We start from the raw sequence: 131,229 nt of genomic DNA on the forward strand, positions 1-131,229 counted from the left end.
TTTAATTATTATTACTTTCGCCTTCTTAAATATGTTCTCACAGAGGCATTATCACCGTAACCAATTGGCTTGGCTCTGGCCAGCAGTGGGTCCACCCTAGACCCGCTTGAGTCCACCAGACAAAGGGGAAATTTCTAGAAGCTTCTCGCAGAAGCTGCCACTGTAGCCCTCCTGCCCCCACTGTACAAAATCAGGACAGGGTAAAATTACATGCCAGTGACAAGAACTAATATTCACCATCGTTGTACTTAATTTCCTTGATTACGACTGAAATCACCAAACTGGAACTGGGAAAGAGCTGTTACGTTACTGGCAATCATAGAACATTTTGGGTTGGAAGGGACCTTTAAAGATCATCTAGTCCAGCTCCCTTGCAAGGAGCAGGGACATCCCCAACCAGATCAGGTTGCTCAGAGCCCAATCCAACCTTGCCTTGAATGTTTCCAGGGATGGGGCATCAACCACCTCTCTGGGCAACCTCTTCTTGTGTTCCACCACCCTCATTGTTAAAAATGTCTTCCTTATGTCTAATCTAAATCTACCCTCTTTCAATTAAAATCATTACCCTTTGTCCTATCGCAACAGACCCTGCTAAAAAGTTTGTCCCCAGTAGTAGTAGTATATCCTATTGTAGTATACTACCTGCCCCAGTTATGCAGGAGCAGTTGATGAACAGATATACAATGACATTAAAAACCATTTTAGTAATGTCGATGGCAATAGAACAGTGCAATCATTGTAACACAGGGCAGTAACACAAAGCCAGTGCTGCAAAATGCAGGAGTTGCCCAAGTTCATCACTGGCTATACGGCTGACATGCTTAAGTTAGAAATGGGCTTAAGTGTTTTGCTGATATAAATCCATTGTTCTTTTTATTCTCTGAACAGGATGAAACAAATGTGATTATTTACCAAGTATCATCTGCAGCAGTTCTTTATCACCCCTTCCATGAACAGGACTCCTGCTACCAGTAGTCTCTCACTTTTGGAAGCACTTAGCACAAATATACTTCCACAGCATAAACTCTTGACGAAAAGTACTTTTATGGCTGTATATATATGTATTTTACATGAAAAGTCACACTTTAACAAGTGTTCTAGTTAAAAGGTGATAATTGCATACCTGTGAATGCTTCAGACAGGTCTTATTTTGACTGTCTTATTAAATGCCTAACTAACACATTTCACTTCTGGAAGTGACAAATAAAGCTAGAAATGTCAAGTCAATACAAAGATTTCAATTGAGACCCATTTCCCAGTCTGAGAATACTCAACTAACTTTACTATGTTTTTGTCTATGTATACATTTACACAGATACTCTTACTTTAACAAAAAGCTATTGCTAGTCAATACCAGCAGTGTTTTGCATTTATATTCATTCTGCTCTACCTATGAGCTCTTTTGGACTGATAGTAACTAAATATCCTGGTTGGTTTTGATGCAAGGAATACAAGAAAGTTGCATTTAGATTTTTTAATTCTTAAAACAGTTGTTCTGTACCAGATGGTATATGCAGAATGTATTCAATGACACGTATGTCATGGATTTGACATTTGTGAGAGCATAAGACCTCAACCTCCCACACATAAAATTTCTGTGTGACATAGACCCACAATGTTTTCAAACTACTCTAAAGCTAGGCACATACACACAGGTAACAAAATACTGCTTTTTTATTTGTAGATTAGTTCAACATATCTAATGCTTTTCAAAATAAACAATGGAATATATAATCAACATAAGTTTCTTATCTTCATATTTGAAACTATAATTAACAATTACTTTTGATACAAGAACAACTTGCTTTCTATTTCACTATATTTTCACTATTCTAGTCATTAACTGAATGCCAAATTCTGCTCTGAAGTTTAACTTCAGTGATCTCTTCTGGTTGATAAAATGCTTACTGATTTAACAAGCTTCATGTCTAAATGATTACAAGAAGTAACAAGCCAGTGTTTAAAATGAGAAGGAGATGTTATATAAGCTTCTCTTGACAATTAAAACCAATTTTTAATTAAGCCCTAGAGCTCTCACAAAAATATGCAAAGTTAATGACAACACCTAGCAAAATGTAGAGCTTGCCTATTTCTAAACAAAAAATATTTAAAGGACTGCAATTAAGTACGTCATCGGAAGCACGATTTTGCACAATCATCATGTGACAAATACTGCAGGGGCAGTCTTATTCAATATAATTAATGTCATATGTAACTGTTTAGCTTTTGTACCCATTTTAGTATGCTGATGATAAACAATTTCCATACCATTCTAGAAATGTTTGCCTATTTATGAAAGAAAATTCAACAACAGGAAAAAATTCAGATGATTGCAATTGATACATTTTTCTAACATCAAAACACTGTTGGTTTGAAGATTATCTATGACTTCATCTACAAAAATATTCAAGAGATTATGTAATCAGAAATTATGGTGCAAGGGAAGTGCCAAATAAGGACCAATATGTAAGTGCTCTTAAGCTCCAGTTCACTATAAAGATACCCTAATAAAATTAAGGAACTTTTTTTTTTTTCTCTTTCAACTTACATATGTGAGGAGGAGGCAAATGAACCAGCTTGGCATCTACCCTGAATGTCTTCATATCTTGCCACACAGCTCTTCACATATTACTCCATGATTTCAATAAGATATATTCAGTTTAGAGCCAATATTACATATTATGCATAAATCAGAAATTCATTCGTATTCAGAAGTCAAGTAGGTCATACTCTTTATACAAAACTGTCAAGAAGTGTGGAACTATACCACTTGAGTTAACTTCTCTGTATTTTTTCAGACCTCTGTTTCTATTCATGCTTAACAACCCTGTGGAATAGAATAAATATGCACTTGTTGCTCATTCATTAAATATGAAGAAAAATAATGGCTCTCCACCACTTTCCACCAATGAATATATGGCTATATATATATGGCTCTCCATCATTTGCCACCAATAAATATAATGTTTCCATATTCAAAAGGCTTGTATTACATTTTCTGAAATATTCTATAGCTTTATTAAACATGTTAACACAAAATACATGTTAACACAAATTAATGTAATTACATTTTTAATTTAAAAGTCATGATAAATGTGTATGAAGTAGAAGTCACAAATACAAATGCTGAGAAAAGTTGTTACAGCTTAAAATTGTTCTTGCAAAACACAGTGATATTGCAAGACAGATATTTTTGACTTGCAAGACAGAATGAACAAGTTCATCACTTCAGGTTAAAAATACTTATGCTAAATGTTAAATTCAGACATTTATTCATTAAGTAAATAAACAAGAATAATTTTCATTACAAGTGATCAGAAAGAAAACCAGTTCACTCTGATCACTTACAGATCATGTTCTTATTAAACTTGTTTCCACTCACTTTTACATCCTGAAGAAAGTATTTTTGTTGAATATTCCAGATTCTTTGGTATATAAACTAATAATAGACAATGCAGATTAAATACACATCTGCTGAAGCAGGATATATATATTAGAAGAAAGTTAAGCTAATGGCATACTGATGTTTAGGAAAATGTAAATTTAGCAAACATGAGATTCCACTGAGATTATAAATCAAGAATGGTCGAGGTTGGAGTGGACCTCATGTTCTTCTACTCCAGGCTGCTGCTCAAAACAGGGACATCCCTCTTACATATGTCCAGTTTGTTTAAATGCACCCTAACCTGCTCCTCCTCTACTGAGGGAAAGTCCTTATTACTCCAGATGCTCCTTCTGGATTCAGGGACATGGGATTCTTGAAGGCAAATCCTATCAGTAGAGACTGAGGCAAAACTAGCATTGAGTACCCTAGGCTTTCTATATCTTTTGGTGCCCTGTCACCTGCCTCATTCAGCAGCAGACTCACATTTTCCAAATTTTTCCTTCTTATGCTGATAAAGCTTTAGAACTCATTTTTGCCCTTCACAGCCCTCACCAGATTAAGCTCCACCTGGTCTTTGGTTTTTCAAAGCCAGTCCCCACACACTTGGACAATGTCTCTCTATAGTCTCCTAGGTTACCTGTCCCTACTCCCACATTCCTTATGATCGAGTTTTATTAGGAGCTTCTCGTTGATCAACACAGACCTCCTGCGACTTTCCCTTGACTTTCAGATGGACAAATCTTGAGTTTAGAGGAGGTGACTCAGCAATCCTGGACCCCTCTTCTCTCCAGGACTTCATCCCATGGGTTTGTCCCAAGTTAAACCCTAAGCAGAGCAAAGTTTGTTCTTCTAAAATTCAAAGTTGTGATCCTATTCGCCCTGTTCTCTTCTCTCAGGATCCTGAACTCCGCCATTTCATGGTCACTGCAGCCAAGGTCACGCCAATCTTCACATACAGTTCTTAATTATTGGTACCAGGTCCATCAGAGTGCTTCCTCTCATAAGCTTTTCTGTCAACCTGTGTCAAGAAGTCATCATCACTGCATTCCAGATGTCTCCTGGACTGCTTGTGACCTTCTGTGTTGCCCTTCCAGCAAGCAGAAATGTATAGATTTTATGACAAAAGCCAATCTTAAAACTTGATTGTTCCTTGCCAGGAATTGCCTAGTATGTTTATTTAAAATTAATGATTGTATTTATAGACGGCACCTCTGTATCAACAGGTAGGGGCAATCATTCTTGATCATGACTGCATATTAGTAATATCTTAGAAACTGTAAATGAGTTCAACTGAATCCAATCTTAGTAGTTCAGAAAAATAACTAATGGCTAAAATTTCATTAAGCAGCAATTTTTAAGCATGAAATCTTTATTAGGCTTGGGTAAGCAATGGGTAAATGCAATTTCTGTCTTCCATTTTGGTCAAGAGAAACACTTGTCAAAAACATGGATGAGATTTCCAGATCTCGACATAATATTAAGACAGTGCTGGGGGTTTTGATTTTTTTTTTTTGTTTGGTTTGGTTTTTTGCAATAGACCCATTATTTTGAAGGGCAAGCTGGTCTGAAGTGTGATATAGTAAACAAGGGTTCAGTAGATGGTGAGGAACAAAATCTGTCGCTGAGTTCAGATCCCAAGCATAAAAACACTGGCAAATCACTACATATCTGAAAAGAATCACTATCCATGCAAAGTAGCAATGAGTCATCCAGCTGAAGCTGTCATCTATTGGTTCTATTATTTGTCTATATGTACTACTTCCATTTTAAAAAATTATTATCTTTATATAAATATCACGTGTACTCAGCTGCCTCATACCCACATGTATAGCATAAAGGGCAGGGAACCCTTGTTCCCTTAAAAGTCACTTACAATTCAATGTCCATAGTGGATAGGACAAGGAGAAATGAAAACAGAATGTTTTGGGATGCATGCTGATAACATCTCAGAGAATCAGACATACTGTCAGCAAGTAATTATTCTTTGAATGTGCATCAATGTGGATACAGCTATGAATGGCAGATAGCATCCCCTAAAATGGTGAGAGTGTAATTTCGGCTGCAAACAGTTTTATCCAAAACTTAGCATCTAAATGAATGACCAAGTTGAAGTCACAATATTTGGCAAAAAATCACTGCAACAGTACATTTCCCAAAGAAGATCATGGATGTTCCTTGCCTTTGGGCAAAATGAAACTTAATATTCAAAATATGATGTATGGCAAACAAATGCTAAACACAGGGATATACTAGGCTAACCAGTTTAATTTTTTGTGGGAAATTAACTGAGTCTTATGAAATATAACTCCGGCAAAGGCAAACCTTTCAGATTCTACATCAATGCAAATAGCTACTGATGTTTCACTGACAACAACGCTGTCAGTGATGAAAGACATCCTTGATTGAAACAGCATAGTTCATAACTAGAATGAGATAATTTAAAAGGAGGTTGGTTTTGCTTCTAATTAACTAAAGTTTTCTGTAAGTCTTTATCTACAAAACATTGATCTTTGTAGATCTTGATGTTCATCTGTCCAGTGGACTTCTGCCACAGTTAACAGTCCCAGCACAAGTGTTTATAGACTTAGTTCAAACAGTGCTGAAAACACTGTTTAACAACAATCCATCCACCTGGATTGTTACAACTAAAGCAGCAGACGTCTGCCAGAGTAATTTGGCTGACTCCAACATGCTCTCATTTATGGGAATTACAAGGCCTCCTGGCATAGAGGTACAAAGTATGTCCAGAAACATATGTGATTTCTTCTGGACAGCTTCCATTGGAATCTCTAGTGTGACTGCCATTCTGTGCAGTAACTCTTGAAAACTTCTGTAAGTATCTGGATGTACTTTTGAGTGTCTGTGGCAGCACTGTTTCATCCGCAGACAAAGGTAATACAGTGTAGAAACTGTATGATTAGCAGCCTGCAACTCCTCTTCCTCAGAGTGTGTGAGAGAGATGTTTCAATCGCATACAAAGTTCACATGCTTGGGAGGAAAAAGACCTCACTGTAACTGATATAACAGAAGCAGGTACACTTTGGCTAGATTGCTGGCGTAGATAATAGTAAAGAAAAAATGTTGTAAGCCTACAATAATCACTAAACCATAGTATCACTCCTAGATCTTGGATAACAATCACAAGTATTGCTGTAATGACTTACTGCTGTAATTAAGAGATCGCAAATATTGTAAGGTTCAGTACACCACAGTGCTAACACCATATGAATGGCAGGAGTAAACAGTAGAATAGTCAGAATCAAGGACTGGTATGGCAAACAAAACAGAGAATACCAGGTGGGTCCTTTGTAGGTTTTAAATTTCACTTCGCAATAACAGAATGAAAAGATATCTGATTCCTTATGCTAGGACTCAGGACGAAAAATCCAGACCCAGGCCTTAAGTATGTGACTCAGCTTACCACATGAAAATTATACTAGAGCATTTCTGTGTTCTCTTTATGTATCACAGCTTCTTATAAACATCTCTGACCTTCATGTTTATGTCAAAAATTACTTAAAAAATCACATATCTCAAGAATGGACCTCACATCCAAAGCAGTGTAAAATACTTTGTGGACTCATAATGCAATGTTATTGCTTCACAAGAAACAAGATTCTTAAAACCTGAGTCTTATAATTTGTCGTAAAAACAAAACATCAGTAGAAACAACTGAGATGAAAATGCAATTATTTTTAAAAGGGAATGAAATGTAAAAACATCAACAAAATAAAAATTAACATTATTGATTAAAAAAAAATCAGGTTACAAACAATCACATATTTGGATTTTTACAAGCTGCTGATTTACTGTACACCTGTTCTGTGAAAAGGAATTATGGCAGAGTTGGATTCATTCATCTTACAGCCCCATGTGTGCAGTATGTCAACTCTCATCTTGCAAACAGACTCAGAGCATTATGCTCATGAAAAGAATCTCTACTGCCATGTGTGGAACACAAATACACCTTCACTAGAATTTATGGATAGGACCTGGGACAATATTTTATTTAACAGTCCTTTACCTTACCAGACTTCTTTCACATAAAGTTCATAGAATCATAGAATGAATCCACCACCTCTCTGGGCAACCTGTCCCAGTGTTCTACCACCCTCATCATAAAAAAAAAATTCCTAATATCTAATCTAAATCTATCTCCCTCCATTTTGAAACCATTACCACTAGTCCTGTCACAACAGGCCCTACTGAAGAGTCTCTCCCCGTTTTTCCTGTAGGCCCTCTTTAGGTACTGGAAGGCTGCTATAAGGTCTCTCCGGAGCCTCCTCTTCTCCAGGCTGAACAGCCCCAACTCTTTCAGTCTGTCCTCATAGGAGAGGTGCTCCAGCCCTCTCGTCATTTTTGAGGCCCTCCTGTGGACTCGCTCCAACAGATCCACATTCTGCTTATGTTGGGGGCTCCAGAGCTGGACGCAGAATTCCAGGTGGGATCTCATGAGAGCAGAGCACAGGGGCAGAATCACCTCCCTCGACCTGCTGGCCACACTTTGAATGCAGCCAGGATGCGGGTGTCTTTCTGGGCTGCAAGCGCACATTGCCGGCTCATGTTGAGCTTCTCATCCATCAGCACACCCAAGTCCTTCTCCTTAGGGCTGCTCTCAATCCATTCTTCACCAAGTCTGTATTTGTGCTTGGGATTTCCCCAGCCCATGTGCAGGACCTTGCAAAACATTTTGCAAAAGGTCTTTTGAAAGGAGAAACTTAGTTGTTGGGAGGGAAGATTGGTTTCAGGAGGTTTTTTTGTTTGTTTTTAAACACTGAAAAGAACACTTAATTTTAAGCATAGTGTATTGGAAAATTATTCCCATGAGAACAGATCATTTCATTCAGTAGGAAGAATCCTAAGAAAGAAAAGACATAGTGACCGATATGCCTGCCATCTTTTGCTAGAATGAACTATACCTGCATTACTCAATTGTTCTGCTGCACAATTCCTTAAGAAATACAGGCATTTCTATGCACATCCTCCAAATGAAATTCTGAAATTCCTTTCAAAATAACAAACAGGAGAAAATATTTTAACATTTTCCCAACTGTGAAACTCATTTGTAACACAAACAAATGTGATATTTCATTCTACAAATAGATAGACTATAATTCAACAGAGGACTGAAACAGATATTTTAGGTCTTGGGCAGAAATTCAGTAGAAGTCACCTAGTTTGCAGGGATTCATCCACATCCTTTCCTTGTATATTCCCCTGTCACATAAACAGAAGATGACTAAATTCTCCAAATATTTAGAGCTGTGCTCCTGCACAAGTCCAAAGTTGTCTCATTATAAGCAGCATAGTGCCTACTTCATGCTAAATCAACTTTTTTTTTCCCCTAGGTGACTCTCAATTCAGCAGGGAGGGAACAACGAATCTGTGGTAAGCAAGAGTTTTTTATTTCCTACAGTCAATAATGAAGTGTGCTAATTACCTCTGTTATGTCCTGTGAACTGCTGATCAGAAATTCTTTCCTTAAGTAGCACAGGGAATCTCTACTTTAACACCTGCTTGTTGGGGTAGGGGTGGGAGGGGTTTGGAACTAAAACATTTACATTAGGTATTTTAAGATAGATAGTCCATATAATGCAGTGCTAAGGTCACTGAAAGAAAGAGGGTCCACATTCAGAAGAAAGTCCCAGGCTCTGAGTCCAAAATTAGCAGATTTATGGGTAAATAAATTATACAGCTAATACCCAAGAAGGAGTTGGGATTTCAGACACTTATAACCTCATTACTTCCTACTGACTGTCTGTAGCCAGCTGCTTCTCAAATGTGCTTGCTAGATGCCATGCAAAACAACTGGCTAGCCCCAAACCAGTATAGAAAATCTAGAATCCCTCATCAAGGCTTAAGAAGAAACTACAGTTCTTCAGCAAATAAATTATTTCTGGAATTTTTTTACCTTCATTTGTATTGGCGCTAAACAAAATGGACAAATCAACAATTAATGCTTCCAGTCCATTCTTTTTAGTCTGTCCAAGAACACAAGAAAAGGGATCAGGGAAAAAAAAAAAAATCTATGCCTCAGATATTAAAACAGATTCACCTAAGTCTCTGACATAATGCACAATGTATACTGTTAACTCTATTGCCAAAATTTCTCTCTTAATCAAGTAAATGCCACAAATTTATTTTTTCTAACAAAAAAAAAATCTAATATATTCTGTTATTTATCGACATAAGAAAAGTGCTATGTTGTTACTCAAAACTACCTAAATTTTTTAAGTGCCCTGGAAATGCATGTCTCTTGCACAAAACTCAATGCTTTTGCATTCTGCAGGAATAAGAGACAGTCTGTGTTTCCTTTTCTGCTCCTGGAGGATCACACAAGTGAACAAGCGCATTATGAAGAGTTTGGGTTTGGTTTTAAATCAGTCAGTATGTGTGGGGAGAACTAAAATACAGCTGTTTGTATAAAATTTACAAGATCCAAACTTACAAAAAAACCCCAACTAACAAAACAAAACAAAACCAACACACACCATCTTTTAAAATCAGAACTAGTACGCTACTGGGCATTTTGTGCTATTTTAAGATTCAGTAAAATGTTTTGTTAAGGTTGTTTAAATACTGTCTCTTGCCTTGCAAAGTTTTTCAATTTTGATAATACTTTTTTTTAATGGCTTTAGATAAGATACACTTGTTTTATTTATTGTTCAGTCAATACTAGGCATCAGGCTCAAACACTTCTACATGTCAATTACAGTAGTTACAAGACCAAACTATTACAATTGTTTCATAACCCATTCCTAGAAGAATTCAGAATGAGTGTAAGACAAATTCCAGGCACATTATCACCTAGATTTTATTTACTCACATATACCACATCAGATTACAGATGTTAAGAGTTCATATTTCATTGTAACAAGAAACAACGTAGAAGCAAGAAGTTTCACAAAATAATTGTCATTGCTCTGTAAGCAGCACTGGGTTATTATTTACTATTTTAAAAAGCCAATTTGATAAGCTATGATAAAACACAGAAGCTGGTACATTAAAACATTTCACATTTTCTACTAAAATTTAAATTTTCACATGAAAAGGAAAAAATGCAGACATCAGAGTGTTAGTAATCCCAAAGGCATTATGAAGAGATGTACCCAGTATGTTGCAAATCTGCAGGTGTACAAACATTATCTACCACTCTGAACAGGCAGAAAAGTCACTGAATTTACAGACATACACTATTGATTTCTTAGCAGTCTAATTAGGATATTCTACTAATTATCATTAGAACCACCTGTGATCTTCAACAATCCTTAAAAATTAGCAGCTAGTTCAAGAAGCACTAGAGGATACTTGTCAGAGTACCGTAAGTTTGTCCTGATCTTATACTCGTCCATAGACCTCAGCTTACAGACACAGTAGACAACTAAATAAACTCTGTAGATGGAGTTTCCAATTGATTCAGATCAGTTGTTCTTATTTACACTGTGCTTCGTATTAAATGAAAGAGAAGCATTTGAAAGCAAGCCATGTTTGATATACACTGCATACGTGTGGGTACCATAGCTTCAGATAAGCAGAAACTCTTGCCACATACACAGTTACTGGGTGGATAGGTTGTTCCCCAATTCTTAATTCATATACCAACATATAAAGAGAAAAATTTGCTGCCAATGGCAACCTCAAAACACTCCTCCTGTTCTGCCTAAGTTGAGCTAAATGAAAAGGACTGTTACAGAGCATACATGACTTTTGCTTTATTAATTGAACAAAACTGTACAAATACTGAATGTGAGGGAAGAATACAAATTAGCAAAGGGAAGTCATATGAGAAGTATAAAACCATGTACAATTGACTTTCAATTTTTTCTTCTCTGTGACCAGGCAATTAAAGTCAAATAAAATAAACCACTTCAATTGCCCAGACAAGTACAGGCTCTACAGCAAGGAAATTAAAAGAATGAGAATCAATAATTCTAGTTGTCAGAGATGCTCTGCCTGGAAAGGATTAAATGGACTTTTCTTTTTTCTTTGGGGAAAAGTGTGTGTACCCAAAATATCTCTTAATGTAAATCTGCTTAGTCTAGCAATACATATTTTCCCACGAAATGTCTTACCAAGAAGTTATTTTGGCAAGGCACTTTACTTTTCCAGGAAGCTTAGCACTGAACAGTGATTAAAACTGCCACAGTTTCAACAACACTGGTCAGTTCTTCTACATAACATCCTCATTCTGTGGATTAGTCTTGCATCATTGCCTGTTTTCAGCAGGAATCACTACTATTCTTTACATACTTCCCTATGACTATGCAACATCTCTCAGCAGCACTTGTATATCTTCCTTCAACTTCTTGTAACAGCTATAAAGACAAAATATATACTTGCTATCTGTGACTACTATTGATGTGTTGTAGACTTGTCTAGACTATTAAATATGAATCTTACTTTCCCCTTCACACCACATCAGTGGTAGGTACTAGTGAAGACCATCAGAAAATCAGAAACCAAAAAAAAAAAAGAGATAGAACCACCGTAAGAAATCACTTTTGCTAACAAAAATTTAGATTTTGTTCCTAGTGTAGATAGTACAGAGAAAAAGCAGGAAAAGCAAAATGGAGAGTGAAGGAGGAAAATAAGGGGGAACCAGTGCTTTTTCTGATCAGTCAGTTTCTTGGTTGTTTTCCTAGTGTCCTGCCTTGACTAGCAGGATGTTTCATTCCCTGCACTAACCTAAAGGCTAAAGCAAAAATTAATTTAAGAGATGAGAACCAGTGAAGAGGCATACAGCCACTGAATAGGTGGTTTGTGTAACTGACATTAAGAAATTAGCTACATTTGAGTTGGCCTCTATTTATTTCTTATTTCCAGATAAGGTTAAAAAAAAAAAGTTATGCAGAAATTCCTACATTTCCTTCCACAGAGTAATAGGTAGACTTAAAGACTTTTAAAATGAAAGACTGAAGTTTACTTTTCTTAACAAGCATATCTGACTATGTTATATTTGTAGCTGGGAATGGTCATTTTTCAGAAAGAAAATGCAGGTAAATATAATTACTTAGGTATTAATAAAGATTTCTAGACATAAGTTCTGACTAATGTACCCTGACATAGTGAACATCAAAATACAAATTAATGATTTCAGCTGTAACACAGTAGCAGTCTAAGCTATTGTTAATTTTCAAGCTTTTCAACTCTTTAGTGAAACAATTTTTATCAAAAACTATGACAGATCACATGTTTACAACAGTCCTGCTTTCTTTTGTAGATGAGTTCCTTTTCTTAAATTACCTTATCTGCGGGTAAGGCTTTATAAACAACATGAATGGACATCACTTCTTCTCTGAACTTTATTGTACTGATCCATCAAAAGGAACTAATCTATGCTGTTATAAAAACATACAAAGAAACAAATTATCCATGCGAAAGCAATGTTTAAGTAGTTCTAAACAACTGATGGGATTAGAAGGATTATAGAAAAAGGTTACTCCTTAATATGAGTCATTTTAAAAGAGTGAACTCATCAGCCACTGAAGTAGTTTCCATTCAATCTGTAAAATATATAAAGTGGGCACAGATGGAGAATATGTTAATTTACAACTGGAAAAGCTTTCTTAAAATTTGAAAACTGCTTAACTTCTATGCAAGCAGAAAGTAACTAAGAATGTGTGTCTCATCATACATGTTAATTCTCTCTTTCTCTCTTTTTTCTCAAGGTTTTCTAGTCTCAGTTTCAAAATCTCTCCAAAAGGCAGAAGATGAAGATATGTTGCTAACCACATTAAATCTAGGAAAAACTCTTCTAAATGGAGACAGAACTGTGAATAGAGGAGCTATACCTTTGCTGAAGCATTTTAAGACTGAAGACAGCAGCGTTTTGGATGAAGAGGATGACAGAAACATGAAGTTTTTGGTGAGTTTTCAGTTTTACGTTTTGGCTTAATTGTAAAATGGAAATTCTCCTTATAGCCTTTTAGAAAGCAAGTACAATAATTTAAAGCAATAACCTGGTGAATATACAAAAAAAAAAAATCAGTTTAGCATACTGTAGTCAATAATAAATTTTCAAATGTAAGTATCTAATTCTGAGATTTTAAATGTATAACTTGGACAGTTAATAAAAGAAATCTCATTTTCACAGAACTATATGTAGCCAAAATTTGTAGGGAAGAAAACCTATATTTCAGCATGACCCTATATGAAGCAATAGGTCTTTAACGCTATCAAATGTAAGACTCATTATTTTATCATGTTCTTTACCATAAAACCTTTTCAGCCAAAGATGTAATGCAAGTCATTACTTTTAAAATATCATCTTGAAAGATAAAAATATTTGCACTGCTAATTGTAAAGTATAAAAAGTCAAGTATAAGAAGTGGACACAACTGACTATAAATAAACTGCTGCTCTTGTTTTCCCTTAAAACAGGACATAGGTTCCAGACATGATTTCTTAAATCATGTTATGCCAATCAACTTAAGCAGAAAGCAACTGCCTTATCTTGCACTGAAGGGTGCCATGGCTTTTCCAGCTGACACTGAAATTCAAAATATTGAATCAATACAGGAAAGGGAGACTGCAGATGAAGAAAATTCAGCTAAATTCCCTATAGGAAGAAGATATTTTGACAGTAAGTATATTTTCATTTTTACACACAAAAAAAAATTATTTCATTCTGGCAAAGTATAATGCAGTCTCTGTGTAACAATTTGATAAAGCTTAATTTAGAAATTCTATGTCATGTTTGGGATTTCCTAGGGCTGATGAAATCTTACATTTCCAGTTTACATCTATTGTGATTTGGTGCACAGAGGAGGAAGCATTTGTTAAATTTATATTTCCAGAGGCCATAAAGAATTCTAGTTCTTTAATGATTTAAACTTTCAGATTTTTTTCTGTAGCACTCAGGTGTATGCTGGGAAGAGTCTATCGACCTTGTTGGCAAGTCTGAAAACTACTGATCTGCATGACCTTCTTTGAAGATTAAGCATTTTATTATGAATTTAATGTAATTTGAAGTTACTGCATTTTAGTGTGGCTATACACATGCATCCAATAATACCTTCCTATCACACTGTAGATGGAAATATAATTCATTATCAAAAAAGAACACAGCTGTAATTACTAATGATGTATTGTTATCAAAAAATAAAAGACATCTGCATAATTCATACTTGTGTTTATCTAATATTACACACAAACTACTTCACCTTATTTGAGTATGAAAGGAAGCAATTCATGAATTTCACTCTTTTCTCGCAAAATTTTACAACTTTTGAACCAAAGTAGCATATATGTCAAAGCAAAAACTTATAGTCGAAAAAATTCAGTTAATTTTGCCTGACCAGCAATCAACTTATTTTTGCTTGCAGCTTTGCTATGTTTTCTTTTTCCACCGATTTTGCTGTCCAGTTCCTTCTGAGGGTTGATTGAAGTCTTAGGTCTTTTAGCATTTTTTTGCAAAGGTTCACTTTCCTTATCACAGATTACTTTGTCATCATTCAAATCCATCTGTTCATTCCTGGAGTTCTTGTTTCTTGGCTGACAACTCAGCTTTCCCATTTCTGTATAACTTCTAGTCTGGTGAACATTTTCAGAAATAGTTCCAAGCACTGGTACATCAAGACATGAATTCATACCTTATGTCATGTAAGAATATCAGAAACATATGTGAAGAAATAAAAAGTTACCTGGGATTATTCATCCTTTTTCTATGAGAGGACTGCCATCTATTTTTTAAATCAAAACTGGTGCTTTATCAGTAAAGCAGAACTATGCTGGTCATGGCAGTTACATTTGCTATGTGCTCATAACTGTATTATCAATTTAAAATTACTTTGCTCAAAAACATGTAATAGTAACTTAGGGAAGTGGATTTATAACTAAGATACTGGGAAAAAAAGCCTAAAGGGCCTAGAAATTGTATATCTGATATGGTTTATAGTGAAGTATAACAAATTTTTCCCCTTTTTTAAATGGCAAAAATACAAATTTCACTTAGCTTTACTTTTCTAAAATAAGAAGCAGCATTATGTAATGTATGTAAAATGTATCAATTTTTTAAAATCTCAAGATAGCATCAATACATATTTTTCAAACAGATTTATATTTTTAAAGTGTTAGCATTACAATGTTAATGCAAAGACATTTAACTGATCATAGCATACACAGACCAATGAGACATGTCTATTTTTGTCTTGAAAATGTGTTTTTACTCGAGTTTTACTAAAGCTTGTTTGATAACATTTGAAATACTAGGATTTACTTATTCAATCTTACTACACCTTACCTGTGGAATATCCAGCTTTTAAATGTTGTTTTGGTGGAGGATGTATGCAGGTTGGAATTTGGCTACTGCTGAGGAAATGCTGAGCCTTTATTTCACTCAACTCATTTTTGTATGTACATGCAAACTGAGATTTGATTGAAGATTGCTTCATCTGCAAATAGCAATCTTTTATTAGCTTTAATTATTTACAAAAGTAAAAGATAACACCTGCAAGACTAGTAAAATAATAGCTTTCCCCATTCTTTGGCCTTGAAAGTTTTTACATCACATAAAATATCAGAAAAATTAGTAAGCTTACATAAAAAAAATTATAAAGTACTAATTTACAAAGCGTAAAGGCTCTCAAGAATACTAATATATTATTCTGTTAAAGTCTTAAAATAATTTTAAAATCTTTTTTTTCATCTCTTTCAGAAATTTACACATTAACTTTTAAAGCTTCAACCTAAGATTTTCGGTCAAAGTTAGCCTCCTCATTTGATAGACTGCAGACTTTACCGTTTTGAGTAGCTGTCATAGCTACTCAAGTCAATTATCATACTTCTACAGGTCATCATCTTTGAGATGTCAGTTCATAAACACCAAGTATAGGATGAGTGCATTTGGTTCTGCATGCTCATCTCTACCTCCTAGTCTTGGAAGCAGGGAACCTAGTCTCATAGCACAGGTAAATCAAAATGTTTGGTTCAACTACAAAAAATTAAATCAATTTTTTCAATACACTCAATATGGAATCAGTGGTTTTAAGTGTAAACTGTGGAAGTTTGACCTAAGTTACAACTTCAGATCAGCTTAGAATTTCAGGGTCAAGCTTTCTACTTCCTGGCCCATTTATCACAAATGCTATAGACTCTGCAAGACAAATTCTGCCCTCACTTCCATTTGAAAGTCTACTGGATTATACAAAATATGTTGGAAGTTTATAGGTAATTATGACAGAGCAGATAATTACAATACATTGGGATTTTTAGCTAATAATTCTGTAATAACAGCACAGGTGAATTCAAATAAATTTGAACTGAACAGATGCTACAGTATAAATATCAGGAAAAAGAAAAAGCAAGAGATTGACACAAAAGAAATGTTGCTATAGGTATAGGTAACAAGAATGATTTGTCAAATAAGAGATTTACAGCTGCTTTTCTAATTAAAAAGTTTGCTTTAGGCAAATCTACTTTTCTTAACACAAGCATGTTTAAATCTTACAGTTCAGGTTTGACCCTTTAGATATATTCTTCTCCCATCTCAAAATCTCTGATTTAGACTGAAAGAAAGAAAAGAATACATTCCCAGGAACCTCCTCTCACAGGGTGCTTCCTCCACAAAATTCAGTCACTGTTTGTGCCACTTTCATCAGATACTGTTTTCATCCATATAAGTTAACAGGCTCTAGGTTTTTATCATTCAGGTGCAACCTAAGTATCTCTTCATGACAGTGCGGTTGGCCAGGTGAACACACCTGCAGTCTTTTTGGGAAAAAAAAATCCCATTTATTTACAGATGCATAACTCTTCTTTCTGACTTAATATGTCTTTACATATATAGTTTTGCTTTAAACTCAGTATGGCCTTCAAGAATTAAAAAGACCCAATTTTCCCCGTTGCCCATCACTCCCAAACTGCAATTTCTCTGTGCCACATAACAGCCTGAGAAAGGTAAATTCAACAGGGAGAACTAGCCGCCCTGACTCTCAACAATTATAATCTTTTTTAAGTGTTCATCTTCTCTATACTTAAAACATTTACCAGAAGGTAAGACAATATACATTTACAAGGTTTTCTGCACTTCAAGTTTATGTTTTAGCTCACTGAGTCGTTAAGCATATGTCATTAACTTTATACTCTTTTCAGTAAGTGTTTTGAAGGACAGAGAAGATATACTGAGAATAAGCTTAAGAATTTGAAATAATTAAAAATGCAACTCTAATCTAGTTTAAACAATCAATGTCCTATTCTACAATTATAATATTAAGAATATGAGGCTTACATTTTCTTTAAGGTTACTGTATTAATGAAAAATATATTTGCTATGTTTCTTAAACACTTCATCTTAAATCCTTTAAAATTCCCTCAATTCTTAATTATTCTTCAGCAAATGACACACATCAAAAATTATGGAACAATAACTTCCACAGAGTTCTATCACATATTCATGTTGCAAGAAGCAAATAAGCTACAGTTTGTGCTGAATTGATGAAGATATAATAACCACAGCATGAAGGACAAAGTTGAGCAACAAAACCTGATAGTTACCAACAATAAATCCAGTTATTTCTTGGGACATGAGGGTTTCTTTCTACCACCCCCATCTGACACTTCACTAATTCAAGTTTGCAGGGACTAGAATACATGGAGCCAAAGGACTTGCAGCACAAATCCATCTGTTTCAACCTCACTGAAGCTTGAAATATGCCTCAAAACTTCACTCTATATTGCATCACATACCATGTAGTCATTTGCAAACATTTACACAAAACTCTACCAAATATGACTGCTTCAGCTCATGCTACCACTATATAGAAATCAAGAGTGCAATACAAAATTTGATGAAGCGGTCAACCTTCCCAACTAGTCTAGGAATGTATATTCACTAGTAAAAACAACTGTATTACACTGAGTGAGGTAGCAATAAGTAAATTTTAATGGCCTGAAAGCAGAATAAAAGAGTACAACTCTAGTGCTGAATTAAAAAGTAGAGCTTCACTGGAATGTTTCTAAAGAAAAAAAAAAGAGCAACTTAAAACTTGATTGAAGCACACACAATGAAATCTGTCAACAGCTTGAAATAGCTCTTAGAAACCCAACGACCCACGTCTCTGGGAGAGCAAAAATATGTTGGAAACTCAATTTGCTAACCAAGCAGTTACACATAAATGTGCAATGAACTCACACTTACTATCACCTCTCCTCTTCACAAGCAAGTGGGATGTAGCTGTTATACCTATACAAAGAAAGAAATTCTGCAGCATTTCAGAAAAAGGGGTTTGTAGTTACGGCTATTCAGTTGCAAGAAAGTATGACAGAATTTAAGACAGTGTTTCAGAACATGTAGGTCAATTAGTTGTCCTAATGAGTAGATAAGGCACAGCATTCTCCCATCTTGACTTCTATATCTAGAGAAGTTTTTCAGTTGTTCAAGATGCCATTATAAAACATTCACTTTTATATGAAATATTAATGGTGCATGCTCTATTTATTTCTAAAAGTTAGTTGATAATCTATTCCAGATCTCCTTCCAGCATCTGCATACAGACAGTACTGCCAATATTTAGTCAGTAAGAATGTTGAGATTTGGTTTGGGTTTTATACACTGGAATGGCATAATAGAATTTGAAAACCTACATCAGTAACAACAAACACATGTTTTTCTTTTCTAGCCAAACAATTAGAGTACTATTTGGAAGAGGAAAATGTCTTTTCTCCACCCTTACCCTTGTCCTTTTAGAAAAGAAATATTAAAGGTAAGTGAAAGAAAAAGTTGAAAAAGTGAAGGGAGCGCAAAGTGAAGAGTAACAAAACAATAAGTGGGAAGTATCATTGCCAAACCAAAGCATCATGTTATTCAAACATGAAAAATGTCCTGGATAGCTCAGGTAATAGCAAGCTTTTATTGTACTAAAACTATCAAACTTTTTTAGCATGACATTGTGTCAGCCTTTTGCTATCCCAAATTAACCTACCACTGTTTTGAGAACATTTAGCCTCAAATCACCTCATTATTGGGTTTTGAAAGTACTCAGAACTCACAGCTACAGATCCCTAGGAAAGTAGTTTAGGGGTCTTGTAGAAACAAAAATGTATTTTCTACATAAGTGTGGTTTATCAACTGATGCTAATAATAAAGACTTTCTTCAGATTTTGTGCTGAATGTAACCTTTTTCTCCCCTCCCCCTCTCTTCTCTAGATAGTAATTTTTAGCATACTCCATACACACTGAAACTACTAGTCAAGCTTAGTTTTCTCCATAGTTATCTTCCACTTAGAAATAAATATTTCTTGCTACAATAGATGAGACTACTACCTGAGGAAGACTGTTTTCTCTATTACAATTAATTTTCTGCTAACAGTTATAGTGGGCATACAGAAAACTCTTGATGACTTCCTTTAGATAGTTTTCCAAGTCACAGTTTATTTGTATTGGAATCACAAACAGGCAAAACAATTCTCTCCAGTAACAACATTTAGAGAACTAAGCAATGAAAAATAACAGCAACGCATGAAGCTAGATATTAAGTCATTTTACATAGGCATGAACAAGTCACATGAGAAAGGCAAACTGGGATTTTTTGCTTTGTGGAGCTCTTTCCTTGGAAGGATTTCTATACACAGTAAAATTACAATGAACATGAAGCATGCCAAGATTTGTTAGAGTCCTTAAGCCACAAATTCTTTTTTAAAACTAAAACTACAGTTATGTTCCCAACTGGAGGGAAATAGTGCCTCATATAGGAAAAGTTGTCTCCAGTTGCATTAAGAAAAAAAACACGCCAAACTACTGAAAGTCCTTGCAGCTGTTTCAGGGTAAATGTGTTAACAATGCAGCAGAATTTCTAAAACAATGTATCAAAAGGCCAAAACAATCTTAATTTTACCAAAAAAAAGATCTGTTACTCTCTCATATATTGCATGCTCACAGCCTAATAGGTTTTGTTCCTTCCTTCTTAACTCCTGAAATTCTCAGCTTCACCCAACCCCATTGGTTCAGGAACAGTATTTTACCTACAACTTGAAAGTTTAATCTCTTCTGATGCACAAGAAAGATGAAAATACTATGCCACATTTCAGTTGTCTTAAGTTGCTCTTTAACCTAAACAAAGCAGGTGATTGTAACAGTCTTTCCATTCCTCTCTCTCTCACCAATCAGCAGGACTTGCATAACCCCATTGAAATAAACAAAATAAGTAGTCAAACAACAGGGTATCTACCCATTTCAGATAGATGGAAGTATGATTCAAAGAAGCAGACATAAGGTTGGATGAACCCTTTTTAGAGAAAATACCTCTCCCCTGTCCAATTAAACTTTCTACATATTTTTATAAAGCAGAAGGGAGTGAAAAGCACAACTGACAACAATAGACATAACATAACAGAACTCTATAAAAACATATAGAACATAATAGGTGTTCTATAGCCCTTTCTGAATTAAAGCCTCCTTCCACAAAATACCATTCCCCAGAAAACACTTCACTTACACAACAGATAAACTTGAAACTCTAAATTGTCTCTCAAAGGAAGACTGAGTTTCTTGTTATTACTCTTACGTGCTTCTGGTGGAGGGAATGAAAGAATGCAACATGCTAGTTCCCCAGACTCCTTTCTCTTGAAGGGATAAGAGTGACAGCTTTGCTTCTAACAAATGCAGTTACAGTTAGGTGATCTTTCTGCATCTCTTCCAGTATTTAGTGACGATTGAAAGACAAAAATATTTCTTTGTCTTTCACTGTTGCCAGAAATTTATTTTGGCACAATGGAAATACCCACAGATTTATTTTATTTTTAAACACCGATTCCAGTTCATAGCTACCCATTTACTTTATCCACTCTCCATATTTTTAGATATCAAACACATATGTATGATGTTGTGCTCTAGGTCTAAATGTTATCAATCTGCACTTATCCACATAATTCTGCAGAAGCTGTGGGAGATCAGTTCCTCTTTAAGGAAGGAGGGGGCATAATGATTTTTTTTCCCCATCTCTCTTTTTTCATTTTTTAATTTAGAGAAATATTTCTCCTTTCACTTCCTAGATGGTTCTAAATTTCTTTATTCCACATATACATCTTGATGAGACTCAGCATATAACCAAACTAATAATCACTACTGTGCTTTTCTTCCCCTCTCAAATGTCATGGAAAAGGAGACTTTTACAGGACATGTTCTAATGAGAGATCATGAACTTGTACTATAGACTAATAGTCCAATCACTTGTAAGAGGTAGCATGGTAAAAATTGAACTAATGCTACCATAACACATACTGCATAAGAAACTTCTCAGAAGAGTCATTGACATTGACAAGAAAGTTCATGTTGCTGTTGTCTTATTCAAAAAACATACGTATGCTATCTCTTCTGATTCAATTGTTAAAATGAGTGCATTATACATAACAGAATTTACAACTGTGAATTCTACATGCAACCTGTACACATTTCAAGATGGTTGCATAATAATGAAGACTAATATTCAGTGTAAGAAGGTGATAAATATTACTACAACACTTGAGATCTATGGTCAGGGACAAGGAATTCATTGTGCTATGTGCTGCACAGTAAAGACAGAACAAAATTTATTTCTACCAAGAGACATTACAATCCAAGACAAGAAATATATGGATTCATAAAAGAACTGAAATTAGTCATTGCAATGGGCATCCATCTCAACACAAAGCACTGCTAAGTTTTGGGGATAGGTTGAGGTTGATTTAAAGGTACTAAAAAAGGTTTAGAAGGATAATGAGTTCTGCAGATACCTATTGGAAAATCTCTTCAGCCACAAGAAACGGTATAAACCAGACAGCTGAAAGCTAGTCTGAAAATTAACAAATGTACAATGAAGATTGCTATAACAGGCTGAATGTAAGCAAGGGCAGATATCTTCAAGAAACAAATTAGAAATAATCAATGGGTTGGGAAAGGTTAAAACAAGTAGCTCGTATCTACTACAAATTAAAGGAACAGACTGAGATGCAAACAGAAGAATGGCATCTAGCATCTAATCACTTTGATAACAACTTTTTGTACAGCAATCTCAGTGAAGAAAGATAGGCTAAAGCTCCAAATATCAAGTAAAAAAAAAAAAAAACATGGCAGAACATGAAAAAGCAAAATGAACCTTTAATAAGTTATAGTTGAATGAACATATGAATAAAGAAGAAAATATTCCAGAGTTGTTATGGAGTGAAAAAGTAACAGGTAGGATACTGTCCTCAAGGTTAGATATACCATGAAAGATAGACATCCCACCTCAAGATCAATAGCTGGGTATTCACAGGATGGTACAGAAGTAACAAAAGATACCAGTTTTGACAGAAGGGACACTTAGGTCACATGTAGATCTGTGAACTGTTCATATAAAGATGATAGCTGAACTTCTGTTTGTAGGTGTATTCATCCACAAAGAAGGCACAGAAAGAGAAGAGAGAGACAGGGCCCTATAAAGCCTTAACAGAAAAAGGAAGAAAAGGAAGGAGTAGAAATATGCAAAAGAAACTCTAGAAATTGTTAGAAAGGTAGAAAGTAAACTAGAAAAAGTCAAAAAGAAAGATTAACATTTCAAGAAAGAAAGCAGGAGAGGAGAAAGATCAAAGATGAATGGCAGAGATAAGTTTTAGTTAGAAAAGTCATTAGTTGTTTGGCAACAGCAATTTTAGTGGACTGGAAGGAGAAGCAAGACTAAATTGAACACAGGAATACTAGAAGAATAATTCCAGACTTCACAGGAATGCAGTACAGTTTAGATTGCAATGTTTGGCTGATACACAGAAGAGAGAACTGCAAACATAATGTGAAACACTCAGACATCTTATCTTGAGTAAGAGGACTCTATGATGATACATAATTGAGGAGCATTTACACTCTGAGCTGCATGATTTTTATTTTCATCTTTTTTAAATGGAAAAACATCTTGAGCTATTTAGCCTCAGTTCCATGCTGTACTTTGTGTCTCAGGTACAACAGGATACACTGGAAGAGAGCCATAAAGAAGACTGATTGTGATTACTAGAGGCAGTTTAGCAGCCTCAATGTTTCTCTAAGATACGAGCAGACATTCAGTTTAACATCTTAATCACGATACCATCCACATTGCTAAAGTAGAGGAACAGTGCACTATCACAGATTTAATCTACAGAAGATAACACTATAAGCAAGATTTACAATCTTCTAAGATGCCAAAGGAATTTTAGAAACGTGAATCACAGACTTTACATTTGTTGCTTATTCTCTGTGAATTTTCACTTTCATAAGACAAAAGGTCATTTATATTTCAGTACAGTCATCCTCAATTATATTGGGCACCTCATGAGCACCAAAATCTGTTCTAGAAGTTGACTGAAAGATCTCAAAAATTATTAGCTAAAAACACTAGGTATTTCATTCTTTTTGCTACAGGTACATTCTATTTCATCAATCATGGTGAAGCAAGACTAGGACAAGAGTCCTACAGAAAAAGTCAGATTCTTGTATGGTATTAACAAGGATCATTGGAGTCACAGAACCCTTATTAGAGTCAGGCACTACAAAAGCAGCAAAGGAGAGTGCCATGATGAACCCTTGCATGCAATTCCTGCTCCTGAAGTAGAACTCATTCAATTATTCAGAGACCTCTGAAAGAACCACTATTTGCACAGAAATCATGGAAGCTAATCTGGTATTTTTGATGAGTAAAAAAAGGTATTTAAAAAAAAAGTTAAAATAGTTTCATAATACGAATCAGCCTCAAGACTCATATTTTTGATAGTTTGTGTCAAGAAACTTGGAAGATTCCAGTAAAGGTCTCAAATGTGACATCAGATAATAATTTTTTTACTTTGATACTGAACACAGCTGTTCATTAATCCAATTACAAAACCTACATTTCTACATTACATGAATCCAATTACAAAACCTACACTTATCTAAGAAAACTATCTATTTCAAAGTATTATGCAAACAGCGTATCACATTTTTGCTCTTTGATGAGTAAACTTGCAATTTAAATACACTGTTTATCATAAAATTAATATAATGAAGATCCTTTATCAGCTTCAATCTTTCATAATTTGCCTATGTTTGCCTATTTTTAAGTTACATTTCACCATAATTAGTGCATGTATCCAAAATGCCCTTCATACATCCTACCTCCATTCTAAAAAAAACACTCAGAATGAAGTTGGAGTATATTTAAAACACATACTGGAAATATTGACAGTGCTTTTCATTTTACTTCCTTTTAATAACTTTCTACTTCTCAGACTTGTAATACATTAAAATTCCCCTTATGTCCGGTGGCAGAAAGATATTTTCCATTGCGCTGTTCTAGAACCAATTCTGATGGCTTAAAACTTCTCTGTTTTCTTCCTTATATACTCATTACAGTTATGTTTTTACCTCTCGCCAGGACTAAGTTTGTAAAAAAAAAAAAAAATATATATATATATATATATATATATATATATATATATAAAGTCAGTACTTTTATTTAGCTCTCTGTTGAAATACTGTGGAAGATACAGGCTCTGTCTCCTTCCACAGTCCCAACATTCAAGTCTGACAATTTTGAGGAAAAAAAGGGTACGTAAAATGCAGTATACTGCAATATTGCATTCTTAAGAAACATTTCAGTTGTTCTTCTAATAGTGTGCCTCATAATACCAACATACTCTTGTAACGTTCCATTTCATTTACAAAATAGCAAACATTAGCATCTTTATTCTATTGTTCACAAAGCAATGTTATGGAAATGTCCTCAGAATGTTACAAATAAAAAGCATCCCCCAAAAAATCCAAAGAAAATGTCATTATTACACTTTCAGAATGCCTCTACTATCAGAACTGAAATTAGGTGTCTGTGTTCAGTTTTCTTGTTCTTTTCACAGAGCTTCAGTTTTATTTCTATAGTCTTGAACTACATAGATGGTTAAATGAAGAGATACAGATTAACTCAGTATATATCCATTAAGAGATCTTCATTAAGAAGACTTTAAGTTTAAAGTCTCTCTCTTCTGAAGTTTTAGATATTTCCACTCATATTAAAACACTGTTTGGGTTGGATCAATTACCACTAATCACAATTACATTTCTTCAGCTATGGGACACATTTCGGCCAAGTATTTGAAAGTTTTAACACTCTTATTTTCATTTTAGCACTATTATGTCAGTGCTTCTATAGTTGCACAGCAATTCCTATACAGTACCTTATTTTTTTTTTCATCCATAGATTTCTGAATACGTTGTCTAAGAGGTTTTGGAGAAGATCCATTGGATTGTGCTGGAGATCTATATTAAAAATAGATAAGAAGTACTGAGAACATGTAAAAGCAATTAGTTAGGAAAAACAGTTACCATACCAAATTCCTCAGAAACAGCAAGGCAAGTATCTTCACTGTCCAAGTCTTACTTTGTTTTCTCCCTTCCTAAGTAACCACATGTACTGTGAGAACTGAAGACAGCATAATGAAAACAAACCTACAGTTTCTGGTATCATTTTGCAGTATGTTTACTATATTGTAGGTCTGCAGCCACCATATTATTATTTGTAATGCTAGTGATGAGTTACCAAGTCACCATTCTACTTACATCCCCTTGAATAGCATCTCGTTGACATCCAGAATACTTTTCCTCAGATTTACAGACTTTTCAATAGAAGTACTCACATAAACAAAATGCTTCCATCCTCCTACATTTCAGTATGTGAATAGTTACATAGATTAATGAAAAAAAAAATTGATGTATATAATGTAAAAAAAAAAAGTGATGAACATAAGAGAGATTTTTTTGGTCTTCAAACAAAAAGAACTAAGCTGTGCATCTGTAAATAATTACTTCTCCATTTAGTTTATGCTCATCACAGGCCAGTGTGCATATGAGGACAGTTGTTTAAAAAATAACTCATTCTTTATTTTGTTTACTTAGCTTATTCTATTCAATTATTCCATAAATAACATTTATTTTATTTAGCTCACTCTTTATTTTATTTATTTCTATTTGTCTGTGGTGCAAAATTTCTGCAGGACTTTGCAATGTTTTTGCTATTTAAATTGCCAAAATATGTAGCTTTAGCATGCTCCTATCTATGCTGCTGTTCTGGTTCGTGAGTCCTCTTTGTAACCTGTAATGACAAAATTCTCAGCATCTCACTTTTCCAACAACTCATGATTCCTCAGGATAAGCAACTGATTAAATCATCACTGATTCTCCAGTGCATGGATAGGTTAGTTTCCTTTTCAGTGCCCACAGAAATGGGTTTTCAAGAGATTCTTTGCTTTGTACATCAGATCAACATGGATATTCCCTAAATAGAAAGAAATTTTTAAAAGCAAGAAGAGAAATGAGCAAGTAGTAGCGACTGGCTTTAACATTAATAGGATGGTAAGATGATGGGAATGATATAAAAAACATCAGTAAACAAAAAGTTGCCCAAAACTCTAAATACCTGTTGAACCTGAAAAAAAAAACAGAAAAAGAGATCTTTTATTGCAAAAATACAAAAATACATAATCCATGGTCATGCAAAATTTCACTCTAAAACATAAATAATATAATTAAATATATCAGAATTACCTTACTTTGATTTCAATATCATCACTACATTTTTATGTTTGCGTAAAAAATTTTAAAATAGTATAGGAAAAATAGCACACTTCTGCCTTGCATGCAGTTTCAAAGTATAAAAAAAATAATAATTAAAAAATACTGGAAAATAAAGTCTAAACCAAACTGACCACTAAGAATTACTAAGGAAAACACATGAACTGTCTAGATTACAATATAAATTTCCCAGTAGCAGTACCTGCTTACACCTACACGAGAAGATTTTAAGTCAAAAAAACGTTTCATGCTTTTGGGGAAAAAAATCAAGAAAACTAATTCAGCTGGAAAAAAAATCAAAACAGGTAAGTTAAACCAAAGTACTCAGTGGGCACTCTCATTCAGAAACAAGTGGTTTAAAACCCATTTTAAATTAAAGAGTTACTTTAAAAAAAAAAAAATCAAGATCTCTAGCTCTGAAAAACAGCAGTGTTTAATTCAGAAGGGGCCTTAATTCCATTCACATAGAGCATTAACCTAAATCTGATTAAGCTCCTTTTCATTCTGATAAAAATACAACCACGGTGAGGTTTATTAAATTAATGAAACCATTTAAAAAGTAATGTGGATCAAATTCCTTGAATCTGAAGTAATGGAAAAGTAAGAGACTGAAATCAGGGTTATTTTAAGCTTGTTACATAATGAAACAGAAACGTATAGCTACAGCTATCCACAGATATTTGAGAGGTGAAAGAAATACTCCACAACACATTGCTACAAGCTGCCTTTTATATTAAAAATTATTACAGGTTTATTTAGAATTCTTATTAGTGAAATTAATTTTTTTAAGTTTTATTAGAATGTGCTTGTTCCTTTGATTTCATAAAAGAAGTCAAACAATAAATCTAATGAAATCCTTAAATTATTTCACTTTTAGGATCCTTCATGCTCCAATTTAGGACCTATCACTGTTTCTCTCTTCCCTTGCTATTATCCTCACAGCCTTGCACCAGCAAATTTGGATAGTGTTGTTATGATGGGCTCTCATAGGAAACAACTGCCAGTAGCATAAGAAACATCCCCTTCTTCCTCGTGTTTCCTACCTTTCTCATTATAACTCTTTTTGTATGTTAGGGAACCAAAAAAATGTGCATGCATAGAGCTTAATAAGCAACTGGCCACGCAGCCTGTGCCCTGATGAACAGCAGCTGCCATCACCATTAAATGTATCAAAAGCAGGGACAATCAATAAGAGGTTTGAGCAGGTCCTTATGAGGACAATATAGTTACCCCGGGAAAAGTGCGTCCAGGGTACCAACCACTGTACTACAGAGGCTTCTTATCTGGGAACCCTGGCTGCTTTACTTCCCAGCTGGCCACCATGGAGAGTTCTTTTTCTTCTCCTCTCTCTCCTCTTTTGATTTTATTACTACTCAAAAGTAACTTTCACCATTAGAGTCAAAATATGCCATCAGCTACAGACCCTAATAAATCTTCATGCATGTGAATTTTTTTCAACATCTTCAAATTGAATAGTAATCTAATTAGCTACTGAACAGACAGTATTTGAACTTAGGAGTTCAAACTCAACTTAAGAGGCCAGTATTTGGAAGGCTTGTTGCAAAGGATATTCCTTCATGGATTTTGTGCAGCCCAGAAGTGTACTAGCTCAAAAATTCCATATTACAAAAGCATCTTGAAGATACAGAAAACGCAAATGAGGAGTTAGAACACTTCTAAGAACTTGAGACTCTTTTAAGAATGCTTTCCCTTTACATCTAACGTCATGAAAAACTACACTTCGGTCATTTGCTTTGTGTAAGTAATATCAATGCTTTTGTTAGCCTTTTAAAGATCTTTTAAAAAACACAACCCAACCCAATACAAATACAAACACAAAAACCTTCCAGTACTCACCTGAAGAGTGTCAAAACAGAGGTGGTCCCAAAGAAATTTAGGCTTTCATCATTATATAATAGTTCTGCTTTGTTCTGGGTAGGTGGATTGACGGCTTCTTCATCCAAAAGAATTAGTAAGACCTTTACAGTATCTCTACCACAATACACAGTGCCATGATTTATGGAATGCAATTTTGGCTGAAAGTAAATAAAATTAAAAGGAACATACAACAGGAAATGTCAGCAAGCAAGACCAATAGCTCACCTCCAAAAGCAACCCGTATCAGCACAAGGATGAGAATCCCTTCCTTCCCTTTCCCAGTAAACATTTATGGGGAACTTGCACCCATGGGAAAATTTCTTCCTCATCCCAAGCAATTAGTAGAGTTTAGATCACTGCCAGCTGGAGGTATACACTGATGAGCAAGTCACACAGATAAATATACAAATCTGTGATGAAACCGTGCAGCAGAAAATAACATATTTTCTCACAACCAATCTGAGTGCTATGGGATACACAAACACATTCTGGTGAAGTCCAACTCCTCTGACTAACTGAATCTGCTAAAACAGTTGGTTAAAAGTGAGATTTCCATCAAGATTTGACAACAGGGGTACTCGGCACAATCTCCTGTTGTTTGGAACAGGATGAATTCCTCACTGTGTTCAACAAGAATAAAGGATTCCTTAAAGAAAATAATAATCCACATCTGGAAGTGCTCTAAGCTACAGTCAGCAGTACAGATGTAGAACTCCATAGCCACTATGGGACTGCAAAAATTGCAAGTTTGCTATATTTTTCTTTAAAATTACTAGGAGTTCCATACAGAAATTCAGTGCTTAATATACAGTAGTAGATTTTTTAAAACTATAGGCTTTTCTTATTTACCAATATGCAGAAACATTGAATAGCCTAACTTTGTTCAGAAGGACAGGACAAGCAATGAACTGCATTTATCTAATCAGTTAACTGCTTTTAAACACAGCCTTGAAAAGATCAAATTCTATTTCTCTCTCTATTTGATTACATCAATTAGTGTATGTAGCTTTCAAGAAACCATAGCAACACATGTCAGTCAGTTACTATAAGTTATAATCAATAGCTAGAAATAGCAATTACAGAAATGGTTGTTACTTGGCTGTACAGAATTGGCCTATTTCAGTACCATTTAATTTCCTCAAAATTTATTCTGAACCTCTTCAATCATTACATCACCACACCATAGATTTTTATGAAATGTCATGTGTGTCACGGTAAATTTGTTTTAATGATAAAAGTACAAATTTGGCATCATCTTGACTGCTTATACACAAAGGAAACAATAATCTTTGGAATATAACATAACCTCCTAACTGCGAAAAGATGACCTTGAGAAATCTCATGTACTACAACAGTGACTTGTACTAACCATGGACCAAAATTCTATTGTGCAAGGCACGATAAGAACTTTAGGCAAGACAATAATCCCTGCCTTAAAAATCTTGTTTATTAGTAAGCTTAAAATCATGATTCAAATAATTTTTTTTCAAGAAAATAGTTGATCAGTCTTTCAAGGGTAGTGACCATCAGCTACTCCACACTATTCTGCTTAGTTTCAGAAACACTAGTCAGATTCCAGTTACAGTAGTAATTATCTCAGGAAGAAATTAATAACAACTCCTATTAGTCACTTGTGCAGGCATCAACACAAAGTAGTGCTTCCTTCAGCATAAAATAACAACTTTTCCTGAAGCTCTATATTCTTATAAAACATGTATTTGCAGGAAAATTGAACAACAATAGGAGAAAACTGCCACTGCCAGGAGAAAAGCAAATATTTTTCTAACAAAGTATAACTCTTTTCAGGTACATTTTATGAGGAAGTAGCCTTCCCAGGAGCTAGTGTAGGCATCATTTTCAGCTCTACAGTTAAGATCATATCTTACATTTTGACTCAAAGAAATGATTCAACCTTTTAGGTATGAAAAAAAAAACATAACATCCTATTCAAAACCAGAACTTATTCTGAATATGAAACAATTTTTCTGAAAAATTATAGCAGAGTTTGGGGGTTTCTTTATAAAGTAAAAACCAAAACACAGTTCAAAAAACCAAGCTATTCATGAAACTCAGCACAGAGCGTTAATCTTTGCTGTCCTGAGATCTTAATGAAACGATATAGATGATCCATTTTTATACAGCTCAAATTCATTTGGAAAACTTGTGGAGTTTTGTTTGGTTGGTTTTGTTTTTTAATTAGTAATGGTAACCTACTTCTCTATATGCTTAGTAAAATGTTCTTCCAGACCAAGTTCCACTAAAATATGCAATTTGCTATCAGTCTCTTAATATTTGTTTAAGCTCCCTTTTCTACCCCTCAACTCTGTGAATCACATATTTGAGAGCTATCATTAAAATATACGTTCATCACATAATCTTCACAAACTTAATATACAGCATCAAAAAAAAAAAAAAATCCCTGCACCAAACTCAAAATAGCATCATCACAACACAGACAAAGGTAGCCAATTTACACACACTCCACCTCTTGTCCCTTCACCAGAAGTAGAATCATAGAATGGTTAGGGTTGGAAAGGACCTTTAAAGGTAATCTAGTCCAACCCCCCTGCAAGGAGCAGGGACATCTCCAACCAGATCAGGTTGCTCAGAGCCTCATCCAGCCTGGCCTTGAACGTTTCCAGAGATGGGGCATCCACCACCTCTCTGGGCAACCTGTTCCAGCGTTCTATAACTCGCATTGTAAAAAATTTTTTCCTAATATCTAATTTAAATCTACCTGCCTCTATTTTGAAACCCTTACCCCTCGTCCTGTCACAACAGGCCCTACTGAACAGCCTCTCCCCATCTTTCTTGTAGGCCCCCTTGAGGTACTGGAAGACCGCTATCAGGTCTCCCTGGAGCCTCCTCTTCTCCAGGCTGAACAGCCCCACCTCTCTCAGCCTGTCCTCACAGGAGAGGTGCTCCACCACTCTTATCATCTTTGTGGCCCTCCTCTGGACCCTCTCCAACTGGTCCATGGCCGCCTTATGTTGGGGGCTCCAGAACTGGACACAGTACTCCAGGTGGGGTCTCACCAGGGCAGAGTAGAGGGGGAGAATCACCTCCCTCAACCTGCTGGCCACTCTCCTCTTGATGCAGCCCAGGATGCGGTTGGCCTTCTGGGCCGCAGGAGCGCATTGCCTGCTCATGTTGAGCTTCTCGTCCACCATCACTCCCAAGTCCCTCTCCTCAGGGCTGCTCTCAATCCATTCTCTGCCCAGCCTGTATTTGTGCCTGGGATTGCCACAACCCAGGAGCCTGCAGGACCTTGCACTTGGCTTGGTTGAACTTCATGAGGTTGGCACAGGCGCATCTCTCCATCCTGTCAAGGTCCCTCTGGATGGCATCCCTCCCTTCCAGCATGTCAATGGCACCACACAGCTTGGTGTCATTACAATAACAAAAATTCCTCACACTTATACCACTGTCTAGCAATGTTCAGTCCACATTTTGCCCATTACTTCTCCCAATTACCGTCTTATCTGATTTCTCAGGCCCTACATTGAGCACCACAAAGGACTGTGGTGGGTTGACCTTGGCTAGCTGCCAGGTGCCCACCAAGCTGCTCTATCACTCCTCCTCCTCAACAGGACAGGGAGAGAAAATATGATTAAAAGCTCATGGGGTTGAGCTGAGAACAGGGAGTTCACTTACCAATTACCATCATGGGCAAAACAGACTTGACTTAAGGAAATTAATGTAATTTATTGCAAATTAATCAGAATAGGACCCCTCCCTTCTTCTCAGACTCAACTTTACTTCCAGCTGTTCTACCTCCTTCCCCTGAGTAGCACAGGGGCATAGGGAATGACAGTTGTGGTCAGTTCCTAATACTGCTTCTCTGCTGCTCCTTCTTCCTCACACTATTCCTCTGCTCCTGTGTGGGTGCCTCCCATGAAATACAGTCCTTCACATATTTCTCCAGTATGGGTCCTTCCCATAGGCTTTATCTGCTCACTGTGGATCTCCATGGGCTGCAGAGGGACAACCTGCTTCACCACAGTCTTCATCACAGGATGCAGTGGAATCTTTGCCCCAGTGCCTGGAGTGCCTCTTCCCCCTCCTTTTTCACTGAGGTTGGTGTCTGCATAGTTCTTTCTCCCATGTATTCTCAGTTCTCACTCCCAACTGCTGTTGCACAGCATTTTTCACCCTTTCTTAAATATGTTATCACAGAGGCGTTAGGACCGTCACTGATTGGCTCAGCTTTGGCCAGTGGCAGGACAGTCTTGGAGCCGGCTGGAACTAGCTCTGTCCGATATGGGGGCAGCTTCTGGTGTCTTTTCACAGAAGCCACCGCTGCAGCCCTCCCCACTACCAAAATCTTACCATGTAAACCCAATACAGCACTAGATACAGCACTAGATTTGTCAAGCCAAGTGTCGCATCAGTCATATCCAACCCAGAGTCATGTCTGATAGCTCTCAGTTATACCCATACTGTGGTGAGTATGGATGTACTGCAGAGAGTATGATGAGAAGAATAGCTTAAAGCTCATTGTCCTCTATTATGTACTGAAGGTTCCTCACTGAGAAGCACTATAGAAGAATCTGCCCATTCATGAGTAGATCGGATGTTCCAGTAATCAATTAACTTAGACTCAAGAACTGGCTAAAACATAGAACCACACACTCACAGCAATACAATTAAGTTCATAAGCTGCCCTCAGGTGCCCATTTTGAGAAAATTATTAACTTCACACTGCTCTTAATGGGAGAGCACATTTCCTAACGTTAGGATACAAACATCTTTGTGATCTTCTTCCTTGACAAGGATACTGGTAAACATTTCTACAGTCATTAGACTACGAACTTGACCTATGGAGAACAATAAGAAGCACAAAATATTTTGGAAAAGCAATTTTTTAGTAATTTTTTTTTTGTAACCACAAATAGAAAGCCTCTATTCTGCTCTCCACATCTGACTTAAAGAACTGCAAATATTCTGATTCCTGCCATGAAACTAAAATCATTAATAGTTTCATTAATGTCTTGAAACACTAAAAGATAAAAACTCACACTTGGACTGTTTGGGGTTTTATTTTTATTTCTCTCCCACTCCACATTTCACCATGTTTTGGACTTTTCATATTTAACCTTATTTTGAATGCTTTACCCTTAGAAAATACTTGATGCTGAGCTAATTAAAACCTGTGTATTTTATTCAAAATCACTGATGAACGTTCTCAAATCTTGGTTCCATTTTCATGAGTTTTTTGTTTGGAAATTTTTTATAGCTCTACTGCCTTGAAATTAGTGGCAAGTCTGACAGTTATAAGGTTACATCTATAACAACTGCCAAAAAAAATAAATTTTGAAGAGTATTTGATTTACAATTTTGAGGTAAGAAGTTTAGTTTAAGTAAATCAGCTTTTTGAAATCCACACTGTAATTCTCAAACATAAGTCTTCCAATAAGTTTAAAAACACAGTGTAGATGAAATGACACTGCTCTGTACTGTTAGGAGAAGATAATACTTTATGTAAAGTCCTCTAGAAAATAAAAAAGAAACACAATAGGGAAAATACATTTGATTTATTGTAAAGCTAAATAGTAAAAAGAACAAAAGAAGTGCCATTACCCGTGCTGGACTGACTCCAGTAGTGCTGGCAGTCAAGACTTCATGTTGTGAATCGATAATATTTTTAATCTTCAAATCCAAATCTTGTACAACTTCCTCTACTGCCTGACAGAAAGGATCCCCATTGCTTCGGCCTTTTATCAAATGCATCTTCACTGTTGACAGAATCTGCCCCCCTGCGAGTCTGAAAATAGGCACAGGGTCATCTCCACATTAATCTTGGCAGCACTTTAGTATACCTATTAGTGTTGAACATAGCCAGTCTTCACAGTTAATCAAAACTCTTCAGATAACAGCTTTGATCTTTTAAATCAAACAGCGGTGTAGAAGTATTGTCCAACATAATAGCTTGCTAAAAAAGAAAAAATATTATAAGGAAAGGTAATGAATTCAGCATTTAGTAATACTCTGAGCTGCAACACAAAACTAACTTCTCCATAAAAGTTCAAAGTACTTTATTTAAACCTATAGTTACTGTTTTGCTCATAAGCTGCTAAATGTAAACAAAATGTTTCACTGGGACACGCATCCAATTTAACAGCTTGTTAGATTTTGAGTCTTTTGTGCTTCATGAAAGTGCTTCAAAATATCAATCTGCTTTCAATTCTATTTAAATAGATAGTAATTAGACTAGATGAACACCACTGTTTGCCATAAAGGCACACACTACTAATCTCTTTTTTAATCAGTCAGAAAAAATGCCTACAGAAAAGCACCTAGTAGTTTAATTCTGAAATGTCCATGCAGTTTGAGATTAAAAAAAAAAAAATTAATCTGATTGATAAAGGGGCTTCATTTCCTCTCTTCTTATAGAAGGAAAAGAAGGCATTTGTGAGCGTACAAAAACTATGTTTAGATTGCTAATTTCATTTCATGACCCTGTACCTTGAACCACCCATATTGCATCTATGATAGACTACTGGGATCACGTTTGGATTAGAACTATTGCGTCTCTCCCCAGCAAAACTCTTGAGTGATTAGCAGTTACAGTTGTACAAATGATGCTTCAAAGGCAGTACTCACAGAACTACACCATGTCTTGCTCCGTCAGACTGCAAAATCTACATATTCTATAAAAATGGAAACACAACAGGCTGCCAGGTAGGCCACATTATCCTGAGTATGTAAGGGGGGGAAGAAAGAAAGAAAAAAAAAATATTGAAGAATCACAGGAAAGCCCAGAGATCCTGTGTGCAAATAATGGCAGGGGGACTGAGGCTGTTGTGACAGTGCACCTTGATTTACCGCAGACCTGGAATAAGAAGCAGCAGCTACAACTCCAAGAATTCCACTGGCCATTTGTAAGTGCATCTTTCCACTCAGCGGTTGAAAGCGCTGCCCTGAACAATGCTACTCAAAATGAATAAAATAACTTAAAGCTTATAATGAGAGTGAGTATAGTCCCATCACAAGAATGGAAAATCCAAGTGTTAAGAGTGAGCTGCTCATTTTGCAAGTGTGATGTGTGGAAGCAGGTGCAAAACCCATGCTATGAACGAAGTTAAGTAAATTAGCTAGGGGATCACAGACCTTAATATAGTTTTTTAATCACGTCTGAGATGAGACAGCAAACGTGTTGACTTATTTTAATGAAGATTCAGTGAAAGACAGAACAAATCCCTTGAGTTAAAACCTTAATAGTTTTGTCTAGTACTACACAAAACATTAAGTGAAATACTGTATGTTTTACCATTGCTTGAGTTCAGGCAACTAAAAAAAAGTATTAGAACCACCACTCAGCTCTCCTACATCATAATGCACTAATATACCTCTTCCCAAAAGGTTTTTGAAGTTACATGCTGTTTGGAAACTATCATCAATTCTCCAGTCTTCTCAGAACATGAGCCCATCATCCAGACTGACAAAGTTGATTATAATCAAGACTCCCTTTGCCCCACCAAGCAATCATTTATCTCCTGTTTAACATAATGTACATATAAGGACTTTATTATTTCCCTGTGACATTTTATCTTCAATTTAATTCTCTTTCTACTTATTTTCCTCAAGCTTTTCAGAGTGTGGTAGTCTATATTTTATTTTTAGCTCTAATTTACAGAGGTTTTTTAATTGATTCCATCCCCTTTTACTTTTTCACATACAGTTATTTTCACCTTTGAATACCAGCTGATAACACATGTAAGAATAAAGGAAGAAATAAAATCATAACAAGAGGCACAAAGGCTGCATTCTTTAAAAAAAAAAAAAAAAAAAACAACTGATTCCCAGGAAAAAATTAGTAGAACTCTGTGTTCAGAAAATACCCCAAACTGAAATTAGAGATTGAGACAGCACTCAGGAAAAGTAACAAACATTTTCCCTGTTCTTACAGGGCATGTATTTATTGCCAGTGTTAGAGACAGGATCCTGTACTTGTGGACCCTTCTTTTTAAGTTGTACAATCACATTTCATATCCTTAAAGCAATGTAGATTCTCTGCAGTGACAGTAGTTACTCAAAAAATTAAATGGAAACAAGTGGGAAAAAAAAAAAGCAACAAAACAACCCAGCCTTACCATCACTATGTTTTTGACAAAAAAAAAAAACCTCCAATGCTTGTAATGCTAAGTTCAATTACAAGACTGATTTCCTGTCAGATTTTTTTTTTTTTTAGTTTTATGAAGCTTAAGTGTAAGGTCAGGCAAAAGCAACAAAAACAATTCTGTTCATTCTGAACTCCTGCTCTAAGAATTCTTCCTCTGCGGTCAATCTGCTTCATTATCTACTATAATAATCCATTTTCCCTTTCCAATTAACCTACGGTTCCTTTTCCCAGACTTTAAGAAGCACTAACCACTTTCCTGCAACATCTAATATTTGGATAAAATTGGACAGAACGGCCCACTCTAAAAAAAGGTAGTCTATTAAATCTTACTTTTAACAGCAGAATTACTGAAGTTTTATTTCTTTTTTTTTTTCCCCCTAAGAGTTAGGTTCATAGTCCAAATGAAAACAGAAATGCAGCATGTTTAGTGTAACCTAACATCCATCTATCTAGCTGAGACACCAATAGTTTTGATTTAACTATACCATGGACTGTACAAAACAGTTCCATATTTATTCACATACCCTGAACCGATCCATCGCTATCAGAACCTCTGGTAGAATTTTCAGATACATCTATAATGCTACAAATCACTGCTCTGCCAAAAAAAAAAAAAACCAAACCCAAAGCAATGGCAATGGCTTTATTACTCCAGGTGACATACCCTAAAAGATATCTTGAAAATTGAAAGAGCAGTATCTTTTTTACACATCAAATGCTGAAGATGAATTTTAGAATTCTAGTTGGGAGAACTTAAACAAAACTGTGTGTCTACATTCATATAAAATACAAAATAAGTGGGCACAGCTAGGTAAGAATAGGAATTCAGTCAGAGGAAATCTAGTTTGTTTATATTGTTTCCTGTTAAAATACATGGAGGGAACAGGGCCAGAGACCTTGCTGTTTTGGCTTATCCTGGCTAAACAAAACTCCCATAAATAACTTAGAAAACCTGAAGTTAACTTGAAACTTTTTTTTTTTTGGCTTTTTTTTCCAGGTCAAACTTAAAGCTCTAACTTTTACAGATTAAAGATTATTCAATTCACATTAGATTGGCAGGCTTGGTTAAACATAAAAACTTGTTCTTTGCAGAAATTTAAGCACAACGTATACAGCCAAACAAAAAGTCACCATGTGAAATCTCTCTGCATACAGGTCAAGAACCATCCAAATCTTAGAAAGGATAGGGTTGGTGGTTTGTTGGGGTTTTTTGTTTGGTTGAGGTTTTTTTGGTTTGGTTCTTTTTTTTTGTTGTTGTTGTGGTTTTTTTGTTTTGGTTTTTTTTAAAGAAAAAAAAAAGAAAGAAAAAAGAGAGAGAGGATGCAGGTGTACCTCTGCTCCAAAAACCACAATTCAGTCTAACCACAAAAGAATTAAAAGTTCAAGGGGAAAAGAAAAAAAAAATCACCCAGTGAAAGTTATCAAAAGGTAAGAAGAGAGCACTGCTGAAGAAAAGTTCCGTCTCAGATGTACACAGGAACCATTGCCAAGTCTGATGCTTCTTGCCAAACTCCTTTATTTCCCTCAGCCCTAAACTAACACTTTCCATAATAATACCCTCAAATGAGAAAAGCATTGTATTAAATGAGTAGTATCTGTTTCATAAATACTGTGCTGTACCTAGAATTCCAAGCAAACAAGCAGGTGAAGGGATTGACTGAAGCTGTCTTTGAAAGCCAGGTTCAGTCCTTTCTGTCTACAGATATCTTAAGCTTAATCTACATTGTTATTATTTCCACACATTTTACATACATATGTGTGTCTGTATGCTGGAAGAAAAAGTATTATTATACATATAGCACTGGGCATCAGTTAATTAAGATAATCATGCCCTTAATTTAAATGCTATGCTCTGTATGTGACTCAATTACCTTGTAGCTTTTCACTAAAAAAAAAAAAAAAAAAAAAACAAACCCCAAAACTCTGATAAAAACATATTCTACATTTATTTTTTTGCCTCTACTACCCAATGCCAACTAAGGATATTTGCTATTAGAAGTAGAGTTCATTTAATCTCTTTTTCTTCCCATATTCCTTCTTCTTTTCCAGGAAAGACTTCCAGTTCACCATCAGATATACACAGTACTAACTGGAGCAAAGAAAATGAAAAGTTTATTCATACTTCAAGTAAAATTTATATAAACAGGCCAAGATATAAAATGCTGATCTAATGTGTGTGGATTAGTACTGGAACACTGTGCCATAGCTTATGCCATTGCACATCAGGATGAGATAACAAAATAAGTTATGTTGTGAGGTTTGTCTTATTAGTCTTGAATACATTTATAAAATGTTGAATCCACCTCATCTGTCTATTTCATAAATATTTCAAAGCTTTCTCTAGTAAGCCCTCACTAACCATGTCTAGCAGTTTCAAAAAGTAGGTTCAAGCCAGTCTCAGGAGGAGACTTTATATATGCCATCTAGACCACAAATGGAGATGGCTAGGGCTCTGTCCATGTTTACAGAGTCCTTTCTATAGTTAAAAAAAAAAAAAAAAAGAAGTATAACTTTTCGGAGAAAACACAATCCACTGGAACAAAAAAACAAATTAAGAAGTAACCATCTTGAACATGAAACTATGAATTAATTTAACAATAAATATAATAGTTCTATTTAAATCAATCAAATAAATTACCTGAGCAACTTCAGATCACTAGTAGGACTTCATTGTTAGTGAGTTTTAAAAGATTAACTAAAAGCATGAAGATAAAAGGAAAATGCAGTAAAAATACAACTAAGGTTTTTTCAGGCTTTTTTTTTGTTTCAGGTTTGGTTTTTGTTTTTGTTTTTTTGTTTGGTTTTGTTTTTGTAGGGTTGGGGGGGGGGGAGTGTTTGTTTTTACAAAAAGGAGATCTATACCAGATTGCTCCGATATTACTCTTTTTTAGGTTTATATTATGTAGGAAATCAGTTTATCTTAGATGAACTTTAAAATATCTGGCATTGTACTAGAAATTAAGTGTTTATATGAATGGAATAAGGCTGAAAACTGTTATCCACCTGGCCAGATGGGCAGCAAAGGTTTGTTTTGAATATGGAATTACATGGGCAAAGTTATCTGCATGCAAAGGCAATTTTTACAGCAGCAAAAGTTAAGAATTGTAATTCTTTATTCTGAAAAAGGAGCAGGAAATCTAACTGAATTCAAGAATGAACTTGATACATTAAACAAAGCAATGCCAATGTCTAAAGCAATAGAGAACTCGCAGGACCATGTCCATTTCTAGTCAGGGTGCCTGCTAACAAGCTTCTCTGATGTTTCATTCAGACCATAGGCTGCTGACATGAAATATTCTAGGATAAAGTGCTTCAGTCTCACATCCATGGTCTTTTAAGTCATATTGAAGAAGGACTTCTATCAAATCCAGTTAGTAGTAAACATCTGTCAGTTACCACTATGATAGATATTGTAAAATAGCAATTTTTTTAAACGCTAATAATATGATCTTCTGTTCAGTCTCACGTGCAACAATATTTCTTTGTTCAACAAGTATGAACTGAAAGAAGCCTCAACTAGGAAACCCATTGCTATTTTTATCTAGGATAGAAATAACCAAAGAAAATCCACCCGAGTAATTATATATGCTAAAAAACTCAATGCTATAGAAACAACCACCTGCCACTGTCTGGCAGGGAATGTTCAGACACAAAAGCATGGATGCAACAGTACAGTGGTGATCTTCCACAGAATGGACTCAGCAAAGTCCAAATGTTGTCGTCAGCACATCTATCCAGTATTCCATAGTAAGTCTATAGCAGAAGAGACCTAGAACCAAGCCTCTGATGGCCTGCACTATTCTTCATTTGCTTCAGCAGCTAGAAACTGTCCAACACACACTACTATCTTCCATTACAGGGTCTCAATTTACTCTTATTTCCTATCGACAAAAGCCAGGACTAATGGGTGGGTGAGGGGAAAATACGTGAGTTCATAATTAAAGACTATGTTAATGCATGCATCTCAGGCAACAGAATTGAGACTTCACTGGCAGCCTCTAAATGTTTAATTTTACAGATAACCGTAATTTAATTTTTTTTTTAAATTAACAAGTTCCCAAACATTTTATGTTTGCTGACAGAAGGAATAGCTTACCATTTTCAGCATGAACGAGCACTAAAAGAGGAGTAGGACAGTTCAGGTGGGATTCATCTCACCCGTCTTGCAGACAGAGCAAAACAGATGTCTACAGGAAGATAAAATGATTCACATGCTAAAAATGTCTTATTTACATCAGTGCTTCTAAAGGGAGTTTTAAAAAAATAGTACAATGTAAAACTACCTGTTAACCAAGCGTTGTATAAATCATATCTTCTGTTACTGGCTGCTTCTACTGAAAATATTCTTAGATCTTGTGCCTGCTTGAACCTTTTTGCCTTACATCATCTGTATCCCAGTCCTATCTATTTCTATCTCTTTTTCCTTAGCAAACCATGTTTTCTTATGTGGAGGTATCTAATCCATAAGAAACTAATTGCATTCCTTGTCTACTTTGTTCCTACTGAGATAATCGTATAAACAAGCTCCTCTGCCTACCTAAAATCTAAGTGATATTGGCAAGAGCTCTTCGTACAGAACTGAGGTCTTAGTGTGCAAAGATAATATGATGCAGAAGCACTTTTATTTATTTTCTGGAAATACATCTTTTGTGGAAAAGATTAAAGTAGCATACAGAAGAAAAAAAAACAAAACATTGAGGATATGGACAATATTCAAAACTTGATAAAAAGCAGAACAGACTCCTGAAGCCTATTCCAAGAACAGAACAGAATATATCAAAATTCTATTATACTAAGGTCAATATTTTTATTAATTCAACTTCTCCAACAAAGGTAAAAAAAAATAGATGATAAATATATAGCTATCTAACTTACGTAGTGAGAACAAATGTCTTGAAACAGATTACAAATACCTAGTGATTACAGAGTGGGAGGGAATCACAGCCTTTTCCTGGCTGTGGACTTAGGAAGCTGTTCTTGAACTTTATAAGAACTGAACAGTTATCTGATTTTTTTAATTTAGAACTATATGAAGAGAGTAGCAATCTCAAATGCAAAGAAACATAATGTCAACTACAGCTTCATCTACTTGAGTAGATAAGGACAAAATTTATCTAAGAAACAATACAACATACAAATGCGCTTAACATATCAGTAAGTGTGCCTTTAAAGCAAACTCAAGTTTTTTTCTAATTATGTTATATGCATACATTTTTTAAAGTTAGTAGTTCATGTTAATTTAGATTTTAAAGTTTCAACAATAAAATTATATTTTAAATATACATAAGTTGACTGATGCATCAGCAAAAGAAAAAAAGTAACTATATCAAAACACTCCTAGTACTCAAAAATTTCACCTCAAATAATGGATGCATGCACTATTACTCTAATTTTTCAAACCATACAGAAGTAAATATTAGGTGAAGACCCTACTTTAGGCCCTTCAGAGTTTTGCAGTTTATTAGATCTACAATAAAAGCACAGAAAAAAAACCAATCCTGTTGCTAAGTACTTTTCTATGTTGCTGCTGTCACTTTTGCTGTACTGCCAAAAATTTATATCTTTGGGCTTTTTTCCACCAAGCTAAGAGTGACTTTTCCTCAGGAAGTGCCACCATCTAAAAGATATGGTACTTCCCCAATCATCTACTGCAAAAACCAAACTTGGTGTTCTGTCAGTGTCTGTTCTCTCCAAGATTAATTTTATATACTCTCCATACCAAGCAATGCTCCTTAAGTCCTGTGACAAAGCTACTATAAAGCTAAACAAGTATTCTTCTCAGAATAAGATTCTTGATGAGCAGCCATGTGCGTTCCATACTACAGCTACATTGTTCTACCATAAGATATCCAGCTTAATAGATCCCTCTCAACATAATAATTTTCCTGCAATTTACTGAAAGTTATCAGGATTGGAATTACGGGCAGACTGCTTCTCAAGTCTGGATTAAAGGAAGGCTACGGGAACAGATGAACTAGTAGTTTGATATCTTCATGATGGCAAAAGGGTAAGATTTTTTAATCCAGCACTGATATCAGAGTGCCACAGAACCACAGCTTCCATGTCTTCTTTTAAATTAAGGGACAATACTTGAATTTCAATATCTAGGACATAACGGTCAGTGTATTCTCCAGCACCAGCCTAAATTAAGAAGTTAAGGAAAGGGACAGCAAATTACAAAACCCACAATTTAATTAAATGCAGTATTATACAATTGGAGCACTTAAGATACCACACTTCAACTGAGATGTCTTAAGTCAGACTTACCCTCAAAAGATCAGCTTTTTCAACAAAAAAAAAAATATTTCTTGCAAATGCAATTTAAACCACAATTCTGTTTATTTTTTAAATTATTTACTTCTAAATATATTGTAAAAGATTCCCAACATTAAATTGAAATGAAGGCAATCAGATTAAAGTATATCAGTATTTCCATTATAAAGGTAAATGTGTATGTGAAGCAGATAATCTACTTCAAAATTAGGTTAAAGTCTTTGAAATGGCAAGCATTTTCAGAGAAAATTTCTTAAGTGTCTGGTTTAAACCTAATTTTTTGTTTTTATAAAATAACTATTTTCTTACACAAGCCTTTCTGATATTTTTTTTTTCTTCAAAATGTAAGAATGTTTTTAATTAAGTCACAAGCACAATCTTTGTTAACGTGGTAGAATGCTAATACAGTCTTCATTTGGGTCATTCTATATAATCAGTAACTTTCACTGTAAATATTGAACACCAAAATATTGTTCATTTCAACAATGCTATGAGATGGGAAACTGCTAGAGTGTCTAAGTTCTCAGTATTTTACTGAGAAATAGCACATTGCAAATATTTTTAAATAGTCTAAAGAGATTTATCCAGGAAAACACAACAGAACAAGTCAGAAGGAATATAAGCTCCTCGTGGTTACAGAACTACAACTTTATTTGGAATAACCAAGACATGGTGGGATAGCCTGACAGCTATAGTGCTGCAAAGGTCTAATACAACAAACTCTTCAGGGAAGACAAGGTTGGGGAGTGCCTTCTATATGCAGGAGCAGCTCAGACGTATGGAGAAACTCTTCCATTGGACAGACAAAAGGCTCATTGAGAGCTTGTAAATCAGGGTCAGAGTTGGTTGTAGACAACCCATCACACATGAGGAAACAGGCAAAGTATTCTTAAAGCAACTCTCAGCAGGTCTCTGTATCATAGATCCTGGTTCTCACAGGGCACTTCACCACCACCACCCCAACACCTGCTGGAAGAGCATCACAATGGGATGCAAGCAGTTACATTTTTAGAGGGTGTCGGGGATACTGGATGGATGATACATAGGCTTACTCACAGCTGGGTCTGTTACTCACTAATAAGGAAGAATTGGTCAGGGATACAGAGAAAAAATAAAATAGAAAACTAATGGCAGCCTTGCCTGTAGCAATCATGAAGTAGTGGAGTTCAAGATTCTAGCGGAGCAAGGAAAGCCAGTAGCAGAGTACAGACTGACTTTGGGAGAGCAGATTTCAGCTTATTCAGTGCACTGGTAGATGGAATCCCGTATAAGAAAGTTCTAAAAGGCAAAGGAGCTCAGGAAAGCCTTAATGTTATTAATGACAGCACATTACAAGCACAAGAACTGTCCATCACGATATTCAGGAAAATGTGTAAAAATATCTGTAGATCAGCTTGGCTAAACAGTGATCTGATGACAGAGTTTCAACGCAAAATGGCTTTACACAAGATGGCAGGAGATTTTGCAACAGTGTACACAAATAAAACTGAGGTACTCAATGCCTTCTTTGTCTTCACCAGTCTTCACCAACATGGTGTCCTAGGCCTCTGATTAGAAAAAGTTTTCAGAGGAGAACTACCAGCAGTAGATAAGGATCAAGCCAGGGTTTACTTGACAAAACTGAGCCCATATAAACCCATAGAGCTAAACAGGCTCCATCCAAGAGTACAAATAGAACTGGCTGATGTCCTCCTAAGGCCACTCTGTACCATCCTTGAAAGGTCATGGGGATCAGGGAAGGTCCCTGACAAACGGAGTCAAGTGTTTGCAAAAAGGACCAAAAGGACAGTTCGGGGAAGCACAGGCTCATCAGCCTCACTTTGCTCCCTGAGAGAATGTAAAGTCCTCTGGGAAAACATTTCTGGGCATGTGAAGTATTAGATGGTGGCTGGTAACTATAAGCATGGATTTATCAAATGTAAATTATGCCTGAACAATCCATTTGATTCCTATAACAAAATGGCTAGCTTTGCAGAACAGGAGAGAATGGTGGATGCCATTTACCTTGACTGTAGCAAGGCTTTCAACACTGTCAGAAAATATTCTCAACATACAAAATTTGGATGTTACAGTCTGGATTGACAACTAGAGGAGTTAAAAAGCTGGTTTCATGATCAGGCTCAGAAGGTACTAAACATCTTGTACTCTACCCAGAGGCCAGTAACAAATGGAATACCATAGGGGCCTGCCCTGGAACCTGTTGTTTTGGTTTTTTTTTCTTTTAAATATCTTTGGCAGTGGCTTGCTGATAAAAATACATGCTCTTCAAGTTTGCAGATGACACCAAATTTGATGAAATGGCCAATATGCTTGAGGGAAGAGCTGCCATGCAGAGATACCTAAACAGATGGGATGAATGGGCTGACAGGAACCAATGAAATTCAACAGGACGTGCAAAGTCTTGGAAAGGGATAATCCCTTGCAATGATACTGGCTGGGGAGCATTCTGTGTAAAAGAACCTGGGAGTCTTGGTGCATGTTCAGCAAGTTAACTGTGAGCCAGGAGTGTGCCTTGGCAGCAAAGAAGGCCAACAGTATACTTGGCTGCATCGGACAGTAGCGTAGCCAGTAGTCTGAGGAATGTGATTATGCCTCTCTAATCAGCACTCGTTGGACCAAATTTAGAATACTGCATCCAGTTTTGGGCCCCCCAGTCCAGGAAAGACACTGATAAACTGGAACAAGTTCAGCAGAGGGCTGCCAACGTGGTCAGGGAGACATGCCCTGTAAGAAGTAGCTAGGGGAACAGCTTGTTCAGTCCAGAGAAGAGAACGCTTCAGGGGAATCCAACAGCTTTCCAATACCTACAAGAAGGTAACTAAGAAGATGGAGCCAGGCTCCTCATGTTGTCAGTTAGTGGAAGGAAAAGAGACAATAGGCATAAACTGAAAAAAAAAAGACAGGTCCCAACTCAATATAACTTTTCACCATGAGAACACTCAAGCAATGGAATAGATTGCTAAGACGGAAACTGCAGTCTCCCCATCCTTGGAAGTTTTCAAAGCTTGACAGGATACAGCCCTGATTAACCTAGGCCAACCCCATAACTGATCTTGCTTTGAGCGGGGTGTTGAACCAAAAACCTCCTGATGTCCCTTCCAACCTGAATTATTCTATGATCCTAAGTTTAGAGAGTCCTATAGACAATGTTTTGCATACGCTTGCACAACTTTCCAGCAACTTTAGAACAAAACTCCAGGGCTGTGTGAGCACTATCCAATTAACCCAAACATTTAGCACAAAAACAGAAAGTCTTGTATGCTTTCTTTCCCAAAATACTACTGCATCTCTAGATGCACTCACAGCTTCACAAACACAACACATAAGAAAAAGCATTTTCCCTCTCAAGGGAAAGCTCAATGCGCTAATCCACATGCACGATCAAGTCAAGCTGTATAACTTCTACAACTGACTGTAGAAGACTGCTCATGGAACTGAAATGAAGACCCACTCCAAAGCGTAACACTCACTGAAGTGTGTTAAATTAAACAATGCAGCCAACTTCAGAGTTCAACAGCTCCTGAGGTGAGCTGTGCAATAGTGTCACCTAGCGGTCAGTGCTCGCAGCCAAGTAAGGGCCCAATTCAAGAAGAAAATTTACGGCCCATCTACCAACTTTGCCACTCTACAAAATTAGTGTGGACTTTAAAAAAAAAATATATATATATATGTACACACACATATATCTATACGAACCTACAAGCGCAGCAACCAATAACACAAATGCCTTTTAATCAGTTTTAAGTCACATACGTCTTTTATGTACTTGAAAAAAAGTCATTCCAGAAACAGAATAAGCAAGATCTTTCCAGATGCAAGAAGCATTATTGCCTGGCCTAAAATAGGACTTCCAAAATGATGGATTAGTACTGCACTTTTTCACTTATACCAGCAGAATTTCCAGATCCTCAGGTGTATAATAATCACCAACTAAACTGACAAATAAAACATCGATATGTTTCTTGTCAAGAAACCAGCAAAAAAAGTAGAACATCCAAGCTCTCTATTTACTGCATAAATATTGTCCAAGTCTTAAATGTACAGAACCTGTAAATAGTTCTAGGGTTACAAGTTTTACAGCATCCCCAACTTTAAGGGCTGTTCATGATACTGATTCTTGAAAGATTAGTGATTTCTTCTAATCTTAGACATCCGGAGAATGAGAAGAAGCAAACTTGAACTATTTCAAAATTCCAGAGATTTGTAAGAATGTTCATTCTGCTCAGTGAATACACCTTGAAACTACCAAAGTTCATTATATCTTTCTATTTCTTCTGCCATCAGGTCTGCTTATACTTCATACCATATTTGAATAAAATCATCATATTTTCATAAAATTTCCACTCTGTTTGACAGTTTTCCCTTCCCTTGTCCCATCTCCTTCCTGTTCAGTTTCTTAGCTGAATGACTTGGGGATGAGAAATATATTTTTGTTATTCTCCATAGGTTAGCAGATACTTGGTTGCACCATATCTCCTACAATGCTGAAAATATTCTTAAGCACATCCCATCACTGTCCAACATCTTCAATTCAGTTTCTGGGTTTCCAATGCAAAGGAACTTGACTCAGGCAGATGAAGAAAGCTTCTTTTCAACATGTGTTTCACAATGGCGGGTACTTATTTGGCCACTTTGTATTTCGCGCAAGTTCAAGTTTCATAAGATCTCCACTGTAACAAGATGAAACTTAAATGCCAGACTTCTAATCATTAAGTAAACAATGAAAAAACCCTGCATTTTTCTTATGGCATAGCAAATACTGAGACCCGGTTTTGCAGCTTGGCTAATCTCTACATCAGAGAAACAGCAATACTGCAGATCGGTTGTCCAGTTCGCTCTTAGATTTCTCAGCAGACTTCTAAAGAATAAGCAACCAAAACTTTTGCTGCATTGTTGGGGATTTTTCTCTGCTTTTTAGATTGCAGTAGTAACAGAACTAGAGAAATTTAGTGTGTAAAATTGCATCTTCTGGAATTCACAGTAACTGTCACATCACAGGCAGGACATACAGACACTCCTCGCTCATATGGCTTACCAAGCACTTAAGAAAAATATCTTTTTGTTCACCAGTGTTGTGACCCTTTCTAAGCTATATACCAGTTCTATAATATTTGAGAACTTCAGCATACTTATGAAGATTCTTTCAAAGACAGACAACTGATTGGATTAGGAGGAAGAGGTGGTTGGTGACAGCCAACGTGGCTTCACCAAGGGCAGATCATGGCTGACCAATTTGGTGGCCTTCTATGACGGGGTGACAGCATCAGTGGACAACGGACATTATCTACATGGACTTCTGCAAGGCATTTGACACTGTCCCGCATGAAATCCTTATCTCTAAACTGGAGAGATACAGGTTTGATGGATGGACCACTTGATGGATAAGGAATTGGCTGGATGGCCGAACTCAGAGAGTGGTGGTCAATAGCCTAATGTCCAAGTACAGACCAGTCAAGAGCGGCGTCCCTCAGGGCTCCATGTTGGACCTGGCCCTGTTCAACATCTTAGTCGGTGACATGGACAGTGGGATAGAGTGCACCCTCAGCAAGTTCACTGACGACACCGAGCTATGTGGTGCCATCAACACACTAAGGAGGGGAGGGATGCCATCCAGAGGGACCTTGACAGGCAGGAGAGATGCACCTGTGCCAACCTCATGAAGTTCAACCAAGCCAAGTGCAAGGTCCTGCAGGCTCCTGGGTCGTGGCAATCCCAGGCACAAATACAGGCTGGGCGGAGAATGGATTGAGAGCAGCCCTGAGGAGAGGGACTTAGGAGTGATGGTGGACGAGAAGCTCAACATGAGCTGTCAATGCGCTCTTGCGGCCCAGAAGGCCAACCGCATCCTGGGCTGCATCAAGAGGAGCGTGGCCAGCAGGTTGAGGGAGGTGATTCTCCCCCTCTACTCTGCCCTGGTGAGACCCCATCTGGAATACTGTGTCCAGTTCTGGAGCCCCCAACATAAGGCGGCCATGGACCAGTTGGAGAGGGTCCAGAGGAGGGCCACAAAGATGATCAGAGGGCTGGAGCACCTCTCCTGTGAGGACAGGCTGAGAGAGGTGGGGCTGTTCAGCCTGGAGAAGAGGAGGCTCTAGGGAGACCTGATAGCGGTCTTCCAGTACCTCAAGGGGGCCTACAGGAAAGATGGGGAGAGGCTGTTCAGTAGGGCCTGTTGTGATAGGACGAGAGGTAAGGGTTTCAAAATAGAGGCAGGTAGATTTAGATTAGATATTAGGAAAAAATTTTTTACAATGAGAGTGGTAGAACACTGGAACAGGTTGCCCAGAGAGGTGGTGGATGCCCCATCCCTGGAAATGTTCAAGGCCAGGCTGGATGAGGCTCTGAGCAACCTGATCTGGTTGGAGATGTCCCTGCTCCTTGCAGGGGGGTTGGACTAGATGGCCTTTGAAGGTCCCTTCCAACCCTAACCATTCTATGATTGGTATATTTCTATAAGCACTGAGCACTATAGAGATACACATATAAAAACAACAGTAATATTTTATATCATGAAGTTATAAAGCCCATATAGAGTACAAGCAATACTAGAAACACCACAGTACAACTACCTTCTATTCTTGGTCAGTGATACAACGAGTGACACCTACATGTATACATGTAACCTAATGAAGACTCCAGAATCTGACGTTAATGATATCTATATCTCAAAGCGAAACAGATTGTCATACTATCTATAAAGAATGACAACAATAGGAATAGAATGCCAGGGAAAGGACAGCAGGTACAGCAACAGGAATAAAAAAAAATCCACAGAATAAATAGCTGAATGCTAAAAAGAATTTCCAAGCTCTAGAGAATTCTCCCAATTAGAAACCGCTAATTCCGAGCAACTATCCCACTCAGATTTTTCTCACATGCCTTGAACAGAAGGATAATTAACAAGATATAGCATTTTAACTTACACTTTGCTGAACTGTACATACTTTTTAGGGTGGAAAGACCATTTTTTCAGGTAAGTTCACACACATAAATAATTTTCCATTTGTCATTTTTATCAATGTACAGTGCCAGGTATGATTTAAATAAAGAAAAAAGTATACATTAGATGTTGAGTCAAGTTTTCTTTAATTACCAACACAGACAGCATGTCTCTGGCATCCAAGATGTTGAAATTAAAGAACAAAGAAGCAGAATTAAAAAGTAAAATGAAAACTGCAAAACAACTTCAGAAATACTTCCCATTTCTGGCTTCAATGCAATTTGAACAGTAATTTAAATAATGCTTATGGTTTGCTTATAACATTTTGTTTTCCACTATGTGGATTAGACTAATTCAAGCCAATAAAAGATTCTTTAGTATCGAAGACAGAACTATTACAGCTGATTTGCTAAAGTTTTGTATCGAAAAATTACTGACTATAAAATAAAAAAAAAAAAAAAAAAAATCACTGATTTCTATAATGCTTAAGAAAATTGCTCTGCTCTTCGTACTAATATCAGCACTTACCAATTCAAATTCCTGTATTACACTTAGACTTCTCTCTACTTGATCTCACGCTTACAAGCCTGTCCAAAAGGCTAACTTCAGGTCTTCAAAAACATTCAAAATCAGTGATTTCACCAGAGCCTTCCTAAGAAATAATTCTTTTGCTTTGCTTACATAATTAAAAAGAAGAGAAAAGAAAGGCTAAATAACCAATGCCATCATTTGTCAGCAGCAATAAAAATACTCCTTTATATAAGGGTATAGACAATGAAATGACAAAAAGGAAGTAATTAACAAGGAAGTAGTAGTAAAGCAAATATCAGTTTATGTACTTACCAGACACACGATTGAAATATTTGGAACTTCACTCACAACTAGGAAGCTAACCAAATAGCCATACGTACCTCAATTTTGTAAAAAAATTAAGATAAACAATAACCTAAAAAAAAAAATCTACAAGCTTGCTCCAATTGTTTTTCCAATATTTATATTTTCTAATAAGATCTAAGTTGTAAATATTTGCTCTGAAATATTAAATAAGTGATTAGATTTTCTTTTGTTCCTTCTCCTCAAGACACATGCACAAGAAAAAAAAAAAAGTGCTCAACAAGACAAAAACATAACAGAAATTTTATTACCTTGGATTTATGATTTCACCAAGAATTTCTTGCAGCTTGTCAATAAAATTAACAAAGTTTGAAAGCCCCTTCACATGGACTCTTAAAAGATCAAATAATGAAGACGCACAGCCTCTTCCTCCAAGTTCTACGGTTCGGATAAAAGATGTTGCTGTCTATTAGGAGAAATATTCATAAATATGAAACTGTAGACATACACAAAATATACGCATGTTGAAGTGAGCCTTTCCTGCAGATTTGCAAACAGTGTATAACAGCTGATTGATAGCAGGAATAATCCGAAATCAACAGAATACCTCTTAATGGCAAGCAACCATAAATAATGGCAAGATCAATACTTGAATAGTGTAGCAGTATTAAAAAAACCCACAAGCCAAAGCAAAAATAACCCATCTAATTTGATATTTACATTGGCCTTTTGACAGTTTAAAAAAAAAAACTTTATCAACACAGGGAAGAGAAATTTTTTGTTGTTGTTGCTATTTAAATGCTCATGCTGATCTCACAAAAACTACTCTTATATTCAGAGGGCTGTCTGTGACCCAAGAACAATTTTAACATAAGCCTGTAAAAGTTTACTTCAGTAGTACATTTATTTTCAGAGATGCAAATAATAATAATGTATACTTAAAACTTCTAAAAAATTATGATAGTTAAGGCTTCTATCATGACAGGTACCCAATTCTGAAAGTTTCCATATATTGTTATATCCTGTACAGACACTGAAAACAAGAGATGTCCCAGAAGTAGTACGTCTTAGAGAACAATCCCCCAAATTTTAAGGTAACAGTCAGAATAAAAAGCTTCGCAGTTCTCCAGAAACATGAAAGTAAAGATATCAATCCAATATGCTTGGCACAGATGCAGTAATATTAATTGTACACATAAATTTTAATTTCAAACTATACAGCTAAATTATAAAACTCTTTGGACTGGAAAGACTACAATTGGAATTACTCTAGCAAAGAAAGTAAAACTTGCCAGTATTCCTGCCTTTTTGTTAAAGATTTCCTGTAGATCAAGTACAGTTCATAGGACCTTGCCTTCCCAATGGAAAATATTCTGGCTTTGCAGGATTTCTACAAGACACAGATGCCAGAAAAGAAGACTTCTTTACACGGTAGAGAAGTTTCCCCTCTGGCAACTGTGAGGAAGAGGTAACAAATCCAGTGCAAACACTTTTTTTTTTAATACAGTGTTAACAGAGCATTAGGAGCTAAAATAATTAATCCTGGAACCAAGATTTCACAAATTTTCCATATTTATTCAACCATAAAAATCTTAGAATGCAGCTGCTTCAGTGACTGTTACATACCCATACTGTTTTTCCTTGGTCTGCCGTTGTCTGCACTGAGGCCACTGTGCATGCAAAATTTTATTATTTTGAACATGAGGGACTACAGTGGTTCTTTGGAGAAAGAATTCTTACTCCTCTTATTCCAACTATTTTTGAGATGGCTCTGTGCTGACTCTAACTACTATAAGTCTAAATGTACCTCACATACCAAACTAGATTCTTTAGCAACAAGCCTCTAAGCAATGCAAATTGATGCTGTAGCTTTTTATATTCCTGTACAAGGGCACTGAGGAAAGAGTATATCACTGTCTCGAGGTTTTTTCCCAGCTCAGTGCCTTTGAGAATAAAATGAGCGGGCATGTCCCATATCAATCACATCTTGAAGAGTATTTAAAGACTGATGTAGCTGCAAATGACTGGAAAGCATCACCCTCCACAAATTCTGAGTCAAAGTTAAAAAACTGCAACACTGTCCTTTCAAATTTTGTCCTCTGTTCTAGTGTACATGTCAAAGGCAGGGTTTTGTCACCAGGTTGCTCTAAGAAAAGCAATTTGTACACAGAAATACTTTAGGTTCCAGATGTCTCAAGTTTAACAAATGCACAGAAAAATGCCAGTTTAGTATTCAACCAAAATACTTAATTACCGCACTTTAAAACAGAAACACATTGTAATGCATTGTTAGTGGCTCGGTTTTATTAACGTTAATACTGCTTTGTGATATTTACTTAACCCAACTTCATTGTTTTTAGAGGTATTCGGTAAGCAGCAACATCTAGTCTAACGCCATCTTACCTTCCGTTGTCTTTTTCCTTTGATATGCATGCTCATGACCTGACTTAACAATATGTACCAAGATTTCAAAATGTAAAAAGCAATAACAAAAACATATCTTATATTCATGTTTAAGATAGTAAACTTTTTCAGGATTGCAGTCACTGAGATGAACAGCTTTGATGCCTGTTTTTACAATATCACATTTTAGAGCTCCAGAGGTACACATGCACACAATTATTTTTCTGTGCATTTTTAGATCTCATGACCAAGCAACTACCCATTTGTTCACATAGAATCTCTGTTTTGTCTTTTTAACCTAGAAACCATGTTTATGGTGCTATTTGACCTGGCTTGTAAATGTCAGTGTTCCATAAGATATTAAAGCAACATTTTATGTTTAAAGACCTACTTCATTGCCTCTGATCTACAGCAAGTTTCATTTGACACACATACCAGGAAAATGGACATTTTTCTCTCCTGTGAGGCATGTTTTAGGTTAGTGAAGGCTTCTCTACCAAGTCCTCTGTCAGGAACATTTAGAATGTGAGCCAATGCCAGATCATCCTTAGAATTCACCAACAGGCTTAAATATGAACAAACACACTTCTTTGCCAGGACTGTCACCTGTATAAGAAAGCATCACACAAATTGTTCATACTAATGCTAAATTATGTTCCTTTTATTTTTTAAAGCTAATTAGATACATACTGATATGATTTTTGGGAGACTGAGAATTTCACCTCGCCTAATTTCAAAATGCTACTTTATGTATGAGGATTCTGGAAGTATTGATAAAAGCAAGTATGATTAATGTCTTAAAATTATGTATCCTGTACTTGAATATTCACAAAATAGGAGGACTGGATCTCAAGCTATTAAAACTAGCTACCAATTTCTACTTAGAAATCTCTTCACAGATACTCCTTTTCTATCCCAAGGCAAAATACCAGTGCTATTAAACCCTGTAAGGATTTGTCATTAACTTCAAATAGCTAAGTTTTCAAACAATTTGGCAGCTCCACACCAGATTCAGTAATCCCTTGGGTCCCAGGGCATTTGAATCACAGAAACTCCATTGATGGAGTTTGGACATAAATTGTGACCCACCTCTACCCACATAACCAAAACATAACAATTTAATTGCTTATACTGCAGCACTGTTCTGGACCCCATAAGAACAACAGTCCCTGAACTGAAGAATTTATGGTTTTGTTGCAAGCAAAGAAAACAAAGACCAAAAAAAGGCCATTAACAAAAGGAAAGACAATGAGAAAAACCTATATTTGCTATGGAATTTCTTCTTATTCAATGGGATGTATACAACAAAAAAAGTAAGAAAAGGCAGTAAGAAAAAAAAAACGTGTGTATAACAGTCTGATAAGACAGATTTAAGAGAAGGAAAGATGACCAAGGAATAGTTTTACTACACTAGCCAAGAGCAACAAGAAAGTTATTATGTTAGTGGTAGAAGTTCTATCTAGCCGAGAAACATAGTTCAGAAAATATTTTCTTGTTCAGAAATATTTTGAATTGTACCCAAATATTTAATTGAATTTGCCACTTATCATGAGGAAAGCAAGTTTGGAAATTACTATAGCTCCAGCATTTCAAGCCCTGTTATATAGTATTCTGAGATTCTTGTTATGGAGATTGAAAGGGTAAAAGGAAAGAATCCAGTATTCCCAGAAAGTCTTCAAGTCCTGTACTGGGACAGACAAATCTACAGTGGCTATTCAGTTTTCTTCTGTATGTAAGAGAGTACAAGCTAACAAAATGAAATCGAAGAAGTTTACTTCACCTACCACTTCACTTTGCAGCATTGGGCAAATCATTTAATTTTTAGTCAAAACAACATTTGAGAGATCTGTACTTGTACAGAAATTTATTCCCTAGTATTTCAAGGCAGACTAAGTCTACATCAAGTGCCTGTCATAAAACGACTGTCTTCTAGAACATAAGTTTCTGCATCTAGTCCCATACACACACCTATGATATACGTGATACAAAGTTTGAATATACATATTCTATTTTTTTTAAAACCAGCAACATTTTAATACCATTTTCATTGGAAAATGAAGCTATGTTGTATTTCAAAGCTTTCAATGTATCCAGAACATTACAGAAGAGGCAGAAATAATTTTTACCTTGCCATTCTTCTGGCCATGTCTGTTGACTCGTGTAGGAGTAGAAAGAACAGAACCATTTTCTTGTGCATTCATTATGCCAGAAATAAATTCCAACAGTTCAACCTTTAATAAAAATATTAGGATAAACCTAAACATGAAGAGGACTAAAAAGCAAAGAATAGTATTCAAATCTGGTGAAACTATGCCTCCACCAGTTTGCTAGTGTTTTGAGGTTAGAGTAACCCTTACAACCTACTTTTGGTTTTAGTCTTTAAAAGTACAACTGTTTTAGTAGAGAAATGAGGTGTAAGATTCAAATTAACTTAGAAAAGATATCTCAGTTATGTAATATACTTGCACTACAAGCAGCTATTTATGTTTTAGAGAACATTTAACACATTATATGATGTTTAGAAAGAGCTTATTAACCCACTCCAGTTCTCTGTCTTCCCCATGAAACAGAAAGGGAAAAAAAAAAAAAAAAATCAATCTTAAAAATTGCAGTTTCTATGCCCTTCCTGAATGTCAGTTCTCCTTATAACCTCATTTGTGCCTCATAATCACATGAGTGTTTGAGGGTAGGTTCTCCAAACCTTTAAGGAAGTAGACAAGCTGGTTATAAGCATACTTGTCAAAATTATACAATAATTAAGGCTAAAAGAGATGTATAGAGATCATCAAGTGCAAACTCATGCTTGAAGTAGGACCAGTTTGACCAGGTTGCTCAGTGACATGCTGAGCCAAGTTTATATCTCCAAAGATGATATTCTACATCCTCTCTGAGGAACTTGGTCCAATATTCGACCACTTTTTCATGAAGAAAACTTTTCGTTCTTACTAGGGCTGGAAGGTAAACAGCTTTAATCATGCTGTAACTAGTAGTTCATGGTACAGTATCATAGAATAATTTTGGTTGAAAGGGACCCAAAAGTCATCTTTTTTTAGGTTTAAAGGTCATCTAGTCCAACCCCCCTGCAAGGAGTAGGGACATCTCCAACCAGATGAGGTTGCTCAGAGCCCCATCCAAGCTGGCCTTGAATGTTTCCAGGGATAGGGTATCAACCACCTCTCTGGGCAACCTGTTCCAGTGTTCCACCATGCTCATTGTAAATTTTTTTTCCTTATATCCAGTCTGAATTTGCCTCCTCCTATTTTAAAACCATTACTCCTTGTACTGTCACCACAGGCCCTGCTAAGTATCTCCCTGTCATTCTCATAACCCCCTTTAGGTACTGGAAGGCTGCTATAAGGTCTCCCTGGAGCCTCCTCTTCTCCAGGCGGAGCAGCCCCAACTCTCTCAGCCTGTCCTCATAGGAGAGGTGCTCCAGCCCTCTTATCAATATGTTCATAATACACCTCAGTTCGATTAATGTTCAATTACTAACATCGCTGCCCTCATATTAAAGTGATCATCTAACTAAACATGCATCAAATTCAGAAGAAGAAATAAATAGTAATTTAAGTCTGCAATACTGACACAGTGGGCAGTAAAAACAGACAATTAACTCCTCTCTAATTTTCATTAGAAGCTAGAAGTACGTGCATGTAAATCCAACATTCATTAATTTTTTTTATTATCCTTTGCCTTTTGACCTTTCCATGCTCTAGAGAGTACAGAATCAAATAAAATCATGTGAAATGCTTGCGTCTCAAACTTATCTTAATTGCTACTTACATATATTTTTATTCATTAACACACAGATTCATTTTCACAGACTTTCATAGCCTAGGAGTAGAATAGACCCCAGCACTTCTCTAGCTTAGAGCATGGCCTCCCACACAGTGTCATAAGAACATGTGAGCTGCAATAAACTGCAAGGGAGCTGAGTGGCTGCAGTGTAATCTCTTCCGGTTTCTGCAAAAATCTAACATGAAACTACATGTAGTATAGGAAAGTTTTTGCTTTTAAGAGCACAGTTAACCATTAAAAATATTTTGACTGCATATCAACATACAACCAAAACTCCATGACACACATTAATCACTAAGCTTTGTTCCAGTCTTATCAAATATCTACAGTTCATTTTTCATTTCCATTTCTGTTAGAGTGATATACCCATAGTAAAGCCATGGGACCCATCAATCCAGCACGACAACAGAAATAAGTAATTCTTGAGTGAATTTAAGATCTCTTTATAAGATTTAGTAATTTAAACCCATCTGTTTCCCCAATAGAAGAACAAAGTAACTTGTGAATAATTCAGAGTTCCTGTGTGTATTTAGAAGTGTCATAAATCTATAACTAGAATAAAGAATACACCAAAACAATATCAGAGATCAAACAAAAAAATACTTACAGGGGCTATGCTTTCATCTTCAGATACAAGTCCAAGACCATGGCACTTCTGACATACATCTATTAGATCTAACATATTGGTTTTTGTTAAGAAGGCATCATAGGCTTTTTTTAGGTCAGCATAATTTTCAGGTTCTTTCATGTTTTCATATGATAATCCCAGTTTGTCATGTAACAAATATTTCCAAGTTTCCAACACATCACTAAGTGATACTGTGAAATCTCCATAGTGCTGATAGAAAAGCAAAAATATTATGTTTCATATTAAGGACAGCTTTAAAAATACCTGTAAACCAGGTATATATATAAACTATATAAACTATTATAACCTCTATTATAATCTAAATGTTTAAGTTTATTATAAACAAAATCTTACTTATAGTTGAAGTTCTTCCAGTGCAGCTTTACAGTTGAGTTTTGCTACATACAGTATTTGTTCCTGATCTTTAAAATACCAGGTATGTATACTGAACTTTACTCAAAAAAAAAAAAAAAAAAAACCCAAACATATTGACTTTTCCAGGACTACTGTTTACATAAAGTTATTTATTTGCAGAAATAGTTTTCAGCATGGCAGGTTTTTACATCCCAAAGGCAGTAAACATAGCTCTATTACCTTGCTTCAAGCAGTAATCTGGGAAAACATATGCTATGTCCAAAAAAAAGAGCTCTTTTTCCTGTGTTAGTACAGTTATACTTCAGCATAACTTAGATCTATGTACCAACACTGTCAAACAAATACATTAAAGCAATGAACACCTATCCATTACTAGTACCACAACTAACATTAACTACATTAATAATATTATATTAAAAATATTGATTACATTAATGGTTGAATTACATAATGGCTGAACAGCCCTAACTCTCTCAGCCTGTCTTCATAGGAGAGATGCTCCAGCCCTCTGATCGTCTTCACAGCCCTCCTCTGGACTCACCGCAACAGGTCCATGTCTTTCTTGGAGTACTCCAAGTGGGGTCTCACAAGAGCAGAGCAGAGGGGGAGAATCACCTCCCTCAACCTGCTGGCCACACTGCTTTTTGATGCGTCCCAGGATGCAGCTAGCTTTCTGGGCTGCAAGCGCACGTTTCCAGCTCATGTTGAGCTTCTCATCTACCAATACCCTCAAGTCCTTTTACCCAGGTCTGCTCTCAATCAGTTCTCTGCCCAGCCTGTATTTGTGCTTGAGATTACCCTGAAAAAACACATTTCCATTCCCAGAGTTTGCTTTGGAAAAGTGTTTGTAGTTCTCCCTTGAGAATCACAAGAAACATGACAAACAGTGATTGCCTCCACAGGTAGTTTTGCATTGTTGTTCTTTATCAGTTCTCCGAGAGTTCACTTTGATGCACAATCATTTTTCAGTTTTACCTACACAGGTATTGCGAGGACATTTCTATGAAGTACAAATGCAGAATCTTGGTATTCTAGTATTTCTGCTGTAATCTTTATTACAATGGGGATGAATTGACCAGGTTTTTTTTTTCTTATTTAGATAAGAGATATCCCCATTCTGCACATTTTAGACTACAAAGCTTTATCTGGTGATGAATTCAGTTACGTTAAAGAGTGGTTTTGGAAATATTTCTTCTAAGATAGAAGCTTCTTCCTGTAAAAGTGGTAATTTTTTTAAATAATACATTGCAACTAGGAGTTGCATAAACCTGCACAAACTGAAGCAGGTTTTCTAATTATTTGAGTGGGTTTTTTTGTTGGTTTGGGTGTTTGGTTTTGGTGTGGCTTTGTTGTTGTTTGTGGTGTGTTTTCTTTTTTTATTAACTAAAGATTTGTACTACATCTTTAATTTACTGAGCAACATTCAGGCAAGTCTTCCAACAATGGTTATCTGTTTTCATGAATAATTAAGCTTATTGACCTAAAAAGATACCTTTAGATTATCAAAGTGACTATTGCAATTGTTCTCATTAGATAAGACACATGCTGTATGTTGCAATAGTGTTTTTATACGTTTCAGATGATTGCTAATGCCCAGCCTTCCAACTGTGACAAGCCACAGTGCTTCTTATGGAGGCACTCAAGGGTTATGTTTCCTACTCATCAGTTGACAGACACATCTTGTACACAGGCAAATAAGGCCATATCTTTCCTACTGGTATTGGGTGCACACTAACAACTTACACGTATAGGTCTTCATCTGATGAGCGTCAGGAAAAACAGCAGCCAAGAATGGACAGCTGCAAGCACAACTCATGTAGCCTATATCAAATCAGTTTTATACTTGTATTCTTGTGTCATTCCAAAGCATTTTCAGAGCACTCACAAAAAAAGATGCACCCCAAATGCCATAGTTCTCCCACCCTGATCCACAGCATAGAAAAAACATTTGATAGAAATAAATAGAAGTTACATGATCAGGAAAAATACACTCGTATTTAATAATAAAAAGCATAGAACTCAGACATACACTTAAAACACTTCCATCCTCCCTTCTGTTTTGTGGTCCTTTTTCTAAGCCCTGATTCAACAGTGTGCTTAATCACATTAATTTTAGTGCCTTCCTGCATCCAACCCTTGGTTAAAATAACAATGAAGCAACCAAAACAGCCATTTCAAGTAGGTGCCTAAGCAAGAAGTCTAGTACATGAATCAAGGTTGAGATGTACTAAGTACCAAGAACATACTGAAAGAATGCTAACCTGTTTATTGACTTCAGCCATTGACAGTTGTAATGCCATCAGCATGCAGTCTGCTCCACACACAGTAGTCCTCTCAGAGTTTGAAAATAAAGGCCATTGTCTTCTGAAACACTTGATCACATTTAAAATTTTTTTATGGAAAACAATCATTGTCTAGAGTAGAAGATAAAAATAATTAAGAGGAAAAAATTAATATAAGCAAGCAAAAGGCCTATGAGCATTTTTATCTTCCAGTAAGCTGTGTCAATTCTGTCATATCTTCTTGCAGATCAAGTTCCTAGAATAAATTCTTCCCACTAAACTGAAAGTCTATGAGGAGAACTATGAGGAGAAAGGGTTAAAAGCACTTATGTATTACATGTCTTGATGAATACCCCTTACTTTCCTTGTACACTATGTCAACAAAAAATAATAAACATTATCACAGCTATTAGTCTTGTCTCTGAAAGCAGCCAGTCTGAATGCCCCAGAAAGTGCGTTCTGTGCTATCCGCATTCACTATACGTTCAGACCACTGTCTATCAGAATGCTTTAAACCTGGATACAAGAGACTTAATATTTCTAAGACTTACTAACAAAGACATCTCTAAATGGTCTTGTTACCTACATAGTCTTTTTTTTTTTCTTTTTTTTTTCATTCCATAAATTATTACCTCCTCTGCTTCCTTTAGAAATGATTTTTAGTATCAATTTTGAAGTTGACTACTTCACGCTCTGGTATTTTTCACCTTCTTGCATTTGTCAAGACACAGAGACACAGGCACACAAGATTCTTTAAAACGTTTACCTTCTTTCAACCTGTTCTTTCCTGAAACACTGTTCCTTAATGCCGCATATAGTACAAGAGCAATACCCATACCATTTACTTTCAGAACACAAATCTTTCCTCTTATTTCACCTGGCTAAGGCACAGTCCACAGTGGATTTTTTGGTGACTGGTATGACCAGAAAAAGCTGTGAAGGCTGGGAGAAGGGCAGGAAAAACATGAGATAACAGGTAATATGGAAGACTATAACAGCAGCTGCAATTACTTACTCTCCAGAGTGTTTGTAAGGAATAACCAACTCTATTTTATGTTGATGGGAAAAAAAAAACACGGGGGCCACAGAGCACAAAACACCTGGGCAGGTGCAGTCAGACAAAAGTCTCTCTGGAGGCATTCCTCTTCCCCCCGACCCCCTCCGCTTTGCGAGGTTTCCAAGGGACAAGACCTGTCACTCGGAGCAAACACCCAGCGAAACAGCCCGAACAGGCCAAAAAGCCTCCGAAACAAGCCCTAAATCCTTAAGGGCCGAGATTACCATTAACTCCCCCACCCCCTCCGCCTCTCACCACGGCCCGGCCTTGCGCAGCTCCCCCGCCCCAGGTAACAGCGCGAAGCCGCCGCACCCCGGCCTCTGCCGGCGAAGGACCCCGGCCTCGACACCGCAGCCGGCCGAAGCGCTCCCGCTTTGCTAGCCTGACCAGGATGGGAGGGCAGGGCCGCTCAGCACAGCGAGTCGGTTAAAGCATGCAGCAGCCCTCACCGGCGGTTTAAATTTAAATCCTCCGCAGCTGCCCAATTGGAGAGTGTGAGCCGTTGACCCGGAAGCACAGGGTTGCTGCTCCTGAGGTGGGAGGTGCTGCGGGCTGTTGGCGGGAGAGGCTGGTGGGTGATTTGGGGCCGGAGAGGTGCGTGTGAGGTGGTGGGGTGGGCCTCCCGTCCCGGGGTTGCGGGGGGAACTCGGAGCTTTCCCCGGTCAGAGGCAGGAGCTAGGCCGGCCCAGCCGCGCTGCGGAGGAGCCCGGGCCCTCGCCTTTGCCTGCCCACCGGTAGCGCTGTGGGACCGGTGCAGTCTGGCAGCTTCGGTCGGGAGTAGCAGCTGGGCCCTGAAAGGAAAGGAAAGGGAGGGAGTGGGGGTTAAAGGAGGAGGGGGTGGGAGGTAACGGGCCCCCACGCGGCTCAGTTGCTCGAGTTGTGTTTCCTAAAGGAACGAAGCTAATAACATTCATGGTGTTTTCACTTAAAGCTAGTCTGGTGGCCTGTGTTTGTGAGAGGCCTTAAAGGAAGAACACTACAGATAGGGTTAAAAATAGCATTTGGCCTTGAGAGCACAGCTATACAACTTACGTGGCTAAAGGATTTATGTTAATGCGGTGGTTTGTCGTGTTAATTAATAAATAAACATTGCAACTATGGAGAGCCTCTGCATCTCGGTGATGCCCGTGTCAAACCTGGGTGGCTTCCAAGCAAAATACTCTGTCTTGGATGCTGAGACTTTCAGATCGTTAACACAGCAAAATCTGTCAAAGGTCTGAGATTTAAAGCTATTTTTCCACATGGTGTGTAATTAAAGGTCTGATGTCTCAAAAAGGCTTAAACTAGTGTCAAATCTGTACTGGAACTAAAAGGAGTGATTCTGAAATCAGTTGTGTATCTTGGCCTCTTGTGTTCTAGCACAGGAACCTGATTTTCTTGAAAACTGGTTAAATATAGTAAAGCACAAGTTCTTTAGTACACAGAGGTATAGGTGCTTTGTCCGCAGTTGGGGTGGCTTAAGTCACGGAACTACATTTAAATATTATGCATGACAGTATTCTCATTTACAGTTTTACAGCCTTGATTAACTCTGCTTTTAGTTAGACACATGCAGTCTTCAAAGAAGTACACAGTTAAAGATAATTTGAAGGTATTACCGTATCATTTCTTGTCATTTGATTGAAAATTTTAAAACTCTTTATGTGAATTTTCCAGTGTGTACAGTTACTTGATTTGTTGTCCTGGTGTTGGGTTGTCAATAGTAGGACAAAATCTGCAATTATTGCTGAAGTCTGTAGAGACAGTTTTGAATGTATGTTAGTTAGGTTAGTTTATCTTGTGATTGATGAAACTATATGCTACATCTAAAAATAAAGAGCTTAAGTGTAGCTTTTGCGTTCTTAAATATGATGTTAAAAGAAAATGTGTGCCACAAATACCTTTTAAATTTTTTCTTCATGCAAATGAGTAATGCATGCTTTTTAAAACTTTCCATATAGGAATGTAGATTTTTCAGCCTGGAGAAGACATCACTTCTGTGATACTTTGACTCAGTCCACTGAAAATGAAGCAAGATTCTACTAGAAACATTGCTTACACTGTGGATTGTGAAGATTATGTGCACGTGGTAAAATTCAATCCATTTGATAGTGGAGATGCATCTTCCCTCATTGCATATGGTGGCAATAATTACGTAGTTGTTGGGACATGCAGATTTCAGGTTAGCTTGTGTTATTGTTGATTTTATTAATTGCATCCTGAAACTTTGGCAGCACCCCTACTACACAAAGATCCTGGTTGGTCTCCTGTTTCCTCCTCTCCCCACGTAACCAGGGGAAGGTTTTACTTGTTTATTACATTAACGATTCTGGGATATTTGTTCTTCAAGAAAAAAAAAAATATAAGTATATATATAAAAATACACATTGTTATAAATTACCATCCTGCTGGTATAAAGTTCTTTTTGAATAGAATTATAGAGTGGTTTGGGTTGGAAGGGGCCTTAAAGATCATCTCGTCCAACCTCCCCTGCAAGGAGCAGGGGACATCTTCCACTAGATCAGGTTCATCAAAGCCCCATCCAACCTGGCCTTGAGCAATTCCAGGGAGGGGGCATCCACAACTTGTCTGGGCAACCTGTTCCAGTGTCTCACCACCCTCACAGTAAAGAATCTCTTCCTAATATCTAATCTAAATTTACCATTTTTCAATTTAAAACTGTTGCCTCTTGTCCTAGCGCTGCTTTCCCTGAATAGACTGCAAAGAAAACAGGAGTATTCTTCCAGCAGAGTAATCCCATTTCAGTAGCTCTTCCTAATGTTGGTGACTGCTATCTGAGAACTTAAGTGTGCAACTTTGGAAATAGGTGACTTAATGTTTGCTGTATGTTGTTCTTTATCATCACAGAGTAATTGGCTCCTTTTTTTGCACGGTTATATTTTGTTCTATGTGCATTTGCTATTTAGATTAAGTTATCTTATGAAGCTTTCAGCTAGCCTGCAAAACAGGAAAGTTTAAGACTGCTTTCAAATTTACAACTGTCTGTGTTAATTTTACAGATACTTCTTTTAAGGATGGACTGTAGAAATAATTACCTGTTTGTTTTTTTTCTTTCCCAATTGTTTTTGTAACAGACTGTTAGAAATAGTAAATATGTTTTCTTATCTTGAAATTATTTAGTCATCATATTATGAAAGTTTTTAAAATGTAAAATACCATGTGCTGTATATTTTTATACTGTATAAGATTTTTTAAAGTTAGTGGGTTTTTGCCTAGATACTTGAAAATCAGTAGGAGACAGCTGTTACCTTTGGAATCTATTTTTAAACTTTTTTTTCTTCAACTCACCTCTATTATACAGTATTATTTTTGTACTTTATCTAATATGAATAACAGCATAACTGATATTGTTATTATTATTTCTCAAGGTCTTACTGTTGCAAATTTTCTGAAGAGTACCTAGTGCTAACTACAAAAACCTCTTGTCATCTGTATTGCCCTCTATCTTGTTTCTGGTGTAGGCTTTGAAAAAAACTGATTAAGATTTTGACAACCACTGGTACAAGGCATTTTTCTGTAATTTTCTTATCCTCCCTTGCCTTCCATGTATGGAGTAATTGAGTATTTCAAAGCAGGGGAAGAAAATGCTGTTCTTGCTCCTTGCTTCAAGAAGCATTGAAAAACTCTGGATAATTTCCTGCTTCCTCAGATAGGTTCTTTCTAGCCTCTACATTATGCAGAGGGCATACAGAGAGGTTCTTTACCTTAGAGCAGAATCGTGACACAAAATATTGTAGAAATATCCTTTGAGGTGCTTCATTAGGTACTTTGAAAACTTTTTAAAGTTTTTTAGAGGTCAACTAACTGACTGAGTCCACAACCTCAACTCTTGTTTCATCTTTCCCATCTTCCAGCGTGCTCACTAGTAGGAAGAATAGACAAGTTAATAGTTTTGGTCATGTTAGCAGAAGGTACCTTTCTAGCTCCTGCTGTTTGAAGAACGTTGCTCTGGAAGTCCTAGCATTTTTCCATAGTGTAAAAACAACTTGTAGAGAAGATTTGCTTAAATGATGTTGCTTTTGTCTCATTGAGCTTGCTTTTGTTCTTCTTGTTTCTTCTCTTGCAGTCTGTACTTACTTACCATGCTGTTATAAGTGGCTTTAGTTGTATCTGTGAAGATCTTACTTGTACAAAGAAGAGGCTCAGCTCAGTTCTGATTTTTGTGCTCTGCATTGGCCTCTGGCTTGAGACTGCAATAATTAAATGGATTTTTAAGAACTTACAAATTTCAAATTAATACTTTCATTATGTACCAGGTTTTCATTTTGAGGGTGTTGCAATCTAAAAAGATCCCAGATACGTGTAATTTTGAAAGCCTTTCAATTTCATATAAATCTAAATTGTTAGAAGTCATCAAGATGTTGTTCTGAATTACCTAACTACAATATTTCTATAGGAGGAGGATGCAGAAGTAGAAGGCATGCAATATAAGACACTAAGAACGTTTCATCATGGAATCCGAGTTGATGCCATAGCATGGAGTCCAGAAACTAGACTTGATGCTTTACCTCCCCAGATAAGGTATTTATAATAAATGGATACGATGAATCCTTGTCTCTTACCTGTTTTCCCTAATTCCTCAATATTGCACTAAGTTTAAAGCTTATGGGTAAGCTTTAGAAATCACTGATGAAGTCTCTGAATGCTTCAGTAGAACATTTTCATTCTTAGAGTCAGTCTTTATTTGTTTTTTTTCTGTTCTACTTCTTATGCCCCTTGCCCCTCCCTGCAGTGAACTAGCAGTAATTAATTTTTTTTCCTTATTCACCATTTTAAATGTAGCTAGTTCTTTCTTTGTACATCTATAAAGAAGGAGTTCTTTTAAGAACTTTACTAAGGATGAGACCATTGTAATGGCCTGCTTTGCAAAGCTATTTGTAATGGTCTGCATAGTATGAGTTGTGTTTTGGAGTATTTGTGAGACCTGTTGAAGTCTAAATCTGGAAAGACAGTTAACTATTAAATAGGCACTTAAGAATTAAAATGTGCTCAATAGCTTGTAAGCCTTTTCAAAATTATGATGGTTGCTTACTGCTGCATTTTGGTATAGTCTTCTGTTTGAAATATGTTAGAAATTGGTTTATGAATTTATGTTTCGGTATTTTAAGACACTGATAATGAGGGGATTTTTTTGTGCTTTGCCACTTAACGTCTTCCAAGGGAAGTTTCAATGACAGTTATGAGAGATATTTCAAGTAATTGATGGTAGATTCAGATTTAGCTTTGTAAAATGTTTTGTGTTTCTTTGCATGAAAAAGTATTCTTGGCGCTTGATACACTATTTTATAGATAAGTTAGATTATAACTCTGCTTGCGCTTGTTACCAAAACACAAAAGTTAAGGTAGAAGCTTTTGGTTTTTTTTCAAAATCTGAATTTTCCTTTGCAACTCATTTTGCAAGTTTTAACTGAAGGGAAACTGATAAAAAGTAAACTATTGCAGTGTTAATTGACTGAAGGGTTTTTCTTTGTCCGTTGAGTATAGGTTTTGTACTGCGGCTTCTGATAGGAAGTTAAGGCTATTTACTTCAGACCTACAGGACAAGAATGAATTTAAGGTAAGGGCAGCTAAGCTGATTTTTAAAAAAATATTTAGTCTTCAGGGAAGTCTGATCTTTAACTGCCCTTTTGCCTCATTTTGCTTAATATACTGTATGAGACAGAACACTGAACTGTGACAGATCCTATATCTATTATGTCTAGGGAAAATCATGTATATACCTTTCTGACTTTCAAGTGGGAATAACTGTAATTATCAGCTACATGATCTTTTGAATTAAAATTTTGAATTTAACCAAACTGAAGAAAAGCAAGTAGAGGCTTATGGATCATCTAAAATATAGCCATAAACAGAATGTTCTACAGGTGAAATACCATGCTGGATAAGGTTCCTTTATAGAGAGACCTGTAAAATTTTATGTGGTATTGGTTATTGGACTTCTCTCTAAGAACGGTGAATTTGTAACTTCTCTTTCATGGGGAACTGGAAGTTGCAATTCAACTCTTTCAAACAGTAGGAAATTTTAAAGAAAAAATACTGAATTTAGTACATAATTGCAGACAGGTACACTAAGCATGCCCATAGGCTGTCACTTGTTTATTTCTAAGATAGAAACAAAGAAAATGTCTACTTCAAATACAATTTCGTTTCCTCTTATTTCACTGTAAATGGTAATGTTCTTAAACCAGTGATATAAAAGAAGCCATGTCTAAATACTCTCTGTACTTTATAGCTGGAAATTTGTTTTCTGGAAGTTTCTTTTGCTTGCAAGACATGTCAACTCCTGTATCACCTGGATATGTACATATTCTTCCAAATTCTGCCTTTGAAACAATGTCCCAGTCCAAACAATAATATGAATTACATGTTTGGGCTAACCAGTTTGAATTTTTTTGTTGTTGAGGTCTCAGCCGAGAATAAGCAAGGGTAATTAATACTAAAAAATCAAGGGAGAGTGTTCCTTCTTTTTTAGGGCTTTGGAATATGATCATGCCTCTTTTGGTGAGAGTTGTGTATTGAGTATAAAGGAGAAAATAATAGACTTTTATTTGTGGTTTGGTAATTTGTATCACTAAGACAATGATATTTGTCATACAGAAACTAAGTGAATTGCAGATATCACTTATATGGCCATACTGATAATGGAATGAATAAAGGCATGGCATAAGAAGTAAAGGTGGATGCTACTAAGAAACAGAACATGTTTTCTTTAAAGAAAATACTTTTTATGCTACTTCATACATGCACATACCCTTAATTTCCTTCTTTCATGTTTGGTCATCTTATATGGCTTTGTCACCCAGGCAGTGGGATAGTTGACACAGTTACAATCAACTTGGGTGGCACTTCGGACAAAATATTTCTAAAAGTTCTTAATGCTGGTTGCTTCTGAGTTGATGTCTGACAGTCCTTATTAAAGTTATCTATTTAGATAGTATCTGCCAGTTTTATGATATTGCAGACAACAGGCTTTAATGTTGTGAATTAAATATTTTAACTTTTTAGCAGAATGTAAAGTTACGTATTAATTAGTTATGTCTGTTGCAATTTGAGAAATTTATTTTTAAGCATGCAGAAGAAAGAGAATGGATGAATCATTAACAGTGTAGATAAGGGATGATTAATAAGTGGAAATAATCAAACATATGGATGAACCTGGTACTACAGGCTCTAGTTAGCTAAATTCTGCATCTAAATTCTAATTTTTTAATTTGTTTTGGATTAACAAGGGACTTGATGGACCGTCTGCTAAAATCAATGAGAAGTCTCTTTTGACTTCAGTGGACATCAGTTCAAGCCATGGATGAGTGGTTTTTTCTACATGTTTAATAAATATGAAAACTGCTAATTATTTTTATTGGGGGTTAATGAGTGATCAACAATGTTATATGCTTTTGCCAAAAACTGAATGTGACAGCTGTGATAGTAAATAGCTTTCATACCTCTTCCTGTCCCTACATCATCTGGTCTTTAGCAAAAGGAACTCTTCTATACCATCCAGAATAGACTTGATGTCTACACCGGCTTTCAGACTCTCTACATTGATGTGGGCTACAGCCCAAACTTAACACTAGGAATTACCAGTAGGATCTGCCATATTGCTCATTAGGAACTAATTGCTTCCAGAGAAATAATCAGTATTATAACTTCACACAAACACACTTTGATAATTCAGGAGCTTAAACTTTTAACATCCAAGTTCAAATAAGCAAGTTTATTCTAATTAAGAATTCTAGTAAGCTCTTCATTACTGAATTAGAATGAGATTACAAACAACACACTTTAAAAATAACAATAATTTTGAATATACCCAATGAGATTATTCTTTCTAGCTTATTATCAATGCATGATCTGTGTTACAACTAGAAGCAAAGGGGCAACTCAGTAGCACAGTCTGCTGAGTGCTGTTTTTTCAGAATAGAATTTCTGTGATGGGTTATTGTTTTCCCACTTATGACAAGATTTTTTGCTGGTATCTGACCAACACAAATTACACTTTAAAACATGCATTTCTAACTTAGAGGAATTTATTACACAGTAGCTTTGACTGGATGCCTGGAAATAAATTTGAAATGCCACATTTACATTTTCATTAAGATAGCCTTTATTCTTCATACAAAAAGGTTTGTTGGAGAACTGATTCATCTCCCCTTAGGATTTCTTTCTACACAGAATGCTCTGACTTGCAGTTTAAACTTCTACAGCAAAAGTAAAAAGTATCTTCATTGCATAACACATCAGAATAATTTTTTTATTATAGGTAGTGAGTATAGAGACCACAGAGCATTAATGCAAGAGGTGTTGGACATTAGAATGTGGTATTTAGGCTGAACAGCCACAGCTGTAAGTACTAGAAATATAGAAGTTATTTTGCCTCAGAAGGAGCCAAGCAATTACAGTATCTTAATTATTCAACTCAAGTTGATATGAAGAAGCTCCTCCAGTGTCTAATGTAGACAGAAGGATCATAGAATTTTATTTTTGTCAGCTGAATATATCATGGATGCTTCTTCATTTTTGACACTACAGAAGACTAAAGGTCATTTGGTGCTTATGCAATACAAATGAGACATGTTGGTTTAAATTTAAAAGCAAAGCTATTACCTTATGCCAGCTCCACCACTGGAATTAACAGTCATTAAGGATGTACTGAGGCTAGGGAAAAAGTAAAAATCCATGTTGTTGCCGGGTCAGGCTTGGTCTAATGTTAAAAATAATCAGAAAGCAGCTAAAAATACATATGTATTTTACCTAATAGTGAGGAACTCATTAGTGAAAAGGAAGAAGGTGGACCAGTGTATTTATATAGGTAAAAATGTTATCTTTGAGACTATCTTCTGGGTTTTTCTGACAAGAGCCTGGAAAATACTTTGTCTGGGTAATCATCTTAATTTCTTATACCTGGACTATTGTTGTACTGTATACTTGTCAAAAAAAAAAAGTAACACCTAACTGATTTAAAGTACTTGCGAAATCTCAGATGTTCACATATACTTGGTGAGCTATGCTGAGCTGGCTTTCAATGAAGTTTGATACAGTGATTTCTTAGTAACAGTCAGTCAGTACTTCAGAAAAGTTATTCCATAAATCTGAGGTTGAACTCACAAAGAACACATGGAAGACTTCAATCCGTTCTACAGTGCACACTTTACACATGGGATTTTCAGGAGAGGTACAAAATGTGCAAACCAAGCTGAAGGAAGTATGTGATTATCGTCAAAATGTAATCTCTGAACATTCTGTCTTTTATAGTAAACAATTAGTATGTGTTCCTTCTGGAGGGATAGACGGAGTAATCTTACTCTGTTTTCCCAGTGGAAAAACTGTCTTGATGTAATTATCAACAAGGAACTTGAAGCATACTGAGTTTTCCATTACTTTGTCAACACGACTAATCCAAAATTTATGGGTTGGATCATGCCCAGAACAACAAACAAAGGTAAAATATGACTGATGGATCTTCGTGAAATCTTTTTCTTCTTTGAGGTTTTCATTTGGAAATGAATTGTGGCTTCCTTCTCCTGCTTCAAATTTTGTTAAATAAAAAGCATATTTCATCAGAACTGTGGAAGTAAAATGAGGCAGGATATTTGAATTCAGAATGCTGAAAATTTTCAAAAGACTTGGCATTTCTGTCTAAATAGTTTAGCATCATCTTAGGATGTATTAGTTCTAATATAATCCACTAGGTTTTAATAAAATTATGAGCTATTGGAAAAAAACAAGTTGGCTGTTGAAAATGTTTCTGTATTGAATTGATGAGGCATTCATAAAAATTTTAGAGAGGGGGTTTAGTTATTGTGCTAATTATATTTAGTTATTATGCCCTATATGGTTGGGTTTTTTTTGTGGTTTTTTTTTAATCAGTTCTGTATTTGTTCCTCAGAATAGCTACACTTAGAGAACAGACAGTGTGTTTTCCTTTCAGAAAACTGGTTGTTTCATTGAACCTTATTTTCCTCTGCAATCTCTCCATGTCATGCTATTATCCAGAGTATATTTTAATCTCCTTTTTATGATACTTTGGGCAAAACAAGAGCAGCTATGCCTTCAGACTTAATCACTGGACTGAAGAGGATGCAACAGTAACAAATACAACATCCACACATGGACGTTTGCCTGACTTAAAATCTTAACTGAGAGTTCTATCAAAAAGACTATAGATGTAGTTAATGAGAGAAAATACATGTAAATCTTCAGATGGAGCAAACTGATATCTTAACTAGCCACAGATTTTCTAATGAGACCAGAGATTATTTATTCATACTTAGCCCCCATGTGAATGAATTTGAATGTACTTTAAACTTAGACTGGACCCTAAGTGAGATGAGTTTTGCATGCTTGCTTAATGCTAACTGTGCATAAGGTCTTTCACTTAGATTTTTGAGGATACTGTAAACCTTAAAAGACTACTGATATCTGTGGATAAGTCCAAAACACTTAATAGAATTGAGGGGAAAAAAAGGTGTCTTGATATTATGGCCAAGATAGCTGAAAAGCCTTCAAAATATTATCTAACTTTTAATTTTTACTAAAACTGTGATTTTGCTTTTATTCAGTAAAGCTATGCTGCTATGTTGTTTTTTGTTATAGATAAATTGTTCTCAGTACTTCAAAATAATGTCATGATTAAGAAGCTTCAGGCAAGAACAATTACACAGTAATAAGGTTCCCTTTGAAATGACTTTATGCTTTCTGATACGACTGCTTTTGACGGACAGTTCACATGTACATTCACACCATGAGTGCTCACACCATATTATTTGAGAATGGATGATGTATTAATTTGCATTAAAAGAAGAGTGTGCACTATATCCCATTTTCTTTCCTCTTCAGCACAACAGCATATAAAGCAGAGAGCAGAAAGGACTATGTCAGTTCTTTTCAAATGTTTAATAGAAATTGTGCTTAATTGTTAAGGTGATGCATGGCTTGCTTGGTTTTGCTTGTATTGTTGTTGCTCATTTTTTGTTTTCTTAAAGGCTTCAGTATGCATTGTCTTCTGTCTTATCTTCTTTCACTGAGAGTTTTTTCACTTTTTTTTCTAAAGGTAGCTTTTTGGTCTGTCATCTTCAGTGGACATATCCTCTTAGGCTGACTGCTTGGAAAAGGGCATATACTGGACAAGTGGCTGGTTTATTGCTCTTTCAGGAAAAAAAACTCTCTTGCTGCTCGCAGGAACCTCTAGTCAAAACTACTATTCAGAGATAAGAGCTACTTACCAGCAATCAGATTTCATTAAGATATACAGATCATGCATACATTCACTTCCTGCTCATTCTTCTCTTTCATTCTGAAATTTATTGTCTTCTAGCTTCACAATTCGTGCTTGAAAGGACGATTGAAAGTTGTTTTGTTTTTGTTTTGTTTTGTTTTGTTTTTCATTCACTGATCGCTGTCAAGCAAGAGCATCAAGCTCTTGCTTGATAGAGTTACCACAGTTACCTCTGTGGTAATTACAAGGAATAGTAAGGGGGTCTTTTCACCTACAGTATGAATCTACGCATGAATTAGACACTTTTAAGAACTTCAGTTACTGATAAATACTTTTTTTACTTTCCGTGTAAAAAGTGAGCTTTATCTTAACCCTCATGCTTCTTTCCTTTAGTGGGTTTATTAAATACATTGTGGACTGATGGAGCAGTCAGCTCTAAGGTAAAAGTATTTCTTTTTTCTGGTTGACAGATATTTGATGGCCACTCAGATTACATTAATGATCTGGTGTTTGCTCCGCAAGAAGGTCAAGAAGTTGCAAGTGTAAGTGATGATCACACCTGCAGGTATGCATTTTGTTCAAAACATTATTGAAATAGTAGTGCTTGGCTTTTTCTGTGCAGGTATGCTTTATATGCTTTTTTAAATAAACAAGCATTTATTTGTTTATTTTTAGTGGGCCATCACAGTCCACTAACAAGACAAGGAGTGGACTAGTCTTGTTAATTAGGTTGTAGACTGGCTTTTTGTTTTGACTTGTGGGTTGTTTTTTTTCAAAGCAACATTTTGAACTAACTAGGTGCAGTGTGAAGAAAACTGTCCTGTCTTGGAATTACGTACACTATAATTTCCCCTGCCGGGACAAGAATAAAAGGCATGACAGGAGGAGACAGAAGACATGCATAGCTCAGCAGTGAACTATACAGCCGGTCTATATCCCTTCTGTCATCATGAGTCAAGTTTAAAGCCAGTAGATGTATATGAACTTGTCCGCTTACCCAAATTTCTTAGCCTTACTAGGAGGTGGGATTACATAGCCTAAGGACAGCACCATGCTAATACAGTGGTACTGGCAGCTCATAATACCATTATTATAGCTGCTTCAAACCCAAGTATTTAGTTATTTGTGACTGGAAGTAAAAAGGAAACATGGTTAAATACTTTGAAAAACACTAGTTAAGGTTTTGTAGTACAGGAGTTTTTCCTTGTCAAAAGGTTCCCATCCCCCTCCTCTGGTAGTGCACATGAATCTATAAAGCTGCTATTCTTATCCCTCCAGTGCAGCTTATGGTTGGAGAGATCAGGAGGGCAGCTGTGCAAGCTTTGCAAATCATTGCAGTAGCAGCAAGAAACTTGAGAAAGCATCATCTTTGACTTTTCTTTGTAATAGCTGTGATAATTCAAAACTTGTCTGAGTTTTCCATAGACGCTCCATCCATATTCCCAACAAAATCATTAGGAATGAATAGTAGAAATGTATGACTTATTTGTAGCCTATTCTGATTTATTTCCTGTCCTTGATTTTTTCATTAAATCTAAAGTAATATAAGGCTTATTCAGCAAAGAGCTGTTTGAACGTGTGGCCTTTTTTTTGTTCATTTTATGAAACGTTCTGAGATGAGAGAGAATTTTTTTAAAACCATTAGTCTAATTGATACTAAATTAAAAGGAAATAGAAATGATATAAGAAATGTATACTATCAGGATTTCAACTTAGTAACTCTGAAAGACATTTTATGCAGTAAACCATAAAGTCTTTGGTTAAAAGCCATGGGAAATAAGTAGAATTTTTTTTGGCTAGTTGAGTTCTTATTTTTTCCATTCATGCATGTGGAGCATGAAGACTTTTTTTTTTTTTTTATTGAATTTAAAGGTTACACTTTAAAAACTAATGGAAAATGCATTCCCTGGGACTTACCAAAATCATTCCTTACTTACTGTGTAATTTGCTTCAGCAGTAATGTAAGAAGAGAAATCATTCTTCTGTCTGTACTGATTTTCTATCCTGAAATTGCTCTTAGGATACATCATCTGTTAATACCTTTGGAATTAAGTTCTAGAACAATTAGTACAAGAAAATGAAGTTTTGAGTGTTTGAATATTGTTCTGTTAGAGTTCCATTTTTAGATCTTAATAATGTCTTAAGATAACATCTCAGTATGTACAGAAGATATACAAACACGTCTAGGTCTTCCCTGGTTTTAACTCAGTAGTAAGTTTAGCAGAGATCTCTGAGGAACCTTAATTTTCAGGTTTCATGCCCTAAACAATCTTGCCATAAGCTGCTGCAACAGTCATATCTCAGAGTTGAGTTCAGTCATTTTGGTTGGAAGACAGACAGTGTAATTCAGATACTGGTTGAAGAGGTTGTGGTGATATATTCAACGTTCTTACCTTTAAACTCGTGCTATATCATTCAGGAGTTCTTGTTGTTTCTTGCATGTAGTCTTTGTTGGCCCTGTTGGTCTTGCAACACAAGACTTTCTACCAGCTGTGAAATAGAACTGAATTTAAAGTACTCTTGCATAAAAATAGCTGCAGTAGCCATCTATGTTACATGGTTGTGAATAAAAGTGTTGTGTGCATTCACAGACGAGTGAAGAGGTGTTGGTCTGTAAATATGCTACACGCTTTAATAATTCACATTTCTCAGCACTGAATATCTCAAAAATAATACAACCTTAAAAATCATTCTTTTTCTGAAAGAAGATACCTTTGGAAGACTCTTAAAACCTACCATGTTGCAGTTACTCACAACTGTATTTATAGTAAAGATCAAATTACATCTGCGAAGTTAATTGAAAAATTCAAATCCTAGGTCCTAAATATCATATATTACTTTCTGAATTTTGTCCCAAGGATAACTATGTTACAAGATGGATGAAACTGTTCACAAGCATATAGTTAATTTATATCTTTGTCAGAATATTGTAATCTTCAAATTTTCATTATTTTGTACTGTAATATAGAGTAAACCAATATTGAGGAACTCGCAGGATAGTTTCGTGTATTTTGCTTTTTTTATCCATTTCATAGGTACTTTACTTTTTCTTAAAAAATATAAAATTATTTTTAAAGTTTGATTGCAAAATTTAAAGAACATGGTAAAAGACTGACAGAGGAAATAATATAACAGTACTTATCTTTAGCTAAACAAAAATTTGAATCAGTTTTATTTATAAGTCATATATTTTAACATATTGAGTACAACTGAAGTAAAACCAAAGAAAAGTAAATATCTTATGTATACATTAAAAAAATAAAATTTCAGGTTTCTATAGATTTCTGCTGAAAGCTAAACTTGATCATGGCAGAAGATGAAATTAAATTACTTCTTGGATTTAATCTAATTATTTTCCTTCAAATCTAATATTTATGTGTAATCAAAGCAATTTGTTCATCCATTTCTTGATATCATAAGAGCATGTTTAACGAATAAGAAAAAAATCTTTTATGATAGCTTTAAAGAATATTTAATTTAATTCCTTGAAATTATAAAGCATTATACAGCTGTTTGAATATTTGCATTATGTGTAGGAACATGTGCTTTCCACTTAGGATTCTGCTAATGAGAATTATATGTGCAACTCCCTGTGCACCACTCTTAAGAAAAAAAAAAATATTGCTGGCTTTTTCATTATGATTTAGAAACACAATATAGGCTGCAGGGATTCAGATGTGCAAATTATTTTGTTCCGATACTTAATGAAGCCTCTGCAAAAAGAACATAGGAAATGTTTGGAAAACAGCATTAGCTTAACAGACACCCCTCTGCTGTTGGTGGTTTTTGACACTATCTGATGTTTCTTGAAGTATTTCATGCAAAATACCATCCTGGTAAAACTCACTAGTCTCATGTGTGTGCTGAACATTAACCTCTGACTGTTAAAAGGTTAACTCAGGCTGACTGATAACCACCTCATACTCCATCCTCATACTGAACTGAAAGATTACTGACAGTGTCAGGCCCTTAATAATGGCAGCATGGCAATTTCTTATGGTCATCCAGTGCTGGATTGGCTCATATTTTAAAAAGCTGAAAAGGACTCATACATCCCTTTCCTTCCCTCCCTCCCTCCCTCTTTTTTAAATTAATCCTTAAACTACATCATCTTCGTCTCTTTTTGTGTGTGTAACAGAAAAGAATGTACAGTTGACCGATCTTCCACTTTATCTGTGAATGTACTTGCCTTTTGATTTTTTTTTTTTCTGAGTTCTGTTCAGTTACTTATGCTGCGGCTTATGTTGCTTCATAGAGAAGGACTTTGTGAATTTCTTTATCCATCACTGTCAAGTTCAGCCTTCTCTGTTGCATGTACCACAAATGCCAGTGCATCAGAAGATTAGTTTTGCTCCCAGGACAGATATTTGGGGAAAAGGTTTGATATCATTGGAAACTAGAGTCTCAAAATTTACTGTGCTGTTTTGTCTGGTTTTAGGGCTTTTTAATCTGTAGTGTACTTGTTCACATGGTAGTCTTATGTCTTAGTTATTTTGTGTAAGTCTTTCTCTGGACAATATAAAGGAAAGCCAATGGTAACTATTGTTTGTTTGGTGTTTTGGGGTTTTTTTTTTATCTTGTGTTCTTTAATGTGTTGCCAGCACTTGTTGCACTTGAATCTTACCTTCTTAATTCAATAAATATTTCAGTCTCTGGCTATATTGAAAAGTTGCCATTCTCACTTATTCCTGCCTCCAAAATTCTATTTTATTTGTGTCTCACCATTCCTAATGCTCTCAATTAGGGATTTTTGCCAAAAATTTTTTAAAAGGTGTCTTCATTCATGTTGTTGTACCTTCATCTGTTTGTTGTGACAGAATTCCCCAGTGTCTCTTCATATAAGAAATGTCATACCAAAATATTTATCCTTTCTGAGGTGTGCTGATTACAATTATCAAGGTAATTATGCATTATAATTGATGAAAATAAAGAAGAGTCTTGGATTATTTTTAAGAGTCCAGTCTTTGACTTTGCACACTTTTTGTATGCATCCCTGTATGTCCTCCAAATGTAGTCTTACATAACTTCTGTTATACTTTACAGCCACGATTCAAGTATTAACCAACAACTTCTGTTGTATTTCATGATCACTATGCGAGTATGTCATGGTTTTGTTAGTGGGGGGGGGGAGCCTAAGGTGGTAGCTTCTGTAGGAAACTGCTAGAAGTCGCTCCCCTTTGTTCAGTGGACTCGGGCCGGGCCTAGGGCGGACCTGCTGCTGGCCAAGGCCGAGCCAATTGGTAGCAGAATGTCCCGTGATAATGCCTCTGCGATAACGTATTTAAGAAGTGGAAAACAAAAAAAAAAAAAGAGGAGAGAAGATGTGAAGAAGCTGAGCAGGGGCAGAGGCGCAGAGGGGGAGGCACAGGCCTATGGGCTTTGCAGGCCTCACCCTCTGGCCTCTCGCCAGGCAGCCGACTGGGCCTGACTCGGTCAGCCTGGCTGCAAGAAGTGGAGAGGAGATGAGAAGTGAATAAGATGTAAAAAAGATCCTGAGAGACATCTACCAGCCTGTTGTGAGGAACGGCTGCAGATGCCAAGGTCAGTTCAGAAGGAGGGGGAGGAGTAATGCGGCTCCTGGCCAAGATTCCCCTGCAGCCTGTGGTGATGATCATGGTGGAGCAGGTTGTCCCCCTGCAGCCCATGGAGGCCCACGGAGGAGCAGAGATCCACTTGGAGCCCGTGAAGGACCCCGTACCGGGGGAGGTGGATGCCTGAAGGCAGCTGTGGCCCGTGGAGGGCCCGCTGGGACAGCTGTTCTGAAGGGACTGAGCTCCGTGGAAGAGATGACCCACGCCGGAGCAGTTCCACGAAGGACTGTGGCGTAGGGGTGGGACCCCACAACGGAGCAGGGGAGGAATGCGAGGAGTTCTTCCCCCAACCATGAAGCAGCGGCGTGAAACAACATGTGATGAACTGACCACAACCCCCATTCCCTCTTCCCCCCTGTGCCGCTCAGGAGGGGAAGGTAGTAGAGATAATGTTAAGCTCGGGAAGAGGGAGGGGTGGATGGAGGTTATCTTGTTCTCTGTCTCATTATCCTGCTGTTTGTAGTAATAAATGAATAGTTTTCCCCAAGTCGAGTCTGTTTTGCCCGTGACGGTAACTTTAAGGATTTCTCCCTGTCCTTATCTCAACCCTCGAGCCGTTTTTCCTTATATTTTCTCTCCCTGTTCTCTCGGAGGGTGGGGGGAGTGAGAGAGAGACTGCGTAGTCTGGTCCGATCGGGGCTGAACTACGACAGAGTATTAACTGGTCTCCTATTACACTATCCAGTCAGCTTAAAAAAAAAAGAAATTAAAAATAATTTTCCAAATCAAATGTTTGGAACATTATTTCCGTCTGGGCTTAAGTGTGGATGAATAAGCCTTTAGTTAGGAAGGCTTCAAAATATGTGGATGAAATGGTAGCTGTTTCCTGTGTGACACATTATGACTTGTCTTAAGGGTCTCACAGTCCTAAAACATAGTCTAGCCTATAAATTGTTCTAAATAGGAATCATTGCATTAGGTTTGTTTAGCAGTTACCTTGTATTGTAGAAACTCATTGGCAGAATTGTAGTTGAGTTTCCACAGAAGCATTTTGTTTTATGTCTACATTGGAAACAACAAGCTGATAACTCTAACAGCTATTTTTTCTTTGGTTGAAAGGATACATCTGAAGGTTTACATTTTTGCAAAAATACTGCTTAGTCTCTGACTTTGCTTTAGATAACTTCAAGGGTATTTCAGTAGTAGTAGCAGCGTGTATTTCTTGGACTTATTTCTGAGTGTGCATATGCATTTCTGAAATGCATATTAGCAAAGAACACTCAGTTGAGATGCTTCCAATAGGAGATGCAGGGAAGCTGCCCATGTACTACTTTTACCAATATTACCAGGGGATAATCGGAATTACATCCCAGAGTTATCAGTGAAAAACAGATCAATGCTTGCATATCCAAGTACATATTACAAGAAGCTAGAGATAACGTGGGTTTTAATGCCAAAATCTGAAAGATTCAAATTACTGATTCTTTAATAACATTGACATTTCCTTTGACCACCAAGAGAAAATGGTGAACATGGGTCAACTTTTTCAGAAAGTATTTACATATTTACTCTATGGAAAAGGTTTTATTTCATGGATCAAAAATAAGTGAAGGAAATGCTCTACAGGCACAAATTTAGGAACCTGTATGCTGAGTGAGGAGATAGTTTAAGATGGCGGTGCCTGGTGGACTAGCGCTCGGCAACACAGATTAATTTCCCCTTTCTTCCCATGCAGCCATTTTTCTGGCTTGTTTTGTACAGTGTGATGAATATTAGGAGTTGTGCTACCTAATACTGCTACAGATTCTGCAGCGGTGAACTGTTAGTTGGGCAGTGCATTATCTGATCTTATAAAAATTATTTTGTCAGTAAAATAAAATAAAATACTAGAAAATATCTTTAATATTACACCTTTGTGTTCTTCTGAACAGCTAGAGGGGATTTCCACAGTTCCATTTCAGCCTTCTGTTCTTTCATGTCCTACTTAGTATCCTTTTCAGATCTTTGATAACCACCTCCATACGGACTTGGCAGAAGACCTCTGACAAGGCCAGTGTTGGTTGTATTCTCCACAGTATTAACTATATCTCTGCACTTCCATTTTCCTTTTCTGAGATCGTCTTCTCCTCGCTCCTTGTGCTCAGTGAGGAGCAACTTCACTCTTTGCCTTTGTTGCATGATCTCTGTAATGGGAGTCTCTCCCTTCTTCATAGTCCTCTAGGCTTTTCAGGGGTGATAGGATTTTCCTCACACGTGGAATATGTCTGATGAAGATACAAACATTGGCAAGGGATATTTAAGTTAGATAATACTAAAAAAATCAAAAACAAAACAACAAAAAAAAACCCAAACACCACGTTGGGCATTTTTAAGAGTAGGCCAGACAGTAGTCTATGAGTAATGGTTCAAGTATAGTTGAGTATGCTTTGTGGTTGGGAATGGTATCAGATGTCAAGGTTTGTCTTAGCCCCCATGCCTCTCACTAAAATTGTTGGAAACCTTATGTTGAAAGAATTCCCTTTTTTACGTCCATCTTCTGGGAATTTTAGAAGTGCCTGAAGGTTGCAATATGGTTTTGTTCTTTTACTATTGCAAATGATGGGTTTTATTCAGGTTTTTATCAGTTAGAATTATTCAAAATTCAGAATTTGACAGATTTTCAGATGTTTTCATGAATACTTTGCCAACTTTAATAAAAATCTATTGTGTGATAAAATTATTGCACATATGCAGCATGTCATTCATGCATACGACATACAATATAGTTGTTCCAATATAGTTTTAATATCTTCGTGCTTTGAGGTAACTGCAGTTGTCATTTGTTTGTTTAATCATAGAATGTGAGTGACAAGAGAAATGTACTAATATATCAATAATTTTCTTTAATGGCACTTGCAGCTATCTGTATTTCATGTTTAAATTTTGTGATCACTGCAGCATACAATTTCTCAGTTCATAGCTACTTAAAAAATAATGTATTTACTGAGCAAATTATCTATTATTTTTGAGGCTTTCCATTATTCAAACTTTGGCCCTTATTTCAACTGTGGTTATTAAAACTTTTCTCCTTTATATTTATTATGGAAGCTTTTCTAAATACCAAAAAAAATAACACAAGCCCAATAACAAGTCTACAGAACAATGGTTGGTGGGGGGAGGAGGAGAAGTAGGAGGGTGACACATTGCAGGCTTACAAAAAAACAATGATATTTGGAGAAAAGTTGACACTAGTTTGCTTTAGTATAAAATCATGGTAGTATTAGTAAAGTTTCAAGGGCTTTGAATGGGAGACAAAATGCTCAGGTTTTTTGATTGATTTACATAATAGGAATGTGGACAAACCTTGAAGTTTTTTAGCATCTGTAGCTGATTTGGTTATTGTTATTGAGTAATTGAGTAACTGAAATTCAGTTTGGCTAAATTTTTGGTCTTTGCACATTTTTTCCTTGGGTTAGTCACAAAGAAATATTGAAAAGAGTTAATTGAGCACATATGTAATTGTAAACTTCCATACCAGCATGGACTTGATGCATTCAGAGAAGGATCTATTTTGATATGTATTGCCTGGCTGGTTGGTTGGTTTGTTTGTTTTTCAGAATTCAGTGATACAGACTTTGATATCAATAAAGAAAATAGAAAAGCGGCATTTATCCTTTTTTTTTCCCCAATGTATTGTTTGCTACTAATGATTTTGCCATTCTTACAAAGTAAGAGATACAAGTCTGGCATTTTATAAATAACAAAGTTAAGGAGGTAGAAAGCATAAATTTCTGTCTCAGCATCTAATAACCTCACTCACTTCAGGGAAGGAAACATGATGGCATGTTCCTTTGGCCAAAATGATTCACCGTCTTCTGTTACATCATAATTTTCTCCTTGCACAGTAAATACACATGGAAAGTGTTGATTTGACTTGGACAAATCTACAAGGCAAAATTTTTGGCAGTAGAAGAAAGTATTGTATGTTTCTAAATTACCTAATCAAGTAGATATTTCATTTTTTAAACGGTTGTCAGGTTTTTGTTTTGACTTTTTGAAATAAGGACACTGATCCTTCAAGATTAGAGACCCTGTGTTTTCTACAGGGAAAACAAATATTTGATCTGTTGTGGTTTGGCATAAGAAAACAACATTGTTCATTAAATATATTTACTTTATTCCCATATATTTTGTCTAGACTTATGATGTATTATTTAAGAGTTTTTTGAAATCACTTGAATATAAGGCTCTAAGCACCCTGGTGAGATATAAACTGAAAAAGTCTGGAGGAAGTCAGCAAAAATCCTCTAGGATAAACAATAATAGTACGTAGGCACTCATCTAACTCAAAAGACTGGGCAGAACACTACTTCAAAAATTGGCTGTTTCTAACGTTTTGCATGTCAGGGAAGAAGGATATATGTGTATGTTTTGGTGTGAAAATGCATATAAATAGTATGCAGCCTTGTGGTTCAGACTGATGTTTGCAACTGTGATGTCTTTGTCCTGCAACTGAGCTACTGATTTTGTAGGAAAAGAGGCAATTGAGCAGTGGCTGTGAGGTAAAATAGTCTCAGTTTTGGTTTTGTTGCATTTTATAGACGAAGTAGCTTCATGGCTCATTAAGGCTCATATTTCATGCATCCAAAGAAAACTCACTCATTACTTAACCTAGTTTTGGTGTTTTAGCATACACTTCCCTGTCAATCCATACTGACCAAATATTGTTGACTTAATTTTTTTAAAACTGCTTTATATGTACTGTGGGTGCTTCTAAAGGAAAAGATTATAAACTGGCACATGTGATTTATTTGTTGAAAGTTTGCCAAGACCCTTTGTGAGCAGGGGTCACCTCTGCCGTTGATTCCTTTGTTTGCCTTAGCTTCATTTTTAGTTTCTTATATTTCCACTACTCAATCTTGTCTTACCAGGAAAACATAGAAATTCTGATATTAGACCAGCAAAATACTGTAGTGTATGGTCTTACCCTTTACATGGTCATGTGAATGATTTAAGTGGCTTGATAATTCACTCTAGGTTGCTTTTATTAGCTAGACCAATGCTGACCTTCCTGCTTTGTATTGTCTCACTGGTATTTATGGTAGAGTACAAAGGCTGAATTATGAGTAAACTTATGAATAAAGAGACTGAGTTGACTGATGAATAAAGTGGGAATATATTATCTAGATTTCATGTCTAGACAACTAAACTTGAGAAATTATTTGAATATTGCCCTTTTAAACGGAGCCTCTACCTAGTTCATCAATGTTAAAATAGATTATCTTCAGCAGTGACCATTTTTACAGACTCCTTCAAGTGATAAAGCACAAAGACTTTTATTTGGTTACTTCCTTTGTGAATGCATTGAGGCATTGAAAGTTAATGTCTTTGCAGTCAAATGGCAATAAATAGTTTAATACTTAGCTTTTTTTTTTCTTTTTTCCTGCTTTAGGGTCTGGGATTTGGAAGGAAATGAGAAGGCCCATTTTGTTCTACGTTCTCCTGGAATGAGTGTTTGCTGGCATCCTGAGGAGGCTTTTAAGGTTGTGTTTTCCAGCTCTTCACATTCACCACCTTTAAAATAACAGGAGGGTGGACTTATCTAAACTATGAATCTCTGATGCTGTCATAAGATTGAAGTTTGGGGAGTTAGTGTACCTTGTAACTGGATATTGGTTGGATCTGCTAATATGAGGTCACATAAATGAATTCTCATTTTCATCATTTTACCCTCAGTCTCTCACTGGTCCCATCAGAAATATTCCTTCTTGGTTACATATATCAGTTGTTGTTGATAACTGTTTTGCTGATTGTTTATTAACTTACAGTTACCAGAGAAAAGTTCAAGTTTTTCTCAGTTGTGGTAACACAGTTCACCAATAACATAGACTCTTAGAAAGCATGCCAAGTTTTGAAAAGGATCTGTTTGAAGTTAGCAAGGGATTTTTTGTTGTTGTTCTTTCCTGGAATATATTAAATATGTGCTGAAAAGTCAAAACAAATCAATAAACTGATTTTATACATACCTGTTTATTGTACTGGGGAGGACTAATCAGCTGATATATACCAAAATATTCAGCTTCATTAATAGTTTAGTGCTTGCAGTCTTGGATCGATTATTCCTGTTGTGCTAATCCATGACTGCCTTAAGCAGCTACAAATAGGTGTTCAGATTACCACAAAAACACACACTTAAAACAGTGAAAAGCGGTCAAATAAGGAATCAAAATATCTACATAGCAATAGGAGAAAATGATCTCTATTCTCACCACACTTTCAACGAATGTCAATATCCGGTCCTTACTAAGGAAACTACAAAAACTGTTGATTCAGGTGGTACGGCAATTGAATGTGTTTGCTACTCTTTGCTACTGCTGGGCAACTTTGTTAGCACAACAAAATTACTAGACTAGCCAAAAAATACTGCAATATTACACTAGTCTTACGTATTAGCTTGTCTCTTCTTTGACCCTTATCAGAGTAGGCACAGGAATTTATTTTTTTAATAGAAAAACCTCTTCAAAAAGCTAGTAAAACTTGGCAGACATGGTTGCTGAAAAGCTTATTGCAAATCAGAATGCTTACTACACCATGTCCTTCAGTTTGCAGAAGAGCATGTTTTGGTGACAGCTCTATGTTTCCAGACAAATTCAGAAGTTAATGAAGTACTGGTTTTAGTGCTTCTTTGCTTTCCTTAATTATTGTTCATGACTATCTGAGAAGCATCGTCTCCTCATGGAGAAAAGCTTTCATCATTTAATCAGAAAGCTCTTTCTTCAATACTTAATAAACAACTACTTGAATATATTACCTTAATAGAAAAAGTTTGGATAAAATCTGTTGCAAAGTGTTGATGCTATATAAATTCAGTAAGCATGAATCCAGATTCTGCAGTTACACTGATCAATACTGTTGTTCCCTTGTACAGAACTACGTCTGTCAGTCAGTTCTTTGTAGTCAGAACAGGAAGTTTTAAATTTGGAAATAATAACTTTTTGTTTTACAATTCTGATAGTACAGTGCATCTGTGGTTAAAAACTGGTGCTTCTGAGTGCCAAAATTATATATGTAGATCTCTAAAGATAGATATATAGAGAGAGAGATAAAATCATGTAATCACTATGTATAATAATGTGTCAGTAGTGTAGATTAAAGTGCTTTTTATTTATTGGCGCAGGAGTGTTCAGGAGAATGTTTTCTGGTACAAAGTGAAAAATTGTACCTATTTTAATATTATTAATAATTGCTTGAAAGTATGTGAGGTTTGCTACAGAGTAGAATCATAGAATGCTTTGGGTTGGAAGGGACCTTTAAGGGTCACCTAATAATGAGGCCCATTTAAGTATTGAAAGGCTGCAATAAGGTCTCCCCAGAGCCTCCTCTTCTCCAGGCTGAACAGCCCCAAATCTCTCAGCCTGTCCTCATAGCACCTCATGGTGCTCCAGCCCTCTGATCATCTTTGTGGCCCTCCTCTCGACCCACTCCAATGGGTCCGTGTCTTTCCTATACTAAGGGCTCCAGAGCTGGACGCAGTACTCCAGGTGGGGTCTCACGAGAGCAGAGTAGAGGGGCACAATCACTTCCCTCGACCCACTGGCCACGGTTCTTTTGATGCAGTGCAGAATGTGGTTGGCTTCCTGGGCTGCAAGTACACATTGACTGCTGGTGTCCAGCTTTTCATCCACCAGTACCCCCAAGTCCTTTTCTGCAGGGGTGCTCTCGATCCCTTCACCCCCCAGCCTGTATTGATATCGGGGGTTGACCAGACTCAGGTGCAGGACCTGGCATTTGGCCTTATTGCACCTCATGAGGCTCACAAGGGCCCACATCTGGAGCTTGTCCTGGTCTCTCTGAGTGGCATCCTGTCCCTCAGATGTGTCAACCACCCCACTCAGCTTGGTGTTATCTGTAAATTTGCTGAGCGTGCACTTGATCCCACTGTCTATGTCATTGATGAAAATACTAACCAGTACTGATAAAAATATTAAGATTCATTACATGTTAAGTTTACAACATTCTATTAATTTCTCTTAACAGCTGATGGTAGCGGAGAAGAATGGGACAATACGATTCTATGATCTAATTACACAGCAGGCCATTCTGTCCCTAGAGTGTGAACAAACGCCACTGATGTCAGCCGACTGGTGTTTTAAAAATACTCTTAAAATTGGAGCAGTTGCTGGAAGTGATTGGCTAATCTGGGATATCACTCGCTCCAGGTATTTTTATATACAAAAGAGGTTTCTTTATTCTCTTCTTAAGAAGTGCATGAAGAGATGTGGCTACTTTGCTAATATTTCACTTAAATGCACTATGTATTATATCACCTATTCAGTAAATAAATGAACATTCATCAGGAATTATGAAATCAATAGAGATAATTCCCTGGCATTCTTTGTTTCATCTTTATCAATATTTATCTGTTAAAAATAGCATTGTCTTTTTGTCCATTTGAGACAGCACCTCACTACTGTTTACCTCTCACTGTAAGTTCTGGGTACTTGCTAAAATTGCATTCTAAGTCAGAAATATGTAATTATTGAACTACAATAAATTGGATAGTTACTTCAATGTTTCTACTCGAAATGGAGATGTAAGCTGCAGGAATGCTCTGGTTTTACCTCAGCTTCTTGAAGAGAGTAGATAAAGTGTCCCCTTCAGTGTTTAAATGATACATGCTTTTGGTACTTACAGTATGAGCTGTAGTTGTTGCAAAACAGTTTTTTACACTAACTGTCTGTTTAGTTATCCACAGGATAAGAGACCCGTCCATGTTGATCGAGCCAGATTATTCAGGTATATGTGTCATCTATATTCTGTGATTTTTCTCTGTAAAATCTATGTATATGCAAGCAGTTGTGAGTTTACGAACCTGGTTGTATCTCGCTTAAGTAATTTTTTAGCAGGGCCTGGTCAATAAACTTTGTGAAATTTTTGGATTACCTACATTTTTTATATACATGTAACATTCCTATGTTTTTTTTTTTCTGTTTTACAATGACATGCATACGGGGCTGCACGGGGTGAATAATTTATCTGAATTTATATCTCTGGTGTTAGTGGAATATCTGACAGCTTCACACAGTTAATCACAAGGGAGAGAACTCCATTTTGTGTGCACTTCTGATAGTCTGATAGGGATATTTGAAAAGTACGTTCATTTTATTCATAGGTGGTCCCGAGTGAATGAAAATCTGTTTGCAACCACTGGATATCCAGGAAAGACAACTACTCAGCTGCTTGTTCATCATTTAGGACATCCCCAGGTAAATTTTTGAGTTCAGCTTTTGACTGGAATTACATCTGTTCTCTTCAAATCAGGCTCATAAATAGTTAAAAGCTACAATTAAAAACTAGCTCAAACCATCCAGAAATGCTGCTTGGTCTACCTGGTTTATTTTGGTTTGTCATCCATGCTAAGGAATTAAAAAACCACACTACATTTAACCTGCTGTTTTAAAAGCTGCTTGATCTATACGTTTTATTTTGCTTTGCTTTATTGGTGCTAAGGGGAAGAAAAACACATTTAATCTATTATTTAATACATTTTTCAGTATTTCTAATTTGAAAGAGGCTAAAAACGGCTGGTTGTCTATTTTACAGGTTTGAACTAATTATATTTTAACTCATTAATGAAAATATATCCAGACACAATGAATGCAAAGCATAGGAAATATTTTGGTTTTGCTGGAGTTAGTATATATTTGTAATGCTTACAGTAAAAATATTACCTCCAAACATACGAGTTCTGAGTATGCTTAAATAACAGGAAGTAATTTCATTTAAAAAGGTTTGTAAATTTGAAAGTATGCCTTTAAAATAATGATAATGTTAATAATAATGAAAATACTTGAAACAATTTATTATCATGGAATATTTTGCTGTGTCTGACTTAAATGTAGTAAGTAGCTACTGGAACTAACTAGCCAAAAATCAGATTTTTCAGTTGGACTTCTGTTGTATTTTAACTGTATTTGTTACGGAGTACTCAATCTCTGGTGTTTATTTGTCTATGCAACTTGGTATACGTGGTATAGAAATAATTTATATAGTAAGTTGTATTGATACATGTCTTTTTTTTTTTTTTTCTTTCTCTTTTAAAGCCCATTCTTACTGGCAGTGCAGCTGTAGGATCTGGTTTGACATGGCATAGAACTCTTCCATTATGTGCAGTCGGAGGAGATCATAAAATTTTCTTCTGGGTAACTGAAATGTAAAATAAGCATTTGCTTTCAATATGAAACTTTACAGCATAGTGTCTCTTTTCTAGTAAAACAAAGAAATTTACTCTTTGTACTGGTATTTATTTACTCGGAAAACATAAGAAAGGAACAAGTAAAATATGAAACATTTGTGTTTTATTTTTAGCTTGCAAATATAAGAGTTTTTGTAAAATCAGTTATCATACATCTGATACTTGGTTACTTACCTTAAAATAAAATTACACTTTTTTTACATCGTATTTGTGTGAAATTAATTTTTAAAAGTGGGTTTGTTTCTATCCAGCAATCTCAGTCTGGTGATCTTTCTCAGTTAACACAGCTCAAATACTTTGCAATTGTCCAGAGTTCCTACAGAAAGAACTCCTGTCTCTGCACTAACTTTCCTGACCATCACTGTCTTATAAGAAAGAAATGCAATATACTGTCAGAAAATGTTGTCTGTGAATGCATTTGCTGAATAAAACAGTGGGTACAATGAGAATTATAATTTTATTATACTACTTGTTGTGATATAATAATTTTTAGTATAATATTTATTTTGAAATAAGTACTATTTCTCTTAAGATGACAGAGGGATTTCAAGTATGCCAAACAATGTGTGGGTTTTTTCTGTTTACAGCCTTTTACTTCCAGCCTTATACAGGAAAATCAAAGCCATTCTGCTTTTTAGGAGCATATTTTTCTTGCCCCTCCATATAAGACCCAGAAATGAAGTAAGAGAGAAAAGAGTAAAAGACAGAGACAACTGCTGTCTTCAGTATACTTTTTGCATGCTTTGCAAGTGAAGTGATACGAATAGGTTAAGCTAGTGTGACAGCTCCTTTCAGTATTATAGCCATCCTTATTAGCAGTAGTTAGATTTTAAAGTATTCCTTTGTTTGTCCCTATTTATGCTGGACACATAGAAACAACTAGGACAGCAAAAAGTCAGATTGCAGTAACCTTTTAAAAAGTAAGACCGTATTTTATTTCTCATAATTTCTTATATTTGAGAAATTTTACTTTCCAACTGCCACCAAAATTTACCTAAAAGATTAATAAAAAGTTCCTCATAGATTAATCTATTTTCAGTATTGTCTGTTGAATCTATCCTTTGTAGGAGAAAGGACTTAATTTCCCAAAAGGTGTTAAAGTTCTGTTTATTTTACTCACAAAGGTGTTCTACTGACTGCCCACTTTAAAAAGTTAAATGTGTAAAGCAGTCCTTTAAGGCTTTTTTTTTTTTCTGGAAAAGTTAGATTCCTGTTTTCTGTTAAGTACTATTCTGCTTTTAAAACATGTCCCTCTAATTGTGATACCTGTTAAGGTTTTTAAGTAACACTGGGTTGTGGACTAATTATAAAAAAAAAAAAAAAAGTCATTCTAATGCAAAAAAAATTAATACCCACAGGTAAGCAAATGAAGATTAACTCTTACTGTGTGCATTTGTAGATTTACATGAGTTACCAACAAACTAAAAGCTGCTTACCACCTGTTCAAAGATACTATAATCATTGGATTGTATGTACCAATGTAAAATACTTTTAGAAAAATTCTATAGTGATTAAATTGATACTGATATAACCCTTGAAAGTCTTTTTAACCTCCTAGGATTGTCATGTGTACATTAAATTGAATTTCCCCTTTTCTAAACAAGAAAGACTGTTTGTGTGTTATCACCATTTTCTTCCATGTTAACATTCTCACTGTCCTTCTTTAATATTGTCACAAAAAAACCAAACGTGCAATAATTAGCATAGATCTTGAGTTTTCATTTGTGTAGCTGATACTATCCCTATCTCCATAAACTGTGATATAATTGGACAATTCCAGACTATTTAGAAGACCGTTTTTACTTTCACCAGCAGAGTTACCGTCTGCTGCAGCTTGATCTCCAATTATCTTTACTAAAGAAACAAAATCTGAAATTATCACAGAATAAATTTCTGCTAATTTTGGAGGAAAGTAATTCCAAATCCCAAATTAAAACAACTTCTATAGATAGAAATTGGAGGAGTCCAAAATACTGAAATCTGAAAGATGGTTCACTTCTAGGCTTTCAATTAAAGAGGTAATTATTACAGCGATATTTGAGATCCTTGTACAGAAAGCAAGGAAATTATTAAATCCAACAGCTGTATGCCACAAAGACAGGGTAAGTAAAGTTGGTGTAAGAGTATCCAACACACTTAAATGAGGATAAATATTTTGGTATTATAGTAGTGTCCAGTCAGAATCAATTGCATGCAACCTTTTGACTCCCTTTTTGTCCAGATCATTCACCCATCCAGCCCTCACCTAGTGCAACCAAAACAAATTTAATAATAAAAAGAAGATAACCTTATAAAAACCCTTATCCCAGCTGGGTATAGAAAAACATCAAAAGTGCAGAACAAAGTAGCACAAAAAACTTGATAAAAGTGCAAAAATGGGTCTCAAAAGTTAGTAACTCTTTAGCGTGCAACCAAGAATCTTATAGCAGTGTTCTTGCTGTCTTTGCTGTAGTGTTTTCTGTGGACAGTCTTTGGTCATACAGCATCAGACTGAATGGTTTATATTTGACTATGCCACTTCACAGAGAATCTCATTGCTTGTCTTAATGTTGTTGTCATCCAGTGCCTGTCGGCCTTATCCTGTAATATTTTGTGGGAGGCTTACAAGCAGTGGTCCTGGAGCAAAAGCTAGCAGCTGCATCTTCCCAAACAGCATCATCATGCCTTTGGTATCATCTTTTCAATTCACCTTTGATCATATTCCAACATAATTCTTCTATCTTTGTGCAGTTAGTCATAAACTTTGAGCCAAAATACCATGTTGCAGTTCATCTGAGCTTTTCCCTTACCTATGTATGTCTTTTCTCTGAGGCTTCTGGGGAGATGTCTTCCTCCTTCAGAACTGGAAGGACTTCTGAAGTAAAAGAAACAACATGTTATTTTTTTATCATAGGCATCGTTTGATTTCCATGACAAAGCTGCATTTGAATACTTTAAAAATGTTTTTATTCAATCTTTGTTTATGGGTCTCTTTCAGAAATTTCTGATCATTTTCTTGGTGAAAACTGATGCAAAGATTGCATCCTAAAACCATCTCAAAATACCACATTGTAAAGTGGTGGTAATCCCAGTAAAACTCTTATTTCAATGTTTTTAAATTACTTTAAGACAGAATGCCTTGGTCTGATAACCTGCTGAAAATTTCAGACCACTTCTTCCTATGATTCTGATGGAATTTCTGCTACATTCAGATATTAACTAACCAGGCTCCACCTTCTAGCTGCTGTGCAGTAGCTTGTGCGACAGAAGATGCCTTTCATGGGAGGCCTACAGCTGTTCGTTGCTGTTTGAACTTGCCCTATATTCTGTGGAAATTTCCATATTCATTACAGGTGCATGCAATGAATACAGACAGATTTTCTCTAGGTGAAATGCATTATTTTTGCTTTAAATTATTATTTCCCTCCATAAGCCTTGATGCAGAACCCACATAAACAATGCACCAGCATACAGGTGAAATTTTCACAGTGTGGACAGGCAGCCATGGGCAAAGGGATCTTCACCACTCTTCCCTTGTAATGCAGCAAGTGGACTTACTGTGTCTAATACACTTCCTCCACTGAGCCGCAGTCCGATTTATTCCCTCCCGGCCACCATCCAGGAGACCTTTTCCAGGCAGGTGCTGGGCTAGAACTCACAGAACCTGTTAACTTCAAGATGGGTTTGGAAGACACTCCAGTCTTGACTGGTGTACGCATAAACTGCAAAATAAGGAGACCGGAGGATGTTTCAAGATACAGCACTTTGTTCATCTTGTATCCATAGTTTGACCAGAGAGTACAAACTTAACAGGAGGTTTGATTGGCTCACAGACACATCTAAAAATCTTTGTGGGTCTGAGAGGAAGGATTGGACTGATGCACTGCTATCCTTCTGGATGTGTAGTGAAACTGAAAGATTTTTTTTTTTCCTGTCCACTCTCAGAACAAAGTTTTACGTAGCACCTAGCTATGCAGAATATCAAATGTTGCACTCAGCACCCGTATTGACAAAGGAAGTTTGCATTAGGTGTGTGCAGGTGCATTTTTACTAAGAGTCTCTTTATTTAGAATTGCTTAAATCACAAGGGGGCAGAGGGCAGAAATTACTTTGTTCTGTAGTTAATTCAGAAGCCAGAATGCTAGTTTTTAATACTGTGTTTTTTAAGGACTACTTAAAACTATTTACCAAGGATTCGAATGACCTTGCCAAGTTCAAGGCTCTTTGTATTACTTCTTTCCAGTATAAAATAGGTATTCAGGAAAAAAAAAAAAAAAAAGAGCAGCTAATGTTCTTAGCATGTTCCCCATGTTCTTCCATACAGGAAAAAATAATTAGTTCATCCTCTGATATTGCCTTAGCACAGCACTTGGAAAACTGAAACTCAAAGAGCCACTTTCAGAGCCACTTATCGCTTAATTTCTGTATTATTTTATTTAAATGAACCTATATAACACCTGACATTTGTATTTCTCAGTCTATTTAACTGTCAAGGTTGAAAATTCTCTGAACCTTCTGTTTGCTGAATTTGTACGTATTCTGACATACCGAAATTATTGAGAAACGAGATTTTTTTAAATACATTTGAGGGAAAAATCATTGAGGCAATATCAGTTTCATATCGAAAGCTTTGCCAGAGTACCCTTTATGAGCATGGATTTAGAAGCCTCCATGGGAAATCAAAAAATGTTAATCCACACTCTGACCTTTTCAGCTGTTCATTGGACCACCTTAGTAAAAACAACTGTTCCCCCTATGGAGGATCAGATGACACCATGTCTGGAAATTTTTTTGGATCAGCTTTTGTTTCTGTTTAACTTGCCTCTCAATTGTATAGCTAGTTGAGTTCTGTGCCGATTCTAACAGAATGTTGTGTCTTGGGACCTGTAACAGTATATAAGCATATAAAATGCATACGAATGTTGTAAGTTACAGTAGCACTTGCCAGGTTTTTTCAGCTTGTGCAGTTTTGTTTTGCAATTGACAAGAGGCTCTGATTTTGTGCAATATAAAAATATACGTAGCAGATCAGTTTCAATGCCTTGAAACCCATGCTGTTGCCTTCAGGTTTCAGTGTACGCTAATCACAAGACAAAGTGTTTTTTACTAATGATGAAGACAAAGCTTTGATCAGTTTTCTGTACACTCAGCTTTTGCACTCCAAGCTATCCTCAATATCTCTAAAGTTTAACGTTCAACCGAACTGTGTTTCAGTAACTGTTAAACAGTCTTTAATCTTTCCTTCACTGAAAGATGCAGCTACTGTGTCCTTAAATACCTGCATATATATATATATGTACACATACATAGGCTACAAACTGCCAGCAGTTACGTACTGTACATTATTTATCCCTTACTTTGACATTTATCATCCAGTATGGGTGCTGGTACAAAATACATTTTCAAATCGCACACTTTGCAAATCTGGATATTATCACTCAATTATTTTTTATTAATCCTTCCAGTGGGGGTTCAGTTTAACAAACCAGTTAAAACATTTTTTAAGAGGTTTTAGAAAAAATTGGATAATCTTCCTCTACTCTTTGTTTTTCACTTTTCATACCCTGCATTTCCTAACTCCAGCTGGGAGAAAAAAGTGCTGTGTTGCTCTTTTCTATTAAGTATTTTTGGCCAAATTAAAAGCAGGAAGCACCAGAAAGTTCACAGAAGAGCATATTCTTGGGAGATTTCTTGTCCAGCTTTACAGACAAAGAGATTCAGATAATATTTGGCTAAGCACTTACATTATTAGATTTTTGTGGCATTGCCTGGAAAACTTATATTATGGACATTTTATGGTAAATGAGATTAATTCTTCTTGAATACAACAGGGAGGTTTTTTTGAGGTAATTAAAGTGGCAAGATAATTCTCAATTAGATAACTTAAACAATCAGCTCCTTTGTGCAACAAAAATTTGCACAATTCCTATAAGCTATATTAAACTTCGTAGGCTAGACCCGTGTCCTTCCTTTGAGAGATGTAAGAAATTGCCAGCTACATGTCCTTGCTCCAAAACATGGTATGAAACAGGTTGTTCAGTAATTCAAACAGTATGAGGAAAAAGACTGCTGTAGTATTTTAGTAAGACAGTCATAATGATGTGCATTTGACAGCAGGTTAGTAATAAATATATTATGAAAGTAATATAAATCAAAGAAAAGCTGCTTCAGTACATAAATGAGAATTTTATGTAAACTTGAGTAAAAGATCTAAGTGCTCTGTGTACAGCTACCATGGATTCTATATTTGGGTTTGTAAAATGCTTAGCAAACTGAAATAATTTGTAAGTAAATTGAGAATTTTGTTAAACCAAAATTAGCATAGCACACTGGGGTTCTAGTCTTCAAGATATTAAAGTAATTAGTGTAATTTGTCTTTTTATTCATCTCATCACATGAGAAGCTTTCTACTGATAGCATCAGACTATGGTAGATTCTTAACTGCTCTGAATTTAAGATTTTTTTTTTATTAAATGTAGCAGTATTTGGATGTAGCCATGAAGAATTTTCACCAAATATTTTCTCCACTACACTCTGTTTGGATTCCCTGCTGTAAACAAGGACCCCAAATCACTCTGATTTGTCTTGCCTTCCAGTCCTAGACAATTTTACAATTTAAATGAAGTAAAGTTTTACTTAACAGATTGAGCTGTTGGTAATATTTTCTTCCAATGTTATAACAAACATAGCACACATCATCACTCTAGGATTTTTTGTTGCTTAGCCTAGATTCTCCAAAATTTAGCCCAGACAACAGGAGGGGGACTTCAGTGTTCAGTTTGATATCCTGTCCCTTTTCCAAAGGATAGATTCTTTTCTGAATCAATTATTCCTGGCTAACATCAGAATAAATTCTGAGAGTCAACAATACTTTTCATGGAATAACCCAAGAGATGCAATTTCCGTATACTGTTCGATTTGGGTTTTACTAACAAACTCAAGTGTGAGTAATGTTCTGCCTGGAGCCATGTCTTTGGGCATTTAAAGGTCGTTTCTTGTCTTTCATAGTTCATCAGCCTGGGGGTTAGATGCATGATCTACATGCAGTTGCCATTCCTGACTTTCCACAGAGGTAACATGCCCTGAAATGCTTCATGACTTCTTCTTTAATGGCTTTGATCCCAATTAGTTGTCTAGCCGTCCGAAAGAATAGATGTCTTAGCTCACAGAAGACCTGTTGAAGATGCAGAAACTAGATTATTTAGTATTATACAAGATAGATAGGGTCAAATATACTTTCTGTTCAGCTCACAATCTCTCGTATATAACTGTAGATACCATATTCAAAATTTTATTAGCACAGATGGTAGACAAATTGGCAGTAGCAGGACATCAGATCCCTTTCCTAAGCTTTCACTGTGCCTATCAGTTTCGGCCAGTGGACCTCAATCAAGCACAACATGAAAGAGAAGATGTGTGTCCAACAAAGAGGTGTTTCTGTTCTCCTGAAATGTCATGGGTGAAGTTGCATGAGGTAGCAGTTATTTGTATTTTTGCTACCAAAGCCAGCAAGGTCTTACTCTGTAGCCCTGCTCACCAGACTCTAACGTTCAGCACACACTGTGGCTGATTTGATCCAACATACGAACCAGGCAGAAAACAGACCCTCCTCTAACACTAGTCCTCTGCAAAGATGGCAACTTGAACTGCCTTAAGGAAAGGATCACCATGTTCTAGAACTGAAAAATGGTAAAATGAGTACACATAGCCATCAGCGGGGAGTGAGAGAGAGATGGGAAATGCTTTCTGATGATGCAATTCATCAGACTGGTTTGACTTATCTTCGTATGGGGGACCCCACTTCTAAATGGCCCGATCAGTCTTTTGAGTATGTCGTAGAGAAAAATAACACGAGCAATAACTCAAAGATTTAAAAAAAAAAAAAACAAAAACAAAACAGGTTGGTTGTTTCACAGTTAGGGAATTCTTCCAGAGGAGCATTGACAAACCTACAGATTATTTCCCCTTTTCTTGGAGCTTGATTCCTCTAAGGTTCCTTGTCTGAAAAGGAATAGACCTACCTATACCCTAAGCTTCAGAATCAAGTGAAAGCAGTGATAGGTATTGCTGAACAAAACAAAAACGCCGGACAGGCCCCAACTAGGTTTACTGTAAGTCCTTTTTTTTTTCCTTTTGCATAAGCATTAAAGTAGTGGAATCTTCCTAACGTGATTACAGCCATGCTTTCATCTTTTTCAGAGGATCCCAGTGTCATTCAGTGTTTGTTATTTTGCTTCTCCATAATCACAGTGTGGCCCTTCACCACCCAAATGATGCAGAAGAGCACAGGAACAGCTTCACCACTGGCTTTTCTCATCATTACTTTGATGCCTGACTGCTGTGGAAGATGCTTTATCTTCACAACCTGCACTACCCAGGGCCTTGGGTGCAGCGATGTCCACACCGGTGCGAATCAGTGCGATCTGAAGCAGGATTACGTTGGCGGGGCCCCCTTGCCTGGCCGGCGCCCGCCTCGCAGCTCCCCCCACCACCACCCCCGGCCCGGCCGGGGCCTCTCCGCAGCAGGGACGATTTACAGGACAAACCACACAAGTTCGGGGAAAAGCAGCGCATTGATACTTCAGGAGCACCTGGCTACGATGGCTCGGTCTGCACGTTGCCCTGCCTCAGGGGCCAGTTACAACGAAACGGCCAGAGGAGGCGGAGAGCGACATGCTCGGCGCGGCGAGAGGCTTGGGCGACTTCCCTGCCGCCCGCCCCCGCTCCTCGCTGCCTCCCCTCCTCGCTGCCTCCCTCGGACTACACTTCCCATGATGAATTGCGTGGTGAGATGTAATTGCGCATGCGCAAAACGGTGGGCACCGCCCCACACACCTCCCAGCGGAGGTTTTGTTTCCGGGCCGAGGTCAACAGGTCGTGTACGGAGCGGCGGAGGTTTCCGGGGTGCGGTTGGCGGGTGCGGGGCTGCTCTCCGTCCCGCGGAGATGGACGAGGATGGGCTGCCCATTGTGGGCTCCGGCATTGACCTCACCAAGGTACGGGCGGCGGTCGCCCGGGGGTCCGGAGCTCTCCTGCTTCCTCCCCCGGCGGCAGCTGCGCTGGTCCTGGTGCGGGGGCCAGCCTCGACTCCGCTTCCTTGGCCCGGCGCTCAGCCCGGCCGCGGCCTCCCCGGGCGCCCTCGGGCAAGGGGAGCTGCTGGCGGGGCGCTGTGCTGGGGGCTGCCGAGCCGGGGCCGGCAGCGCCTGCCGCCTCTGTACCGGCGGCCGAGCTCCCGCAGCGGGGTGGCAGGCGGACAGGGCGGTTGGGCTTGTGTTGAGCTGTGTCCCCAGGAGCGCGGTGCGGGTGTCTTTCAAAGGCGTTTTGCTGCAAGTTCTGCGGTAGCGTTATGTTCAAGGGCTAAGCCATTTCAGTCCCAGAACTGTGAGACAAATCCCATGTAGAGCTGCTTATTCATGGCTTTTAACGATGCAAAAACATTTTTTTAGCGTTGTTTCTCAAACCCCAATGATTTTTCCATCCTCTGTGCTACCCCATACGTTTCTGTTAAGGTCGTAAGCACTCTGCAATGGTTTTGGAACTACAGAATTGGACCCTGCTGTAGAGATGTGCAGGCTGAAAGCTTGAGGTAGTAGCAATAAAAGTCTCACAAAAAATCAGGACATCTTAAGATTTGTAAAGTGTAGTGAGTGGTTACACTGACAAATGGAAGACCAAAGAAGAGGTGAAGACCAGAGAGTCACTATGTTCACAAACTGTTGTTCAGTGCAGCTGAAGCTTGGCTGGAGATATTCTTCCTTGGAAATCCTTCACTTTAGCCAATTATGATCCCATAGAGTAGTGTCCTGTATGAAGTTTAAAACTTAAACAGTTGTCCAAGGTAATTAACAATGAGCCACTATAATTCTATACATTTGTATAAGTGTTCCTGATTCCAGTCTTGTGTAATGGTTTGAATAAAAATACCAACTGTCTGTTACGAGCACCAGACTTTTTTCTGACAAACGTAACATTCTACCTTTTGGTTCAAAAAGTATGTGTGCATCAGATCTGACTACAAGGAGTGACACTAAAATGTAATTTCAGGATAATCTGGGCTTGCAAATTAGAAGAAGTATAGGTAGCCACTGGAGACTGAGACAGCACTTTCATTAGTCTATTTTTTATTATGGTGTTGGTTATAATTGAGTATTTGTGTAAATAACCAAGGTTTATTTTCCTTCTTCAGCTGCAGAAGGAAAGATCCTGATTTCCTCTCTGCTTTTGAAAATTTTAACACCAGTTTTCAAGAAGGTTCACAATTTCATCTAAAAATGTTCTCTTAAATATATTGAAAATTGTTTGTATGTATGTATTCATAGCAAGCACACTTAAGGCAGAATTCTAAAATAATTTCCTGTAAAACATTTGCATTTTTTAAGAGACACTACATTTGAATACAAATGTGAGAGTTGACATCTATGTATAATGTAATTTTCTTGTACTATTCAATCCAGGTTCCTGCTATTCAGCAGAAAAGAACTGTAGCATTTCTAAACCAGTTTGTGGTTCACACAGTGCAGTTTCTCAACCGCTTTTCTACTGTTTGTGAAGAGGTATGTTTATTGTTTTCCTGGCTGTCAGTTTATACAGTGAAAAAAATCCTAGAAAGGAGAACCAGTCACTTCAATATTTTTGATGCAATAATACTGGTAGCTTAAACCAAAAAATGTAGTCTGCTTCCTGTTCAAGGTTCAGGTGCTTAAAACAGACTTTTTTTTTTTTTTTTTTTTTTTCCCCCCCCCCCAAGATATCCCCATGAACTGCTGATTATATCACACTTAATCCTGTTGCCTTAAAGCTTTGCGTTTGGCACAGTCTTTGAACTTTTTAATGCATGGAATTTGTTCTGAGCAGCTCCATCTGTGGATATACTCTTGTTTTGGAAGAAGGATGCCGTATTCCTATGGTGCTGAATCCATTTTGACAGTTGTGTCCTAGGATACTGCACCAAAACTTGCTTTCAGATTTTAGCACTTTTAATTTAAAAGGGTGATACACGAAGCTCTGAATCTAGATAATTTTGATGTGGAAAACCCTGCATTTTTAGCAAGTGATTAGTATGGAACATGGAGCAGTTAATTTTAGTATCTTGTTAAAAAAAAAGAGAAAAATATATTTTGTGTTAATAAGTTTTTATGGTGACTTTAGTGTCAATAGAAATATACCAGACTGACAGGACTAGAATTGTCAACTGAACAGGACAAGAGTGCTTCCTCTTTTGCAGAAAGGGTGTTTTCTAATGTGGCTCTCAGCTTAACCTTTTTGTCATTAGTGGGTTTTTTGTAGCTTTTAGCTAGTTTATTTGACAAGGACTACTACACAGGCCTAGCCAGCAGGGCTAGGGCAGCAGTCGAATCCAATTAGACTAAACTGTGTAATCTGAGAAATTCTGTTATTTGTTAGTAAATTTTAGAGCCAGAACTGTGAGAGGCATAAAATTTGGCTCCCACATCAACATATGGAGCATCAGAAGAAAAAAAGTAGGTTTTTTTTCTAGATTTTTAAACTTAGTGTAACCTGATACATGGGACAGTGTATCTGCCTGGTGATGCTGTTGTCAGTTGCCCAAAAGTGAGTTGTCACGTGATCTCAGTATTACCTCTTGCCATAGGCAGAGAACACGTGTATTAAAGCCATTCTGAGCACACAGCAATGCTGTGAAGTCTAGTTAATAAAACAGTTATTAGTTACCCAAGTTGCTTCATAAACACCTTGAAAAGTTTTTTGTATTGATGAAATACAGAAATATTTTTAACCTGAAAGGTCCCACTGTAAGTCAACAGAAGCCAAGAAATTGAAGATTTAAGGCTGACGTGATCCTTAACTCTAAATTTCTTTGCTTTTGTCTAGTCAACCTGACCCATAAACTTACATTACTGTTTTCGTACATGTTTTCTCCCTTTCCCCAGCTACGTGTAGGACATACAGTTCCTTTCAATAGGAACTAACTCCTCTTCGTGAACAAAGAACCATCTGTAAACAAGTCAGTGCACTATCCAAAAAGACTAACTCCTGTCAGTCTCTTTTTTTTTTTTTTTCCTCTCTAGAGAAATATTTTTCCAATCTCTTTACTTTTTCTAGCATATTGGCAGAGCTGCCATTTTCTTAGGGTGTTAAAGTTCCGCTTCAGAGCCAGGCAGAATCTTGCCAATGTGCCAGAAAGCTGTCAGAGTGGTACGTATCTGCCAGCCAGCGTGCTAGCCAACTTTGCTTGGACAGGTCTGGTGGAGTATGGTAGTGATTAGTTAAGAGTGACAGTTCTTATAGAGTAATTTAGAAAAACTTAAGTTGTCTTTTTAAAAAGAAAAGTGTCAGAATTTGATTGAGGTGCACCTGGAGCATGTAAAGCCTCTGGTTAGTTCTGGTTCACTCTGCATTTTGACTGTATAGGACTTCCGATCAACTGCCATATTCTTTATCAGATTTTTCTGCTTTATATTTGCACTGTTACATACACACACATCACAGGATTTAGGACAAGAGGAAATGGCCTCAAGTTGCAGCAGGGGAGGTTTAGGTTGGATATTAGGAAACACTTCTTTACTGGAAGAGTGGTCAGGCACTGGAACAGGCTGCCCAAGGAAGTGGTGGAGTCACCATCCCTGGAGTTGTAGACGTGGCACTTCAGGACATGGTTTAGTGGACACGGTGGTGTTAGGTTGACAGTTGGACTTGATGATCTTGGAGGTTTTTTCCAACCTTAAAGATTCTATGATTCACATCTTTTCTTCTTCCACATTTGGAAAAAAGCTTTGACGAAAGATGTTTGGTAACTGCAGGAGTACAATAGGTCTACCATAATTCTCTAGTTGCCCAAAGTAATACCCTATTTACTTTGGCTTTCTTTTGTACATAGTCTGTCTTCCTTTCTGTCAGTCATTATTTGGGAAAACTGACTGCCTAGTAAAATTATTTAAAATTTGAACCACTGTGGCTACCATAGTAAAAAGGGTCATTTATGCTTTATTTATTTCATAATGTTATCATCTCATTTACAATCTACTCTGCCCTCAGCAAGTGGAAGACAAAAGTAATTTTGTTCAGCTAGATGTGAACCGTTTTGTATGTACAAGTGGCCTACGAGAGTGTTTTCACTTGCTGATTGTTTTCTGTTCTAGAAATTGTCAGCGCTCTCTCTCCGTATCCAACAAATTGAAACAACACTCAATATTTTGGATGCAAAGGTTTGTATGTGTACAGACTTTGTCTTCTAACAGTGACAGCCTCCTAGATTGCATGAAGTAGCTTCCTTTTCGTAGTCTGAGTTGAGGAAACACATTTTCATAATGATTTGAAGGAGCTAATGCAAAATGCTCACATGGCAAATTCTCTCTTTGCATGCATTGCCACTTATATTGTGTCACATTTGAGCTTGGAGTTGACACACAAGAAAGAAACCAACAACACATAGTGGAAATGTCAATTTTGTCTCTGTTAAGCGTTTTGAACAGGAAAGGAGCACTCGGATCTTGAAAGGGCAACTGAGCTATGTGGCAACTTCTCTTGATTTCATGTCAATGTTTGGTTTTAAGAAAACTGAGAGAAGTTTTCCAGTACTAAAATATGTAACTTCTGTTGCAGTGTTGCAGTACAAAATTGCCTTTGCCATGCAAACTCTAATAAATTTTTGCCCCCTTTTTAAAGCAAAAGTGTCTTGTAAGTGTTACTGGACTGTCAGGATTTCAGCTGGTGTAAGTAATTAGATAGATGTCTTGTAAACATTTTGATATTGAAATGTGACCTGGATTGGATCAGAGCTAACGAGTGTTTCTGATGTATCTTCTTTAGCTAAAGTGACAAAAGGATATAATTTATAGTCATGTATTATCATTTAATTTACTAAAAGGAAAAAAAAAAAAAAGCAAAGCCCCAAACCAGAAAACCACCCATTGTACAGTTTTAATGATGGAAGCAAATTCGTTTGGCTTTTCTGACAGCAGAGGTAGGACATTTTGAAACTGCTCATTAAGATCTTTGTGAAAAAAATACTGTAGTAGTACAAACAGTGCTTACTAACTTATTTATTTCAAAATATTTCTGAATTATCAGTATTGATAATTTCTGCAGAATTCTTCATAATCATGTTAAATGGAATTTCCTTGAAATAAATATGTAGCGTATTTAATATCCACTCTCAGCATTTCCTTAAAAGAGTGAAAGACGTAGAAAATTGCAAAATCTATAACCAGTGGCTCATCTGTTAGGTAATAGAGCTGTTCTTGTCATGATTTCTTTCACTGTAGAGGAAGTAGCAGAGCTCCTGTGTGGTGGATAAGCGCAGTAGCACAATACTGGCAAGGTTTTGAGGCCTTTCCTACACTGCAACTCAATGTTAATGGTGAAAGCTCCAATGAAGCATTTTTGGGGTTTTATTGTAGAAGCCACCTGAATAGAAAAATGCTGGGTTTTGGTTTTTTTTTTCTCCAATCAAAATACCAAAACTAGTGATGAAAAGTTACTATTTTACTAATGTGAAACCTACCTGGGGATATGTGGTAAGCAGCATACTGCAGATTTTATTGTACACGTAGACTTATGACATGCTCATTGCTTATTTGATGGTATTTTTTGCATCCAGTTATCCTCTATTCCTGGCCTAGAAGATGTCAAATTTGAAGTGCCCAGTGCAAATATGAATAGTGTTACAAATGGTCCTGTGGCCCAAGCTACTACAGATCAACAGACAGCTGTATCGCCTCAGTCCGGAGTAAGTAATGAAGCATAAGTAATATGCTGAAGAAATAGATCTCTGTCAATTCTCTAGTCTCATTTGAAATAGATGGAAGAAGCAAATCTATTGGAGGAGAGCAATCAGCTGTAAAGATCTAAACCAACATTTTTAACTAATGAAACTGTTTTAATGGGTGACTTAAAACAAAAAAGGATATGCCCTTTCTTGAATATGTGCTTTAAATAATTAGAACTAACTTAAATCTAATGGTAAATGCCATCTTCCTCTTCAATCGCACTAAAATATGAACATGAATTACATCATGGGACTGGGAAGATCATTAACGAAAATAACAGTTTGAATCACATAATTCCAACTCTTTTCTCCTTCCTTTAGAATGTGAGCTTTCAGCTCAAGTTAGAGTTTCTAGCATACTTTATTTTAAAGAGGTTATTATAGTGAATGTTTTCTGTATATTATTATCTATGTACAGAAAATGACAGTTTATTTTAAGTGATCAACATTAAGATCCTATCTATGCTATTAATTTTTGTTGGGTTTATTTTTTTGTGTATGTGTGCATTTGGTTGGTTTTTTTACCCAGACAAATCCTGTGATCGCCATTTTACTAAATGAGGCGCTTTGGCTCATTTGTAGATGGAATTCTTTCCCCAGTTTCCTATTATAATTTCTTTTATTGGAATTGTCAATTCCAATCTCTGCTTATTCTTTTATTTGGTGGAAGTTGCTGTTGAGCAGCAATAACTGGAGTACACTACTGCTTTTCCTTGCCTGTTAAAGATTGTAACTAATTTGCAGCCAGCAACTTGGGAAACAGAATAGACCGTTAGCATTGCGTGTTTCAGTCATGTTAGAGAATGACGCCTGGTTATTTTGTTTTCTTTAACACGTTCCTCCTCTCCGATATTACAGTAGGGACAGATATTTCTGAAAGGAGGTTTCCAATGCTGCTTTCAAATGGTTAGTTTAATAGCAAATACGCCATTTTCTGTTGTCCTTTAAATAGTGCTTTAGCTTCTTGTAATTTTTCTTTTTTTTTTGATAAATGATAAATTATTCCTAAGGTTTCTTTGATTTCATTATGGTATCCTTTAGGTTAATGATTTATACTAAAAAATATAGTTTAAAAGCTATGTGATCTTTATGAAACTTTTGTCAGGAAATCAAATAAATATTTTGAGGAAAAAATGCATTTGACTACTAGGGGAGATATATTCCTTAAAACAATTATTTTTAATAAAGTGAGCATTTCAATTCAATTCTATTTTATTCATTAAATACAACAAACTTAACAGGGCTACTGTAGGCTTTTTTGTTTTCACATATTGTGCAATAACTTGAAATCGTGACTAAAAGTAGAAAGTCACACTTGTAAGAGTCAATAACGAAAGAGCTGGGTTTTGTGTATTGTACATCTTGGACATCTCTCATACTATGTGTGTAGAACAGAATAATGTTGATGTAAGAAGAGTTGCCCTTTACCCTTAAATTTTATGGATTGAAATTTCTCCATGCTTCTGGTCTGCATATCTAACCATTAAAGTGTTGTCTTCTTTGTATACAGCAGAACAATGTACATGAAGCGTTACAGAAAACAGAGGTAGTAACAGAAACTGTCAGAACTGTGGCCAAGGATCCAAGATACGCCAGGTATCTCAAAATGGTACAAGTGGTAAGTCAATCTTTAGGTACTCCATTATTTTTAGGTGAAACATCATACGCACATTTGAGTGAACGTTAAATGTCTGAAGACATATATTGTATCAGTAATCCTTAAGCTAGGATAACAGCAGAATATTTCTAGCATGTCTTGTCTAATAAATGAGTTGATGTAATATATTTCCTCAGAGAGCTTCAGGCAAAATCTTTCTACAAAATTCTGCCAATATACTTGTGAACTGAAGGTGTGAAGATGTGTAAATGCAGAGTGGTATTAGCTGAAGTCACAGAAGATGCCACTGGAATTGTAGATATTCTGGCAGGATTGATGTCATTCCCTACACACAGACATGATTGCAGTTTGGTTTGCTATAGAGTACGAAATGCAGCTTTGCTACTATAGTCCAGAGCAGGAGTGCTTGATAGTTCCATAGGGTTCAAAACAGACATACAAGAATTGCTTCACTGCTTGGTTCCACTTTAGTTTCCTGTTATTAATTATGCAGCTTCTGTTTACCTCTTTATCTGTGGATTGTTCTACAGATAAATAGGAAATAAATTACTGTAATATTAATATTTACCTGAGTGAAAACCAATGAAGAGGTGAAAAGTTGAATGGGAGACTCTTGGTGATGTTTTTTAAGAGCTCTTTTTTTTTGTGTCCACAAAATTAAACATGAGATTGGAAGTAAAGAAAAAAATCTGTCTCTATTTTCAAGCTGTCAGTGGAAATTTTTGTCTGAAATATATGTTATAATTCTGGAAAATATGACTGTGTCATAGTAATAGTAAAATGTTGCTTATGTTAAAACAAACTTTATGGTTTCACTCCCTCTTCAGAGCGATTATTACAGTTGGTGTGCTTTGTACTTTGGGTAATGTTCCAGACCTTATTTTTCTTTTTAATCACAAATTGGCACTTCATGGGTAGCTGACGGCAAACCATTTGGGAATACATACCAGTGGGGTAGTAGCAGAGAGTAGAACGCTATGTTAGTGTATTGGTTTAATGGCAGACTTCAAAGTGGATGTGAAAGTGCTGGATGGTCTAATTACTTTGATTTTTTTTTTTTTTTTTGTGTGTGTGTGTGACTGCTAGAGGAGTGAGGTCTCACTTTCCACATTTATCCTTTGTACTGGCAGTTCCTGGTGGCTCTTCTGCCAGTTGTAAACAGTGTGGTAGGAAAGTCAAGCTAACGTACTACAAATTAATGGGAGTTTTTATATTTGCCAAACTTGTCTTCTCGTCCAGTCAAGTATTTCAGTTAGTGTAATTTATTTGCCCAAATTAAGTTTATAGCTGAAGATTTGTTTGAACTGATCACTTATTTATTGCTCACAATATTTGTAGTATTTAAGAATTAGTTGCCTATTTTAATTTAGTAAGACTTAGACTCTGATTTTCCAGATTAAAACTTCAGAAAGCGTGGAAGATAAAGTAACTGTAATGCCCTAATTGTACTGATATCTGTTTATAATACAATCTTACTTGTTTTCCTTCAGGAAAGAAGTGCACTGTTAAAGGGCATTTTGATTACACTTAAGATTAGTTTTGTAAATCTACGATATGAGGGTACTGAGATTTTTTTTTTCTTACATATTTTGATGCGTACAATTTTGGAGTAAAACACTTCTCCAATTATGAATGTAAGAAGATAAGAGTTTCCAACCCATTCTTAGAAGTTGTCATAGTTTAGCCCAGCTTGGGACCAAGCTACGCAATCTCTCACTCACTCTCCCCACCCTCCAAAGGGAAGAGGGGAGAGAAAATTTAACAAAAAGCTCAAGGATTGAGATAAGGACGGGAGGAGGTCATTCAAGTTACCATTACAGGCAAAACAGTCTCGACTTGGGGAAAACTAATTCAATTTATTAATAGTAAAACCAAAGCAGGATCATGAGAGAGAAAAAAAATTACTTCCCCCCATCCCTCCCTTTTCCTGGGCTTAAGTTCATTCCAAATTATCTCCACACCCTTCCCACCCAGAGCGGCAAAGGGGAAATGGGGGTTGTGGTCAGTTCATCACATGTTGTTTTCTGCCACTCCTTCATCCTCAGGAGAACTCCTCACATTCCTCCCCTGCTACAGTGTGGGGTCCCACCCACAGGCCACAGTCCTTCATGAACTGCTCCAGCATGGGGTCCTTTTCCATGGGGTGCAGTCCCTCAGGAACAGGCTGCCCCAGCACGGACCCTCCAGGGGCCACGGCCTCCTTCAGGCATCCGCCTGCCCTGGCATTGGGTCCTCCACAGGCTGCAGGTGGATCTCGGGTCCTCTGTGGACCTCCATGGGCTGCAGGGCCACAGCCTGCCTCACCATGGGCTGCACCACGGGCTGCAGGGGAATCTTGTCAGGAGCAGCATTACTCCTCCCCCTCCTTCTTCACTGAGCTTGGTGTCTGCAGCTGTTCCTCTCACAAGAAATTCTTCACCATCAAGCTCAGGCAGACACCTCAGGTTCTCTTCATATCTCCTTTCTTCACTTCTGTTGGCCTGGCTGGGCCAGTGGGAGGCCAGAGGGTGAGGGCCACAAGGCCTTCCCCTCTCTGCCTGCACTTCTGCTTCTTCTCATTTTTTAATTTTCCCCTTAAATACGTTATCATGGAGGTGTTATCGCTGTCGCCAGTTGGCTTGGCCTTGGCCAGCAGCAGGTTCGCCCTAGACCCGACTGAGTCCACCAGGCAAATGGGAAGCTTCTAGCAGCTTCTCTCCAAAGCTGCCACTGTAGCACCCCCCCTCCCCACTACACAAACCCAGCACAGAAGTTCATATCCCAAGCTCCCTTTCACTGAGAGGAAATACAAATTCTGCTTTGCCTGATCTGACTCAATCTGGTTTTCACATGGCTTGAATTGATTTATAAACACTTCATCAGTTGACTTCTGAGCAAGGGAAAGGAACCCTAAAAGCAGTCAGGTGAGGGAAGAAACATTCAATAGTACAAGATGGTGTGTAGACATAGAATCCCTGGTATCCAAATCCATACTAGAAGAAGTGAATATTTTAGACTGTCATAAAGTGCTCAAATGCTTTCCCCTTTGTAATATAAAGGAGTTGTAATATAGAATTTCTCAGTAATTCACAACAGTTTTGAGTCACGTTTTTGACAATATGCCTAATAGATTACTAAAACTATGTACCTGTCTGTGTGCTGTTCTGGATTCTTTGAGCAAAAGTCTTGATTGTTATTCTTACTGTGAAACTGCTCAAGGAAAACACACTAAGAAGGTAGCTTAGTTCTCCCTTTGCCAGGTTAGCTGCTGTCACTAGTACCACATGCTTCTCTGGAACATCAGTCATGGCTGCCCTTTATTTTATCACTATTTTACTTACTTTGGACAACAGATACTTGTCCTTTGCCAGAAGAAGCCTACAGTACTCTTCATTTAGGTTATGAGGCCTCTCCTGACTTTCCTAGGCCACCAGTAGCTTTATCCTTTTTTTTCTTTTTTTTTTTTTTTTTTTTAACTTTTCCCTTCTATCTTGGCATGCAGTGATTCAGGTGGTGTTTCTGGTGGTTTGCAACAGGGAACAGCAAAGCAACAAGTTGTCTTTGAGCAACTCTAGTGGAAACATGGAAGCAGTTTGTTGGAATCTATCTCGTAAGATGACGTGGGTTAAAGCATTCTAGGGTATGTGATCCAAGATGAAAGGATGTTTAGGTGTTGCTGAATAAAATAAAATGCAGAAGCTGTGGAAGGACTTGCAGTGAAAGGAAGGAATTTTTTTTTACACGTACATAGTTGGCTAAAATCTCTCCACAAATCCTAGAGGATTCAAGCCTGACTGTACAAGCACTTGCACCAGATTCAGAGGAGCCTCTTTTAAATTGTGCTTCTGTTCTCATGTCCTGTTTGCCTTTTTCTGTTTGCTTTTTAAAGACTTTTCAAATTTTTAGCATTGCCTTTAAGTATCGTTCCGGAGCTGTAGCAGATGCACATTCCTGGTTTTCCTCCCTCTTTGTCTATACTTTCAGCATCTCTGAGTCGTCTTCATCTTTCTAGCACAATTGTTCTCTGCTACCTTTGTGCTACTTTGTGCTTTCTTCACATTCTCATCCGTACACGTAACTTCAGCTTCCTGATTTTGTCTGCATGAATTGCAAATATATCTGTCCGTTCCTGAGTCTCTCCCTGCAACTTTTTTTAGATGTTTTACCATAGATATAAGAAGGATTAAAAGGGCCTTTGATCTCAGTCATTTCTCACTTCTAGGTTCATATTTGTGGCAGCTGAGATTATCATTGCATGCTCTTGTTCAACAAGTGACGTGCATAAATTTGTATGAAAGTCTAGCCTAAAAGAACCTGTGGAATTTAGTTCACCTCTTTGTGTCCAGTAGTTTCATATTATTCTTCCTCCTCTTGCACAGGGTGTTCCTGTAATGGCAATAAGAAACAAAATGATTTCTGAAGGACTAAATCCAGATCTTCTTGAGTAAGTAATTTGTAACTTTCAGTAAGGCTGGAAACCAACCATGTGTTTAAAAAACTTGGAAAAAAAAGGTGTGCTTAGAAAAGCTTATTTATGGTATTATGAATCTAAATTTTTGGCATTAAAACAGGTTTTGAAGTCTTCCATGAAAGGCTTTTTTAGTATTTTGTAGGTCTGAAGAGGGCTGTCAGTACCAAAGGAGGAGGATGCAGTCTCGGGTAGGAGCTGTCTTTTCAGTCTAGTCCAAGGCAAGGCCGAGGAAATACGGAGACTGGAATATAATGGGTAGGTGCTGCACCCTCCCAGACAGAAAGTTGCAGGACTTTACCATTCAGACTTGACAGGAAATGGAAGGACTTCTTGAAAGCTGGCAGAAGTGATGCAGTTCAAGAAAAGGGTATAGCAATGGCAAGGTAGCATTTGACAATCCATATTTAGTGTTTAGGAATCAAATAATATGGCAGTCGCCATTTTCACTGTACTGTTTAGAGTGTAAGGCTTTTCCCAGATACTTCGTTCCAACACTTCAATAACAAAATGTCATCATTGTAGACAAATAAGAATAAACTACTTTATTTTGGTGAATCCATGAGGGACAACACAGTTGTTTGCAAATTCCCTCAGCAGATGAAGTGTACAACTTGACTTCAGCATTGACAGTGTAAATTGAAGTTGACAGTTCCAAATTGTGGCTGTCAATTGAGCTAACCTGATGTGAAGACTACTAAGAACAGATACTAATTTTCAAAGCTACTTCTCTGACCATAAGCATACATTTTAGGCTTATTTTACATTTGGCATGTAATTTAGTTTTACTGTACTATTTCACAGAATTTGTTAAACTGATGGAAACATTAACTTTCTTTTTTACATTATGGCCACTGAAACACTTCTGCATCCTCTTCAGAAATTGTCATTGTATTAGAAAATCCACTTCTTTCCAGTGAAGTCTTTTTACATTTTGGAAAGGCTTATTCTGAAACTAGCAACTTGTTTAATAAAATAAATGAAAATATAGGAAAACTGAAGTATTGTCGTATGTTGAGTCACTTTATCTCCCAGCTACTTCCTGGTGTCTAAACAAGCCTGAAGTAGTTATTCTGCATTTGATTTTTTTTTTTTTTTTTACTGATCGAATGAAAAATAAGAAAAAGAACACAAGTAAGAACATGTGGAAGGGTGAGACAGGGTTTTCAAACATGGTTTTACTATATGTGTGTTAAGTGTGTCATATTTCTTACTCTGCGTTTCTGGTCCACACCTTTCTGTAAATGCTGCTATTTCTTCATGCTTGGATGGATTTTTATAGTAGATAAAAATCAGATTAAAATTTCCAAAGCTTTTTTTAAACAGTACCTGCTTTGGGGTTGTTGATTTAAGGCAGAAACGTTATAACTGTGGGTTTGGGCTCATGGAATATGTTTGGGGTTTGGTCTCAAAGTCCATTTTCAAAGATTCTGTGCAACAGTAATGCTTAGGCAGATTTTCTGTATAATGTTGTTGATTTGAAAACTGTATAGCAAATCCACCTGGTTGAAGAAAGCTAATTATTTGGCAAGATGCATAACGCATAATATTTTAAGGAGTCAGAGGTGATCTTTCTTTTAATTTTTTTTCTTTCTTGTCTCAATATCATAGACTTTTTTAATGTGTATCTTGCCATTCACGCCACATTTCTTGGGTCTTCAGGTGCCTTCGACCTGCTCACTCAGTCCCAGTGAAAATTAAGAAAATACACTTATTGCTCTATGCTCAGCCGCTTACTGCAGACTCTGCCAGCTTCTTGCCAGTGACTGAGCGTGGTTTTTCTGTGGCTGAAGAGATGCTAATTCTAATAATCTGGAGTTGTTTATACTCCCTGCAGCTCTTCTACCTCTGTTATCGCTCCTTTGTCAACTTGTTACAGAGTTTGAAAACTACCTAGTCTATCAAGCTCCCAGTTTATCTGTTTTTAACTTTTGTTTCCTATCCTTCCTCTCTTGCCTGTCTACAATTCCAGGAGAGTTTTTGTCTTGCCCTTGTGAACTAAAGGAATTCACTGCCATCGTCCTCTCCTTACTGAAGGAGAGGTTTTGCACTGGTCTTTCGAGGTCACATGTCTTTGCACGGCTTTTCTGTTTTGTCATTGCCATGGCAACAAGGAATAATATTGTGAAGTGGTATTTGCATGAGAAGGCAAATGCTTTCCTAATTTATTTTGGAGGTGTGCAGGGGGGAGAGAGAAGGCTCTCTTACAGTTCTTTAATGCATTTCTCATTTTTGCACCCAAAATGTTTAGAAACACTTGGAAGGTACCTGAGGGATTTCCAACAGAGAAATTACAATAAACAGAACTACATTTGGAAAAGAAATTTTGTGGCATGACATACAAAGGTAGCCCCAAGATAAATAACAATGGGACGAATAATGCAATTGCTGGCTTAGTTTAAAATGTAATCTTTTACCAAAGAGAGCAGTTAACTATGATGTGGGAAGCTAGCTTCTGTGAAGATCATTCTTCCCCTTCCTCAAATATAATTGTTTGTATATTTTCTACCTTGATTTCAGAGTTTATCAGTCTCAGTCTTGCTTGTATTGTCAAACTCCTTACATACTTAGGAGGGAGACTCCAGGGAGAGCCAGCATCTTCAGTCAGCAGTGTTAGTTAGCCTTTAGATGGCTTGTTTCTCTCCCCTTCATTCCCAGTAGATTCCCTGAGCAAATGTTTTGACACAATGTTAAGATCCATCTTAAATATTCTCTTCAAAACTAAGTGCAAGAGGTCTGATCATTTATAGTCAATAAAAATCCCATGGCTGCTCTTGCATGTCAGATTTAACGCAGTGTTCTAGCCAAATTCCACTCTGAGTAATTCTTTTTTGCTTCTCTAAATTATCCCTGCAGTTTTAGTTGGATACAATGTTGTTCATTTCCTGTCTTATTTTTTCATGTACTATTTACACTGCTTAATGGTGTACAGCATGTTCCTTTCAGCCCTACCTCTGAAGATTGAAAAAAAAATTGAATTAATCAGTATTGCCTGCTTTCAACTTTTTCGTACAAGTGTTTGCCACTTCTTAGTGATCTGTCATTATTTTCAATAACCTCAAAGGTGTGCACTCAGACTGATGTCTACAGAGTTTTGATGTCCAGTGAGTTACAGTTTCTAGTGTTTATCTTTCAGTTTTAAGTGAAGCAATACCAATAAGGCGTGAGTTTGTGAACCATAAACAGTTAATATGTTAAGTGTTGTGGGTATAAAGTGCATGGAGTTGTAGTGCAAGGGCGTTAGCATTACATGCTAAGTTGCTTGTGTCCTCAGCCACCTTCTAGGATTTACAACACAGAATGTTTTTGTTGCCTGCAGGACCCCAGATGCCCCTGTGCCTGCCTGGGGAGATGATGGGAAAGCAGAAGACAGTTCTGACAGTGAATCTTCATTTAGTGACTGAAGAGACTGATTTTGGCCTTTGGAAACCTCTGTTAAGTGCTATTGTGTTTGGAGCTTCAGCAGACAGTGGTGTTGCGTGGGTCACATGAGTGACGTGATTTATCTGAGAGCGTTTTTAAGAATTAAAATCCTCCATGTTCTCTCCCAGAAACTTTGAACAAGCAGCATGTTTCAAACAGAACCTTTCCACCATGCTGTATCATTTCAGATTCCTTTCTGATTGTTCTGAAATTACTTTGTAAAACTTTAAAAATTCACCGCCTCTGAACCTCCAGGTCTCTAAGTTACTGGATTTTCTATGTAACACTTTTAACCTAAGTTGCCTTCTTTCTGTCCCATAACATACAGGTAAAGTAACTTCTCAGAATTAAATAATTTAATTGTAATCAGATTAACTGTATTTTTTTCTAATATGCTACATTCTGAAGTGAGCTATTTTATGATGATTCCAAATTAGTGATAGTTCTGAGAGAAACTAAAATAGAAGTGAAAAATACACTAAAACCCAATGTGAATGTGTCTTCAAAGTATATACTGCTATTCAATTTCACATTAGAGTCTGTACAAAGTTGTTAATGAAATTCCTGCTCTGCAGAAGAGTTGATTTATCAAGTTCAGGTTGCAGTGGTGAGGAAAGCTACAAACATTGCAAGACTGATTTGTAAATGACACTGTGAAGGAAGCAACTGGGCGATTATTAATGGAATACTAGATTCTCACTGCTGTTCACTGGGTCAATAGAAACCAGTTTCTGACTGCTGTTGGGCTTACTCGAAATGAGCTGTGGCTGAGCAGTTTGCATAGAGTAAGAAATCACCTCCAAATTGGTGCCCTTGCTGATAATTTCAGCAAAGAAGCCAGAACTCATTTTGTATAGTGATAAAACTACCTTACTACCTCTCGAGGTGTGCACTGGGGAACAATATGAAGAAATCCCCTTGGGGCCTGACTGGCCCTGAAGACTTCCCTCCAAAGTACTTAATCTACTGCATGTCAAAAATGACATTTCATTAAAGAATCTTCTTTAATATAATTTGTTCCACATGAAATTCTTCACAATCTATTTGAATTCCCCAGATCATTGTGATTATACCAGAATGCTGTGGGCCAGGCAGCAATTCACCTTCTGGTATTTCACATTTTTCTTGAGACCAAGGAGACTAAAACTGAAGCTCTAAGTATATAGATTTGTTAGCTTTTATGACTGAGTCATTATCTTTTTTCTTAGTTATTTATGCCACTTCAGTAGGTTATCTGCTTTTTTTTTTTTTGGTAACTTAAGCATGGCTCCCATTTGAGTCTAGCAGACATATTTCAGCTCTTCGTAACTTGTAAATCATAGTAATCCCTGAATCCCTGTGAAAGCATATATGCACTAGCAAATGTCTAGAGATGGCATTTCAATGATGAGTTAATTATTACTGAACACTTCAACAAAAATATTCAATAGTTAACACTTGGTAAAACTCAACAAATATGAACATGTTAGCAATAAGTATTTCAAAAGTAAATATTATAATGTTATTTCAGAAAGCATATATTAAAACACTAGTGACTTTTTGAAATCTGTATTTGAAAACTTATTGAATTGATTGATAATTAAAGCTATGTTTTGTAAACCAAAGTTGTGGTTGTTTTTTATTCCCATGTGTTGTTTTAAACATGATGAAAATTCTTCTGGAGTTTCTGTAACATGTGTTCCTCCAAAACTGGTTATGCTGAAGTTGCATCAGTCTGCTAGCTGAAGGGGGGAGTTTTGAAAACAGGGGATTGGAGTTTAACCTAAGCCATGTTAGCACTCTGACTAGAGGAGGACTGAACATCTCAAACCTGCTATTCTAACAAGAAAATTTAAGGAAGACTAAAGTTAATGAGACCTGTATGTTTGATGCTCTTGAACTGATACTAATCTATGTAAGGAAGTAGCATGACTTAGAGTTGACTTAAGACACTGTAGTTAATTATTTTTTTTAGGAAGTAAACAAGGTTACCGAAACACATTTAAGGAGGCATAACTTCCATTGTTTTTCATTGTAAATAAACTTTTTGTGTAACTTTAGTTTGAAGAAACTAAAATCGATTGTCTTTTACACTACTACAGATGTATTTTTATGTGAAATGAAAAAGAAAGCCTCTAGCATGCTGTCACTTGTTATAATAAGGGGTAATTAATTGATAATTACATATACATGTCACAGAACAACAATTTCATTAGTAGCCATGGTGAATTTAATTGCTTAAGACTTTGGAGTTTTCTTCAGGGTTGCTGTTTACTTTGGAATAGTGTGATCTTGATAGGCTTGCAGAAATGTTAAGAAAAATCTTGCCACTTTGTCTCCTCTCCCACTGAAGTGGTGGCACACTGCACAGTAGAAGTCCAAATGTCTGAATTGTGAGGAACCAGGGAGAAAAAGATAAAACCTTCCCCGTTTACCTTCAGTGCACCAGCAACCACTGCCTTTGGAACCTCTGACCATGTTAAGCTCTGTTCTTGCCAGTCTCATCTGCTAAACACATCCCCTGTACTCTTAGGTTGTAGCCAAGTTCAGTCTGAGATGTTTCAGTGGGACACATGCTGACAGAAGAAGCTATTAAGTATGGGAAGGTTGGTTTGAGACTGAATTATGTCAGCTGTGCTAGTCCTCCTTGATCTACAGCAGTTTTCTAGTGAGATGGTGCTAACCCAGAAAGTTGGAAAGTCCTTGACCGCAAGCTAAATACTATAAGCACAGAATATTCCAACTTGCTCATTATTTACCATCTGTTTTGGAATAGAAGATGGGGGGAGTATTTCAACTTGGCTGCATAGTAATCAGATATATGTAGTACTTTCAAAGGAAGAAGTCCATTTTTAAGTGACTTTTATTTTTAAGCTTCCAACAGCAATGAAGTTTTAAAAGAAGCAGTATACATTAAGATGTGTCAGTCATACACATCTGATACACCTAAATTTTACACATATTTACAATCGTAATCTGGGGGAATATTAATGTTTGAAGGCATGAGAACTACTTCAGCTTGATGCTGGGATACTGTTGAATGTATCTGTTGATACTAACTAGGTACTATTTAGGTATGATCAGTAAATTATGTACTCAATGTTTAAATATTATTTTTTTTTTAGCCCATCACTATCCTCTGCATTTTGCAGGTAAACTGGAGTGCAGAATGTATAAAGGTCAGTTTCTTAAAAGATACCACAGGTATTTTAAATGCACATAAGTGCCTTAAGACTAAATGTGTATCTGTATTTATATTAAGTGAAACCTCAAAACAACTGTCAAAGGCAAAACCAACATCTGGACATGATAATTCTATACTGAAGTCCTAGTTTAGCACTCATAATCATTAATCTGTTCCCTCTCAACTCTCCTGTTAGATACATTTGAGAAGAAAATTTATGGTTCTTTTTCCAAGCTGGGTTTCCTCCTCTCTCTTGTTTCTCTTCCCAGTGTATGTTGCTTACATCAGTGATTAAGTGTATAGTTTGACATTCTGTGAAAAAAAGTCATAAGAAGCTATAGCCTGTTCTTGGAAAAAGAGAATATCACTAAGATCAGCGCTTTGAGTTGCGTGTGATCCGGTCAATTTTGCTTTCTGTAATGTTCTGCAGCAAGAAACAGAAGTTCATCACGGTCTTAAGCTTTCTGGGAATCCAGTTTTAGCTCTGAAAAGCTGATACAAGGTTACAGCGTTACAATGCATTTGTCTGCAAAATGGCATGTATGTTTTCTTCCTCTTCAGAAAATTTTACAACCCGTTGTGTGACAAGACTGCAGATCAGATGCCTGCACTAGTGCCCAAAGCGCTGTTCTCCCAATACTTCGTGTGATGGTGTCTCCATTCAGACCACTGGGTAGGCAAGACTGGAGCTGCCACATTAGCTCAGGCCTGCGACTTGCTTAGTCTTGCAGTTCTGTTTTTGTTAAAATCAACACTTTAATGGAAGGTGTGAGGAGTGCCGCAGTGCTCTGACAGTCCCTTTTCCTGCCACCAAGATTTTACTCCAACTGGGAGCAGAGATTGATGTTCAGTGCTAAATTACAGGTTTCTTAGTGCTTCCAAATATGTTTGCATTAATTCAGGAAGCTCTGGGTATTCCTGCCTTGTGTTTGACTGTCTAACTTTGCAAAGACAATATTGTTTTAAGGGAGTTCCATGGGCTAGCTCATGATGAGGGAAACTAAGCAGAAAATTAAAATCACATGCCCCATGCCATACAGAAAATGAGTGATAGAAACAAGCTTAGCGTAGGATGTCTCCACATACTTAGACTCATTTTGAGGAAATAAATTTAAATGTCTGTAAGTTAAAAATGCAGGCTGTTGGGTAAGGACAGGTGTAGTATGAAACACTTTCATTTGCAAGGGTTTTTTTAAAAAGTTGTTTAAAAAGTCAGTAGATTATTTTCTCATTCAGTGTATTTCCTATTTTCAGGTTAATGAGCGGAAAGGAGAATTCTGAACATTCACTTTACAGACAGTTGATATTTTTTTGCATCAGACTTCATAACTGGTACCCTCTGCCTGAATGAATGAAATGGTAAATAGTAGTATTCTCTGATTTAGGAAATATGCTTTTTGCTTCTCAAGCTTTTGTATGTTCTAGTACACAAGCTTGTACTTGAAAGCCATCTACTCCATCTGAGGACATGCTGTTCCCTGTACCCTAGAAATCCCTTTTTGTGCTTCAGTATCACCTTCTGTCCTGGTCTGTGGAATCAGAAGTTGTAGTAAAGTGGATAATAGGCTTGGGATCACTGTGTTACTGGAAAGAGCAGATGTCTTGAGTGCTGAAAAGGACAGGTCAGAAGAAAGGGATCTGGGAGTAATTATTTATATTTGTATGAGCAGTTCTTTTTATAGGTGATTACCATCAACCGTTTAATAAACCTTATCCTTTACGTCACTTGTAGTGGTGAGAACTTGAGTACGCTTGAGTTACCCTGTTGTGAAGAATTGCACAGTGGAAAAAACTTGTAAGGCCTATTTTAAATTATAACTCTCCTAAGAACTGTGATTATCCTTTTTGCTCTCAAACGAATGGTTTCTAGCATTCAGCTGACTCCATGCTCCAAACAGATTCCATAGTCCTTGTGTGATTTCTTGTAGCAGTTTACACCGTTTTTCAGGGGCACGGGGAATCCTTCCCCACTAAAAGTTGAACTGTTCAGAGTGGATGTCTTACAGTGTTGATTTCCCTATACCACTTCCCAATAGCTCTTTGAAAAAAAATACTTTTGCATGCAGAGATGATCCTTTGAACTTCTGGATCCAGTTCTTCTACTTTTAGAGTAGAAGTAGGGAGAAGGATGAACAGAGAAAACAAGGAGTGAATTTTTCTCACTTGTTTCATTTGCTTTTTCCCCCAGTGCAGTGCTTTTAGGGAACTGCCAAATAAATACAACAGATATTTTTTCCAAGAAACCTTGAACAACATTGTCTTGTTTGCCCAGCGTGATGCCTGGCATCATCAAAAGCAAAGGGTGAAATAGGCGGCAGCCAGTGTTTTTGTAATAATGGATTAGGTGAAAAATGGTTCATAATGCTTTATCATGTGTTGGTGTGGTTTGGAGAACTGATGTCAAAAGCTTGCCTGCCTGTTCAAAAGCATATATCAAGAAGACAATTTCAAAGCCACTGAATACAGTTAAAATATTGTGGGCAGGGGGTGATTATTAGTATTTTTCTTACTGTGACTTCTCTTTGCCTCTGACTTGGATTTTGTGTCTGCCCCCTCTTCTGTTATAAATGATAGGCTTTGCTATTGTTCTTCCAGCCTCCTGGCATCCTTGCTCTTCAAACATTGTTGAGTTGACCTATTACCATAGTTTAAAACCATGCAAGTCTCTCTTTTGAGCTCTTCCATTTCGTAGGATGAGTCTATGATAGCTTCTGCATAATATTTTAATTGTGGGAAGTGTTTCAGCCTGGTTTACTATGAAAATACCATCACTTTGTACATGTGTCTGTCCTTAGTTTTCCTCAACTTTCAGAACCTGTTGGCTCATTTCAGTCACATTTTGGCAGGGGAGAGAGGAAGACATCTTGAAGACTGGGGTCTGTATGGGCTTGACGGAGATAAGTAGCAGGGTAGAAGGGAGAGACAACGTAAAAGCATTTGAGCTGAAGAAAGGCTGCATCCCTGGTTGAAGCCTTCTTAGACCCCAAGACAGCAATGTCAGAAAGTGGTGCTATAAAGTACCCATTTATGCTTTCCCCCTAAGGTTAGGTCCTCTCATCAGCCAGAAGCATTTAGACCTCTGTAGTCACAGCCCTAACTCAATTCTAGGGTTATCTCCTGGATTTTCTTTATTCAGGCAATGAGTCAATCAGCAGAACATCACAACACTGATACACTGACTGTGAGATTATAGCCAGTGGCAACCAGTCTGCCCAGCAGCTAGAATCCAAGGTTCACTAAGCAGGGTTTCCATTGTCTCCTACAGATTTTTATGAGCGTTAGGCTGTGGTCTGTAGCCCTGCTATAGGAAATGTACAGGTAGAGCTTGCATCTTAGAAATCAAAGCCAGTCAGGCACATGCTCAAGCTCCCTAGGAAATCAAATTCTGCTCATTTCCCTGAATTTCTTGCTATAAGTTAGAGTTACCAGAAAACATTTCAAAATGTGGCTAGCTTGGATGAAGAGAGATGCCATGATTTTGTGGCAACTGAAGCTTTGGCAGAGAGGACAGGAACAATAGGACAGTTCTCTTTGGGAATCATTTATATTGTGCTCACAAGTGGACCACGCTGTGCTAGTGTTGTGTAAGGCAGTCCTCAGAAAACCAGGTGGGAGTAAAAACTTTCCTTTTGCTATACAAACAGAGCGGGTTGCATAAACAAACTTGTCTTTCTCCTGTTCTGGATGGTTTTTTCCATTTCAATTATCATGTCTGTATCATCGTACATATCAGCACACACTGCACTAGCTGTTTTGAACGGGACCTGTCACTCCTGGGCATCCGTCCGTTTGCTCCATTACATGCTGTTGCCTTCCACGGGATTTCCAGGCATCACAATGAGCCTCAGCCACCAGCAGCGCAAAGTACAGCTACCCATCGTCAGCCTCCAGCTGGCTGCTGTGCAGTGTGTTGCTAATATTACATCTCCCGAGGACTGAATTGCTCAATCTTGCCCAAGTATTTGATGCTGGATTCTTTCAGCAGATGCCTCCACTAGGGCAGTGTGATAAGTAATGGATTCGCTGTCAGTGGTGGGGTTTGCCAGACGGTGTACAACGGGGCTCTGCTGACCCAATAACCCGACTCCAGGAGCCATGAGCCCCACCTTCCCCTGAGAGGGTTTCCTTTTTCCCTCTTTAAAAGACATTATTACATTTTTTTTGGCTGTCATCTTTTGGTATGTCTCTGTTGGACATCTTAACTACCATTTTGTTTACACACTGAGCACACAATCAAGCTATAGCCACAATTAATATCACATCATCAGTTCAGGTACTAGCCATGCAACACTTCGACCATTTTTCAGTAGGCATCCTTACTGTGAAACTCCTTATCACACAGGAATCGCCTGCCAAGAGTGCCACCCTGCCATAAGAGAGAACCTTATCATCTGCTCTCATTTTGCTCCCTCCCTCCGGGCTTCGTATCTGTCAGCTGCAAGAAATTGTTCAGCGATAAAGTTTATGTCCTTTCTCCAATAACACATGTGCTTCATACTTAGCTGGAAGACAGACAGCATTTCTGATTTTAGATTTGCATAGCAGATTTGCTTTAGTGCCAGTCTTCACTTAATAGTTTTGCTTGATCTCTTTTTCTCTGGCCTACATATGAAAATGCAGTGAACTGGGGAGAAAAAAAAGCATTTGTTGATGGTTAACTTGATTATGGACAGAATCTTTATCCTTAGATTTTGAAAGTTATTATATGAAAATGCATCCAGACGGACACATTCTCACATACATGCTCCTAAGTTCCCACATCTTTACGTTTTTTATTCCAATTTGCAACACTTCATTTGTTCCTGAGCAGTGCACATTCTTTATTTATGTCCAAGACCCAAGCAAACAAAATTCCTTCAAACATCTTTCTGAATTAGAGGAGAGATGACAGGAAAAAAAAGCAAAACAATTAAATTCTCTCCCACTTAAATGAAAATTTTACTGAGGCTTGTTTTGTTACATAGTGTTATAGTGAAAACAGATGATATTTGAAACTTGGCTTTGAAGCAAGCCTCCCTTCAGCCTCCACAGGCAACCAGACATTCCCCCTCTGCACATCACTTCCAACAGCTCTTTAGTACAAAATATTTCCCTGTTTATCCTCCAGACAAATTATAATTGCTGATCTTAAGTCATTTGTGTACTAAGAAAATGATCTGTTGTCAACCTCAAATCCCACTCTTCTTTGTAAATCCTTTCTTTCATGAAGATTGAAAAGAAATTAAGAGGGAATTCATTGTATTTCTGTCCTTTCTTTTAAAATATGAGGATGGCTTCAGTGGAATCAGGTCCTCAGTGGGAAGGACAGTGAGCAGCATATGCAAGTAGCCTATGTATCTTGACCAACCCCAGAGCACTCTGGTAGCTTGCGTACTGGCCGGGCAGAGGGAGCGGAGGTTCAGCAGTGCCGCTAACACTAGGAGAGCAGATGTTGGATACACCTCCCCTCATCTGTGCTCTTTACAAAATGACTGCGAACCATTTATCAGAATGTTTAGCTTGTTTTGATAGCTGGACTGGATTGTAAACAAATGGTAACCACATGTTATTTACAGCAGAATGGTTTTGCTTTGTTTGGTTTTATGACAGCATTTACACAGTATTTTATGCAACCTTGGTGACCTACATAAGGTTTTGGTCTACGTGTTATACTCTTTTTCTGAAAAAAAAAAAAAATAATTAACAAAATGGATGATGGCAGGATTTGTTTTTAACCATAGCAGCTGGTAATTTGATGAAAAAAAAAACCAGTAAAACTTCTTTGGTGTTTTCAGGGATCAGAAATTCTCTTTTCTGCTGTCCCAAGGGCCTTTAAACATGTTCAGGCTTGTTGTTGAAGTGCATTAAGTCATGGAGTGATAGCAATACATATTACCATCCCTAATTTCATCTAAGTTCCCCTAATTCCTGCCATCACAAACCATTTCCTGGCTTCTCCTCACCTTGCTCTGAAGTGTTTTTTTCTTTGGTTTATAGCTTTTTGTTACTCAAGATTTGGGAAGAGGGAGGAACATAGTGATGAAACCTTCTTCTGTAAAATCACTGAAACCATTACACCACAGTTACAGTTCTGGTCTATTTGCCTTTAGGCACAAGCCAAGTTCGGATGATTCTAGATCAGCAGAGAAGAAATGGGGAAGAGAAAGCCACATAAAAGCTTTTCTCCTCCCTAGCACTTCCATTCCAGAGTCCCAGAGGGAAATCACAGATACATTAGGTCACCTTTACAAAAATCATTCTTTAACAAAACACAAGTGGAAAAAAAACCAAAACAAAACCAACAAACCCAGAACACTAGGGCATGCAATATCTGAATTATTTCATAGTAATGTTGGAAAAGTAGTAGCTGAATGATTTTGTGGCTTGGTGGTTTTTTTCAAGATAGTTTTGTAAAGTTGCATGAGAGGAAACAGAAAGCTCTGGGTTAGGATTTGTAAATAGAAAACATCTTAAGGCTGCTGTCCCTCTTCTCCTGGATCATTACTCTCAGGAAGTCACCTGTAATTCCCTTTGTAAATGTTCTGTGCTGCATGTGAAAGAAGGAAAGAAGGAAGAAAGGAGAAAAAGGGGGGAAAAAATTGCTGAACAGAACACAGAAGAGTAAGTATTTTTGAAAACAATTAATTTTCCAGGAGGGAGGTCTCCAGTTTCTGGTTATCTAGTATGTGGGGAGGGGGAAGTTTAGTGCTTTAAGCACTATCAGCTCGATTTTACTGTGTTGTGCTTTAGCCAAGTCACCACACAGGTTCTTGCTCACCCTCCCCTTCCCCAGAGGGATGAGGGAGAGAAATTGGGAAGAAAGGAAAACTCTTGGGTTGAGATGAAGACAGTTTACTAGAACAACAAAGGAAAATGACAATAATAACAAAATATAAGGACACTAAAATATACAAAATGAACAATGCACAATTTCTCACCACCCGATGTCCCAATGACCGATACAGCCCATCTTGAGCAGCAATCACAGAAACAAAACCGAGCAGCAAGCAAAGGTGCAAAAGTGAGTCAGCAAGGTAGAGAAAGCAATGCCAGCGAGAGAGAGAGACGGAGAAGAAATGGATGCCCCCTCCATGGGAAACCCCCACTTACATACTGAGCATGACATTTATGGCATGGAATACTCTCTTTGGCCAGTTTGGGCCAATTATTCTGTCTGTTTCTCTCCCAGCTTCCTGCATCCGCACATTGGCAAGACTTGGAAAGCTAGACAGTGTCCTTGGTCTCATTAACAACAACTCATATCATCAGGGTGTTTATCCACATTCTTCACATCCGAAATCCAAAACACACTGGCTACTGAGAGGAAAATTAACTCCATCCCTGCCAAAACCAGGCCAACTCTCAAAATTACATACTTACATGTGAATTGTAAATACAAGAAACACCGGGGCTAGTATTTCTCAGTGTTGCTCTATGATTTTTTTATGTTGTATGCATAAGCTTTTTCAGTGAAAGGCAAAAGGTTAAATTGTTAACAAAGGCTTTCTTTTCCCCATGGTTAAATCAGTCACTGTGCTTAAACAGAAGCTAAAGTTAAGGAGTCTGATTTATGAGTCCCTTTCACCTCAGCTGCCCAGTTTAGTGTCTTCACTTACAGGCTGTCATATTCTTCATTCTTTCTAAACCCTTTCTGCATGACATTTATTTGCATAAACAATCCCATGGCAATAGCAGGAATTACATTTAGCTCTCTAAAACAGAGCATTTGTCTGTATTTCCCAAAAGCATGGCAACTCTGACTGTGACTGGTCAAGATGCCACTTGAAATTCTTGCCCACTGTCTTACACCATGATGGTAAATCTGAGCTGGTTGCAGCAGCTTGAGTCAATTTTCAGCTCATGTTTCCTTCACAGGAATCACTGGGGTTCCCAGAAAGGAAAGACTGTGACCTTCTGCTCCTTTTGCTTCCTCTGGCTCCTTCCTGATGCCTCGCTGACCTGCCCAGTTCTCTCTTCCCATGCTTCTCCTCATTCCCTGTGCCTATTTCTTGCAAAATGGCACAGAAGTATTTATAAAAATTCAGATTTTTAGACCTGCCATGTTTCAACCATGTTTCAAACTGTTCCAGACCAGATGCCCTTCTTGGATGATTTATTTCTGAAAAGTTTCATTCAAAATGTCTTCTTGATAAAGTTAGAGAGACAAAGTCAGTTGTTTTTTTCTGTATTTAAAAAAAAAATATAGTATTTTTGAAAAGCTTCAGTGTCCTGGTGTTTAGAAGGGGGGAAGCCTTTGTCAGGGAGCAGCAAGGGCAATTTCCCTTCCCCTGAGGGAAAATCTTTGCAAGCCCCATTTCCCCCTCGTGCCAAGTGGGGATAGTGCCCACAGCAGCACTCAGCCCAGCACAACAGGACACGGGGCCGGGATGGACACAGCACCTTTGCACAGCCCTTGGCAGAGATTTCCCAGGCCATTTCTGCTACAACATTTTCTGTTCCTCTTGGCTTAAAAGCATCAGAGCACTATGTGCAAAAACCATGGAAGTAAAAGCTGCCCTGCTGTCCAGGAAAGATAATGAATCAGGAGGCTCCCTATGGAAATGAGGAGAGCATAACCGCAAAATGAAAAGACAAATGGCAGTACACTTGCAGAGGAGGCTCAGATCATACTGTCACACAGGTAGCTTTAAAACTGGTGATTTACAGCCTGCGTCTTTATGGGAAAAAATGCACGATGGTTGCAAAGCCCAGTTTTGGCTTGGAATTTTAATACGTATAAGCAGCAGAAACTAAGAGAAAAGGGTTGACTCATTCTTCTTGTGTGGGGAGGGACAGTGTGGAAAAGATACCAAATAACACCTAATAAAAAATAGGCAGCGGTGCATATAAATTAGATGTTGGGAAGAGGTCTGGTAAAATTTTATTTTTTGGCACTAATAGCACACACCAAACAGCTTTCTGAAACTGGAGGGGTTTCTTGAAAGAGAACTGAAAACTCCAATTGTAATAAAAGGAAATAGTTTTCTGACAGAGCAATAAAAAGGTGCAACGAGAGATGCCCTGATAAACATACCCAGTTGCCACAGGCACCTATAACGCATCCTCTAAACACATTTTTTTTGGCTGACGAAGTGGAAAAATGGGCAAATCTCAGATTAAAGAAAATTGCATCCCACTTTGAATGTCTGGAGAATGCCTGAACGGTATAAACTGTGTATCTTGGCCATCTCCAAATATATAGGCAAGCACTTGAGGAAATGAGTTAGAGCTGCATTTCCTCAGAGTCAGAACTCAGTTGCAGCCTTCAGTAAACTTGTATTTTTCCATCTAACGTGGCTAGTGACATGAATTCCTAATAAGAAAAAAAAGATAGTAGCAAATAATAAAACACAGAAGTGATGATATATGTCCCATACAGTAGCAGGTTTTCTCTAATTAGAATGATAGAATCATAGAATCATTAGAGTTGGAAGGGACCTTCAAAGGTCATCTAGTCCAACCCTTGCAGGGACATCTCCAACCAGATCAGGTTGCTCATCCAACCTGGCCTTGAATGTTTCCAGGGATGGGGCATCTAGCACCTCTCTGGGCAACCTGTTCCAGTGTTCCACCACCCTCAGTGTAAAAATTTTTTTCCTAATATCTAATTTAAATCTACCTCCCTTTATTTTGAAACCATTACCCCTTGTCCTGTCACAAGAGGCCCTACTGAAGAGTCCCCTTTAGGCCCCCTTTAGGCCTACTGTAAGCCCCCTTTAGGTACTGGAAGGCTGCTATCTGGTCTCCCCAGAGCCTTCTCTTCTCCAGGCTGAACAGCCCCAACTCTCTCAGCTTGTCCTCATAGGAGAGGTGCTCCAGCCCTCTGGTCACCTAATTAGTTAGGTGGAACCACAGAAATACTAAAAAAAACCCACACAAAAAACAAGCAAGCGAGCAATCTAGGAAAATAACAGCCAGTGTGACTCTGCATCATTCATGTGAGATCTAGGGGGGCAGTAGCTTAAATTCCACAAATGCAAAAATGTTCATCTGTATTTGTGTAAATATTACATTCCTTTAGAAGCAAGTTCAATTTATCTGACAAAAAGAATGTTTGAAAAATTCAATGGAAAGATCTGGAAAGAAAAATTTTTAACCAGTTTTCTGATTTTGAAAGATTTCAAAGTACTTGGAAGGAGACATAATTGATTTGTATGAAACTTTAAAATAATTTTTTTCACATTCCCTTTGGAATATGATGAATCTTTATGGTCAGTCAGAAATATTTGCATAAAACTGCTAAGAGTGCCTTAATGAAGATATGATGTATTTTGTTCTTTTTATGTTATACTGTAGGATGTTTTGGCTTACTTTTTCATCTCAGCCCTGTCTTAAATCTAAAAATAGGAGTGGAGAGACTCATATTTGTTCTACATACGTAGCTTTTTAGATTAATTCATACTTAATCCAGAAGCATTTTGCTACCAAAGAGTAACTGGATGATCAAGGGAGTCCATACTTTGTCTTATATTTAAAAAATACAAATAGGAAATACCATGTCAGGTGATTTTGCCTATTTGAAAAGTCATTAAATCTTTCTAGTCTTTATTAATGTCATCAGTATAAGATCTGTAACATCTACATCTTAACTTCCCTAGAATCCTTGCAGTAAAAAAACTTGTACTTGCAACAGAATGGATTGAATTGCATGCTAGAAGTAATTTCTGATGGACAAAGTTCTACCAATGATTGTGTTCATTCCTTTTCTTGTCTTCATAGAAGGTGATTTGCACACATCAGAGAGGAAGACCCAAGGAAAAAGTGGGACTATGTAACAGCGTTTTGCAGGTATAAACTTTTTGGGTTTTGACATCACTTGCTCTGATCATATGCTCATCACGGCAAGACAGAGAGAGAGAGCAACTTAGCCCAGCATGATAAATGTTCTTTAAGGTCCACAATAGGTATGGGTAGAGCAGAAAGAATAAGCTTCTGTTGAGAATACCTTTGTCCCACATCAGCACATGTGTACGCGTGGTGAAAGGGTGAGTGCTCCAAAAATTTGCTTGGCATCATCTGTTTTAAAATAGCAAGCATAATAATGCTTAAATTGTTGCAAAAATGCAGAATGCTACCTAAATAGGAATTATCACATCCAACTGCTTCAATGCCATTAGGCAAATATATGACAAAATATGAAATTCTAAATATCACAAGAGGCAGGAGCTTTTCTGCTGTCAGATCACTGTAAGGAACCTTAAAAAGATTTAATGTTAAATTTTCAGTTTTGTTTTCCTTAGATGTCCTGACTTGGCAGCATTCAGTTCCAAAAGTGTCTGGTTTTGGTACAAATGACTCATAAATAAAAACTTACTGTAGAAGCTTTAAAGTTGGCGCATAGTTTTCCACAAAGAAAAATCATAAGGAGCTTATTCTCCAAGTGGTAATACAAATACTAGAGTAAAATCTCAGGGTGTCTGAGGGGAGTGGGATGGAAGAGAGTTAATTACCTTAGTGCAGAAGACTAAATTTACAAGGTGAGGATTTTTTTTCTTTTTTTTTTTTTTTGCTTAATTATTGCATCTTTTAAAGGCAAACAGTCCAAAAGTGCTCAAAATCACATTCAGTCCAAACTAATCCAATATTTAAAATATTTGCTTTCCTTCATTACTGTTTGAATCACAGATACAAACCTTGGAACAAGGACAGCTGTGGTGAGAGGTGCCAACAGAAATGTGGCAGAGTGATCAGTAAGAAAGCTTTAGTGATAGGAAGAGAATCAGATTTTGCTGCTTTATGATAATAAATGAAATAAATGAAAACAAGCCTTTGTATAATTTCAGATTTTCCACATTTCAGGCCTTTCCAACCAGTTTATGGTTCCTGCCCTCTGCTTTCTGCTAAAAATAACAGTAATTGCCTCCCACTGATTTTGATCTACCAAAGGCAGGAAAAGCCGGAGTCCTCCTGCAGGCAGGCTGCAGGGAGTTGCCAGAGTTTACGCGGCCGCTTGGTCTGACTTGCTGAGAACAGATCTGTACCTGAGATTTATAGCAGAGCCGTGCTACTGAACCGAGCTAAGCGTTGTCAGCAAGGCACTGAAAACCGAGCAAGCAGGAACAAGAACGGGAGGTTATAGGAGAAATATTCTCTCGCACGCTAAGGTTATCATAATGACAAACTGAGATTAGGATGAGGGCAGCAGTGGCTTTTTCTTCATGGTGTGGCACAATGGCCCCTATTTGTGATTTTGTCCCCCTTGTGCTCAGCTTTTGCAAACGGCACAAATCTTTCTGCCAGCTGCGAGCCTGCAGGTGTCTGCCCCAGACATCATTTTATAAGAGCCCACTGGAGACAAACCTGCATAGCCTTTTATCTGTCTCACAGCGGGCTGCCCTCTTCTCTGGTTCACATCGGCTGCTGCTGCCAGCCATTGGTGTTTTCTGCTTCTTTAAAAGCACAGCTGAAACCTTGTTTTGGTGAACTAAGATCAAGTAAATGTAGCGTGGTTCCATCCTTCCTGCCACTGTTAGGCTGCCCAGATGTGGAAACACCTGTCCTCCTTCATGTGCCGCAACCCTTTGGAAAATAACCCCACCGCCTGCTGACTAGAAAAAGGCATCTATTCAGAGAATAAATTATCTTTCCAGTCAAATGGAGTGTATTACTCAAATTCTCATTTCAGCTTTTATATTTACAGATCTATCAGCATATTAATATTTTGGAAATGCACTGTGTAAACTTTCACACATTTTTTTAAAAGAAATCATGAAGACAGCCTGTTTTCTCCGGGCATAGCATTAGTCGCCCTTGAAAAACTTATCTTACTTCTAAATTTCCTGCAGACAATTTGCAATAGCAGATTAAGTAGTAAGGAGAAAAAAAAAACCACAATTCCTAAACTGCATGGTGTAGACAAAACTCAGTGTAATACCTAAATGACTGCAGAAAGAATTTGTTTTTCTGAAAAGGAATTGAGAGAAAAATTATTCCACATCAGTAATAATTTAAAAAGTTAAAGCAATGAATGATTGTCAACCTTCAGATTTTGTCCTTGCCTGCCAGGAGCCCGGAGCGTCGGTGTTTCTGAGGATGGCTGCGGACAACTAGTGGTGCACAAACTCTGGCTGCGAATCACTTTTCCAAACCGTAACTGAAATTATCAGAATTCATAACTCCGATTTGGCTTTTATGTGAAAAGCAGAAATGCAATATCACTGTACAATTACTAATGTGTTGTTTGGTTTGGGGTTTTTTTTTTGTGTCCAGGGACAACCGACATTCTGGTTGTTTCCCTGATGAAGGAGTGTGAATGAGTGCAGTGTCTGCAGCTAAAGCTAGGTATTGATTTACTTGGATATGGAAGTACCAATGGACTTGACTTCCCTTTGAAACCCGAGGAATGCTAAGTCAGCATTGTGACAGCTGTGCCTCTGTTCACGTTTTGAACAAACTTTGTTTTGGATTCCTGGGCCTAACTGCTTCTTAGCTTTACATTTATTTTATGCTGTAAAGTTCATGTTACCAGATAGGTGCTCCTGCCTCTTTTTTCTCCATTTTGTTATAAATAAACAAATCTCAACATCATACAAAGTTCATGGAGTTTAGAGTTTGATTTGCTTCAGTTGGTTGGCCTGCCTCCAGAGAAGAAATAAGGTGGGGTTTTTTTGAGTTCTTGGTTTAAGGTGTATTCTTTCATAATGAGTGGACTTTCCTGCCCAGACTGTTGCCATTTTTTCCTCAAAAAGCCCAAAGTAATTCCTGTAAAGACAGCTTTCCCCTTTCATCTCATGAAGTGTAGCCCAGTGTACGGATAGTTAAGGATATTGGTATCAGTCCAAACTCCCTCATTCCCAGGGAAGACTTTCCTTGGTTTTATTTAATAATAACACTAATAGAGTACACTTCTATTCTAGTCTAATTTAATTCTGGTGACCAAAGGTGTAGATTTTAATAAGAAAAGTTTGTCATGTATCTTTGCTTGCTTCTTTGTGAATTGCTGCAAGGATAAAAGATTTGGTACTGAATGGCATTAGGTTACATGTAACATAACCAAGGAGAATTTCTTCACTGCTACTTCCACCCTTGTGCAGTAAGACTGGAAGATCTGTTTTCTGAGTGAAGGTGTTAGTTACTCCTCTCACAAGTGACACCCTGTGCCTCATTAACCTGCACTGCAAATGTACTCTGTTCTGAGACTGCAAGAAAGCTGATGTGCTGGAGAAATGCAGAGAGAAATGCAGCTGTACTCTTTGGGATGCCCTCCTAAATAACGGCAAGTGCTTCGAAGCCCATGTATTTAGTAGGCTTCAAGGGCTTCATCCACATGAATATTGAATCTTTGCTGCCCTAAGTAGCTCCAGAAGACAGGATCTAGCAGCTTTGGTCCAGGCACATAAAATAATTATATTAATCTAATATAATCACAGCATAAGTCTGGGGAGTTCGATTTTGCAATATCTGGTTAACACTTGATTTTTGGTTATTTGTTCTCTAGTTTTCTGCACCCATGTAGCATAGAATGCTTTAAAATACAGAACTGATGCAAAAAAAAAAAGGGGGAGGAAAAAACCCCTTTGGACACCACTTCATGCAAACCATGGAGGCCCCATCTCTGGAAACGTTCAAGGCCAGGCTGGATGAGGCTCTGAGCAACCTGACCTAGCCAGGGATGTCCCTGCTCCTTGCAGGGGGGTTGGACTAGATGACCTTTGAAGGTCCCTTCCAACCCTAACCATTCTATGATTCTATGATTCTATCTACTGATTAGATTACATCAGATGGAGGAGTATCAGTCATTCAAAAGGATGTTATGCAGAGGATACCATTGAAACTTTCCATCCAGCAGTCCTTACTGTTGAATCTGGATGCATGATCCCAACTATTTGGATAGTTCTGATTGCTACCTAATGAGGTAAGATATGTTTTTTGACACTATTCCAACAGCCAGGTCAAAGATGAAGTCACATATGCAGACAGGACTGATGAAGACAGCTCTCCAAGACTTCTACATCTGCAGCCTTATCAATGCTAAAAACTTAGCCTGCCAAGTCTGCTGGCCATTTCAACGGTTTTGCCATAAAGGTATCAGCAAGCTCTTTTGTGAAGCCTGTAGTTTTTTTGGCACAGTGTAAATGAACACAAAACTTATGTTAGCTTTGGCTCTAGGTTGTCATGCAAATGAAGAGGTTTTTATCAGCCTTGCTTTACATGAAGCACTCCTTCTGGATAAGAAATGGAAAATGATGATGAATGGAGTGCCAGCTGTAATCAGCTAATTAACTCAGTGTGTCTAGGTGGATAGTCCAGGGCACATGGTGCCATCCAACCTGATCTCTGCGACAGCCTTCATGTCATACCATTGTTAATTCTTTCATACCAGATAGTTAATTCTTTCCAGGATAAGCTTTTTTTTTTTAATTGTTGTGTCACAACAGTGCACAGAACTCACGGCC

The 131,229-nt window shown here is 37.1% G+C and overlaps 4 protein-coding genes across 7 annotated transcripts; 3 read left to right on the forward strand and 1 right to left on the reverse strand.

Annotated features, from left to right (window-relative positions):
* Window positions 1-13,001: 13,001 nt before the first annotated feature.
* Window positions 13,002-14,288, forward strand: PMCH (pro-melanin concentrating hormone). Its single transcript, XM_010117669.2, has 3 exons — window positions 13,002-13,250; window positions 13,766-13,967; window positions 14,239-14,288. The coding sequence occupies exons 1-3, from the start codon at window positions 13,002-13,004 to the stop codon at window positions 14,286-14,288; spliced, it is 501 nt and encodes a 166-aa protein (XP_010115971.2).
* A 359-nt stretch (window positions 14,289-14,647) lies between these two features.
* Window positions 14,648-61,862, reverse strand: PARPBP (PARP1 binding protein). Its single transcript, XM_086740148.1, has 12 exons — window positions 61,755-61,862; window positions 61,209-61,384; window positions 60,422-60,574; window positions 57,765-57,995; window positions 55,486-55,590; window positions 53,795-53,965; window positions 51,268-51,422; window positions 34,368-34,551; window positions 28,767-28,945; window positions 25,517-25,598; window positions 15,627-15,777; window positions 14,648-14,976 (listed from the first exon to the last, which is right to left on the reverse strand). The coding sequence occupies exons 3-12, from the start codon at window positions 60,569-60,571 to the stop codon at window positions 14,648-14,650; spliced, it is 1,737 nt and encodes a 578-aa protein (XP_086596274.1). The 5' UTR covers window positions 60,572-60,574; window positions 61,209-61,384; window positions 61,755-61,862.
* A 135-nt stretch (window positions 61,863-61,997) lies between these two features.
* Window positions 61,998-89,414, forward strand: NUP37 (nucleoporin 37). Of its 4 annotated transcripts, none has more exons than XM_086740150.1 (11): window positions 61,998-62,034; window positions 63,440-63,660; window positions 65,896-66,020; window positions 66,984-67,056; window positions 73,185-73,279; window positions 83,677-83,767; window positions 86,262-86,443; window positions 86,970-87,020; window positions 87,397-87,490; window positions 88,328-88,426; window positions 89,067-89,414. In XM_086740150.1, exons 2-11 carry the CDS (start codon window positions 63,505-63,507, stop codon window positions 89,115-89,117), a joined length of 1,017 nt encoding a protein of 338 aa, XP_086596276.1. In that variant the 5' UTR covers window positions 61,998-62,034; window positions 63,440-63,504; the 3' UTR covers window positions 89,118-89,414. The 4 variants fall into 4 exon arrangements, with proteins under 4 accessions (XP_086596276.1, XP_086596275.1, XP_086596278.1 ...); XM_086740149.1 differs by having other exon boundaries at window positions 62,016-62,070; XM_086740151.1 differs by lacking the exon at window positions 61,998-62,034 and adding an exon at window positions 63,069-63,090.
* A 7,910-nt stretch (window positions 89,415-97,324) lies between these two features.
* On the forward strand, window positions 97,325-112,860 carry WASHC3 (WASH complex subunit 3). The gene is made up of 7 exons (XM_086754404.1): window positions 97,325-97,454; window positions 98,913-99,011; window positions 101,577-101,642; window positions 103,037-103,165; window positions 104,715-104,822; window positions 109,181-109,245; window positions 112,589-112,860. Exons 1-7 carry the CDS (start codon window positions 97,404-97,406, stop codon window positions 112,671-112,673), a joined length of 603 nt encoding a protein of 200 aa, XP_086610530.1. The 5' UTR covers window positions 97,325-97,403; the 3' UTR covers window positions 112,674-112,860.
* Window positions 112,861-131,229: the final 18,369 nt, after the last annotated feature.

The sequence above is a fragment of the Chlamydotis macqueenii genome, chromosome 1, assembly GCF_036417535.1.
Source record: "Chlamydotis macqueenii isolate bChlMac1 chromosome 1, bChlMac1.mat, whole genome shotgun sequence".
Classification (NCBI taxonomy): domain Eukaryota; kingdom Metazoa; phylum Chordata; class Aves; order Otidiformes; family Otididae; genus Chlamydotis; species Chlamydotis macqueenii.

What these genes read in the sequence shown, in the direction of transcription:
- PMCH (XM_010117669.2), top strand. Translation starts at nt 13,002, where the DNA reads ATGTGTGTCTCATCATACATGTTAATTCTCTCTTTCTCTCTTTTTTCT. An exon ending in ACAGAAACATGAAGTTTTTG is followed by an intron (nt 13,251 to 13,765) that starts GTGAGTTTTCAG and finishes CCCTTAAAACAG; the next exon opens with GACATAGGTTCCAGACATGA. An exon ending in AGGAAGAAGATATTTTGACA is followed by an intron (nt 13,968 to 14,238) that starts GTAAGTATATTT and finishes TTTTTTCTGTAG; the next exon opens with CACTCAGGTGTATGCTGGGA.
- PARPBP (XM_086740148.1), bottom strand. Translation starts at nt 60,571, where the DNA reads ATGATTGTTTTCCATAAAAAAATTTTAAATGTGATCAAGTGTTTCAGA. An exon ending in ATGGCCAGAAGAATGGCAAG is followed by an intron (nt 53,966 to 55,485) that starts GTAAAAATTATT and finishes TTTCTTATACAG; the next exon opens with GTGACAGTCCTGGCAAAGAA. An exon ending in GGTGAAATCATAAATCCAAG is followed by an intron (nt 34,552 to 51,267) that starts GTAATAAAATTT and finishes GCCTATTTTCAG; the next exon opens with ACTCGCAGGGGGGCAGATTC.
- NUP37 (XM_086740150.1), top strand. Translation starts at nt 63,505, where the DNA reads ATGAAGCAAGATTCTACTAGAAACATTGCTTACACTGTGGATTGTGAA. An exon ending in TGGGATATCACTCGCTCCAG is followed by an intron (nt 86,444 to 86,969) that starts GTATTTTTATAT and finishes CTGTCTGTTTAG; the next exon opens with TTATCCACAGGATAAGAGAC. An exon ending in ATCATTTAGGACATCCCCAG is followed by an intron (nt 87,491 to 88,327) that starts GTAAATTTTTGA and finishes TCTCTTTTAAAG; the next exon opens with CCCATTCTTACTGGCAGTGC.
- WASHC3 (XM_086754404.1), top strand. Translation starts at nt 97,404, where the DNA reads ATGGACGAGGATGGGCTGCCCATTGTGGGCTCCGGCATTGACCTCACC. An exon ending in TTTCTACTGTTTGTGAAGAG is followed by an intron (nt 99,012 to 101,576) that starts GTATGTTTATTG and finishes TTTCTGTTCTAG; the next exon opens with AAATTGTCAGCGCTCTCTCT. An exon ending in CTGTATCGCCTCAGTCCGGA is followed by an intron (nt 103,166 to 104,714) that starts GTAAGTAATGAA and finishes CTTTGTATACAG; the next exon opens with CAGAACAATGTACATGAAGC.